General features: G+C 41.9%; 2 protein-coding genes across 2 annotated transcripts; both read left to right on the forward strand.

Moving 5' to 3' along the window:
• Positions 1-842: 842 nt before the first annotated feature.
• LOC307269632 (uncharacterized protein) lies at positions 843-16,083 on the forward strand (the record flags this gene model as incomplete). The annotated part of the gene is made up of 8 exons (XM_080052629.1): positions 843-915; positions 9,208-9,498; positions 10,328-10,407; positions 10,778-10,952; positions 12,640-12,705; positions 12,813-12,893; positions 14,087-14,328; positions 15,436-16,083. 8 exons carry the CDS (start codon positions 843-845, stop codon positions 15,520-15,522), a joined length of 1,095 nt encoding a protein of 364 aa, XP_079908755.1. The 3' UTR covers positions 15,523-16,083.
• A 9,203-nt stretch (positions 16,084-25,286) lies between these two features.
• On the forward strand, positions 25,287-85,326 carry ptgfrnb (prostaglandin F2 receptor inhibitor b). The gene is made up of 15 exons (XM_080053047.1): positions 25,287-25,429; positions 33,562-33,677; positions 35,093-35,351; positions 43,517-43,930; positions 56,725-57,153; positions 61,037-61,183; positions 61,778-61,938; positions 62,843-62,963; positions 64,107-64,326; positions 64,728-64,915; positions 70,069-70,191; positions 80,502-80,688; positions 81,157-81,275; positions 81,992-82,042; positions 83,176-85,326. The coding sequence occupies exons 1-15, from the start codon at positions 25,384-25,386 to the stop codon at positions 83,286-83,288; spliced, it is 2,694 nt and encodes an 897-aa protein (XP_079909173.1). The 5' UTR covers positions 25,287-25,383; the 3' UTR covers positions 83,289-85,326.
• The last annotated feature ends 37,446 nt before the right edge of the window (positions 85,327-122,772 follow it).

Here is a 122,772-nt window from a genome sequence, read left to right on the forward strand (position 1 = left end):
AAATAAATATACATATTTTCATATTTTCGGGGTCCGAGAGCACATTCCAGAGGAGGTAATTTCAAACTCCTGAAAAAGTTGAACATTTAGAAAGTTATTAGAGGAAAAGCATTCTCAAACTCCCTCTCTCTCTCTCTCCCTCCCTCTCTCTCTTTCTCTCTCTCTCTCTCCCTCCCTTTCTCTCTCTCTCTCCCTCCCTCAATCTCTCTCTCCCTCCCTCTCTCTCTCCCTCTCTCTCTCCCTCCGTTTATTTAAATCGTTACCTTGAACTTACCTTGTATATTTATTCTTGATGTTTTCCTCAAACTGTGAAATTGCAAAACCTTTCCTTAAATAAAATATTAAAAATAGTTTAAGCTCATAAACATGAGGGTGTGGTCAGTTAGACCAAACAGATCATATCTCTTTTACATAGGGCCTAGATCAGAAAACAGCACATTTGGTACAGTACAATACATTTGGAATTCAAATTATAACTGTATAAACAAGAATGGAATTGTGGCTGTATTTGTATACCGATATCTAGTGGAAGTAATACATGTAGAAAAAGCACTCTGCTCTAAATGTGAGAACAACTCTGCTTGCTTTGTTCTTTAACCATGAAAGGAGATGTGGGGCCTCTTGGATCGCTTCCTTTAGAAACCATACACACAAACACACACACACACACACACACACACACACACACACACACACACACACACACACACACACACACACACACACACACACAATGTCAAATATACGATGTCACACAGCTCTGACAGGAAATAACCTTGACAATGGAAAAAGACGGCTGCCCTCGTTTTTTTCGGCAGACTAGAATGTGAGTGAAGATGAAGATGTCTGCTGTCTCAAGCATCACCATCACTGGACTTCTCCTCCTCTGCCTCGGCTCCCAAATATCATGCACAGGTAACAGCTTTATTAGGGCCAGCGCTAGGGTTAGGGTTAGGGTTAGGGTTAGGGTTAGGGTTAGGGCAAGGGCTAGGGTTAGGGTTAGGGCTAGGGTTAGGGTTAGGGTTAGGGTTAATAAGGATTTGATATTCAGTTGGTAATCCTTTTGCATTTCATACTTACGTCTCATAATAGGCGGATTTCTTCACATTAACGACAATGTTTCCCATAGTCTCTATTACTGGAAGGCTGCAGGCTAAAAACATCATTTTTAATATCATATCTTTCTTCCATAACATGTCTGCTTTCATGGTAGTATAATTCAAAGGTTGAAACAAGTGTTTAATGGGCTAAACCTTGTCTGCTAGCGTCTGTATATTCCTCCTATAACACCATCTTAAATGGACATTATCTCAACATAAGTTTTTTTTTTCAAATCTACTATCTACCATCTACTAAAGCACTTACATCAACTGAACTATCCATGATTGTCTGATTTGTGAGACATTTTCTTCTCAATTCTCTATTTCCATTTTAACCTGTAATTTTTATTTAATTTAAATGTTCTACTTCTATTCATTCGCTTTTAAATGTTTTATTTCTATTCATTCGCTTTTCTAATGTGTGTTACGTATTTTAATCTTGCCCCTGTAAAGCACTTTGAGTGGCCTTGTGTCTGAATTGTGCTATAGAAATAAACTTGCCTTGCCTTGCCTTTAGCAGAAAATGCATTCTTAAGGCAAAACATGTCATGAAAATGGAATAGATATGTTAACTGGCTTTATCCAACATGCAAATGTACATATAATTAGTTAGGCCAGCTGTATAACTCCCAGTAACGTTCTTCTTATAATCTCCAATACAATAGAATGGGGGTTAACTATTAAATATGAATTAATACAATTATATTAAATTGGTCTGCTGTTTCGTTTAAAAACATTTTTCCGTGCATACTACTTTTTAATATTCACAATTATTTAAGTACAGCACAAAATCAGGTTTGAAGAAGGAAAAAAGCATTCAAAGTGTACATTATAATAAGTATACACTACATCAGCTAAAACATGCAGGACCCATCCCTTTAAATTGAACTATTTTATTAACAAAAATTCTGCTAAACATTATTGGAATAGGTTAAACATGTGTGCTGTTGTCTATATCCGTTAAGTATGGAGTTATGAGAGAAGAAATGTCGGTTTGACTCCGTAGTTTGTGATTGACAGAAACACATCAGTTAGTAAAAGCATAAAGGAATGTTCCGTGCAAACACAAAGGTGCTGCTGAGGTGTTAACTTTGGTCTGAGGTTAAACAGCGGGGCTAACAGGAAGCTAAGCTAAAGGCCTTTCATATAGGTCAAGTACACACAGGCACGGATGAAGCAAATAGTCAACCCATGAGATTTCAACTCAATAGATTTCTGCTGTGCAAACACCAATAAAATCCTAAATGATAGCGTTATTTTCATTTTCTTTGGCAGATTAACAGTGGTTTGATGGTAGGGAGAAAGATGTGTTGTGTATGTAACAGCCTTCACACATTGGCCTGTTGCTTTCTGGGGTTTCACTTGGTCGTAATACTGTAGTACACGCTTTTCTTTAAAGGTGCTCCGAGGAACTTTCCGTTTGTGTTCATTCTTGCACCCCTTTGGACAAAAGCGCTACTGTTTTTTACTACATCAGCTGTTGTTCCTCGGTGAGCGTATACCCACGACAAAGGCATTAAGAAAAACTATATACAAATAACAGTCTTTGCACTAATGGTCTCGTTTGCTGTTAAATGTAATTCATGATCATCAGAAGAAAAATTAGACTGTTTCTGAAATATTTAAAAGTTCCTCGAAACACCTTTAAACTCTCTCAAAATCCATGTTTGTTCTTTTTAGATCCTCATCTGACATATCTGAGTGGCATTGTTGAAATGACCTACTTTATATCCACTGTCTGTCTAGATATTAAAGACCTACTTCACCGGTAGAAATATGAAAATGTATTGAACTCTGAGATCATATGTAGTATAGATGTGCAAAATTTTTGAAATCGGTTCATCCTAGCCTGAGAAAAGGCAGAAAGAGTGTTTTATGGTCTCACTGTCTAACCCTACATTTTCCCGTGTGTGACATCACAAATGTAGGGTTAGGATAAAAAGTACAGCTGGGCCAAGGGAAGACTGAGGGAAGACAGAGGGAAGAAAAACCTCATTCATTATATTATAATAGTGATTTTATAATGATAGAACGTCGGTTCCGTATGGGTGAAGTATTCCTTTAACAATGGCTCCAGGGGCCTAATGTTGAGTAGGGTTTGCCAGACCATGCCTTTACATGTCAGAAAATCCCAGTAGATCAGCAGTTTCTGAAATACTCAGACCAGCCCTTCTGGCACCCTCAACATTGCCATGTTCAAAGTTACTTAAACCCACTTTCTTCCCCATTCTGTTGCTCGGTTTTAACTTCAATTAGTTGTCCCGTCCAGGTCTACATGCCTAAATGCATTGAGTTGTTGACATGTGATTGGCTGATTAGTTATATGTGTTAACAAGAAAATTAACCGCCGTACCTAATAAAGTGGCCGGTGAGTGTATACTATATATAATTATTCAGACGTGTTGTTGTTGCACTGTTTCCACCTTTATTGTTGTATTAGAATAACTGTGGGACCATCAAACTAACAATGATACAAATAGTGATCATCATTATAATTAATAATTGTGAACATAAATCATTTCTCATGTCCCTATGACCCTGCTAGAACAAAATACATTGAAAAAAAATATGTGTTGTGGAGGAAGTGTCATATATGTGGTGTTGCATCAGAAGTCTTGTTGAGGTGGTGAGTGGGCGGTAGGCCTGCCTGCTCCATAGATAACACTGTGGTCTGTGCTAAATGTCGATAAAGTTATGACATTGTTTTCTAACTTCAGTATTAACGGATCTTTATCTTTATATATACCCTATAATTAGGTTGTCTGAGGTTCCTAAGTATAAATAGGATTATCATGTTTAGTTATTGTAGGGCTATAAATGAAATGCATGGACAGAGAATGTATTGAGAGCATGTTGGGACCGTAGATAGTATATAAAATGGATGTAGCATCCGGGCTGACCTCAGTTATTCCTACTGCATCCAATTCTCCTGGCTTATGCGCGTCGCCATCTTGTGAGATTTTTACGTCGGGGAGGGAGATACGCCCATCTAGCTGACGTATACCTCCGAGGCGAAGTGAGGGACAACGGGCGGATAGCTGTCACTCAAGAAATCGCGCCCCTAATTATTCATACATTTTAACCTCCAAAAGAATAAAAACTAGCCTGCTAGAAAAAAATTCACCCCCCCCTCAGTGTTGTCATGGAGATATGACCTAAACATACAGACTAGAATGGTTTTGTGGACCAACCCGTAAATAGGTTTAATACAAGTGAGTCAACGAAAAATTGCTCACTTTTGGTACCACCCCCTAGTGGCCACCAGAGTGTACTGCAACGTTTGTCACTTCCTCATTGGATGCTGGTAGAAATGGCTGTGGTTGGGGCTTGATTAGGACTTGACTCAAATGTGCTGATGGTGACACAGGTAGTTTTAACTACAGCAGGTTAAAGCTGGGGTATATGATTTCTGATTGGTCAAAGTTAACATGAGCTGTACACTTTGACCAATCAGAGCGAGGCTCCGATTCTCTGTTCTTATTGGCTGTTGGGACTGTCCATTCACTTTGGCACGACTTTGTTAGTGTAGAGCGTGTCAGGGAGGGACCATAGGGGAGGGACCAAAGAGAACAAGTGGAGCGGTTGAGGTATTTGGATTCGAATCTCTATCCCAACTGCCATTTTCTCCACAAATCCTCCACCCCAAAAAAAAATGTATTGAAGGTAGAGTCAGTGATTCTGGAGAACGCTTGTTGTCAAAATCACTTAATATCTCCTAGTGATCCGATACCTCTCAGTACTGTGTGTGCCTGGATTCTGTAAACGGGCATGTTGCCAGCTACAGTTTCACAACCTGTTGTTTACAAAGCCTATGCTGTGTATTAACACCAGATTTATTTTTTAAGTGCAATCATGAGGAGATATTCACTGATTTTGACAAAAAGTGATTTTGAGGGCAAGCATTCTGCAGAATCACTGACTCCACCTTATACTTAGTTATACGGTAGCTATCAGCATGAAACGTTGCCAGTTGATCATTTACATTACGCAATGCAACAATAATTGTTTGTATTGCAATTTCTTTCAGAAATGTTTGAACAAATATGCAAATTTGACAATACCTACTAAAAAACTAAAAATCTAGATGTCAAAATCTTTATTTTATTTTTAACACATATAAGTGTCCAAAGTTTTTACAGAAAATATTTTGGATTCAGACATTTTTCCATTTATAAATAGAAAAATACAACGACAGGTCTTGCATTTGTAGAACAACTTATGAACAAAACCTTATGCAATAACCTTCAGAATAGTGCTGAGAAGGATTATGGGAAGTTTAGTTGATGTAAGTGCTTTAGAAGTTGAGATTTTTGGTGTATCGTATTGGAAGAAAAAAGCTAATGTTGAGATATGTATGTACATTTTGGACCTTTGATTTAAACTAGAATTGATGCATGTTCTTCCTCATCTACTCAATGCAACCAGTAACTTCCTGTTAGTTTCCTTTCTCAGAAAAAATGAAACCGAAAATCAGTTCCATTCTGTGATGGTTAACCAAGCTGCACTACTAAACATTTGGAACCACTTAAATACAGGAAATGAAGACTTTTATACATTTATTTTTAATTTAATTTCTTATATATATTATAAAATCATATATACACCATGTTTGAGACATTCTTGGATGTTCACACAGACACAGTGGAGTGGGTTACTCTGTGGTTTTGAGCGTAGACAACAGGATATAAAACACACACAGCTCCCATCTGCAGTCAAATGAAGTGTGTAGCATGGCTGCAAACCATTTAGTTCATAGTTTGACATCTCAAATGAGCGCACAAGTGTGAAAGATGCACACTAGCACAGCAGCAGTGTTCAAAAAGGACCAACCATAAATATACTGTACCACTTTAAAAAAAATCCAAAGAGGCTATCATTGAGTAGACATAGTAGACCGGACTAGAACTTGAGTCAATCTCCATTCGGACTGATTTGGAACGTCAGCGGATTGTCAATGAAACCTATCAAATCAAATCAAATCAGTTTTATTTGTATAGCCCAATATCACAAATAGACATTTGCCTCAGTGGGCTTCACATTCCATACAGTACGACACCCTGCCCTTACACCCTTAGCTCGGCTGAGAAAAAACTCCCAGTAAAAAACCCTCTACCGTGATTACAAAAATAGAGAAATCTCAGGGAGAGTCGACAAAGTAAGGGATCCCTCTCCCAGGACGGACATACTGCAATAGATGTCATAAGTAGAGAAAAATCACGAAGGAGTTTGATCATTGACCAGATGTTTTTTACATGGTAATACTAAAGTAAAGTGTATCTATCACCTATGGCTGGGGTAAACTCAGGAGAATTTGTTTGAATGAAATGAGAAATGAGCTGATGATGTGGATTTACACTATTGTAAAGTGGTTCCCCATGAGTGGTACCAACAGTTCTGCGCTCATGCTCATCAATTTTTTTCCTTGTGCTTGAGAATGTGTGTACACTTAAAAACCATTCCCGGATGTGCATGCACTCAAATCCCTGGTAGCACACTAAAGCCAATATGTTTACAGTGAGTTTTACATACAGTAGAATGAGCCACAGACTTGCTTACAATATGTTACGCTACAGTACGGTACGGTACTGAAATGTATTTTCGCATCTCAGCAGCTTCATTTTCAACATCACAGGAAAGACTAAAGAGACGAGATAAGACAAGCATTAAGGCATAAAGACAGGTACTCCATTTAAAGCTGGGGTATATGATTTCTGATTGGTCAAAGTTAACATGAGCTGTACACTTTGACCAATCAGAGCGAGGCTCCAATTCTCTGTTCTTATTGGCTGTTGGGACTGTCCATTCACTTTGACACGACTTTGTTGGTGTAGAGCGTGTCAGGGAGGGACCATAGGGGAGGGACCAAAGAGAACAAGTGGAGAGGTTTCTCCCCAAATCATCCACCCCAGCTTTAACAGAGCATTACAACAGAAGACAAAATGTAAGGCCCATCATCAGTGTCCATTGGATCTGGGATTATCTGTTGTATTTAGTTTGAGGATTGACTGATAAACTGAAGAGTGCTCCAGTCTAACCTTGTTTAATGTTGGGACCCTATATACCAAATTGTTCTCACTGTTCAGAGCGTGGTTGGGGGTTGAGAGGAAATGTTGTTGGCTATCGTCGGTATGCTTTTATGGTCGGCTGACTCATACAGTTTCTGAAGTGGTTGACCCACAATGTTTGAGCAGATTATTTTTGAAATCGTTGGAGCAGCCTTGATTTTGAAGTCGCAGAAAAGCTCTTGGTACAATACTGCTAACGTTCATTATCACAGCCATAGCCATATATATATATTAAATCAATATTGTTTACTATTCTTCTGATATGATCAGGCATATTGAAACACTGGAGCAACTTAAAGGAGAAGTAAGTAATATGGTCCTTTTTCGCTAACTTCCTATCCCGCGTCCCTACGTCACCACCACATAAACACACAGCCGTCTTCTTCAGATAGTGCCACGATGGAGAGCAGCGAGTCATCGTTCACGGGGGCACAGAGACCCCGCCTCTTTATAGCGCTCTGTCTCCTGATTGGATAAAAACGAAACAGGATACTCAAAATTGTATCTGGCAATTACTGCAAAGCTGACTGACTTGGAGACCCGTGTTATGAACTGCGCATACTGTTTAAGTGATCGCTGTATGAATATAGAGAGATTTTTACATGTTTATTAACAAACAAATATCACTTACTTCTCCTTTTAAAACTAGTGCAAATTTCTTCCCGTAAAATTTGAATAAAGCCGACTTGTACACTGATGGAGAACGTTTGTGTGGTCGCTGTCCTATCAGCTACTTAGATGCTGAGGAACCAACCCTATGGAAGGTACACTCAACACTCCCAGGGGGCCTTTAGAATGATCGTGACACATGCTGGTTCCATGGAAATGATGATGTTTTGTAATGAATCATTGTATGTGTTTGAGGTGCAGAAAGTAGAAGTTTCAGTAGAAGGCCAGGCCGGTACTTGACGTTATGTTGCTTCTGCTGTGGTCTTATGACTCATAACCCACCACTGTGATTTGATCTGAAAATAAGGAGTTTGGATTACTGTAATATTTGTCATTCTCTACAGTCAGACATGTCAACAAGCAGTAATCCAGTCTTGGTTTGGATGCAGATAAAAACCTTCAGTACGTGATATACAGTACAGAACTTTTTAGTATGGATTGATCCAAAATCGAGATGACTGATGTCTTGTATGGGCGTGGCTTCTCCCCTTGTGACATCATATGGGGAAACAATGTGAACAGGGTGTTTTGAACATAAGGTGGAGGTGGAGAAAAAGCGCGAGGGTTGCTTATTCTTATACTTTGGTAGTCTCTAGTCACGTGTTGAAGAAACATGAAAATAATGCATTTTGCCAAATAGGTCAACTTTAATACAAAAACATATTTCCTTTTAATTATTGTTCCACCAGTCATTATCAGTGTTAATAAGTAGGGGCCTAGTGGCCGTTTTTAGGTACTACACGTACCAAATAATTCCCTCATTGTATTGCGTCAGCCATTGAAAAACTGTCTCAAAAGTCAGAGGGATTACCTGATCCTGGATAGCAAAAACCTTTCCAAATCCGGATTAATAATAATATATTCAATTTATATAGCGCTTTTCTCGCACTCAAAGCGCTTTACATAGGAGCACAACAGTAAAGAAACAAAAGTAAAATGTAAAGTTGATGGGGCTTGGGATCCAGGGATCCAGGTGCTGGTAAACTACGGTAGTAGCCACAGCTGCCCTGGGGCAGACTGACGGAAGCGTGGCTGCCATTCAGCGCCTACAGCCCATCCGACCACCACCTCAAACATACACCAGTCATATACATTCACACCAGGCAAGGTGAGTCTAGCCCAGTACAAGGACACACCCCAAGATAGATACACCTTGGTCAAAAGTGGATACCTGTGCATGGAATTATAAAGTTTAAAAAAAAAGTGTAAAAGGGGGTGCCTTATAGGTTAAGGTCTGCCCGCCTATTGTGCACCGCCAGCACACTGCTTTTCTGGATTACTCTTTTGTGGAACAACTGTGCCCAGCAGATGACTGGTTGTAATGGCATAGACAACGTGTAACAATATTCTCTCACCTTTGTTTCTTTCCAAAGATTCCCAGAAAGGCTGCGACTACTACGGCGTAAAAGATGGGAACTTCACCGTGCCTCTGAAGCACAACATGGACGACATAGACGCCCTGAGATGGTACCACAACGGTACAACACTCGTCAATCGGAGAAAAGGCAAATTTATCACGGGGGAGGAGTATGTTTCTAAGAATGGATCGCTGCTGCTGACACATCTGCAGGAAAGCAGCAGCGGGAAGTACACCCCAGAGTTGTTTGATAAAGATGGAAAGAATAAATTAGTGTCGGATCAGAGCATGACTTTATGTGTATTGGGTAGGTAACAACATTGTTAGTACATTTCCTTTCTGTATCTAACTATATATTTTGACACACCATACTATGCAAACCTCTTAAAGCTGGGGTATATGATTCTTCTTCTTCTTATTTTTTTTTTTTAACTTTTATTTTAGTGGTTTTATAGTTTTTTACATATGGACAAAAAAAAACAGAATAAGTAAACACATACAATACATACACAACACCCAATCCCCTCTCCCCCCTCCCCCCTCCCCCCTCCCTCACATAAACAGACAAGGAATACAGAAAAAAAGTGAAATGAATAACTAAGACAAAATTATTAAGAAAATAAGCTATACACAAGTACACAAGAAACAAAACAAAGCTAAAACAAAAACTAAACTGGGGCAAACCTCACACCTTTTGGTTCCCTAAGTGCCGCAGCACTGGGCCTCGGGTTCTGATTGGTTAAAGTTAACATGAGCTGTACACTTTGACCAATCAGAGCGAGGCTCCGATTCTCCGTTCTTATTGGCTGTTTGGACTGTCCATTCATTTTGGCACCGACGTTGTTGGTGTAGAGCGTGTCAGGGAGGGACTATAGGGGAGGGACCAAAGAGAACAAGTGGAGCGGTTGAGGTATTTGGATTCGAATCTCTATCCCAACTGCCATTTTCTCCCCATATCATAAACCCCAGCTTTAACTCTTATTCAGTCTGTGTGTTGAGTACATCTGCTAGCATCAGTTTCATGTAGTCATCAGTTCAGATCAATGATGTTTTTATGTTCTTTTCGGCATGAGATGGTAATAACGGGTGATGATGAGCAATGCTTGAATCTAGTTCTGCTGTTATGCTCTCCTCAGATCGCGTTACGATGCCTACTGTCAAGACTGAATGTTCAGAAGTCAGAAAGACTGTCACGTTTACCTGCAAGGCTGGACAGGTGAGGAAAGCACACATGGCCACGCTGTCAGTGGAGTACAGGTGCAACTTGAACATTTTGAATATCATGCAAAAGTTCATTTATTTCATCTTATCTTTATCTCAAGGCCTTTATTTGTTATCATTTTGATTATTATAGCCAACAGCTTATGCAAATTCAAAATTGCAGAAAATTTGATTATTACATGAAATCAATAAAGAAGGGATTTTAAATACAGAAATGTCAGCCCTCTATAAAGTATAATCATCCATATGCACTTGGTTTGGGCCCCTTTTTGAATGAATTCTTGCCTCAATTCCAATTCATTTTCCATGATATTCTAATAATACGAGTATCACCTGTATATTCTCCATTATATCCTTCGACCCAGCAGGCCAAGGATGTCATCTTTGGATGGCTTCAGAATGACAAGGTGTTGGTGGATAAGAAAGATCAAAGTCTGACAGTCCCCGAAAAGGTGGAAAAGGATGCCTTCCGTTGCAGGGTGTCCAACCAAGTCAGCACTATGACCAGCACACCTGTTAAAGAAACCTGCTTTAAGAGGGGTGAGTATCAACTGCAGACAGTAACTTCTGCCTCACATACGCATAAATATTATTTGATTAAAGGAGAGGTAAGTGAAATGGTCCTTTTAGCTAACTTCCTGTTAGCTTTAGCAGTCCCCTCCCATCGTCCCTACGTCACCACCACATGAACACACAGCCGTCTTCATCAGATAGTGCCGCGATGGAGAGCAGTGAGTCATCGTTCACGGGGCACAGAGATCCCGACTCTTTATAGCGCTCTGTCTCCTGATTGGGTAAAAACGAGCGGGATACTCCAAATTTGATCTGGCAATTACTGCAAAGCTGAATGACTGGGAGACCTGTGTTATGAACTGCGCATCTATCTATCTATCTATCTATCTATTGTAGTGGAAACAATGTGATCATTACCGTGGCCGAGTGGCCCATTGCTCCACGACATTTGATATTACTAGAGAGAAAGGAGACATCTCGACAAGCTTCAAGGTAGACACGGAGAAGTAGGAGATCGGTCTAAAGGGTACTTTATTAAAGGTTGACATCAGGTTTCAGCTCAATAGACAACTTCTATTTTTCCAACACAAATGTACTTATTCCTCACAATAGTTCAGATCTCATATCACCCTATCCTAGTTATCTAGCCTCAACTTTGGGGGTAGGGGAAATCCCAACAGCAGTTTTTCTTCCTCGGGCGTAAAGGCCCCGTTCTAGTGAAAGTCCTTCGGCTTTATACTATCTGTGTGTGTGTGTGTCTGTGTGTGTGTATGTGGGTGTGTGCGTGTGTGTGTGTGTGGGTGTGTGTGTGTGAGTGTGTGGGTGTGTGTGTGTGTGTGAGTGTGTGTGTCTGTGTGTGGCTGGGAGTGTGTGTGTGTGTGTGTGCATGTGTGTCTGCGGGTGACTATGTGTGTGTATGTTTGTGGGTGTGTGTGAGTAAGAGTGTGTCCTTTCTAAATGTCAGATCTGTGGCTATTCGTGGCACGATGTGGCAAGATATGCAATAGTGTTCAGTGTCTGTTTACTGCTCTGTTTGCAACACTTGTTGTCGTGTAGTGGTGGCCTAAGGCAGTCTGACCTGTATGTGTTGTCAACAAGGTTAAACCTAAAGGTTGCCCTGTTTTCTGATCAACTCAAACCTTACTAACTTATTTTAATATAACTTTAATATCTATCTATCTATCTATCTATCTATCTATCTATCTATCTATCTATCTATCTATCTATCTATCTATCTATCTATCTATCTATCTATCTATCTATCTATCTATCTATCTATCTATCTATCTATAAGAAACGTCTGTCTGTCTTCTGTCTGTCTGTCTGTGACTCGCATATCTCGCTCACTGTTAGTCAGATCGGCCTGAGCTTCCAGATATGGCTTGCGCACGGCAGGAAGGTGTGCATCTTCATGATTATGAAGTTTTGGACCAAATATGTAGAAGTTATCATATTCATATCATGCTGGAGGCGAATACATGTGCACACTGAAGGCCACAGTAACAACGGGCATGAAGTAGTCTCCGGCTAAACCCCGCCTCCCTCTGATTTGATTGGCTGCTGCGACCAAAGCTTGAAATGAGTGATGAGCGGGGACACACACAGCAGACCTGCTTCCTACGGGCACTGCACTAGTTTAAATAAAACACAGATATTGAAAGAAGAAAATGAAAGCAAACTGATTCAATGTGTTTCCTCTAATCCCCTTCTCAAGATCCTGGTTTCCCTGAGAATCTGCTAGGAGAATATGGCTGGTTCATTTTGGCCGGCGGTGGTGGGGGTATGTCTGCTTTCTTGTTTTCACTGTATTGGATAAAGCTTGGCAGTATCTGAGTGTAGTAATATGAAGACATCTGTTTCACTTCACATCACTTCTCTTTTTAACAGCTGTTGTTCTGGTGCTGATGATAATCGTCATTGTTTGCTGCGTCCGAACCAGAAGGCGGAAAAAAGTCGTGCAAATCAAGGGTAACTGTTTAATGTTTTTATTTGTTTTCATAATTCATGTAAAAACAAAATGTCCAGTCCAAAGCCACAACTTTAAACTGTAGCTGCTGTCCCTATCGCTTTTAAATTGGGTCAAATAATAACTCAAATGTCCATATTTGGATTTGCAGTTGCAAAATTGTTTGTTGAAGTATTGAGTTGAGTATGAGGGCCTATAGCCTAGCCTGGTCCTACCAGACCATCGTACTTCATTTAATTTGTACAGAAGGTCTGGAACTGCTCAATTGACAAACGTTCACTCACTTGGGTGACGCGGGTGTCTGTTGAGGTTTAAAATGATTGCCAAGTGCCACTCCGGATCTGCCATAACCAATCGCATAGCGTTTGGTTGTGACGTATGTCTTGCGCCGGGACCAGCCGGGAACCAACAAAACTCAGCAAAGCTTGTTCTTGCTCCGGCTTTAAATTATTGATATTCGGCAGCGTTGCCACAACAAACTGAATAGCTTCTCTCGTATCCTTATCCATTGTCTTCCTGTGACTACAACTGAAACTGATTGGACCGGTAAACATCTGTTCGAGCAGGAACCCATGAATACACTGACTACTACTACTACTGCAGCAAAGTAGGTAGGCGGGCGAAGCCAGGCTAGGCCTAGCCAAGGATAAACATCAAATAAAGTAACGAGAAGTTAAGTGGTGCAAGAATATTGTCATTTTGCAAAATGAAACATACTTCAGGAGAACATATTACCAGTAACCCAAGAAGATGAGGGCTAGAGCAGTCTTATCGCAGTTAACCATGATTTTTTCTCAGGTATTGGCCAATGATAAATAGCTGCTAGCTTTCCAGAACTTTAATCATTTCCTTATTTGTGAAAGACGTAGACACAAGATACTCAACGTTCCTCATTTTAATGCAGTTATTAATTTTTCTTTATGAATACCTGTAATGCCTTACCTTTCAATTCAAAGGGTTTCTGAAGGAAAACTTTTGGTAGGTATAGACGCAATGCATTGTGGGTCCGTTGACTAGGAAATATAATCTATCGATCCATACACAAAATCAAAAAAAGTAAGTTATCATCCGGGGCATTTCTCGCCTACACAAACTAACATACGCAACCACCGACATACAATTCAAAATGAGTACGAGTAGGACGTCGGTAGGGCTTTTTCGAAACACGATTCAAACGATTTTTATTTCTCAACAGAAGAGGAGGAGCTTCGTATGATGGTGACCAATCCGAGCCAACATCATCATCATCATCATCATCACAATCACGGTCATCAACATAACCATCCTCCCCACCCACACCCCCACCCCCAGACCCAGCCCCAGCAGCAGCCAGCAGGCCACACCGGACCACGTCAACATCGGTCCAAACAGCAGCGCCCGAAGGCCCCCAACCCACCTAACACCAACCCACAACCCAGCCCTAGGAGACCAACACAGGTAGGACACCACACAGTACACACCAGACCAAGTGTATGAAGGTTGAGTCCAAAATACAGAACTCGACACCATCCCTGCGTTCCAAATCGCACACTCTTTCTTTTTTCTATTCTACATATATAGATAAAAATAATCTAGTTAGGATGCAGTTTGCTACAATTGGGACATACTTTTACTTATTTATTCCATCATAACATCGCGCCTCTTGTTTTTCATATCCGTCGCATCCCCCGTTTGTTTTCATATGGAGGCTCTGTTGATGTGACGTCACTTCAGGTGTGCACTGGATTATGGGTTAGAATCGCCCAAATAGGATGCTGTCTTCAACACTAAAAATCCTGGCCTAAATTTTTTTCCCACCATACTAAATAGTAGATAGAATGGGCATTGGAACGCATGGCATGTTTTAAGGTGCTACGAGGAACTTTGAAATATTTCTAAAATTGGCTAATTTTTCCATCTGATGATCATAAATGACATGGAACAGCAAACGAGACCCATCAGTCCAAAAAAAATGCTATTTATATATAGTTTTTCTTTATCGTGGGTACGCTCACCCAGGAACAACAGCATGGCGTGGTAAAAACACTACCGCTTTTTGTCCAAAGGGGGTGCAAGAGTAAACAGAAAACTGAAAGTTCCTCGGAGCACCTTTTAAACATGCACAAAGTATAACCCCAATGATGTACACAATGAGTTTATTTTTATTTTCATTATTTAGGTCTCAGTGCCTAGCCATGTCTCTTAGTGATAGCTAGTGTATGTGTGAGTGTGTGAGTTTGTGTGTCTGCGTCTGTATGTGTGAGTGTGTGTATGAGAGTGTACTGTATGTATTTGTGTATGTCTCTGTGAATGTCTATGGGGGTGGGAGGGTTGGGTTCTTTTAATGTTCTTTCTCTTGATTTTATTAGCTGTTTTTTTTTTTTTTTTATTATTATTCTTTGTAAGGTACTTTGAGCTACTCTCTAATATGAAAAGCGCGATATATATAAAAATTGATTGATTGATTGATTGATTGATTGATTTTTTTTTTTTTTTGTGATTTTTTGGCTGCTGTGAAATGTTTTGGAGAATTGAAGTAAAACAGTAATGTGTGTGTTTTTTTAGGAGAAGGGCCCCAGAGGTGATGAAGAGCAGGCTCCTCCTCTTCCTCAGCCCAGGAAGAAAGCTCCCAGAACACACAACAGAGTGTGACACGCCATCCTTTTTTTTTTCTTTTTTTCATTTCCTTTTTCCAAATGTATTTTCTCTGTTTCTGTTTATCCAAACTCAAGATTGCCAGATGGAGGACACACTCCACACACGATCCCTTTTACAGCAATATTTAAAAAACAGCTTTTCAGTTTTTTGCGCCGTCGTCATGGAATAACCTGCAGAAGCAGCTTAAGCTTCAGGACCTAGTAACTCTAAACGAATTTAAGGCTGTTGTTAAGAGTTTGAAGTTGGACTCTTATCGGAAATTGTGAATGTTTTTAGTTAAGAATCTTATTTTTATGTTGTACAACTGTACTTAATATCGAAGATGCTATGTGAAGCTAATCTCAAACTATGAATCCTCGAAAGTTTTCAGTTAATCAAACTTGCCTCCTGAATAGTTTTTTAAGGCTATATTTTCTTAGTACAATTTAAGGGCATCATTTTATATTCTGTAACTGTTATTCAAACTCTTAGTTTTGTACTTGTTTTTTTTTTAAGATAATTTTTTGGGCATTTTTGCTTTCTATTAGACATATTGGAGAGAGAGAGAGAGTTGAAATGGGGCAAAGAGGAAAGGACATGCAGGGATAACAACATTCAAACTAGAGCTATCAATATCAAGTATTTGAAATCGAAAAAATAAGTATACAGTGAAGTAGTGTGGTTGTGTTTTTGTATTGCTGCGTTGAACTGTGAAGAATTATGTAAGGAGCCATCAACACCACTGATTAACATTTGTTCAACTGCACAAAATGGGAGAAGATTTTCAATTACAAATGTGTATTGTATTTTTGGTCCATATTACATACAGTACATACTAAGAGAAATCCTAATTCCAGTGTTCAAATTACAGTGGAAAATCTCAAATCTCAAACTGATTGCGACGCATCATGTAAAAAGAATGATATTTTTTGAATGGCAGTCCTGTGCATTACCTACCTAGCATGTCACGTGGCCAATGGTTTACCATTTAAAGCTGGGGTATATGATTTCTGATTGGTCAAAGTTAACATGAGCTGTACACTTTCACCAATCAGTGCGAGGCTCCGATTCTCTGTTCTTATTGGCTGTCGGGACTGTCCATTCACTTTGGCACGACTTTGTTGGTGTAGAGCGTGTCAGGGAGGGACCATAGGGGAGGGACCAAAGAGAACAAGTGGAGCGGTTAAAGTATTTGGATTCGAATCTCTATCCCAACTGCCATTTTCTCCCCAAATCCTCCACCCCAGCTTTAAGTATGGTTAAGTAAGTTAAGTTACTTTATTAGTCAATGGTTACATCGAAATGTGTCTTCACATATCCCCTCTCAAGTTACCACACTCCAGAGGGGGTCAGAGCGCAGGGTCAACCATATAGTACAGCGCCCCTGGAGCAGTTTTGGGGTTAAGTGTCTTGCTCAAGGACACAATGGTAGAGATGGTGGGGGCACCGTTAGACGTTAAAGCATCTTAAAAACTTCATAACACCAGATAGCCACGGCTCTGCAGAGAAGGTGTTGCAATAAGTTTGGTTGATATACTAAATGTGTGTAAGGAATAGAAGAAAGAAAATCATGACAATAATGAGAATAATCATTTTCTTTGTTGTTTATTGGAAACAGGGTTGACCTTACATACAAGCTAGCCCTGTTCATAACTATATTGTGAATAAATGTCATATTCTGTATATGTTTCCATTCACACCGCACATTTCAATTGTCTTTGAAACGGGTGAGGAGTTGAAGATTGAAACTAGCTTATGATGCAACTTTCAGGCTAGATGTGTGTCGGTGTGTCACTCGCTCACGTATCCTGTTCTTTTTGCTGCAAATGTGTTTGTGGTTAAGAATGTGTTAGGTGTTGTATGTATGCTGAGCTCCCGCTGAGTGCAAGATGACTATCCGGTGTGTGTGTGTGTGTGTGTGCGCGTGTGTGTGTATGTGTGTGTGTGTGTGTGTGTGTGTGTGTGTGTGTGTGTGTGTGTGTGTGTGTGTGTGTGTGTGTGTGTGTGTGTGTGTGTGTGCTTTTATAATAAAATAAGGCTGAATAAGGATCCAGGAAATTGCGTTTTGTTTGTTTAATGTTAGGCTGTGTTCGAAAAGGCCTACTAACGTCCTTCCTCCTACATACTCAACATGTACAATCATATGAAAAAGTTTGGGAACCCCTCTCAGCCGGCATTATAATTGACTCTGCTTTCACAAAAAAAAATATAAAAGTGGTATGTCTTTAATTTACCAGGAACAGCTAAGTACTGGGATGTTTTCCAAACAAAGATTTTTTGAAAAGCAGTATTTGGTTGTATGAAATAAAATAAAATGTGAAAAACTGGCTGTGCAAAAATATGGGTACCCTTGTGGTTTTGTTGATTTTAATGCCTGTAACAGCATGTAAAACTGATGAATTTAATCACAAAGTTGGTTGGATTATGTTGTTAAGCCTTGAACCTCATAGAAATGTCTGTTTAATCATGAGAAAATGTATTTTAGGTGCCTAAATGCAAGTTGCACTTCTCTTTGACTCTCTGCTGAAGTGAGACATCATCAAAACTGCTCCCAAAAGATCTTAAAAACAAAGATTATTCATTATCATGGTTTAGGGGAAGGCTACAAGAAGCTTTCCCAAAGGTTTCAATTGTCAATTTCTACTGTAAGGAACGTTGTCAGGGAATGGAAGGACACAGGCACAGTTGCAGTTAAACCCAGGTCTAGCAGACCAAGAAAAGTACAAGAGCGGCATATGCGGCGGATTGTGAGAATGGTTGCACACAACCCAAAGATCACCTCCAAAGACCTGCAAGAACATCTGGCTGCAGATTGTGTATCTGTACATGGTTCAACAAATCAGTGCAATTTGCAACAAAACATCTGTATGGCCAGGTGATGAGAAGGAAGCCCTTTCTGCGCCCACGCCACAGATACAGTTGCATGGAGTATGCAAAAGCTCATTTAGACAAGCCAGCTTCATATTGGAAGAAAATGCTTTGGACTGATGAGACAAAAAATTTGTTATTTGGTCTTTATAAAAAGCAGATGTTTTGGTGCAAATTGCGCTGAATTGTTGAACAATGTACAGATACACAATCTGCAGCCAGATGTTCTTGCAGGTCTTTGGAGGTGATCTGTGGGTTGTGTGCAACCATTCTCACAATCCTCCACCTATGCCGCTCCTGTTTTTTTCTTGGTCTGCCATGCCTGGGTTTAACTGCCACTGTGCCTGTGTCCTTCCATTTCCTGACAACGTTCCCTACAGTCGAAATTGACAATTGAAACCTTTGGGAAAGCTTCTTGTAGCTTTCCCCTAAACCATGACAATGAACAATCTTTGTTTTTCAGATCTTTTGGGAGCTGTTTTGATGATCCCATTCTGTCTCACTTTAGCAGAGAGTCAAAGAGAAGTGCAACTTGCATTTAGGCACCTAAAATACATTTTCTCATGATTAAACAGACATTTCTATGAGGTTAAAGGCTTAACAACATAATCCAACCAACTTTGTGTTTAAATTCATCAGTTTTACATGCTGTTACAGGCATTAAAATCAACAAAACCACAAGGGTACCCATATTTTTGCACAGCCAGTTTTTCACATTTTATTTTATTTCATACAACCAAATACTGTTTTTCAAAAAATCTTTGTTTGGAAAACATCCCAGTACTTAGCTGTTCCTGGTAAATTAAAGACATACCACTTTTATATTTTTTTTGTGAAAGCAGAGTCAATTATAATGCCGGCTGAGAGGGGTTCCCAAACTTTTTCATATGACTGTATATACTATATACTGTCTACTTAACTGTCGATTGTGTATGCGAGGTTTGTCGGACCGTTTACACTGAAGTATACAGAAGCAATAAAGAATTTGTTGAAAAAACTTTGTTTCGCTTGAAAAGACGCAATGCATTGTGGGGCGGTTGAGTAGGAAAAGTAACTTATCGATCCATACGCAAAATCTTCCCGGGAGAAGGTCCTCATCCAGGGCATTTCTCGCCTACACAAACTGGCAGACAGAACCACAACATACTCAAATTGACGTCAGAATTAGTATGAGTAGGACGTTAGTAGGGCTTTTCGAACACAGCCTTAGATATAAATGCTCAGGGCCGTGCACAGACATTTTTTTTTGGGGGAGGCGGGGGTCTCATTACATTGGTCCATTTCATCACTCAATTTGGCCCACCTGATTGTGTTTACCTGCTCAATTTAAGCAATGCAGCTCAGGGTTCACACACTTTTGCACATACAAAAGTTGGTAAATAATTTATTTGATCTGTTTTAACAATCGATTTCCAGAAAAGAAAAAATGTTTAATTGATTAACAAACATCTGTTATTTCATATAAAAAATACTGGTATTGATAAAAATGAATGGTTAAAATAAACAAAATTCCAAAAGGCCCAAGGGGTTCACATACTTTCAAGCAGCACTGTATGTATGGTTTCATATACAGTAAACAGCAACATCTTTATTGATGTGCCCATTCCTCTTTCTGACTGGTATTTTCCACATGTTGTACAAACGGAGAAGTTTCTGTTCCCTGTTTGTTAGTGGAAATGTCTTTATGTATATGTAGAGGAAAAGACAACGTTCAGGTACAGCCAGTGACACAAATAGAATATGCAGTAAGTAACGCATGCTTTCTATGACAAGTCAGGAGAAGTTCATTTTAGAGGGCTATGGGCATGCAGAGTACTTTCTGAAATTGATAAAGCATATTCTTCGTGGATACTAGGTGTCTTTCTTTAGATGTGACGGGAAAAAAAATATATAGACTATTGTTTTATTCATTTAAAAAAAATGTAATGTCTTTATTAAAGGCCTACTTCACTGGTTGGAATATGAAGGTGTATTGAACTCGGAGATCCTATTTAGTATAAATGTGCAAAAAAAAAAATTAAATCGGATCATCCTAGCCTGAGAAAAGGCAGAAAGAGTGTTTTATGGTCTCACTGTCTAACCCTACAGTTTCCTTCTTGTGACATCACAGTAAGGGTTAGGATTAACAGGACAGCTGGGCCAAGGGAAGACTAAGGGAAGACTGAGGGAAGAAAAACCTCATTCATTATATTATAATAGTTATTTTATAATGATAGAACGCTGGTTCCGTATGGGGGAAGTATTCCTTTAAGCGGTAGATGACAAAAATGTGAGAGACATGACAAAAACACCATTGTGTGGGGGACAAGACAACAAAAAATAATGATACTACATTTAAAAATATATATATATGTATGTTGTACATATAGAATAAATACAGAAATAAACTATCAGCTCAAACAATGCCCGCTAACTGGAGCAGTTGGCCTTCAGTACACTTGAATGTGTTTCTTGGTTGCTTTGGCACACTTTTTCATTCACAGTGTATTTGTTTTCTAGTACAACTCAGACAAAGCCCCCTTTACAGGAAACAAAATTACAACGTCAATGTGTACGGTTCAAAATGTAGGTTTGTATAGTTATTTAACTGTGGATAACAACATGTATAATTGAGCTATCTCTGTTCAAAGGCATGCTCAGTCATTGTAATCTAGAACACTTTGTCAAAATGCTTTAATAAAAAGTGCTTTAGAAGTTTGGTTTTTGGTTCAGAGTATTAAAAAGAAAAAAACTGTTAAGTCCGTTAATGTCCGTTAAAAATATTATGTTATAAGAAATATACAGACACAAAACAGACAAGGTTTAGTCAAATAAACACCTAAATGTTCATTTTGGATCTATGATTCATACTAGTATGAAATAACTTATGTTATGGAGGCAAAATAGACAGAGATCTCAGAATTGACCAGTGCTTTAAAACACAATGTTTTAGCCTGTTGTGTCTTGCCTTAGTCATCTAATGACACCTGAAAGTTAGTGTGTGGTAAGATGTAACACCAACATATGAGCAAGGAAAAGCAGCAAAGAGCGTATTCTCTGTTAAAGGTTCAGTACGCGGAATGGTCAGTTTAGCTAACTTCCTGTCAGTGACTGCAGTTAGCAGTCCCCTCGCTCGTCCCTACGTCACCACATTAATGCACTGCGGTCTTCAAGCAGCGAGTTATCTAGCATCATCTCAGATCCATAAGTGTGATAAAACATGATAAAAACCATCAAAACAGACATTGGGAAGGATTTTTACCTGCTCCGCCATTGTAGGCGCATACACATTCACCCATCTGTCGCTCTGCACGTGCACCAGCAGTGAGACGGGTTTGTAGCGTTCTCTCTTCTGATTGGTTATCAGTAGTGGGATCCCCGAAAAGTTTATTTGCCGATTACATGCAGAGCGAGTGACTGAGAGATCGGCTTTATGAAACACACACACTATATAAGTGATCACTGTATGAATAAAGAGCGATTTAACACTTATATTAACATAAATAAATCACTTACTTCACCTTTAATATAGGCCAGAACAATACAGTGTGTGTAGTCTAGTTCTATACATCTGTGTGTTAGCGGTTGTTATATTAGCTTTTGCCCACTGGATTCTATTTATTTCATTCCAGCTCTGTAGCTTTTTGTTGTGCTATACTTCTATACATTGTAAATGGGAATAACCATCCCTGCGTTCCAATCCCCATACTTCCCTACTATTTAGTATGCCAGAAAAATATTTACGATGTCCCAATACATGCACGTCAATTGTAATATGCTGAAAATACATAAATGCCCCCACTAACTCCAATAGCATTTTGGAGTATTCGTCTTTATTCTTGACATTTCTCGACATAATGAAAAAAAAACTTCCTTATCTGATTTTTTTTTCTCTCCTGTGGCCCTAAAACTCTTCTGCACTTTAGTATGTAGTGTAGTAAAAATAAATAGTATGTGATTTGGAAAGCAGGGCATGTGTACTAATTAAGTCTGTATTGAGCCATTCTGTCCACTAGATGGGGCTATAGCTTTATATACACACGCCCCATCAGTCAAAATCAATGTCTGATTTTTCTCATGAGATGTATGGAATATATTAGCTTTGAAGCTATGTGTGATACGGCTAATGGTTGTGTATCTGTCTGTATCAGTTTAACATAGTTTTTATGTCCGTGCTCCATTATGAAATGATCTCACACACATATTTCTAAAAAGTTATTCAAACAAAATATTTAATAAATTCCGACTAATACAACTTCTCCGAGCATTACTGCTGCCTACTTTTTAATTTTTATATTTTTTAAACCGTACAAGATGACCACAAGTAACCCCAATCATAGGAATAAAATAAATTAAAATTATTATTATTATTATTATTATTATTATTATTATTATTATTATTATTATTATTATTATTATTATTATTATTATTATTATTATTATTATGCCTATCTTGTGTGTCTGTCTCACAGACTCTAGGTCAGCCTTGGAGCCTGTTAGGAGACACTTAGGTCAGTTGTATGGATAAAGTCTCATCTCCTTAGACTCCAGAATGTTATGGTTCACTGTGTTCAGCTCTGAACCAAAACATTGGTACGCTTGGTGCCCGAGCCGGGGAGGTGTTAGAGATAGCGCGAGGTTAATACACAGCTCTAAGCATGAGTTTGCGAGAATTGAAGTGCAAGTCACGAGAGTTGCAGTCCGGTTCTCCTTGGCCAAGTCTGTAATAAATATCGCTTCATAATTCATCCAAGTCTCCTGAAATATTCTTCCACCTGAGTTGACCTCCAACCTTAACAGAACTTCCTTCACACTCATGAATTATATGTAACAGCAAACGAGACCATCAGTGCAAAGAATGTTATCTTGGTATAGCGGTTGTTACTGAGCGTACCCATGACAAAGGCATTAAGAAAAAGGATATAAAAATAGGCATTCTTTGCACTGATGGTCTCGTTTGCCGTTACATGTCATTTATGATCATCAGAAGGAAAAATTAGACTGTTTCAGAAGTATTTTAAAGTTCCTCGTAGCACCTTTTATTGCTGCTTTCTAACAATATAGGTCAAGTGGGAGAGTGAATGCATTATATCCATGGGAGCTGTCGGTTTGAAATCAACAGCCGGGTTCATAAAAACTACATCCAGTGCCAAGAGTGCATGAGGTGGTGAATGATTGATAGGAGCGGTTAGATAGGAGATCTGCCACACACACACACACACACACACGCGCGCGCGCGCACACACACACACACACACACACACACACACACACGCACACACACACACGGTTTAAAATAGGAAACTCACATGTAAGCACAGCAAGATGACCCATGATACTTTGAGGTAGAGGAACCCAAACACCCCCCACCCCCTCCCCCCACCCCCCCCTGAAGGAGCTGTGTGTGTGGGGCTGAGCAGTGACCTTTGCCCTGCACACTGGCTCTGTGAAAATACACAGTGTGGGGGGCTTGAGCAGACAGACAGGTGGCATGTGTCTGTCTGCCTATCGGGTGAAGTGGATCTGTCATATACTTCATTTCATTTGAACAGAAAGGCCTGGAATCGCTCAATTGACCAACGTTAACTCACTTGAAGGCAAGACACCCGTCTGTTGAAGTACAGACAATAATATATATTATAATATAGTACAATAATATAATGAATGAGGTTTTCCTTCCCTCAGTCTTCCCTCAGTCTTCCCTTGGCCCTGCTGACCTGTCCTAATAATTATACCACATATCTCTCTCTCTCTCTCTCTCTCTCTCTCTCTCTCTCTCTCTCTCTCTCTCTCTCTCTCTCTCTCTCTCTCTCTCTCTCATTTATATTCAAAAAAGCTTTATTGGCACGACTATGTGGTTGCCATAGCATTACAACATTATTACAAATAGTACGTATAATCACAACAGAACGTCAGAATAATATGTAGGCTACATCTAACAACATATTACAGGATAACATAACATGCAGATGTAGGCCTACATATGGAAATAACAGTACCATTTTGAAAATGTAATTAATGTAAAGAGAAGCTACCTAAAACATTAATTATACTATCTATGCCTAAAACACATTACAGGTTACGAATAACCATTCAAATAAAACTAAATGAAACAGCGAGTCCTAGTGTCTCTCTCTCTTTCCCTGTGTGTGTTCCCAATATTTTTTTAATCTCTCTCTCTCTCTCTCTCTCTCTCTCTCTCTCTCTCTCTCTTTCCCTGTGTGTGTTCCCAATATTTTTTTAACCTCTCTCTCTCTCTCTCTCTCTCTCTCTCTCTCTCTCTCTCTCTCTCTCTCTCTCTCTCTCTCTCTCTTTCCCTGTGTGTGTTCCCAATATTTTTTTAACCTCTCTCTCTCTCTCTCTCTCTCTCTCTCTCTCTTTCCCTGTGTGTGTTCCCAATATTTTTTTAACCTCTCTCTCTCTCTCTCTCTCTCTCTCTCTCTCTCTCTCTCTCTCTCTCTCTCTCTCTCTCTCTCTCTCTCCCCCTCCAAATGAAATGAAACGTATTGCAATAAGAACTAACAAAGACCAATGCATAAAAGGTGGCCTATAAATATAGCCTCGATCCGAAATAAAAATCCCCCTCTCCCTCTCTCTCTCCCTCTCTCCTTCCATCCACTTACCATATCACACACACACACACACACGCACGCACGCACGCACGCACACACACACACACACACACACACACACACACACACACACACACACACACACACACACACACACACACACACACACACACACACACACCAAACCGGTTCAGTGACAGTGAACCATGTGAACACTCCTCCTCCTCGCTCCTGTTACTGGATTAGAATCATTGGAGGTAGGTGTGTGCATCCGTTTTGTTTGGCGGCTCCGCCCGGCCCGGGGTGCGGCGTTTGTGCTCCCTCCACCCAGCCAGGTTTATTGGATTGAGCGGCAGCGGCGGGAGAGGACTAGTGGTATCCCCCCACACACAGGACAAAGAAGACGGGGACATTTAACAGAGAGCAGAAGAGGACCGTACCAAGACGAGAAGTGAAAATGGACAACTGCCTCACCGCTCTTATCTTTTGTGTCTTAATGCTCGGTAAGAGAACCTTTCTTCGCTTGACTGTTCGTAGATAATTAGCTGCGATACATGACTACGTGACGCCTCTTTCCAGTTAAGGAGAGCCCGAATGTTGAACCCCGTTAAGAAATCCGTCAATTTAATGTTTACTTGCTTGGCAGCGAACGTACATGCCATTGTAAAATATAATTGAAAGCTTTTCCCGTATCGCTCGTATCCCCTAGTCAGTTCGGCATATATCCAGTCAATCTCCCAGCACTACATTTGTATAAACGTTAAGCCTTTTTAGCTGAATCACACCGCGAGCTGCTGCCACCCGCTGTGTGTTTCGATGGAGTAATTTGAGCAGGGGCAACAAGCGAACATATTCCAAAAGTAAGAATTTAAGTAGCAAAACAGGTCGTCTGGTTTATTTGACGATGCCGAATTAAAGGGTGGATGTAAGATATTAGGGAGAAAAAATAATAAGCTTTCTTACTCGGAGTCAGAGATGTCTGCATGTAAGGACAAGTAAAAAATGCCAAAAATGCCTTGCCCTAGTCTGCGGGTTCTGATTGGGTTTTCCCCCTACAATGAATTGTCAATGTGTAAGAAGTGTTCTGAAATCATGGGTGACTTATTATTTACCGGACATAAGGAAATAAATAGCCAGCAGGCCTACCAACCTCGAAAATATCTAAATTGGAAAACGGGAGTGTGACAGTTGTTCTGTGGGGAGACGAGAGGTAGCCTAGTGTAAAGTGTGTGTCACTGCCAAACAAGAACTGTATTTCCAAACAGTATTTCCAAGCAACGTGTGTGTGTGTGTGTGTGTGTGTGTGTGTGTGTGTGTGTGTGTGTGTGTGTGTGTGTGTGTGTGTGTGTGTGTGTGTGTGTGTGTGTGTGTGTGTGTGTGTGTGTGTGTGTGTGTGTGTGTGTGTGTGTGTGTGTGTGTGTGTGTGTGTGTGTGTGTGTGTGTGTGTGTGTGTGTGTGTGTGTGTGTGTGTGTGTGTGTGTGTGTGTGTGTGTGTGTGTGTGTGTGTGTGTGTGTGTGTGTGTGTGTTGCAGACGGGGAAGTGGCGGTAGTATGTAAAGCACTTCCCTTATCACAGCCTCGGTGTTCTACCTGTGACGTCATGAAGGTGTTGCCAACCTGCTCTTATAATCCCACAACACAGTCATCCATAATATAAAATGAAAAAGCCTGATAACCATGTTTATCTATATGTTTGACACATCCAGGCATTGGTTGTGTCCGGAAAGCCATACTAACTCATACTCATTTTGATGTCAATTTGAGTATGTTGTGGTTGTGTATGCGAGTTGGTGTAGGTGAGAAATGCCCGGATGAGTACTAACTTCCGGGGAAGATTTTGTGTATGTCTTTTCAAACGACACAGATTTTTTTTTTATATATATATAATTATTTTTTGCTTCGGTATACTTCAGTGTAAAACGGTCCGACGAACCTCGCATACACAATCGATGGTTAATCAGTATGTAGTATACATGTTGAGTATGTAGGAGGGAGGACGTTAGTAGGCCGTTTCGAACACAGCCACTGTGCCCATTCTGAGAGCTTAATTCTTCTGTGCCACCATGAACGCAAACTGATCCTGGACCAGTAAAGAAAGGGCTAACCATAAACTGTGGAGGCTATTGAGCCGTGAGTAAGGTCAACTCCCTAAGACTTAGAACTAATATGAAGTGACCACCGAGATGATTGAATCAGAGCACACACATTCAAAACCAAGGACTCCTCCTTAACACACCATCTTTGAATAAATGCATTCGCTGCCACCTTTTTATATTGGAATTATTCACACGCATTCACTGAGGTTGCGTTCCGAATCGCATACTTTCTACTATATAGTATGTAGAAAAAAGATTTAGGATGTCCCAATTCTTGTGGCCAGATTTAGGATGGTTAGAAGTACCCGGATGTCCTACTTCATGCGGCCAAGATTGTTAGTGTTGAAAAGTGCATCCTATTTGGGCGATTCTGACCCACAATCCAGTGCGCACGTGAAGTGACGTAACATCGACGAAGCCTCCATATGAAAACAAACGGGGATGCAACGGATATAAAAGCAAGAGGCAAGATCAAGGCGCAATGTTATGATGAAATAAGAGAGAAAAGTATGTCCCAATAGTATGCCTACTGCATCCTAACTAGATTCTTTTTATCGTCGGATGTATTATGTAGAATAGAAAAAAGAAAGAGTATGTGATTCGGAACGCAACCTGAGAGTTAGTGTGACCTGCCAATCACATTGACCTGTACCCCAATGAGTTAACAAGTGTTCTCGTTTATGTATCACGCAGGGTCTTACACCCCACATTTTGCCATTTAATGTTTTGAGCAATATTGTATGACCCTTTCATACTAGTTTTGACATCAATTTGAGTATGTTGTGGTTGCGAGTTTGTGTAGACGAGAAATGCCCGGATGAGTACTTACTTCCGGAGAATATTTTGTGTATGGATCGATAGGTTCGTTTTCCTACTACTCAACCGACCCACAATGCATTATGTTTTTTTTTCAAACGACACAGAAGGTCTTTTTTTTTTTATTATTTTAATTTTAAACCACGCCCACATAGGATACTGTCTGCAGTGGAAACACAAGCCAGGTCTGGGTTTACTGTGCAGTGCCAAGCCGGTACTGGCACTGGTAGGAGGTTCAGCCATTTTGTCTGCTTTCCCCAATTCCGGTCTTTTATGCTAAGCTAAGCTAATTGACTCTATCTTGATGTTAAAGGTTCAGTAAGCGGAATGGTCAGTTTAGCTAACTTCCTGTCATTGACTGCAGTTAGCAGTCCCCTCCCTCGTCACCACATTAATGCACTGCAGTCTTCAAGCAGCGAGTTATCTAGCATCATCTCAGATCCACAAGTGTGATAAAACATGATAAAAACAAACTAAACAGACAATGGGAAGGATTTTTACCTGCTCCGCCATTGTAGGCGCATACACATTCACCCACCTGTCGCTCTGCACGTGCACCGGCAGTGAGACGGGTGCCGGTTTGTAGCTTTCTCTCTTCTGATTGGTTATCAGTAGTGGGATCCCCGAAGAGTTTATTCGCCGATTACATGCAGAGCGAGTGACTGAGAGATCGGCTTTATGAAACGCCCACACTATATAAGTGATCACTGTATGAATAAAGAGCGATTAACATAAATACATCGCTTACTTCACCTTTAACCTTGGGGTCTGTTATTTTAGTGCTGAATGGATATGGTGAATATGTGACATAATTTGCAGTAAGCAAGAATATTGAGAGATGGATAGATAGGCGGCTGTGGCGAAGTGGGTAGGCCGGTCGTCCACTGGAGTGCAGGGTCGGTGGTTCGATCCCCCGTCTCCCCGCCCACATTTCAAAGTGTCCCTGGGCAAAGAGACACTGAACCCAAAAGTGTGTGTGTGTGTGTGTGTGTGTGTGTGTGTGTGTGTGTGTGTGTGTGTGTGTGTGTGTGTGTGTGTGTGTGTGTGTGTGTGTGTGTGTGTGTGTGTGTGTGTGTGTGTGTGTGTGTGTGTGTGTAAAACAATGTTAAGCGCTTTGAGTCTGTGAAAAAGTGCTACACTTTGTGGAGTGCATTTACCGATTTTACCATTATTCTTCAGCTGGTCTGGGATCTGCGCTCTTGGAGATTTTTGGAGAGTCATATCAGCTGCCAGGCCATCTCTAGAATGGTGGGGGAATATGTCAGGAATGAATGTGAGAGCTGAATGTTGACGTCGGGTGTATTTGGCTGGCTGAATTCTCAGACACTTTTCACACTGGTTGAATCAACCCTCTTTGTCATTTTAGCTTGAAGTCTGCTGGTAGCATCTGAATTTGGACGTCGTATAACTCACTAGTGTACAATTAAGTTAAGTTAGTTAAGTTACATTATTAGTCAATGGTTACATTGAAATTTGTCTTTCCGCATATCCCCCTCTCAAGTTACCACACTCCAGAGGGGGTCAGAGCGCAGGGTCAGCCGTAGTACAGCGCCCCCTGGAGCAGTTTTGGGGTTAAGTGTGTTGCTCAAGGACACAATGGTAGAGATGGTGGGCACCGTAGATGTAATACCAGCCTCTACTAGATTTACTAACTAACACCCTCCTGTCCGGTGCCGGGGATCGAACCAGCGACCTCATGGTTACTGGTCGGCCACCTTTCCTTTTTAAAATGATTCATTTTCACTCTTCCAGTATTGTTGTGTCTGATATGCACTCTACTGACAGATGGAGCACAGTTAGTAACCAAATAAAATATAAAATATTATAATAAATATTGAGACAAATCTTCATGAATGCTATTCCTATTGAAATACAATATATATAAAATATAAGGTTCTGCTTGATGAATATTAAAGGAATAGTTAAACATTTTTGCCTCACTCTCCAGCTCAAGAAAATGGCGGCAGGAAGCATTCCCACAGGAGCGTTTGGTTTAGTGATGTTGTCAAGTTTATCTTTTGACCTGCTCCCATTGACTACCAGTGTTTGAAGCTAAGCTAACCTGGATGAGCTAAGCTAACCTTTGCCCATTTCCAATAAATGCACGCACAAAAAATGCACGTTACAGGAACGGTTTCTGGTAACCTTTTTCTCGAGCCGAAGGCAAAAAAAGAAACATATTAAACTCATTTTATGAATGCTTAATCAGAGAAAAAGGCAAATTATGGTTTGTTAGTCCATCTGTAAAGTGGGGAAGTTATATAGGCCTACAGTAGGTCATCACACGCACGCGCACAGACAGACAGACAGACACTCACTCTCTTTCTTGAGCTATTGTTTAACATTCTTGTCCCACACAGACACAGCAGCAGGTAGCGTCTCCACTGTAACGCTTTAGCTGGTCTCAGAGCAGTGTGAGGGCAGGAATGTGGAGGAGCACAGCACAGAGCTGCTGACCTGAGCTCAGTCCCACTGGGCTGGAATGTCCCCCGTGACAGTTCAGACAGCTAACAGTCTATGGAGCTTTAAGATCACATATCAGACCAATGTATTGAATTATAATGGAAGTCAATGCTGCACAAGCTGGACACATTCAACTCACTAACGAAACACTCTGAATAGCCTTCAGCCAATATTAATATTAGTTTTGTACTTATTATCTTATTATACATCTCATATTAACATTAAATATTTATTTAAAGCCACTACAAGTAACATTTGAATATCTTTTAAACAGCCTCATGTTTCCTCTGATAATCATAAATGACCTTTAACAGCAAACGAGACCATCAGTGCAAAGAAAGACGTTTTTATATAGTTTTTATTACTGCTTTTGGTCTGGTCGCACACCCAGTCCGATTTTCGGTTCGCTCGTGCATGCTCTGGTCACATATCCGTATTGGTCGCAGATTTCAGTGTGGCGCAGCAACGTGAATTGAGAAGCCTATCGCTCCAGGTGAGGGAAGGGGAGCGGGAGCCTTGTTTGAGACAGTTATTTGTCGTCATAATGACTGATAACGGGGCTGAACCATCAAAGAAAAAAAAGAAAATGCAATGAAGAAAAGCTAAAAGGGAGAGTGATAGACGGGCGGGGGGAGGACGCTGCCAAGCAACGTAAACACAATGGCCCTCATTTATCAATCTTGCGTAGACCAGAAAAATGGGTGTACGTACATTTCCACGCAAATCTCGGCATTTATCAATATGGACGTGAGCGTAAGGTACGCTCAAATCCCACGCCAGCTCTCAGCTCGTGTACGCAAATTTGAAAACAGCTTGGACTCGCAGTGCAGGCTGTGCCGGGTAGCCGATGACTTTGTTGGACAATTATTAGAAGATAATACAAATGCAGTGCAAATAAGACCGAAATAAAGATATTAATCACTTAAAAATTAGCAGCTTATGGTGTGCAACTGAGTAGGAGCTGATTCAATAGTGCGCACACCGGCCACTTAGGAGGGCTCTCCGTCTTGGAGCAGCTGGGGGGACACTGATAGGCCTTTCACACCGCCGCAAAATCGGAGCTAGTTCTGGGCTTGTTCGGAGTTAGAGCCAGTGTTTTGGTTTCACACCGCCAGAGAGCCTGCTCCGGGCCGTAAAAACCGGGGGAACTCATACCCCAGGATTGAGCAGGGTTTGATAAGAACTGCTTGCGCGAACGGTTGGGGGAGGGATTATCCTGACCAACCAGAGCAACTCAAACCTCATGCCCGCCATATTTAAAAACACCGCTACTACGAGACGTAAACATAACATAATTACCGAACGTAGCGATCAAATTGACCGGCGAGAATACGCTGTATGGGTCCTGTTTGCTTAAGAAAGCAAAGCGAGAGCCAACAAGTGTAAAAATAAGACGTATTCGCCGCTGTTGTTGTGCTTAAAGCTAGCGGTAGCTTTAGCGTTAGCCACAAGAGCAGCGGCGTCGGGTGACGTACACACACGTTTACAGTGACGTCATGACGTTGCTCTCTTGCCGGCTCCATGGCTGTCTCCGGTCGATGTGAAACCAACCGGTTCATAACTGGGATAAGGCTGTAACCAGTTTTGAACTGACCCCAACACCAGCCTGGAACTGACTCTTGGTTCATTTTGGTGTGAAAGGCCTATGAGGCACGGGGGCTGCATTCATTCAAAATGTTAGCCTAAGTATTAAATATGTAGTAGGCCTACACTGCTCTTTATGATAAAAAAAATACACGGCACAACATTCAGCTTAAAATTGTATTTATTTGACGCACTTTGTAGATGTTAGTTCCTCTTTTAATGTGTCATTGATGCTAAAGCGAGCGATTTATTTCCACCGTTAACCGGCACGTTGTTCCTATCTGCTGGTGGAGCAGGACGGTGGGCGCTCTCACAGCTGATCGCTGCCGGGTCGGCTTGTGCAGCTGACGGCCGGGCTGACCACTCGTGCCAAGCGCATGCTGTCAGTAGGCCTATAACGCAAAATGTGTTATTTTTAGTTTTTAAAACCCTTTTGAATAGTGCTATCTAAAAGGGCCAATACATTCTAATCATTCAAATCTCTGCAGACGTGTATTTATTTTATGGGGACCATTATCGGACAGTTGGTGCGTCTTTTTCTCCTCCACCACTTATATTATGCCCGCAGCCCCGCACCCCCAGTTGGTTGCATTTCAGAACAGCAACACGCTTTTTTTAGTGGCGATTTTGAGTCAACACCAACGCTGTTGACCGCAGCAGTTATTTCCTTCCTAACTGCTGCCTTCTGTCGTTCTTTGATGCTGCTTGTAGGCTAATGCTCCGAAATGAAACTCTTTTTTTTCTACTTTCGCTGTTATTCTGTCAATTTCTACTTCAGGGAAGTGCCGTATTGCGCATATCCATGTCGTAAAACCTCTGGGCGAGGCCTCTAAACTGAGAAAATATAGGGGCGTGATACGCTCGTTTTCATCCGCCGCATTTATCAATATATGGCCTGGCGTACACTGAGATTGGCGAGATACGCCTGTTTGATAAATCCCACGCGATACCTGGCGTAGGGAGGTATTTGCGCCAGAATCTGCACCAGTTTCCACGCAAAATTGATAAATGAGGGCCAATGTCACGGAAGCGAACTAAACTGCAGTGTTTACTCCTAAATGAATGAGCGGTTGGTACTAACACAAAGTTTGCTTTGCTTCACCATCATCAGATGACCATTATTCATCTGAAATAGTCATTATTTACAACAACATAAACACATTACCTCATCGTGATCCATACTAACTGCCGTCTCTCGTTCATTCGCTTTCTGTGAGGACACGTAATCTGGATTGTGGGTCAGACTCGCCCCAATAGCATGCTGTTTTCAACACTCAAAATCTTGGTTGGGTATTTCTAACCATACTAAATCTGGCCACAAGAATCGGGACATCCTAAGTCTTTTTTTCTTCCATACTAAATAGTATAGTATAGTATGGGTATTGGAACGCAGCCTTCCTTTTAATATACTTGTCTTTGCTTTTGTTAATTATGTGTTGGCTTTATTTCTACACCGGTTTTTAATTTGCTTGTGTTCTCATTTTAGTGTAAAGTGTCTTCGAGTGCCTTGGAAAGCACTATATTAAAAAAATAAATGTATTATATTACTGTTATTTTTATATTGGGTTTTGTATAATGAAGCTCGATACATTTGGTTTCACCTGCTTGTACTGTTGCCTGTATTGGTGCCATGACAGTAAAGTTGGTTTGTTTTGCCTGTCCTCTTGTCCCTGCAGGCGCGGTGGTGGAGGCCCGGGTGGTGACAGTGTCTCGCGGTCCATTGATCCGGGTGGCGGGTCAGCCTGTCTCAGTGCACTGTGAGGTGACAGAGTATGGAGGACCCAGGGAGCAGGTGAGTGGCTGTGCTGTGCTACACCACACTATGACATACACACAGGGGCTGGGCATTCTCACCTTAAAGCAACATCACCATTAAAGCTAGGTTGGGTAACTTTTTCACTGTAATATTTGGCAACAATGTCATATTAGCCATTCAGCTATATCTAGGTGAAGTGGTCTGAGAATATCTACTCATCACTTTGCTCTCCCCTGCCTCTGTGTGCTGCCCCCCAAAAATTGCCACCGCTCATGTACACTTTGACCAATCAGAGCGAGGCTCCGATTCTCCGTTTTTATTGGCTGTTGTCCATTCACTTTGGCACTGACGTTGTTGGTGTAGAGCAGGGGTTTTCAAAGTGTGAGAGAGTGAGCCCCCCCTCAGAGAACACATTTCAGCGGAGCCCCCCCCCCCCAAAAAAAGAAATTCTAAATCCCTGTGTGTTTTGAAATATCTTTTAATTATTTTACAAATTTAAACATATTTTTGAAACATTCTAAACATTTTTGTGCGTTTTTAAACACATTTTTTAATACATTTTAACATCTTAATCCAGTGTTTTAATCCTGCTTCCTTTAAGCATAGTAGTGACTGAGTGTGCGGCAGAGTGAAAAAGATAGGCAGACAGACTTGCCCAAAATATTGACTAGTTAAATGTCATTCACACACCCAGTGTTTTTTCGCTAGTGCCTCCAATGGCCTGCTGGAGGAAAATAGTAGCCAGTTTAGAACCAGACCCTCCTAGGGGGGGTCCGGGGGTATGCCCCCACGGGAGATTTTTTTTCACCTTTTTAAAGTGAAATGCATGAATCTGGTGCACTTTGAGAGGAACATTAAGAGGCTAAATATGAGGAATTTTGTGTGAACAAATAATTTGGAGACACTGGGTCTGATGAATTAGAAGCTATTGAAGAAGGACACATGGACCATAAACATATCAATTTAAAATAAAAAAATGTATGCAGGGTCCTCTGGGTTGGGCTTGGTGCTCTTTTTCTTAAACGAGACCTATTTCTCTGTAATATACATTGCTATATTGTTCCTCTCACTGCATTTAAATGCAGTGAGAGGAACGAAGCAGAAGAACTCTTGTCCAGCTTGTGATCTTAGTATAAAAAACACAAACTCAAAAAAACTCAAACTCATCCGCGCCCCCCCCCTGCCAAAAGACGCAACGCATTATGGGGGCAGTTGAGTAGGCAAAGTAAACCTATCGATCCATACACAAAATTGTTCCCCCGGGGAGTAAGTACTCATCCGGGCATTTTCTCGTCCACACAAACTCGCGTACACAACCACAACAAATTGACGTCAAAATGTAGTATGAGTAGGACGTTACTACACACACACACACACACGTTAGGACGTTAATAGGGCTTTTCCAACACAGCCCACATGTGACATTCTCCTCTCTGTGTGTGCCTCTTAAGGACTTTGAGTGGATGCGGTCTTCGGGGGACAGCGTGGACCGGACCAAGATAATCTCCACCTTCGACCCCAGTTTCTCCCACGCGTCCCTGAGCCCGCGCGTGGCCTCGGGGGATCTGTCTCTCTCCCGGACGTCCGACAACCAGGTGGAGCTCAAGATATCCGAAGTCAGGCTGGAAGACGCCGGCATCTACTGGTGTCAAACCCCGAGCACAGACTCCGTCATCAGCGGCAACTATGAGGCCAAGGTCCAAGTCATAGGTAAGAAAGTGTGTGTGTGTGTGTGTGTGTGTGTGTGTGTGTGTGTGTGTGTGTGTGTGTGTGTGCATGAGCATTGTACAAGCATCGCTGTCCTATCTGTGTTTGCCGACCATAATGGTTCATTTAACAGCTCTCCCCATGACTCACTGATGCTCTACTGACCACGTATATGTACACACACACACACACACACACACAACCTCTCACACACACACACACACACACACACGCAACCTCTCACACTCTCTTGCTTTTTTTTTAAACAATTACTGGCATATAACTTTGCTTTGACACACACACACACCTCTACACTGGCAGATGTAAGGTGGGTGTACTTGGCTGGCGGGTGGAGGAGGATTTGGTTAGACATAAATAGAGATAGCGGCATATGGCATTTAGAGTGAAAGCACCCCACAGGGAGACATGTTGAATAGTGTGTTTAGTATGTTACAGTTTACAGTGAGTGAGCACTGGGGTGGGAGAAGGGCTTCCAAACTGTCTTACTGCTAGGCCTTATGGACACTGCTTGGCTAAGTTCGAAAAGCCCTACTAACGTCCTACTCATACTCATTTTGACGTCAATTTGAGTATTATGTTGTGGTTGTGTATGCGAGTTTGTGTAGATGAGAAATGCCCCGGATGAGTACTTACTTCCGGGAAGATTTGTGTATGGATCGATAGGTTTACTTTTCCTACTCGACCGCCCCACAATGCATTGCGTCTTTTCAAATAACATGGAAGTTTAAAAAAATAAAATCTTTATTGCTTCTCTATACTTCATTGTAAACGGTCCTCGCATACACAATCGATGGTTAAGTAGACGGTATGTAGTATTTACATGTTGAGTATGTAGGAGGGAGGACGTTAGTATAGGCCGTTTACACGGCCCATGTAAACAGGTGTGTACCAGGCAGACCTCCCAGAAGGCATTCTGTTCCTGGACTGACCTAGTTAAGACAGAGTGCGTGTCAGCCAGATGACCAGTCCATTCATAACACTCTTCCTCATCCACTTCACTTCTGCTCCTGGAGTTGTTTTTGATGTCACTTCCTGTCACAGTTTACACTAGACTGTTTGTTTGATTTGATACACCAACTTCCCGACTTCTGTTTTAAACAGCCTTAGCCTCAACTCATTTCCTTTATTATGCCACAGCTAGACCGATAAAGGGATTTGAATAACCATATAACTGCTGGTATTTGACTCATCATTACTGACTGAATGTGCCAGGCCCTAGCTCTGTTAAAGGGCCAGTTCACCAGTATCACAACACACAGACAATGTTGTCAGTCGTTTTGTAAGTAAAGGTTTGACAAACTATGTATATATACAGTATAAATGATACGTACAATTTGTAATAGTGTGAGAGCTAGTTAGCTCCATAATGCACAATCACTGCTCTCAGCTTCTCCCCAGCATGGCTCCCTAGACACCTGGGTAAATTTAGACCTGAATTAACCAGGCTGTGTGTGTGTGTGTGTGTGTGTGTGTGTGTGTGTGTGTGTGTGTGTGTGTGTGTGTGTGTGTGTGTGTGTGTGTGTGTGTGTGTGTGTGTGTGTGTGTGTGTGTGTGTGTGTGTGTGTGTGTGTGTGTGTGTGTGTGTGTGTGTGTGTGTGTGTGTGTGTGGGTGTGGTGTCTGGACGGGTAATGTGTCATTCTTTAACAGAGATGATGAGTTAGATTAGCACACACACACACACTCTCTATCTATCTGCTTAAACTGTTTGGTTATGTAAGTGAAGTACAGGTTGCACGAGGGTTTTTGAAAACCCCTTTCAGGCTCATTTTAATTGATAGAGCAAAAGGCTGATTATGCCTAGTGCCTTGGTCCGCTGCCACAGACACTCACATCACTACAGTACAGTATAGTGCAGGGCTATGTGTCTGTCTTAATGGAGACCAGCTACATTCCCCCATATCCACACACACTTCACATTTGGCTCGAGGCTTCTCCAATGAAAAAGGAACTTTTTAACTGCTTGAGAACAATAGTCACCACTCAGATCTGAAGGCAGACACACGCACAGACAGACAGACAGACACACAGACAGACAGCTAAAGAGACAGACAGACACACACAGACACACACACACATAGCTGAAGCTATTCTGTTCTGGGTCTGGCAATGCTACTCCAGTGTCCATTAATATTTTAATAGGTTATTGATAAGACAACGCAATCTATATTAAATAAAGAGACTGTTATATGAACATTATTACAGACCAAACCCTCTAAAAAGCTTATTTTCAGTTAGCCTTCTACATGAAGACACTCAGTGCGTTTACATGCAGACTCATAATCGGGTAAATAAACAAATAAGACTTCAACAGGACTTGTCAAATGCATGTAAACACCTTTTATCCGATCTACTTCACACACAAATCGGCACATTAACGGACCAGCGAAGTCGGATAAGAACACCTAGATAACTCGTTCATAGTCTGCATTCTACCTGCATGTAAACAGGATTGCATATCTCCATATTGGAGATTGCGTTCTGCGCTTGCTCGAGGATCCCTGTGGAGGATTTCACAAGGAAGTGGAAGGAGACGACGTAATAAATAATAGGGTTGCTGCTGGAAGGGAACCGGGACGTGGCTCTATAACCGCTTGTTGAAAGGGCTACAGCGCCACCTAGCGTAGCGGAGTCAGCCATGCTCCGGCCATTTATCGACTATTTGAAAGGCCATGTATAGTGGAGACCGGGGATAGTAGGCACACTTTTTACTCTAGTGATAATTGCTCATCACCTAAAAATCTTTCAATAGTCATTCCTACATTAAATTGAAGCTTAAGGTGTTGGCTTGAAATGTGTACCCCTCGCTTTTTCTAACTTACTGTAATAAAGAAGACATTAATCATCAAAGACACCCTTACACATTGTGACAACCAACCCCATCAAGGGGTCGGTTGTCACACACTATGGGCTTATTTGTCACAATGTTATCTTAATGGGAATAATCTTAAAAAGAAAGCAAGAAAGCAGAACTAAATTTGAAAGTTTAATTGCATTGTCAAGTTGACAAATAGGCCTACGTAACTTACTGTAGCCTTGGCAGCTGGTCTAGTTTGGGATGCACTGGGTTGTTTTGATTGTGTTGCCCTTTGTTCTTTTGCATGCTAGCTGCCTTTTCCTGCTCTATTCTCTCCTTCTCTGGGGTGTCAGTGAGGATGCAGCTTGACAATTTCTTAAGTTATTGGGTTCCTTTTCTGGCTGCAGCCTTTGGATAACATGTGACAACCAACCCCCCCAAAAAATGTGACGACCAACCCCAACTTGAATTTCTTGCTAGCATCAAGGCCATCAACCATCTTACAACTAATTAGCTTGCTAACCACAATCTAAACACGTTTTTAGTGTTTAGATTGTGTTTTGTTATAAACCCATTGTGTAAAAGCCTAGAAGAAAAATACCGAGGAGCTAAATATTTTCAATTTGACATGAAAAACACAAACGGTCCTCTCACCTCAAATTCAGCAGTCTAACTCCAAGGAAGACTATGTAGTAGGCCTTTCACACCAAAATGAACCAAGAGTCAGTTCCAGGCTGGTGTTGGGGTCAGTTCAAAACTGGTTACAGCCTTATCCCAGTTATGAACCGGTTGGTTTCACATCGACCGGAGACAGCCATGGAGCCGGCAAGAGAGCAACGTCATGACGTCACTGTAAACGTGTGTGTACGTCACCCGACGCCGCTGCTCTTGTGGCTAACGCTAAAGCTACCGCTAGCTTTAAGCACAACAACAGCGGCGAATACGTCTTATTTTTACACTTGTTGGCTCTCGCTTTGCTTTCTTAAGCAAACAGGACCCATACAGCGTATTCTCGCCGGTCAATTTGATCGCTACGTTCGGTAATTATGTTATGTTTACGTCTCGTAGTAGCGGTGTTTTTAAATATGGCGGGCATGAGGTTTGAGTTGCTCTGGTTGGTCAGGATAATCCCTCCCCCAACCGTTCGCGCAAGCAGTTCTTATCAAACCCTGCTCAATCCTGGGGTATGAGTTCCCCCGGTTTTTACGGCCCGGAGCAGGCTCTCTGGCGGTGTGAAACCAAAACACTGGCTCTAACTCCGAACAAGCCCAGAACTAGCTCCGATTTTGCGGCGGTGTGAAAGGCCTATAGGTGACCTCTAATCCCAATTCTGGATATTTACATACCAAAATTTCACAGACGGCGCCTTCTGGTTCCGAGATATAACGATTGTGACAACCAACCCGTGTGACATATAACCCTGTTCTCCCCTACTCAGACAAGTGACGCGGTCCGTTCGAGTGGCAAGTTCGGTATCTAGTTGTCCCATTGAAACGCACTGACTGTAACTCAAAATCAAGCTGAGCTGAATACCCTCCTCCTTCTAAACACTTAAAAAACATTTTGGTTTGTTTTTTGGCACACGGACATGATGTGGCATGAATGTGATTCCCATAATGCACTGCTTCCTACTCCCCATCCCCGGCTGCCTGCCACTCCTTTGATTTATTTGTAACAGCACTAGAATAAGCCTTTCCCAAAAAGGATTAGTCACCGTTTATGCCTGAGCCTTCAAACTACATTGGGTTTATGATCACTTTGGAGGGAGATTATGAATGAAATATCATCCCTGAAGACACTGTAGTATACATTCCCTGCGTTCCGAATCGCATACTTTCAACTATATAGTATGTAGAAAAAAGATTTAGGATGTCCCGATTCTTGTGGCCAGATTTAGGATGGTTAGAAGTACCAGGATGTCCTACTTCATCCCGCCAAGATTGTTAGTGTTGAAAACAGCATCCTATTTGGGGTGATTCTGACCCACAATCCAATGCGCACATGAAGTGACGGCACATCAACGAAGCCTCCATATGAAAACAAGCAGGGATGCGACGGAAAAGTCTTCAGATTTGATTTCAAAGAGCTGGGAGGTGCACGCAGGCCTCAGGTTTTCTGGGAGTTTGTTCCAGATATGTGGTGCATAAAAACTGAAAACATTTGAAAGCAAAGCCCTGCCTCCAATAGGATAAACAGTGCGTTTCCATGGGACAACTAGATTGGATTAAGACATAATACCAAACTTGCCACTCGAACGCACCGCGTCACTTGTGAGTATACACGGCCTTTCAAATATTCGATAAATGGCCGGAGCATAGCTGTCTCTACTATGCTAGGTGGCGTTGTAGCCCTTTCACAAGTGGTTATAGAGCCACATCCCGGTTCCTTTCCGGCAACAACCCTACTATTTATAAGCAGTGTTGGGAATAACGCCGTTCTTTTTTCAGTAACGGGGTAATCTAACTGATTACTTTTTCCGTCATTACAGCGCCGTTATCGTTACTGAACGTTAAATGCGGTGCGTTACTATGAATTGATTGAATAAACTGTGTAATCCGAACGCACCCCTGGCTCCATACTACACAAACTGCTAGTGAGGAGACCGGTGTGTTTTAAGTTGCGTTTTATTCAGTGTGGATGACATTATAACTGTCAGTTAGCGCCGTCACGTCAGTCAGCCGGAGCGCCTGTTTAGTGAAGTTTCTTTTTCTTTCTCTCTCTGTTGTGAGTGTGCACGTTGCTGCAGTAACTGCCTATCAATCCACGGTTGAAACGTGCTTTCCCTGAGTTTGTTTGCATCGCCCTTTTGAGTAAGTGCATGGAGTTTCCCGATCTCTATAAATTATAATTTATGCAAGTTATTAAACGGCCATGATTCGCCGGTTGCAACAGCTGTTTAGCGTGTCATCATGAGCCGAATATTGCTATTGTTATTTTCCTGGGATCTGTATGCTGCTGTGCATGTTAAAGAAGGAAATAAACATAGGATAAATCCTTACTCCTCCTCTCATCGTCTCATGCTTCATAGTCTGACGTTTTTGGCCTTAAGTGGTGTTTTAGCCGACACCCCTGAAGTGAATCCAGTGATATAGTAGATCAGCACGGTACATTCAGCAGTTTCCTCTACTACTTTTGTTGAGAACAAAATACTTGAAGTGCAGGATAAACCTCTTGCTGTCTGTTGATGTGCAATAAATATTGAAGGTTATGTAGCCTACAAGTAGGCCTACCTGTCTGTTCTACTCATTTCAACTGACTTGTGAAAACTGCTCAGAAAAATCCAAATTTTGACATATAGCAACTTTTGTTTTTTTACAGTAGGCCTAACGCAAATAGTTACTTTCCCTGGTAACTAGTTACTTCTATATTATAAAGTCATTCAGTTACTAACTCAGTTACTTTTTGGAACAAGCAGTGAGTAACTATAACTAATTACTTTTTAAAGTAACGTTCCCAACACTGTTTATAACGTCGTCTCCTTCCACTTCCTTGTGAAATCCCCCGACGGGGAACTCTCGAGCAAGCGCAGAACACAAACTCCGATATGCGATCCTGTTTACATGCAGGTAGAATGCTGACTATGAACGAGTTATCTAGGTGTTCTTATCCGTCTTCGCTTGTCCGTTAATGTGCCGATTTGTGTGCGAAAGTAGATCGGATAAAATGAGTCTGCATGTAAACGCATTGAGTGATTTTGAGTGAGTCACCTTGTGTCATATAGTAAGACAGAAAACAAAGGTGTGGCCTGACCTACTGTGTTAAGACTTGCCATGTCACAGGAAGTAAGAGAGTGGAGAGAGCCGAACACACAAACCATTTCACTATTGGAACAAAACAGAGTGAAAGGGAAGGTGTGTTACCTGAGCAGGCAAGGCACTGACCTTTAAGAGCCAACCTCCGGGTGTGACACACACACACACACACACACACACACACACACACACACACACACACACACACACACACACACCTCTCTTTACCTGTTGTCTGGAGTTGCTTGTTGACTTACCTCTCTATGACCTTGATAGTGAGTTGACTTGGGTGAATCCCAGCTTTACTCCTTTACCATTATCTTACTTTAACCTTATCCTAGCTTTAGCTGTGACCGGAATTTCACTTTATTTTCAGCTTTTTTTTTGTACATTTAATTTCTCAGAATCTCCAATGAGTTTAAACTTTAGTTAAAGGGACAATGTGTAATATGACATCATCAAGAAAGTTCTAGAAATGCAATGCTCCCTGGGTAACCCCACCCCTTTTTGAATAATAACAGAAGCTACAGTGGCCTTCAAGAACAATTCCAAATTCTAAACAATGCACCTGATGACATTCCAACCATGACGCTTCCAACATGGATTCCTCCATAAGACCTACCCGCTCAATGTACACAATCTAATATTAATATTTGTAATTCTCCGCTCAGGAGGATCATTCAGATTATTGGCAGAGGGGATTTTACACCAATGAGGACATATTTATGAATGAGGATATTGATTTTAGCTAATACATTACTTAAAATGTTACACAGTGTCCCTTTAAAGCTCAGTTCCATCCAACTAACCTGTCCATGTGCTTACTGTCTATGTGTGTGTGTTGTATACTGCCCCCCCCCGCCCCCCCAGTCCTTAATTGACTCTGGCTCTATAAATACACTGAGCTGTAGTGCATTGGCAGTGGCCCACACCGCCTCCTGTCTATTCAGCAGTGCTCAGGCAAAAAAAAAAAAAAAAACCTTCACTCCTTCACAGAAACACAGTGTTAATGATCTGTGTGGGAGAGGCAGACATCTTGTCTCTGACAGCCACAGAGCTAAGAGCTAAAAGCTAGCCGTGGCTGAATAGTGCTCCTGCATATTGAACATGGGGGAAAAGACTCTACAGCTTTCATTTTAGACTAAGAAAGGATTATCAGTACTGTGTCTATCTGCCATAGTAAAAACATGACTAGCGCACGTGTGTGGATGTGCATGTGTGTGTTTAGTTTTTCATCATTGACATAGATGGGGGCTGTGGCGAAGTGGGTAGGGCGGTCGTCCACTGGGTTACAGGGTCGGTGGTTTGATCCCCCGTCTCCCCGCCACATGTCCAAGTGTCCCTGGGCAAAGAGACACTGATCCCTAAATTGCTCCTGATAGTTAGCTTGCTCCCTGCATGGTAGCTGCTGCTATCGGTGTATGAATGTGTGTGTGTGTGATTTTTGTGGAATGTGTACAAAACAATGTAAATCGCTTTTGGTTCTGTAAAAAAAACAAAAAAACAAAAAACAGGGGAAAAGCGCTATATGTAAGTGGAGTCCATTTACCATTTACCTTGCTACAGTGTTAACTAATGTGTTGTTTCTTTCCCCCATCAGTCATCTCCAACACTCTCAAAGTCTCCCCGGTGGCCCCGCCCCCAGTGGTCCCGGAAGGAAGTGACATCACGCTGTCCTGTAACGTGACGCGGGAGCTGAGCCAGCCCACCTACCTGTCCGTCAACTGGGCCGTGAAGAAGAAGGGAGCCGCGGCCACAGAGGACATCTTGACGTTTGGCCCTCAGGGAGACGCGATAGCCGGGCCCAAGTACACCCAGCGCTATGCCGATGGAGGGCTCAGGCTAGTTCCTGGGAGAAATGGATTGTTTGAGCTGGTGATGAGCAGAGTGACCAATGAGGACCAAGGGATTTATCAATGCACCGGAGCGGAGTGGACGCACGAGAGCGGAGGCACCTGGATGAAAATCATGGAGAGCGTCAAGGAGATGGGAACTGTGGCTGTTACTCCCACAGGTAAGAATTTTCGACACTCTCACTAAGTATTCTAGCACTAACTGTGGATGCTCAGATACCTGCCAAACTAAAACCATAAATGTGTTACACATTACTGAACATAAGCGTGTTCAGATGGTCTGCCAGTTTTAAGTAAAGCGGTAATCTTTAGATTATAATAGACCAACTTCTTTAATCTTTTGTCTGATTGGCCGGAGCTTACAGATATAATTGGCCAAACAAATTCCTCGTTTCCACAGAGTAGGTCGGGTCGGAGTGGTTAATTTGGCTTTCCATTTGCCAAAAAGGCGGAGCTACACACTGCCGTCCATTGATTGGTTGAAAGAATCATTTCCGCCGTGTGTAGTCACCTCGGCAAGAGTGAAGAGAGTCTTGTGTTTTGGCGAAAAATGTGAGAGCAGCACTGTTTATTGTGTTGTGTTTTTCACTGTTTATTGTGTTGTGTCCTGATTTAAAGATTTCGACAGTTATCTGTAGTTCAATTCATTTCCGGTAAAAATTCAAAATATCTCACAACATTTATTATGAATGAAGCATAAACAGTGGCTTCTGAGCTACAAAAATGTCCTCAAGCAGTGACATCTGCTACAGCTTGCCTGTGAGCATTTCATTTATGGTGAAGCCAGTGTTGGTGGGGGGAGGGAGAGCATGCTGCACTCTTGATAGGCAAGTCCCCCATTTTTTTAACCCATCCTGCGTTCCAAATCACATACTCTTTCTTTTTTCTATTTTACATACTACATATGACCATAAAAATTATTTAGTTAGGATGCAGTAGGCATACACTTCCCAAGTCTTGGGACAAACTTTGACTTATTTATTTTATCATGACATGGCGCCTTGATCTTGCCTCTTGCTTCTATATCCGTCGCATTCCCGGTTGTTTTCATACATAGGCTCCGTCGATGTGACTCCACTTCCGGGTGCGCACTGGATTGTGGATCAGAATCGCCCAAATAGCATGCTGTCTCCAACACTAAAAATCTCGTCCGGATATAGTTGACATCCGGGTATTTCTAAGCATACTATCTGGCCACAAGAATCAAGACATCCTAAATCTTTTTTTTCCTACCATACTAAATAGTAGATAGTATAGGGAATGGAATGCAGCCTCAGTGTGCATTCCAATATAAGAGTATAAAAAAGCTTAACGCTGACGTCATCATGCGAAGCTGGTCAATCGCCATAGAAGAGTGTAGTGAATACTAAACTGGGAATGTCCAAAGCAACAAAAAAAACAATGTTTTGGTGCAATATAGGAATACTTATTCACCCATCTGTCGCTCTGCACGTGCACCGTCAGTGAGACGGGTGCCGGTTCGTAGTGTTCTCTCTTCTGATTGGTTATCAGTAGTGGAAAAGTTTATTTGCCGATTTACATGCAGAGCGGGTGACTGAGAGATCGGCTTTATGAAATGCGCACACTATATAAGTGATCACTGTATGAATAAAGAGCGATTTAACACTTATATTAACATAAATAAATCGCTTACTTCACCTTTAAAAGTAGAGCCCGACCGATAGGGTTTTTTTGGGGACGATTATTGGCAAAAAAATAAAAATTATAACCGATTAATTGTCCGATTTTTTTAATTTGATCTTTTTCCCCCCAATAATATATATTGAAACAATTGCTTTTTTTGAACCCTTAAATACACATTATAAACACTTTTTACTGTCAAAAATGTGTGCAGGAACGTTGTCTTTATTGTAATACGCATTGTCTTAAGAAAAAATAATAGTTACAAATATGTCTGAACATGACATGGGAATGCTATTGGTTGCAGGGGGAACTGTCAGTGTAGTGTAAAATGAATCCAATGTATTACAACACACACAATCGTCCATTTTTTTTTCTAGCTCTAGTGCTTTTAAGGGTGCCCTCAACTACTAACCCTGAGTGACCTCGCCAACTCCATGGCAACACTAAACATGTCCGTCCCCCAAAAGCCTTCAAATGATTGGAAAACCCTACCCTGCGTTCCAAATCACATACTCTTTCTTTTTACTACACTACATACTAAAGTACAGAAGCGTTATAGGGCCACCGGAGAGGAAAAAAAAATCAGATAAGGAAGATTTTTCTTTCATTATGTCGACGAATACTCCAAAATGCTATTGGAGTTAGTGGGGGGCATTTATGTATTTTCAGCATACTGCAATTGACGTGCATGTATTTTGTATCCTAAATCTTTTTTTCTTGCATACTAAATAATAGGGAAGTATGTGATTTGGAACGTAGGGCTAGTTTCAAAATGTTTCCAGACTTTAGACAACCCCTGGATCTACATGTATGGGTCACATGTGGTCCTGTGCAACATTAACTTAACATTAAGTGTTCCCCTGCTCATCCGGCAGTAATGACGCCTGAAGTAGTCTTAGCCCCGGAGCATAAACATGATGTCCCTAATGACAGCCATGGGACACACATAGCTAATCCGCTAACATCTGTCTGTCTTCTACTAAAGGCTGCTTCGCCTTCCAGTGGTGAGCTGGCTGTGAAGTAGTACACTAAAGAAAAGAGACCCAGGCCGCATTCCAATACCCATCTACTATTTAGTATGGGAGAAAAAAAAGATTTAGGATGCAACCGATGTTTAAAGCAAGAGGCAAGATCAAAATGTTATGATGAAATAAATGAGTAAAAAGTATGTCCCGATTTTAGCATACTGCATGCTAACTAGATTCTTGTTATGGTCAGTTGCAGAAGAGAAAAAAAGAAAGAGTATGCGATTTGGAACGCAGGGTGAGAAGAGAATAGGAGGAGGGGGGCATGGGAGAGCTGTGACCCTAACTGTCTGTCTGTCTGTCTGTCTGTGTGTCTGTCCCCCTGAGAGGCCCCTACACTCACACTCTCTCATTCACTGTTGTTGCTGTGGTCACCGTATCTTCTATATCGTTCATGGTTACCATATCCTCTTAACACCCAGTGGTTTAAAATGAAACCAGAGCTGAGGCGCACACACACACACACACACACACACACACACACACACACACACACACACACACACACACACACACACACGGTTTAAAACAGTCTGGGTCTCAGCTCCATTGTGTCCCAGTCACTTCATATTGACTCAGTGACTTGAGTAAAGAGGATGAGAAAAAGTCAAACGGAGAGCTTTGTCTCTTTTGTCCTTTCCCAGACACTATACACAGTCTTTTTTTCCCCACACACTGTTGTCCCGGTTTACACTTTTTGTTCCAATCAGCTAATATCTTCTCACTATCTGTCCGTAGTGTGTGTTAGGGGTGGGAATCTCTTGGCACCTCACGATTCGATTCCGAGGTCAACGATTCGATTCTCAATGCATCTCGATGCAATTCTTTTTTTACGTACTACCGATTCAGTTTAATTTTCTTTCTACTCTTGTGAATCATGTTTCTATAGGATTTCTATTCTATTATTTTCTATGTCATTTCAACACATTGTGCAAAAAGTATGGCTTGGAATTCAGCCCTCATACAAAAACGTAAACAGACACATAGCCAGTGCAGGTCATGTGGGTTTGCTGCTCTCTGCCCTTTTGTCGCCACTTTTAACAACTTGCACTTGTGTGGTGTGCATGTGCAGTGGCGCAGGAAATACTAATAATAAATACTAGTGTAATGGGAAAATTAAGCAACAGTGATACGTTAATAGTAGCAATAGGTTTTATTCAATCATACAGCAAGGATCTCCGCGGAGAGGTCACAAATACAGACACAGGTTAGTATGCTTGTAGGAGTGACCACTTCTTCCTTAAAACGCCATGTATTTAAGGAACATTTGCCCCCCAGGGGGGGAGGCGTCTAACAATGGTTCGAAAGGGGAGACAGGTAGAGAGGCAGACAGTTCTAATGTACCTACTTAACCATGGGAGGAGTTTGGGCATAGGACAATAGGAGTAATTGTGAATAAGTTAAACATAGGCGTGGCTGTCCGAGTGGTCGTTGGGCAATCTACATCTCAGTTTCAGTCACAAACAAACATGCAGTATATCCAATTACACTTATAAGTCTATATAAAACAATGGCTAAGTAAGCATTCCAATATCTGAGTCCAGATATATATTATATGCAAAATCTCCCACTACACTCCACTCTTTTTATCATACATGATAACATAAAAGATAGCAAACCACAGTAAGGCAAAATATACACTAGGGGAGAAAACATTTAAACCCCAAAACAGTCAAAAGGTAAGGCAAAAGGAATAACAGGGAATAATAAAAACCTCGTAAGGAAAAAATATAAACCCAGGACACACAAAATGAGAAATTTGATCAATGGGAAAAAACCTCGATAGGCGTTGTTTGAGGAAAACATTAAACCAAATTTCTGTGTAAAAGAAACAAAACAAAAGTTTAAGGCCAAAGATACAAAGAAAGCAGAAACCAAAAGACGATAAGGCAAAATAGTCCTAGAATGCCTGTAAAGTTCAAAAAGCCCCAAGGGTAGCAGAAAAGGCACGGACAAGCAGCAAAAGCCACCACTGGAGGCAAAAATCAAGTTCATCGCCATCCAAATAAGGACAAACCTTCGCTTAAGGTCATCTGCCAGGGTGTAGGGAATAGGGGAGCTGTGGAGGATGTGGGGAGCTGATGGCAAATCCAGTCATCAGGGTGGTGGCTGCGTAGTCGGAGGAGTGGGAGGGGTTGGGGTTGTTGGTAGGGAGGGGGGGGGGGGGGTTTGTGGAGCGGGGAGGGGGGGGGGGGGGCAGACATTTCCATCAGGTCTGAAAGCATGGAGGGCGCACACTAGTGTGAGTGAATCCGGGGAGGGGGGCATCCGTGGTGCAGGTTAGGCAGCCATTGCTGGGGGAGGTGGGGGTCGTCTGGCTCTCCTTGCGTCATCTTCCTCGTCGCTGCTGGTGCTGGTCCAGCTGATGTCATCTGGTCCATGCTGGTGGGCTGTAGTCCTGTAGGTGCCTCTCGTTCCGTTCGCTGTGACTGGCATGGATCCAGGTGGTCCGTTTCTGCAACCTTCACGGCCGTCATGGAGGAGAGGAGGAGTTGAAAGGGTCCCGTCCATCGCTTGCTTAGTCAGATCACAAAACCGATCCTCGGGTGGTGGCTGGTCGTGGTAGTGCATCTTTCACCAGTCTGTGGAGAGCAGAAAGAGAGGACAGGGGAGTGACCGTGACAGTGACAGTTGACAGCAGGAAATAGCATCAAAAGGGTTGTCACTAATGTGTGTGTTGGATGCAGAAATCACCGTGTAGCCAACTTGGCCTTGCTCTGAGGCCGGGTGCCGTGAAGCAGAGTCAACCACCAAAGCTCCAGGTCTGGATGGGACAGTGGAGGCTTTTCCAGACAGGACAGGACAGGGGGAAACACTGCTGCTTTCACTGTGACGCATCTTGCAGAGGAGAGAAGGATATTGTTCAAATATAATCAAAGAGACAGCGACATGAGGTATCAACATTGCAAATTGAGAATTAAAAAGACCCACTAAATTAGTTTAAAAAGGAAGGAAGATAACACTTATAGCAGAAAGTCAAAACCATAAAGAACAACAATGTTGACTTGTCAAATAAACAAAGTGATCTTACCTTTTGGATGCAGTCATCAAGCAAAACGTAACCATACTAAACTTACCGATTGGACCTGCAAGGCCAACAATGTAAACTGTGGTGAAACATCAACAAGTTTGCAGCAACATGTTGATAATGTGCAGCAAATAAAACAAAACAAATTACAAAGTTAGTTGTGTTAAAATGAGTTGTGTTAGGATTTAGGAAAACCACAGAATGTGAGAAACAGTAAAAAGAAACATAAAAGAAAACAGGTATAGCAATAGAATGAGATAAGCATATTTCCAGGGAAATAATCAGCACCTACAAGAGTCGGGAAGCAAAGATGAAGTTAGTAGCAAAACAAGAAACAAGTTTAAGCAAAGCTTAAACGATCGCTGCGCGCAACAGGAAAACTGAAATACACACCCAAGTGTACAGAGTTAATCCAAACAACAACAAAAACACAAACATACAAAAATCAAGCATTCAAAAATGCCGGCAGCAAGGTGACCAATTTGTCTAATGGTCAGGCAGACGCCAGAGTTGTCACACACAACACCGAGAGAGAAAAGGAAAGAAAAACAAGCCAACCGACTGATTTTTGGCAAAACCAGAGATCAGAACTCTGCAGTTCTGAACAACCAATATTAACAACCACAACAACAGGAAACACTAAATCCCTCTTTCTCTCTCCCCCTCTCTGGGACAGACCATAGAGAACTATACAAAACATTTCTTGCTCGGTGCAAAACACCAAACATCCCACTGTCAACAAAACAACCAAACAAGAGGGCCAACCCTGCCCAAATGCAATTTCCACAAGAAAGGGAAAGTTTCAAAGGAGTTAAAACCTGCTGGAGAAAAAGGACATTAGTATCATATAAAAAAACAGATTTCCTTGAACGGGGCAAGGCAGCAATGCAAATGAAAGCGTTGTAGTAAAAGGCATAGAGGGTGTCTATACCGTAAGGGCAATCAGTGGCAAGGGCAGCTAATTGTGTGGTGTGCAAAAGGTGTCGATGCATCTGTGTTACAAAGCTAAAGAGATGCTAAAGCTAAAGAGACGCATGGGGGGGGGGGGGGGGGGGGGGGGGGGCATTAACATTCGACTGTGGCTGAAATGGTCAGTAGGCTAAGCAATCAAGAAGACTAATCAGCTACTCTAAAGGTGGCTGCGCATTTTTATCTGTGGTTTAAAGAGATGTAATTGAGGGAGTTTAGCTTGAACCAGGAAAAGTAGTTTTTAAAGCAGAAGAACTAGTCCCCTTTCTAAAAGGAGGCTAGATGTAACCAAAATTAATGCTAGAAACGTGGCAAAAGTGACACATGCATGTATACAGGCTAGGCCAGCTAAGACAGCAAAAATGTGAGTAGCCTTCTTGCTACAGAGGATCCATGTATACACAGGAGGTGTAATCAAGGCATTTGTTAACAGAGTCATCTTAGGTGGCAGTATCCCTGTCTTGTTGAAGGGAGACAACTGGAAAAGTGTTTGACGCTGCTCCTCTGCTGGAGAGAGCAGCGGAAATGAACATGACGCCATATGAGCCCACAGTAAAATCATCTGAAAGAAAAACACAAAACTAGCAAAAACAAGTGAAAACACGTCAACCAGCCTCGAAGGCCGGCTCCGTTTGCGTGTGGCTAGTCCAGCCACAGAAAAAGACTTGTGTTTCCAACAACAGGACAATTCCAAACTCAAAAGGAATTAAAAGACAGATAGGCTGCTAGCTTTAGACAAAGAAATGGCAAGGCCATCTGAACTGGGAACAAGTGAAAGCATGTTTAACCAGCGTGTGGCTGCATAACCTTAATTAACAAAACAAAGGTGGCCTTTACTCTTTTTAAGATGTAAAATGGCAAGGCACTCTGGTCCTAGAAGATGTGAAGCTAAAAGCAAAGGAGCAAACAAAGATAACTAATCAGCCTCTCTAAGGGTGACTGCGCATGTTAATCTGTGGTAACAAGAGCAGCAAATGAGTGAGTCCGACTTGAACCAGGAGATGTAGTGGTCTAAAACAAATTAATGAGTCCCTTTATCCAAAAAGGTGGCTGTTGAAAATAAGATTTATGTTAGAGTCAAGGCATAAAAAGATGTACCCATTCTAAAAGGACAACTCTGGAATATGGGTCAAAGCAGGTTCACAGGCTAGTCCCTCTAAGACTGCAAAAGTTTGAGTAGCCATTTGCAATTGAGGTTCCTTGTTTGCACAGGAAGTGTGATCAAAGGAATTGGTTACCAGAGTCAGCTTAGGCAGAAGGAAGACTGAAAAACAAGTAAAAACAAAATTATTTAAGATTGGGACAAAAACAAAAGCATTAAATCAGGCAAGTTCAGCAAAAGTTTCACAAATTCCCAAGTTGTCCTCTGCAGGACAACTCCAAACTTAAAAAGGAAAGGTAAAAAAAGAGAATGGAAAAGAGCAAAGCAAAGCTGGCACAGAAAATAGGTAAAGGAGGAAACATGATCAGGCCTTTTGCCTTGTAAATCTGGTTGACTTGTAGCCTATATAGTAAATGAGGCATAGCAAATAGCAATAATGGGTGTGTGCCGTGACCAACCAATATGCAAGTGGGCACGACTACTCCAAACTCAAAAGGAATTAAAGACAGACAGGCTGCTGAATCTAGACAAGGGGATAGCAAAGCCATCTGAACTGGGAATTAAATGGTAGCTAAAAGACAGACGAGGCCTTAACCTCCAAGGTTGAAGCCAGCATGCAAAAGCAAAAGTGTATTGGCTGCAGAATGCGATGAGTTTAGAGCACTGAAAAACAGAAATGCTCTGGGGTGACAGGAACCGTTTGGCACTGGAGCTCTGGAGGGAAAGTAGCTGAAACACTAGCCCAGTCATTACCCAATATAGCGAACAAAATGAGTCGTAACTCAGCGGTAGTTGGTCTGAACTCGGCACAGAAAACCAGTAACGCTTCCAAAAAACGTGTCTCTCCAACATCTTTAAGTGCTGGGAGATAACACATAGCGGCTAAAAGCACATAAGTATCCCAAGGCCGCTGAACAAAAGCGGGTTCGGCCGGCCTGGCCACTTCCATCAAGGGAAGTGCGTCCTCAGACATTCTGTGAAGTAATGGTGCAATACTCACCGGGTCCAGTAGCTTGGAGGGCAGAACTGGAACGGGAACAGAGGTAGACGCCACCTTGTTTAACGCAACCACACTGAGGTGTCTCAGGTCTGGGTATAATGGGACGTAGGGCGGAGGCCCGCATGTGGTTTGTGCCGTGGGCATGCCGGCTGCGGCAGCGTGTGTTGTCTCCGGAGCACGTTGTTGTCTGGGGCTCCGGGCGACCTGTAAGCATAAGCCCTGAGACACAAATGGAGTTACTTTGTCCCCCGCTGGCTGGCACCAATTGCTCCGTCTTGTCGCTTCGTCAAACCATTGGTAAAATGCCCGCCAGTCGGCGCTAAAACAATTTTTACTTTTCATGTGCGCCGTACGGGTTTCCTCTGCCTGCAATTGTGTTCTAAGGTTGATTAGCTGAGTGACGCTGAAGCTACCGCCGACAGGGAAACCGAAACGAACCCATACATGTATTTGAGTCACAGCTGAAAGCCCATAGTGTGCTTTCATATGCAAAATAATTGGCGTATCTGGGATGGGAATATTCTCCCTCGCTTTTTTGCTAGAAGCCTTTCCCATGTTAAAGAAAACCAAAGAAAAGCACACACAAAACTACCAACTTACCTTTCCACCCGGGTCGGCACGTTTTTGTCTAGTTAACACAAAGCACAACAGAATGGAAGGAAAAAAGAAACAGTTGCAACCAAACAATACAATAAAACAAAGACAAAACAATTAAAAGACAAGACAAATAAACACTTATGAGATCTCAAAGTCCTTGCCTTATGATTAAAATGAAAAAACCCCGCTAAAATCAACAGTATCTTGGTCTGTCAAAGATAAACAATTCCGAAGGTCCTCCCACGGCGATATCTATATAACTGAAAGCCCCCTCTGGCCGAATTCTTGTCCCAAAATCCGTCGATTTAGACCCTTACAAGAAACATTATACGACAGCCTACCTTACCGATGGGCTCTGTTTGTCCGTCAAACTTTAAGACTGCTTCGTCAAAACAGTCGCGTGCCACTTAACAATCGAAAGGAATCTCAAATGTGTTAAACCCGTCCCCCACACAACATACAGAATCAAAACAAACTAGTCAATGTTAACTCTGGAAAAAACACAACGGAGTGCTTCACCCTGGCATGCTGTATGTGACTTTTCCCACAGAGAAAACTTCAGAATTCAAATCTTTTAACCCAATCGTTTTTGCTTTTTAAATAAAATCAAACCCTTACTTACTGGTTCTTTTCAGGAGGAGACGGCAGAGTGTTCACGGGACGAGCAACAGAATTCCTCTCTCTCCCGAGTTTTAAAAGGGAAGTTTTGTGCGAGATGAGTTCAAAGAATCAGGTGATCAACCAAGAAAACTGTTGTCGGCCCCGTGTTGCTCCGGTCGTCTCTCCGTCCAACTAGCTCGCCAACTGTAATGGGAAAATTAAGCAACAGTGATACGTTAATAGTAGCAATAGGTTTTATTCAATCATACAGCAAGGATCTCCGCGGAGAGGTCACAAATACAGACACAGGTTAGTATGCTTGTAGGAGTGACCACTTCTTCCTTAAAACGCCATGTATTTAAGGAACATTTGCCCCCCAGGGGGGGAGGCGTCTAACAATGGTTCGAAAGGGGAGACAGGTAGAGAGGCAGACAGTTCTAATGTACCTACTTAACCATGGGAGGAGTTTGGGCATAGGACAATAGGAGTAATTGTGAATAAGTTAAACATAGGCGTGGCTGTCCGAGTGGTCGTTGGGCAATCTACATCTCAGTTTCAGTCACAAACAAACATGCAGTATATCCAATTACACTTATAAGTCTATATAAAACAATGGCTAAGTAAGCATTCCAATATCTGAGTCCAGATATATATTATATGCAAAATCTCCCACTACACTAGTTAAAAAAATATTAAAATAAAATAATAAATCGATTATTAACTTTTATGAATCGATTCGGAATCGTTCGAGAGATAATCGCGATTAATCGGAAAATCGATTATTTTGTGTGCACGCTGGAAAAAAAAGTTGGGTGTTTAATAGGGCTGTGCTAAAAATATCGATACGGCAATGTATCGCGATATTTATTTCCGTCATGTACAGTATCTCACAAAAGTGAGTACACCCCTCACATTTCTTCAATTATTTCATTATATCTTTCCATGGGACAACACTGAATAAATGACACTTTGATACAATGTAAAGTAGTCAGTGTACAGCTTGTATAACAGTGTAAATGTACTGTCCCCTCAAAATAACTCCACTCACAGCCATTAATGTCTAAACTGCTGAGTACACCCCTAAGTGAAAATGTCCAAATTGGGCCCAAAGTGTCAATATTTTGTGTGGACACCATTATTTTCCAGCACTGCCTTAACCCTCTTGGGCATGGAGTTCACCAGAGCTTCACAGGTTGCCACTGGAACCCTCTTCCACTCATTCATGACAGCATCACGGAGCTGGTGGATATTAGAGACCTTGCGCTCCTCCACCTTCCGTTTGAGGATGCCCCAAAAATGATATTTTGATCAAAATGTTTTTCAAGTTTTAATGGGTTGTAGCTACAACCTGCGCTCCTTTTTTTAATTGAATTTTTTTAATTCAATTGTTTTGTCTCGATTTGTCCACTGATTTGCCCCTGTAATACGTTTATGTATGACGTAATGTTTTTATGTATGAAGACAGCCCAGAAGTCATTGCCAATACACCAGACCCATAGTGTTTAAACACAGCCCTGGCTCTGTAAACAGCAATCTAAAACGCATTGGCTGGCCACACACAGTACGTTGTGTGTGTTTCCAGACCATACTACGCCAGCTGTTGTTCCTGGGTGAGCGTACCCATGACAAAGGCATTAAGAAAAATGACATAAAAATAGCATTCTTTGCACTGATGGTCTTGTTTGCTGTTACATATTAGACTAGGGAATATTAGACTGTTTCAGAATTATTAAAAAGTTCCTCGTAGCGCCTTTTTAAAGAAGACTAGGCCATATTCTGACACTCAAACTAGTGATTTTTAACATGACAAAACCTCTGGTAGTCATAATGGGATGTGTTCCAACTGCCTATTTAGTCTAAAAACAGATTTTTAAGAAGCTGGAACCAACATATGACAATATTTCTTTTAGTTATTGATAAAAGTATAATAATGGTTATTATTATTATAACGATGGAGGTTTGTAATATTACATTGTAATTAGTATTCGGGGGGAAAAAAACTAAGATAATTCAGTAAAATAATATAACTGTTCAAATATAACTAGGGCTAAAATTACGTCTTTATTTTTCATTATATTACCACTTCTTTTCTTGTAAAAACATGTTTTATTCTCGTAATTTGTTTATTTAAAAAAAAATCCTCTATGTGGCCCTAGTACTCGTAATAATGGTACTTTATCAATATACGTTAGCTATGTGTGGGGAAACACAGCAGAAGCTTTTCTGGAGGAATAGGACAGTCGGTGCGTTTACATGCAGACTCATAATCGGGTAAATAAACGAATAAGACCTCAACAGGACTTGTAAAATGCATGTAAACACCTTTATCCAATCTACTTCTCACACAAATCGGCACAATAACAGACAAGTCGAATAAGAACACGTAGATAACTCGTTCATAGTCGGCATTCTCTCTGCATGTATACAGGGATCGGATATCGCATATCGGAGTTCTCGTTCTGCGCTTGCTCCAGAATCCCTGCGGAGGATTTCACAAGGAAGTGGAAGGAGACGACGTAAAAAAATTGTAGGGTCGTTGCCGGAAGGGAACCGGACGTGGCTCTATAACCGCTTGTTGAAAGGGCTACAGCGCCACCTAGCATAATGGAGACAGCCATGCATCGGACATTTATCGAATATTTGAAAGGCCATGTATACTCAGACAAGTGACGCGGTCCGTTCTAGTGGCAAGTTCGGTATATGTGATAATCCAATCCAGCTGTCCCATGGAAACACACTGACTGAGAACAGCATTGTATCAGACCAATTTGTCTGTGCTTTTGTCTGCGTTCAAACGCTTATGTCCACCAACCTGTTATGGCCACATTTCCATGTTGACCTCTGGTGCTGCATGTTTTATTAATGTGCGCTTGTCCCTTCTGAAATAAAGAAAAACAATCTGCTAATAACAGCCACACATTGACTTGATGTATAGTATTGTTCAGTTTTAGTATGACTGACTGTGTGTGTGTGTGTGTCCATCTCTCCAGGTCAGTCCCTCAGTGTGTCTGCGTCCTCCCCCTCCTCCCCCCTGCTCTCCCCGGGTAACACCCTGACTCTTCTCTGCTCCGTGGCCGCCGACAACCTGCCGTCCCTGGCCGTGGAGGTGGGCTGGCTGGCCGACGGACGTGACCTGCTCACCATGGACCGCAGCGGGGTGGTGGTGCTCTCCAACGTATCATCCACCTCTGGAGCTACCGGGGCCCAGGGCGGGAGAGGTGAAGCCAGCCTAGAGCGCACAGCGGCGGGGGACTACAGGCTGAGAGTGAGGGGTGTCAGCCTGGAGGATGGAGGGCTCTACACCTGCAGGGTCCGCGCCTTCATCCAGAGGGAAGGGCGCCGGGCGGGGGGAGGAGAGAGGTGGCACATGGCCACCGAGAAGACCTCCAGCCCTGTGACCGTCAAGGTGGCAGAGATCAGTGAGTCAAACAACTATGATTTCTCTCTTTTTTTCACATAGCACACACACACACACACACACACACACACACACACACACACACACACACACACACACACACAGCGGAACAGTTTTTTCTCTTTTCACATGCCACATGACTGGGTTTGCAAAGGGGTGCAAAGTTTCTGGGAACTTTCCATGGAAATTTAATTTCAGGAATTTTTTGGGAATATTCAAAATTGGGAATTATAGTAATTGACCAAATGGTTAATAAATATCATAAAAACAGCTTTTGTAAAAAAGAGAACTCATTAAAATACATTCACTATCGATAAAACACGTGAGATTAAAAGGGTTTCCAAAAATTCTCTGAAGTAAGTGTGTGTGTGTGTGTGTGTGTGTGTGTGTGTGTGTGTGTGTGTGTGTGTGTGTGTGTGTGTGTGTGTGTGTGTGTGTGTGTGTGTGTGTGTGTGTGTGTGTGTGTGTGTGTGTGTGTGTGTGTGTGTGTGTGTGTGTGTGTGTGTGTGTGTGTGTGTGTGTCAGTGCTGCAGTGCCACAGAGGAATCTGAAGCTCTTTCAATCCTTTAGTTAACATGTTGTGTCCTGCTGATTGATTAGTCATGCCTGTCTCCTGCACTCTGCTAGCTGTGTGTGTGTGTGTGAGAGAGACACCCATTATATGCACGGAACACAGGAGTCATACTGGACACCAAATAAGGACAAGCTACTAGCTAAACTGTGCTAGCATGCTAACAATGCTATCTACACCCAGTATGGTGCCAATGCTCAGACGAATACTAGCTATGAGATGATATGAAGTCAGATTTGTTATGCAACAGAAATGTAGCACACGGGAACTGTTAACGCAGTGCTCTGTTGATTTGATTTTATGTTTAGGGTCTGGTATAATATTTTTATTTATATTTTTCTATGTGGAAATGCATTGAATTCAGGTTAATAATGAGTACAAAAAGATGTGTACATTAGCGGGAATATTGCACAGTCGAAGTCACGTGGATATGAAAGTAGTGTTATGTGTCCGTGACAGTCCACTTAAAAAAGAAATTGTCACTAAAATCAATGAATAATTGTGGTAAACAATTATTTTAAGTCTTTGGGTGTTCTTTTGTTAGCATGCAGACACTGTGGCATACACAGGAGACTCATGGGAAATGGAGTTCTCCTTAACTGATGTACTTGTGGTGCATCTACATCCGTAAGAAATACAGAAAAGACAGCATCCATCAATTGGCCTGTTTTTTAAAAGAACATTCCTTCAGGATCCCTCTTACATTTAGAAAGATCTATACACACACACACACACACACACACACACACACACACACTCTGACACTGTTTGGAGCATGTGTGTGTGTGTGTAGCAACTAGTCTCTGGAGAAAGCTTTCAATAAACCTAGTTCCACTCTCAAACACGTGCTCGAAACACACACAAGTATGCAGATAACATGCACACTTCTACCCTTGTAAATACATCGACACATAAACAACACAGCAGATGTTGACAAAATATTCCCATTACTTCAGCTGTGTGTGTGTGTGTGTGTGCGTGTGTGTGTGTCCCACATACTGAGGGTATGAGGCTCTTCTCACTAGTGAAACTCCTACATTTTGGCCTGGGGGTATACATTCCTTCATACTGCGTCTGCACACACACACACACACACACACACACACCATGAGAGCAACATTTTTAATTGACTAGCTCTCATTTTCCTCCTCATTCCTCTTGAGTGTGAGCTTCCACTCTTTGTGTGTGTGTGTGTGTGTGTGTGTGTGTGTGTGTGTATTGTCTGCCAGTCAGCTCCTATTCTATTGCTGTGCGGCCTTCAGGTCAGCCCACTTCCCATGATGCATTGCTACATGGGCAGTCCACCAGGAAGAACAAAAGACAAGGAGGACCTGCAATAGCTGACTATGTTCAAAAAGCCATAATAACGTCCTACTCATACTCATTTTGACTTCAATTTGAGTATGTGACGGTTGGGTATGCGAGTTTGGGTATGCAAGAAATTCCCGGATGAGTACTAACTTCTGGGAAGATTTTCTGTATGGATCGATAGGTTACTTTTCCTACTCAACCGCCCCACAATGCATTGCGTCTTTCCAAACAACATGGACGTTTTTTATTTTAATTCGTTATTGCTTCTGTGTACTTCAGTGTAAACGGTCCGACGAACCTCGCATACACAATCGATGGTTAAGTAGACAGTATGTAGTATATACATGTTGAGTATGTAGGAGGGAGGACGTTAGTATGGCTTTTCGAACACAGCCGTTGTGAATTTTAATCAAATATGTTATTGTTAATTATGTTATCCTACAAAGTGGTGAATTTCTATGGAATTTTGACATCAAAATATGGGTAATTTGCTGATAACACAATCTATACACATGTAGGTATTATAATATCCAGTATACTGCTTTACTGTAGTGGTTGGTGCTCTATTAGATATAAGGCAACATTTCAGTGACAGAAGAAGCATGCACATCGGTGTGTGTGTGTGTGTGTGTGTGTGTGTGTGTGTGTGTGTGTGTGTGTGTGTGTGTGTGTGTGTGTGTGTGTGTGTGTGTGTGTGTGTGTGTGTGTGTGTGTGTGTGTGTGTGTGTGTGTGTGTGTGTGTGTGTGTGTGTGTGTGTGTGTGTGTGTGTGTGTGTGTGTGTGTGTGTGTGTGTGTCTCACAACAGATGGTGACAGTGCATGAGTCAGTGTGTGTGTGTGACGTCCAAATGACATCATGCAAAAAACCCTCGTTTGCCAAACGCACTCAGGCACAGTCCTACGTCTGTGCTCGTATTTATAGAGTGTGTGTGTGTGTGGTAGGCCAACATGCACTGTTTTGTGTCAGTGACTATTTGTATATACAGTGTGTGTGTGTGTGTGTTTCTCCCGTTCAGTGACACGTAGTGTTGCAATCTGGAAACCTGCCTCACCACCTTCACACACACACACACACACACACACACACACACACACACACACACACACACACACACACACACACACACACACACACACACACACACACACAGACACACAGACACACAGACACACACACACACACACACACACACACACACACACACACCAAACCTGGCAATGATTTAAATGATGTCTTGCTGGGTACAGTAAGTCAATGGATAGTATTATTACTAGGTTTGAGTTATTCAGTCATCAGGGTTTCTGATTCTTCATACTTTAAAGTAGTATTCCATTCATTACGGTATCACTACATACATACTATACTGTATGTAAAGGTGGCCCAAATCCACTGTTATCATTGTGTTCAAAAAGCCCTACAAACGACCTACTCGTACTCATTTTGACGCCAATTTAAGTATGCTGCGGTTGTGTATGCAAGTTTGTGAGAGCGCCTTGCATGGCAGCTACTGCCATCGGTGTATGAGTGTGTGTATGAATGGGTGAATGTGGTAAGATATGTAAAGCGCTTTGGGGCTGAGAAAATCGGCTAGAAGGCGCTATATAAGTCAAGTCCATTTACCATTTGTGTAGGCGAGAAATGCCCGGATGAGTACTTACTTCCGGGGAAGATTTTGTGCTATGGATCGATAGGTAACTTTTTTTTTTCTTATTCAACCGCCCCCCACAATGCATTGCGTCGTTTCAAACGACTCGGAAGATGTCACACATGGGAATATGTAGGGTTAGACGGTGAGACCATGAAACGCTCTTTCTGCCCCTTTCTCAGGCTAGGATGAACCCTAAAAATGTTTGCACATTCATACTACACACGATCTCAGAGTTGAATACACCTTCACATTTCCAACCGGTGAAGTTGGTCTTCAATACTCTAAAGATCCTAAATGTTTAAAGTAAATCAACTCATTGAATTGCGTTAATGCTTATTTCTTTCTCTCCGTAGAACCGAGCTTGAGTGTGGCGCTGGAGAGCCTGCAGCAGCCCCATATGATGTCACAGCCCACAGAGCTGGCCTGTCACGTGACCAACATCACCCACTTACCTGTAGGGGGTCGACTGGGTGTCACATGGGAGCACACCACACTGCCTGGTAACTGTCACCTCAGCTTTCAACACAATCTCTAATGTGTTAACCCACGTATTTATTTAAAGTTCCTGGCAAGGGGGGCGCCCTTAGCTCAGTTTGTAGGGCGTCCCCCCCCTCTCTGCCCCATTTCAACTCTGTCTCTACATTATCAATAAAGCATAAAAATGCCAAAAGAATATCTTAAAAAAAATAAGTTCCTGGCAAAATTTATGGGAACTAACGGGAATTTATTACAAGCTGGGGTATATGATTTGTGGAGAAAATAGCAGTTGGGATAGAGATTCGAATCCAAATACCTCAACCGCTCCACTTTTTCTCTTTGGTCCCTCCCCTATGGTCCCTCCCTGACACGCTCTACACCAACAACGTCAGTGCCAAAGTGAATGGACAGTCCCAACAGCCAATAAGAACAGAGAATCGGAGCCTCGCTCTGATTGGTCAAAGTGTACAGCTCATGTTAACTTTGACCAATCAGAAATCATATACCCCAGCTTTAACTTCCCACGGAAAGTTTCCAGAAAACTTTCCCGGAAATTTACCGGAAACTTTCCAACCCCTTTTGCAAATAATGAATTGTTCTTTTTTCAATCTGTCCAGCTGTAGGGGACGACCCTCAGAGCTCTCATCCCATTGGCTCTCTAGACGCCCATGGTAACCTGTTGCCGGGCGACATGTATTCGGACCGACTGAAGAGCGGCCTAATGTCTCTGAGCAGGGTTGAGCCCAACACGTTCAAACTGCATTTCCTCCGCACAAAGGTAGTCAATAATAATAATGCTAATGGATTGGATTTATATAGAGCTTTTCAAGGCACTCAAAGCGCTTTACAGGGCTCCAGGTTCCATTCATTCACACACAGTCATACCGGTGGTGGTAAACTACGCTACTGACGGAAGCGTGGCTGCCATTCAGCGCCTATGGCCCCTCAGACCACCACCTCAAACATACAGCAGTCATACACATTCACACCAGGCAAGGTGGGTGAAGTGTCTTTGCCCAAGGACACAACAACCATGACACAGGTGGCAGAGCGGGGATCGAACCGCCAACCCTTGGATCATTGGCCGACCCGCTCTACCACCTGAGCCACGGTCGCCAAAATTTCATTAAAATGTAATTAAAGCAGGCGAAAGTCAACAAAGTTATGTCTGTATCACTCACTAGGTGGTAGAGCGGGTCGGCCAATGATCAAAGGGTTGGAGGTTCGATCCCCGCCCTGCCACTGACTTGTATCATAGTTGTTGTGTCCTTGGGCAAGACACTTCACCCACCTTGTCTCGTGTGAATGTCGATAGTTAGCCTGCTATCGGTGTATGAATGTGTGTGTGAATGGTAACGTGGGAATGGGAACATGGATTAACCTGTATAAATAAAGGTTAAAAAAAAAGCATTTGTCTATGTGAAATGAGCAGTCGTGGCAGTTAAGCTTTCTTCAAACCCACATAACTGTGTGTGTGTGTGTGTGTGTGTGTGTGTGTGTGTGTGTGTGTGTGTGTGTGTGTGTGTGTGTGTGTGTGTGTGTGTGTGTGTGTGTGTGTGTGTGTGTGTGTGTGTGTGTGTGTGTGTGTGTGTGTGTGTGTGTGTGTGTGTGTGTGTGTGTGTGTGTGTGTGTGTGTGTGTGTGTGTGTGTGTGTGTGTGTTCGTTCCCCTGTGTGTGTGTAGGACATTGACATGGGGCAGTACGTGTGCACTGTGTCTGCCTGGACTGTGAACAGCCAGGGAGTCATGCTGAAGGCTGCAGAGTACAAGAGCACACCGCAGACCGTACGATGGGCCACCAAACGTAAGACACTCCCACTTCCTTCCCACTTTATAGCCCAGGGCCTATTCTACTTACTAGAGGAAAGGGGTGTGACCAGTAACCATGAGGTCGCTGGTTCGATCCCCGGCACTAAATCTAGTAGAGGCTGGTATTACATCTAGGGTGCACCACCATCTCTACCAGTGTGTCCTCGAGCAAGACACTTAACCCCAAAACTGCTCCAGGGGCGCTGTACTACGGCTGACCCTGCGCTCTGACCCCCTCTGGAGTGTGGGAACTTGAGGAGGATACGTGAACAGACACATTTCATTGTGCCCAGTGTACAGTTGACTAAAACTGAATGAACTTAACTTTAATGACAGAAACATTAACTCCCATTTGTGATTTAAGAAAAGCATAAAAAAGAGTTGGCTGTCACCCAGTCATATCAACCCTGCTGTAGAGTCTGATGAATGCACTGTAATGTCTACACATATGCTTTCATCCATCAATATAACAACAGAGCTCTTGTCTCAGCTCCTATTCAGCACACATAGAAGTCTTCTCTGCCTCAGTCCCATACATTGCGGATGGTGACCCTCCAATTAAGCTAATTTAAAAAATGAAGTAAGCACATAGCTGAGCTTCAAGTCACAATGTCTTCATGGTGTAAACTGTGCTGACTTCCATGTTGTGAACTGGGGGAGGGGGTGGGGGGTTCCCCCTATTTGGGCACTGTGTCTGCATTCCAACCCCCATACTTTCTGCTATTCAGTATGGTAGATAAAAGATTTAGGATGTCCTGATTCTTGTGGTCGGATTTAGTATGCTCAAAAATATCCGGATGTCTACTAGATCCGACCGAGATTTTTAGTGTTGAAAACAGCATGCTATTTTGGCGATTCTGACCCACAATCCAGTGCGCACCCGGATGTGACGTCACATCGACTGAGCCTTAGTATGAAAACACTTGGGGATGTGACGGATATAAAAGCGAGAGGCAAGATCAAGGCGCCATGTTATGATGAAATAAATAAGTCAAACTATATCCCAAGTGTATGCCTACCACATCCTAACTAGACTCTTTTTATGGTCAGATGTAGTATGTAGAATAGAAAAAATAAAGAGTATGCGATTTGGAACGCAAACTCAATGAATGATGGATAGTTTTGGTTTGATTGACAGTTCCGTCTCTCAGCGTGGTGGCTAAGCCCCTGCGTGAGGCCTCGGTGGGTGGGGCTACCTTTGAGATGAGCTGCTCATTGGCTCTGGAGAACCTGGGGGAGGCGGGCTTCTCCGTGCTGGTCCAATCACAGGAGAGCGAGGAGAGCAGCGTGAGGACCATCATGAGCCTGAGCCCAGACAACGTGCTGCAGCATGGAGGAGCCACGGACCCCAACAGGAGGTAATACACACACTCACTCACTCACTCACTCACTCACTCACTCACTCACTCACTCACTCACTCACTCACTCACTCACTCACTCACTCACTCACTCACTCACTCACTCACTCACTCACTCACTCACTCACTCACTCACACTCTCTCTCTCTCTCACACACACACACACACACACTCTCCCTTCCCTCCCTCTCCCTCTCTCTCAAATTCAAAAAGCTTAATTGGCATGACTAACAAATAACAAATCTCTTCCCCCCCTTCTCTCTCTCTCTCTCTCTCTCTCTCTCTCTCTCTCTCTCTCTCTCTCTCTCTCTCTCTCTCTCTCTCTCTCTCTCTCTCTCTCTCTCTCTCTCTCTCTCTCTCTCTCTCTCTCTCTCTCCTCTCCCTCCCTCCCCCCACTCAGAGACAGCCTCGTTCTATCAAAGTCGGGCCCCTCGGAGTTCTTGTTCCGGCTGGCGGGCGTGCAGCTGTCGGACCGGGGCTTCTACTGGTGTGACATCACAGCGTGGACCAAACAGCAAGCGGGACAGACCTGGACCAAGGCCACCAGCGCTGAGTCCAACAAGGTCAAGATCCACTTCACAGAGAACGGTGGGTCCAAGATCATGTGGTTCATAGTCCCTGTGTTCCAATCCCCCATACTATCTACTATTTAGTATGGTGCGAAAAAAGATTTAGGTTGTTAAGATTGTGGGGGGCCAGTTTAGGATGGTTAGAAAGACCCGTATGTCCTGCTACATCAGTCCGAGATTTTTTTTTAAGTGTTGAAAACAGCATCCTATTTGGCCCGATTCTGACCCGTAATCCAGTGCGCACCTGAAGTGACTTCACATCGACGAAGCCTCCATATGAAAACAAACAGGGGATGTGACGGATATAAAAGCAAGAGGCAAGATCAAGGCGCAATGCTATGATGAAATAAATAAGTAAAAGTATGTCCCAATAGTGTGCCTACTGCATCCTAACTAGATTCTTTTTATCGTCTGATGTAGTATGTAGAATGGAACAAAGAAAGACTGTTTCAGAAATATTTCAAAAGTTCCTCGTAGCACCCCTTTTAAATATATATTTTTAATTTCTAGATTTGTAGAACCAAGACGAAGAAGTAAAAAGCACATGTAGGATAGGTATGCAACAACAAAGAAACGCATCCCTTATTAAACTAATGCAGGAAGCCCTCAGAAGCACTTGAGCAGTGTTCTGTAGGAAAAGGTTAACCGGGTTAAATGCATTCCCCCTCTCATTGTCTGACTACTTCCTGTGTCTAAGTGTGTCTCCTGCGTGTGCTTCCTAAAGCAGTCTTCTCTTTTCTAATGAAAGTATATGTGCCACTAGTTTCTACACATGCCCTGCGTTCCAAATCGCATACTCTTTTCTTTTTACTACACTACATACTAAAGTACAGAAGAGTTTAAGGGCCACAGGAGAGGGAAAAAAATCAGACGAGGAAGATTTATTTTTTCATTATGTTGAGAAATGTCAAGAATAAAATACGAATACTCCAAAATGCTATTGGAGTTAGTGGGGCATTTATGTATTTTCAGCATACTGCAATTGACGTGCATGTATTGGGACATCCTAAATCTTTTTTTGGCATACTAAATAGTAGGGAAGTATGGGAATTGGAACACAGGGTTAGTAAGATTAATCATGATTTTTATTTATTTTTTTTTTTTTAAACCTTTATTTATACAGGTAAATCCCATTGAGACCGAAACCTCTTTTTCAAGGGAGACCTGTTCCCATTCCCACGTTACCATTCTCACACACTCATTCATATAGGGAGCAATTCAGGGTTCAGTGTCTCTTTGCTCAGGGACACTTCGACATGTGGCGGGGAGACGGGGGATCGAACCACCAACCCTGTAGTTGAGTGGTCGACCGCCCTACACATTTAAAGCCATTCAATCTGAACACATGCTACACAATGTATCCATGTTGTTATCCTGGAAAGACTGAGGCAATGCTCTAATAATAGTAATGCAGTTTGTATCTCTGCATTTCTACATGTGTTATATTCAGTGGTAATGATGAGCAGAATGAATTCACTAATAGTGTGCACAAACAAAGAAACACACTCACACACACCAGCCACTGGCCTACATAACTTTCTTTGATCTGGAAGAGGAGTGGGAGACAAAGAGAGGGATGTGGCGGAGGAGTGGACTGGAGGAAAGGTAGGAGAGAAAAGGGAGGATGAGGAGGAGGGATAGATGGAAGAATGGAGGAAGGTCAGTATAATGAGGAGGAAGGGTGGAAGGGGTTACATTGACAGAAGAATTGGCTTCACTTTAGACTTAAAGCTGGGGTATATGATTTCTGATTGGTCAAAGTTAACATGAGCTGTACACTTGGACCAATCAGAGCGAGGCTCCGATTATCCGTTCTTATTGGCTGTTGGGACTGTCCATTCACTTTGGCACGACGTTGTTGGTGTAGAGCGTGTCAGGGAGGGACCATAGGGGAGGGACCAAAGAGAACAAGTGGAGCGGTTGAGGTATTTGGATTCTTATCTCTTTCCCAACTGCCATTTTCTCGCCAAATCCTCCACCCCAGCTTTAAGCATAAGATATTAAGCTGGATAGCAACACCAAAACAACATCAATTGTCTCCATATTAAAGGTGTAGTGAGCGATTCTGGAGAACACAAATCAACTGCTGTAAACTGGTATGTTCACAAAGGGGCCACTGTCGCTCGTGGCATGCCCGTTTACAGAGCCTAGGCTGTGTATTAGATGGTCTCCTAAAGCTTCATGTTGACAACGCTTAAAAGCATCACACAATGTCAATGATTTCTCACAACTTCTGAAGGGTATTTGCATCTACTATGTCTGTATAGGTGTGTGTGTGTGTGTGTGTGTGTGTGTGTGTGTGTGTGTGTGTGTGTGTGTGTGTGTGTGTGTGTGTGTGTGTGTGTGTGTGTGTGTGTGTGTGTGTGTGTGTGTGTGTGTGTGTGTGTGTGTGTGTGTGTGTGTGTGTGTGTGTGTGTGTGGGAGGCACAGAGAGAGAGAGAGAAAGACTGAAGATGATCTGCTATCTTCCTCCACAGCCCCCTGAGCATCACTACTTCTTCTCTCTCTCTATCACTTGCCGTTTTTACTCCCCCGTTCTCTCCACTATCTTTTCACTGTGTCTCTTTCTCTCTCTCTCTTTCTCTCTTTACGCCCTCTCCCAGGGACATCTTCAAAGCACAGCCCTATGGCCAATCAGCCAGCTTTTCCCTTTCTCTGTGTGTGTGTGTTGTGTATCCAAGTCGAACATTTTGAGTTGACCCCCCCCCCCCCCCACACACACACACACACACACACACTGACAGCATTCAAGCTGAGCCCTTTTCAAGAACCCCTTATACTTGCCTTAGGGGACGGAAGTTTTTAACACTCAACCGCGCGCGCGCGCGTGTGTGTGTGTGTGTGTGTGTGTGTGTGTGTGTGTTATGAGCAACACAACCCCAAACTGGCAAGTCTCCCAAGGTTTCCATCTGTATGTTTCAGATGTGTTGCTCTTTCATGACCACGTATATGGAGATGCAAAAATCTCACCCCGCCATTTTTTTAAATAATTCAGTGTCTGAGGGATTTTAGCGTAGACGGCTGGTGGTAACATAAATATGTAGTGGCGTTCACACATTTCAGATCGTCCCATGTTCCATAAGGAGATAACACGTTGAAGTCGTGTGCACAATCCCAAGCATTTGACAAGAAATATAGAATATAAAAGAATGTCATACTTAAAAAATGACGTCGCCATACCTCTGACCATTTTAACATGCAGAGCAATTCCCCAATATTAAAGGTATAGTACGTCGTTCTGGGGAATGTTTGTTGACTAATCACTTTTGGGTCAAAATCAGTGAATGTAACAAAGCGCAAGAGATCAGATTTTTTTCAGCATGCCCTGCTTTACTGCTGTTAGACTACAGTGTGTTAACCAACGATGATGACATAAAGAGTTAATTTCACCTGGGACGGGATGGGATTAATTGCTGGAAAAGAATGTGCTGACATCTGACGCCATGGCGCTTCTGCCACTCCTAATGTACATTGCTTCTTTATTCAGAATATGCAGATTGACATGTTAACAGGAACAACCCAGTAGCTGCTGCTAATTGAAAGACCTTATTTGGATCACTGTCTTAACATGAATTAGCCTGGCTCCGCCCGCCTACCTACTTCCGCTCAAATTTCATTTTCCCTTCAGTAGTCAGTCTGGGGCTGCGGTGTATTCATGTATTCGAGCTCAGGAAAATTTCTGCTCGTCCAATCAGCGAACAGAGCGAGTGGCTGAGAACGATGACGTCGAAGTCGCGCGCCAGTTTCAGTTGAATGCTGCGTTCCTTTATTACTCGGAACTCGAACAATTTTTGCTGTCTGTAATCCATTTCCATGGCATTATCCAAGTTGTCTATGTACATTAAAGCAGTTAATACCTTCAAACTAGAGGGCAGTTTGTGAAAGTCCTCCGTCTTAAAGGAGAAGTGAGTGATATTTTTTGTTAATGTATATGTTAAATCTCTCTATATTCATAAAGCAATCACTTAAACAGTAAACAGTACATCATAGACAGTATGCACAGTTCATATCACAGGTCTCCCGGTCATTCAGCTTAGCGATAATTGCCAGATAGAATGTTGAGTATCCCGCTCGTTTTTACCCAATCAGGAGACAGAGCGCTATAAAGAGGCGGGGTCTCTGTGCCCCGTGAACGATGACTCGCTGCTCTCCATCGCGGCACTATCTGATGAAGACGGCTGTGTGTTCATGTGGTGGTGACGTAGGGACGAGGGAGGGGACTGCTAACTGCTAGTCACTGACTGGATGATAGCTAAAAAAGGACCATATCACTTACTGAACCTTTAAATAATAGAATGAGGATCTCCATAGACACCATAGAAAATTGGTTATGTGCAAGCAATAGCTGTACCCCTAAAATACACACCTGTTTTATAGTACCCGGCTGTACTATACAGGTGTGTATTTGATTTGATTTCCATATCTGTGCATTGAAATCGATAGCTATTATCTCTGTCTGGAGTCCAGTAATTTAAAATAATAATAATAATAATAATAATAATAATAATAATAATAATAATAATAATAATAATAATAATAATAATAATAATAATAATAATAATAATAATAATAATAATAATGCATACGTATGTTAATATCCTATCATCTATTCCCTATCAAGTCAAATACTAATTCAGAAAAGTCGGTTGTTACATATTGCGGCCCCGTCTATTTAACTCCAACCGTTGATTGACGGTTCACTTTGCAACACTTTCCACGAGGAAATATTAGAATATATAAAAGAAATAACCTTTCTGAACGTGTCACATAACCAAAATAGAACCTGACGTGAGGAAAAACAACTAAAAAGTCCTGAACCCCACCCCGACACACTTCTGTTATCAGCGCCCAAATTCACTATTTTCTATCCAACTTTAGCTTTTAAGAGTGAGTTATTCTTAATCTATTTCTGTTGACACCAGAGCTGTTTCCTCCACTTTGATTTCACAGACTTTAAAGCAGCGTTTGCCATCTAAAAGCTCAACACTGTTTTTCTTCCCTTCTGATCTTCCATCGACTGTCACTTACAATTATAGCACATGAATATCTAAAAGAACTGTCAGTGTTTTTAAATGAGTCCTTTTACATCTCATTGGGTGTGTGTTGGATGTTTTTCTTTTTGCATGAAGCTGATTGGTTGTTGATGATGTGTTGTTGTTGTTGTTGTTTCAGGCCCCTCCTTCTCACTGGCCATCCAATCGGACGCCAGCAGTGTGTATCCGTGGGAAACGGCCAAGATGGAGTGTTCGCTGAGCGTGTCCGGCACCGCCCCGAGAAGTGGGACAACGCAATCAGGTAGGACACACGCGCACACACACACACACACACACACACACACACACCCCTACCGATGTAAATGCAACATTGTTTATAACAAATAAATTTTTACGTTTGGTCTACATTCTAAATGTTAAGACTTCCAGAAGAATGTTAAAGCTGGGGTATATTTTGAAAAGACGCACTGCATTGTGGGGCCGGTTGAGTATTGGAGTTGTAACCTATCGATCCATAACACACAATCTTCCCCGGAAAGTAAGTTCTCATCCGGGCATTTTTCTCGCCTACGCGAACTCGCAACCACAACATACTCAAATTGACGTCAAAATTAGTATGACTAGGAAGTTAAGAGGGCTTTTCCATACAATCATACATCAATACTTCATGACAGGGATCTGCTTTCTGTCTCCTAACATCTATCCATCTTCTGTTTCTCATCACTTTATATTCTTTAACTTTATCACATGACGCCATGCATCACTCGACAGCTCTCCGTGTCCATCTGTCAGCATCTCTCTCCCCCCTCTCTCTCTGCCTCTCTCCCCCCTCTCTCTCTTCATATCTCTGCCTCTCTCCCCCCCTCTCTCTCTCTTTGCCTCTCTCTCTTCCCCTCTCTCTCTCTGCCTCTCTCCCTCCCCCTCTCTCTCTGCCTCTCTCCCCCCTCTCTCTCTTCCTATCTCTGCCTCTCTCCCCCTCTCTCTCTCCTTCTCTATCCCTCCCTCTCTCTCTCTCCCTCTCCGTGCATCCTATGTGTCAGCCATGTCTTTTCTATATCAATATTCCTAAGTGAGCATTTAAAGCAAAATCCAGACTCAACACTCATGCATGTATGTTCGGAAACTATCACACAAAAACGCCGTTTGGACATGTGAGCACATGTGTTTGCACCTGTGGCCTAGTGTGTGTGTGTTGTGTGTGTGTGTGTGTGTGTGTGTGTGTGTGTGTGTGTGTGTGTGTGTGTGTGTGTGTGTGTGTGTGTGTGTGTGGTCATACATGATTCATACATGGGTTGGTGGTTGTGGAGCACGCTCACACAGACAGCTGCACCATGGGATGAAATACAGCCACATATTAGCAAACCGCTAGCAAATGACATGTATCGACAGGTGTGCTGCTTCTGTCGTGCGAACACACACACACACACACACACATACACACACATTTTTTGTTGGGTGTGACGGCACCTTTTTTCTTGCATGTACCTGCATGTCAATACAGCTATTCCAGCTAAGTTATATTAGCTGTGTCATATACACTGTTCAAACAGTGTGTGTGTGTGTGTGTGTGTGTGTGTGTCATTTATATGCATACAAATGATTGCTTGATTAGTTCCCTCACCTTTGTATCACATTGCTGTGACTCAATATGATAAGAATGGAACTTCAGGAAGTTGTTGATAAGGGTTTGTGTGTGTGTGTGTGTGTGTGTGTGTGTGTGTGTGTGTGTGTGTGTGTGTGTGTGTGTGTGTGTGTGTGTGTGTGTGTGTGTGTGTGTGTGTGTGTGTGTGTGTGTGTGTGTGTGTGTGTGTGTGTGTGTGTGTGTGTGTGTGTGTGTGTGTGTGTGTGTGTGTGTGTGTGTGTGTGTGTGTGTGTGTGTGTGTGTGACACATTCCTTCGGGTTGGTTGAAAACAGCCTACCTGTTGGAGCATGTGTTTATCTGACATGCATGGTGAAACCAAACATATGCCTCATTCCTGCTCTCAGTTAGTCAGTGATCATATGATGTGTGTGTGTGTGTGTGTCTCGGCCGGATCTAGTAGACATCCGGGTTTTTTTCTTAAAGCATACTAAATCGACCACAAGAATTTGGACATCCTAAATCTTTTTTCTACCGTATTAAATAGTAGATAGTACGGGGATTGGAACGATTTCAAAAGCTTCCATGAGAACAACTAAGAGACTTTAGGTCGTACGAAAGCTCTGTGGATCCAGTATGGGATTGTTATCGCTCAAAAAAAATATATTAATAAGGTTTGGAATAAGGAGATCGCCCCCTGCTTTGATATGTGGCTCATGGAGTTCTCTAGTACTCTATATACAGACGAAAATCTGTTATGAGTAGTAGTAGTAGAACAATTTAAACAGTATGGCAGCCTTTCCTCAACCGTATAGCAGCGCTGAAGTGACCTTCATGACACCAGTTGTGTTTGTGTTTTTTTAAAGAAAAATTCAAAAAGAAAGTACTTAAAAAGAAAAGGTGCACCCTTAAATATTGTTATTAGCACACGGCTAGAGACTAGCTGTCACAGTGTAGCATGTAGCAGCTAACGCTAAAACGCATATGTTTGGGTGAGTGGGTGGGCTGCAGGTGTCTGGTTAGGAAGCACCGTTCCCTTTGTAAGGTAGTAATGTGTCAATCAAGACCAGCTTGTTTTGCTCCCCACACTCAAGTGAACCAATTAAAATGATTAAAGTATGAATGCAGATTTAAACAACTGAACGTGATTGGCTTGAAACCAACGATAAAAAGCTGTCTGCTGACATTTTTACATGGGCCTTGTTCAGTTTTGCATTCGTCAACAAATACCCTTCCTGCCTTCGAACCAAAAGGCTGCGCTCCAATCCTCATACTATCTACTATTGAGCATGGTAGAAAAAATTTAGGATGTCCCAATTCTTGTGACCGGATTTAGTAGCGTTTGAAATACTCAGATGTCTACTGCATTCGGTGGAGATTTTCTTTACTGTTGAAAACGGTATGCTAATCGGGCCATTCTGACCCACAGTCACAGTTCCGAAACCTTTCTCTATCCCTTGATGCCATACTGATGACATAATTAGCAGGAACTATTCTGTGTGACGGCGGTAGTCAGGGTTACCGGGATGGTATGGTGGAGATGCCTGAATAAAGCCATTGAACTTAGTCTTTGGTTTTGATGATTAAATGTGTGTCTTATATCCAATCAGTGTCGAACATTTTCCATGAAGTAACATTAGTTTTACAGAGGCAAACCTTTGGCATACTGGTTTTATTGTTTAGCCTGGTGTGGTTAGTTGAGAGGAAGTAAGTTTAGTCTACTTCCCCAAGTGTCCTACAGTTCCTTTACCAAAGCCACAGAGTAAGCGTTCCAATCCCCGTACTATCTACTATTTAAAATGGTAAAAAAACAGATTTAGGATGTCCCAATTCTTGTGGTTGGTTTAGTATGGTTAGAAATACCCCGGATGTCTACCACATTCGGCAGAGATTTTTACTGTTGAAATCAGCATGCTGTTCGGCCCATTCTGGCCCACAATCCAGTGCGCCCCGGAAGTGACGTCACATCGACGGAGCCTCCATATGAAAACAAACAGGGATGCGACGGATATAAAAGCAAGAGGCGAGATCAAGGCGCAATGTTATGATGAAATAAATAAGTAAAAGTATGTCCCAAGTGTATGGCCTACTGCATCTAGATTATTTTTATGATCAGATGTAGTTTGTAGAATAGGAAAAAAAGAAAGAGTATGCGATTTGGAACGCAGGGTTAGTATTGTCATTTAGTAATGGCTGCCATGGACATTGAAGCCGATAAGATGGCTACGTTTTTAATGAGGAGTAAAACAGTGAATCCTTCCTTTTTAGAATAAGTGTGTGTGTGGGATAAATGGAACGCTACATACATCCCTCTCTCTCCTCTACTCCGCACTTACCGTCACTTTCCGCTCCCTCCCTTCCTCTCCCACTCTTCACCAAATTACCCAGCTGTCTTTGCAGCGCCCGACAGTACAGCCCGCTAATTAGCCAATCTCACGCTCCGTTAGCCAGAGCACAGGGAAGAATAGAGGGGGAGAGATGGTGGGTGGGAGGGGATGGGGGTAAGAGTTGGAGGCAGCCAAAGACATTGTTAAGAGGGAGAGAAAAGTGAAAGGAAGAGGGTGAATAGTAGACGGAGGACAAGAGACGGGAGAGGGACAGAGGGAGAGAGGGAGAGGGAGGGAGGGAGGGAGGGAGAGAGAGAGAGAGGTCACAATATGAAGTGGTGAGGTGATGAGAATCATTCTCTCTCACATTCACAAACAACAGCTGCAGTGTCATAGTGTGTTGCTTTTTATAGTGTCTTTCTCTGTCGCTTATATCCTGATGATGAATTTTTTCCTCTGATGATCATAAATGACATGTAACAGCAAACCAGACCATCAGTGTAAAAGAATGCTATTTTTATATAGTTTTTCTTAATGCCTTTGTCATGGGTATACGCTCACCCAGGAACAACAGCTGGCGTGGTTAAAAAACACTACCGCTTTTGTCCAAAGGGGGCGCTAGAATGAACACAAACTGAAATGTCCTCGTAGCACCTTTTTTAAGTCGCAGATGATCAAAACCTACCAGCCATATTCCCATGAAGTGCAGTGAGATTGATTATTATTATCTATCCCTTTTGAACATGAATTATATTATTTTGAGTTATGTATTTCTTTGATTTTAATGTATATCTTTCCTTTTTTTACTGCTCATTCGTTTTATTTTGTTTGTATTATCTTTATCAATAAAGACTTAAAAAAAGATTTTAAAAAAAAACGGACAAAGATGCAAGATGCTGAAAGAGGAGAGAGAATGAACAGATAGACAGTAAAACCCAAATTGAAAATCTGCTAAAGAGCAGAGCAGGGGCCATTAGTTCATCCCCATTGGGTTTTGTGTTTTAAAAGGGATGGGGGGAGAGAGAGACGGAGCCCCCTACAATGAGCCTGCTGCTTCCCTTCAACATGACAAACACCATACAGTTTAGCTAACTTCCTGTCAGTGACTGCAGTTAGCAGTCCCCTCCCTCGTCCCTACGTCACCACATTAATGCACTGCGGTCTTCAAGATAGCAAGTTATCTAGCATCATCTCAGATCCATAAGTGTGATAAAACATGATAAAAACCATCAAAACTGACATTGGGAAAAGATTTTTACCTGCTCCGCCATTGTAGGCGCATACACATTCACCCATCTGTCGCTCTGCACGTGCACCGTCAGTGAGACGGGTGCCGGTTTGTAGCGTTCTCTCTTCTGATTGGATACCACTTTCGGGATCCCCGAAAAATTAAATTTGCTGATTACATGCAGAGCGGGTGACTGAGAGATCGGCTTTATGAAACATGCACACTATATAAGTGATCACTGTATGAATAAAGAGCGATTTAACACTTATATTAACATAAATATATCGCTTACTTCACCGTAAAGGGACTAAACTGTACTTCTATTCATATCAATAGTCTTATCCTCCATTGAAAGCTACTGGGAGTTTCAGCACAATAAAAGCAAGACAATAGCGAAACAAAGGCTAATGATGAGGTAATGTGGACCAACAATCCCAAAGCATCAACATGTGTGCATTGTGCTGCTACAATACTAATGCGCAAGCAAATAGAATGATACATATAGTATGAATATCACTCAGTGCGTTTCCATGTGACAACTAGATTTGATTAAGACATAATACCGAACTTGCAACTCGAACGGACCGCGTCACTTGTCTGAGTATACATGGCCTTTCAAATATTCGATAAATGTCCGATGCATGGCTGTCTCCACTATGCTAGGTGGCGCTGTAGCCCTTTCAACAAGTGGTTATAGAGCCACGTCCGGTTCCCTTCCGTCAACAACCCTACTTTTTTTAAATAAAGGCGTTAACATGCATTTTACAAGTCCTGTTGAAGTCTTAATCGTTTATTTACCTGATTATGAGTCTGCATGTAAACGCACTGAGTGTAACTCCAGAAGGAATCTGTACCAAAACATTCCAAATATCCAGATGAACCTACATTTTACTGCCAGTATCTTGGGGGAGTTTTATCTCTGTGTTTTATAGTGTTACACATCCTCCTGCTTTATGGAGCACAGAACACACAGTTTCATTAGTAACACGGACGGTAATTGTCATTTGTGTGTGTGTGTGTGTGTGTTTGTGTGTGTGTGTGTGTGTGTGTGTGTGTGTGTGTGTGTGTGTGTGTGTGTGTGTGTGTGTGTGTGTGTGTGTGTGTGTGTGTGTGTGTGTGTGTGTGTGTGTGTGTGTGTGTGTGTGTGTGTGTGTGTGTGTGTGTGTGTTCCTTCACGCCTTGGACTCTCTCCTCGAGGGATACATAGAGAGAAATCCAATCAGTCTTAATTTCCACAGACAGCCATATTGGTTTGAGCAGCTCAGACAGAAGGCAGATATATCTCTATTCTGTTAGAGAATCACTGTAGTCCAGCCCACCTCCACCTGCTAACTGAAGCCACTTCTCAAGCTAACACAATCCCTGCGTTCCGAATCGCATACTTTCTACTATATAGTATGTAGAAAAAAGATTTAGGATGTCTCGATTCTTGTGGCCAGATTTAGGATGGTTAGACGTACCCGGATATCCTACTTCATCCGGCCAAGATTGTTAGTGTTGAAAACAGCATCCTATTTGGGCGATTCTGAACCATAATCCGGTGCGCACGTGAAGCGACGTCACATCGACGAAGCCTCCGTATGAAAACAAACGGGGATGAGACGGATATAAAAGCAAGAGGCAAGATCAAGGCGCAATGTTATGATGAAATAAAAAAGTAAAAGTATGTCCCAATAGTATGCCTACTGCATCCTAACTAGATTAGTTTTATCGTTGGATGCAGTATGTAGAATAGAAAAAAGAAAGTATGGTAAAATGACCATGGTGAAGCAAAGTAAACTTAAAGTTGGGGTGGAGGATTTGGGGAGAAAATGGCAGTTGGGATAGAGATTTGAATCCAAATACCTCAACCGCTCCACTTGTTCTCTTTGGTCCCTCCCCTATGGTCCCTCCCTGACACGCTCTACACCAACAAAGTCGTGCCAAAGTGAATGGACAGTCCCAACAGCCAATAAGATCAGAGAATCGGAGCCTCGCTCTGATTGGTCAAAGTGTAGCTCATGTTAACTTTGACCAATCAGAAATCATATACCCCAGTTAATAATAACTATATAAAATTAGCATTGTTTACACTGATGGTCTGGTTTTGCTGTTACAGGTCATTCATGATCATCAGAGGAAAAATTAGACCGTTTCAGAAATATTTAAAAAGTTCCTCAGAGGAGGTTGAACAAAAGCTTCAGTGACAAACCAGGATTCTTCATATCAGACCGTGTGTGTGTGTGTGTGTGTGTGTGTGTGTGTGTGTGTGTGTGTGTGTGTGTGTGTGTGTGTGTGTGTGTGTGTGTGTGTGTGTGTGTGTGTGTGTGTGTGTGTGTGTGTGTGTGTGTGTGTGTGTGTGTGTGTGTGTGTGTGTATCAGTCGAGTGTTATGGCCTGATTATTGGATACACTGTGTAGAGTAAACACAAGGCTGCTGGTCCATGAGTTAATGTTGGGGGGGGGGAGGGTGTTGACACTTGACAGGCCCCTTATGGAGCAAATGGACAGCTGTGTGTAAGCATCAGGCCTCCTATAGAAGGGGGCGGTCCCTCTATAACACACAGGCTGTGTTGGAAACGGCCTACTAACGCCCTCCCCCTCCGACGTACATGTATATACTACATGCTGTCTACTTAACCATCACCATCGATCGTGTATGCGAGGTTCGTCGCACCGTTTACACTGAAGAGTACAGACGCAATAAAAAAAAAAACTTCTGTGTCGTTTGAAAAGACGCAATGCATTGTGGGGGGCGGTTGAGTGTGGAAAAGTAAACCTATCGATCCATACACAAAATCTTACCCCCGGAAGTGAGTACTCATCCGGGTATTTTCTCGCCTACACCAACTCGCATACTCAACCACTACATACTCAAAATTGACGTCAGAATGAGTACGAGTGAGGACGTTAGTAGGGCTTTTTGGAACCCAGCCCCGGCCTGAGATATGCGTGCACATTGCTGTTGCTTTCTAGCTTATGTTTCTTGAAAAGATTATTCTCCTCAGTCATTTAAGTATTTTCGAATCTCCTTCCCTCCCTCTCCTCCTCCTCCTCCTGCCGTCACCAACAAAGGCAGTAAACGATTGTGTGTGTGTGTGTGTGTGTGTGTGTGTGTGTGTGTGTGTGTGTGTGTGTGTGTGTGTGTGTGTGTGTGTGTGTGTGTGTGTGTGTGTGTGTGTGTGTGTGTGTGTGTGTGTGTGTGTGTGTGTGTGTGTGTGTGTGTGTGTGTGTGTGTGTGTGTGTGTGTGTGTGTGTGTGTGTGTGTGTGTGTGTGTGTGTGTGTGTGTGTGTGTGGCACAGCTTTCTAATTATAGCTCCGTTCCCTTTTTCTAATATCAAACAAGCAACCACAGTTCATCCGTCAATCTCGGAGAATTATTCAAAATGTGTGTCTTTGATCATTTCCGAGCTAAACCCCCGCGCCGCTGTCATCTGACTGTCAGCCAGGCTCTGTTTAAATGACGAGGGCTGACATAAGAATGTAGGCAATGCTGGATGTGTTCATAACAGTGCCAGTCAGCACACACACACATGGGAGTCGGTGTGTTACAGAGAGTTGCTGCTATGACAATATTATGATAATATAATAGATATACACCACTTCCCCAATCCCGACCAATCAAATCAGCTGTCTGTCATCTCAGTAGGTCCTTTATATTTGTGCATATTTGTGTACTATTCATATACTACACATATCAATATTACATATCAATTACTGTTGTGTATAATGTATCACTGAAATATTGGAAATATACAAGGAGCCAGTAAAGCTCTGACCTACTGCCCAAATGTGTGTGTGTGTGTGTGTGTGTGTGTGTGTGTGTGTGTGTGTGTGTGTGTGTGTGTGTGTGTGTGTGTGTGTGTGTGTGTGTGTGTGTGTGTGTGTGTGTGTGTGTGTGTGTGTGTGTGTGTGTGTGTGTGTGTGTGTGTGTGTGTGTGTGTGTGTGTGTGTGTGTGTGTGTGTGTGTGTGTGTGACGTAAAACCAAATCATTTGACACAATTTCTCACATCCTCTACAACTGAAAGAGGTCCCATTTAAAGCCATACTAGGCGCCATTTTGTTTCCCGCCTGCACCCAGCCAACTCTCTCAGGCTACATCAGTGTCTTCACCACTAATTGAGAAGCAGTGGAGTTGACTGGTGTGTCTCCACTGCTTCACTAACAACACGTAATGGCTTCAATGTAAAAAGGGTCTTCTGACTGGATGGAGGGCCCTGGCTATTTACTGGAATATCAACAGTATTTCTGTTGTATATGTAATGTGTGCATTTAGATCACACATACTTTTAATGTTGCTTGGAGTCTTATTTAAGCTCGATGGTGTGTTGTCCCCCCTCCCCCAATGGAGCCTTCAAGGCAGCACTACCTGGCAGGCCCTAACCCCTAACCTTAACCCTAACCTTAAAGGTTCATTAAGCGGAATGGTCAGTTTAGCTAACTTCCTGTCAGTGACTGTAGTTAGCAGTCCCCTCCCTCATCACCACATTAATGCACTGCGGTCTTCAAGCAGCGAGTTATCTAGCATCATCTCAGATCCATAAGTGTGATAAAACATGATAAAAACCATCAAAAACAGACATTGGGAAGGATTTTTACCTGCTCCGCCATTGTAGGCGCATACACATTCACCCATCTGTCGCTCTGCGTGTGCACCGGCAGTGAGACGGGTGCCGGTTTGTAGCGTTCTCTCTTCTGATTGGTTATCAGTAGTGGGATCCCTGAAAAGATCTTCCTGCAGCACGGAACAGGCAAACTTGCCTATTGTGAGTGCGCCCTTAGCTACTGTTAGTGCTCTGATGCTAATGTTGATGCTAGCTCTATGACTGATTTGAATGATGTAGTAGCGCTGGAATGTTAAAGCCATTGGGACAGAGAGGGAGATGTACGATGAGACGTACAGTCATTACCGTGCTCTGGGTGGCTTCACTCCTCTCTCTCACTCTAGTTATTCTCTTCTTTCTTCTTTCTCATTTCTTTTTCTCGCCTATTTCTTTATCATAATTGTTTTTCATCATCATTGTAGCATGACATTATTGCCTTTTCCAAATAAAAAAATCACCATTTTACACCAGTCCTGTGTACCTTACATTGTGTATATGGTTAACCGTTTGTGGGAACAGAAAGGTGAAAAAGAATGGTCTCTTAAAGTGTGTGTGTGTGTGTGTGTGTGTGTGTGTGTGTGTGTGTGTGTGTGTGTGTGTGTGTGTGTGTGTGTGTGTGTGTGTGTGTGTGTGTGTGTGTGTGTGTGTGTGTGTGTGTGTGTGTGTGTGTGTGTGTGTGTGTGTGTGTGTGTGTGTGTGTGTGTGTGTGTGTGTGTTTAATGCGGCCAATCCCTTTCTCTCTCTCTCTGTAACGCACAGGGAGAGAGAATGTGTATCATGTTATATTATTGCATATTTGTGTATCAACATTACATATCGATTATTGTTTTATATATATATTATGTATCACTTTAATATTGTGTGTGTGTGTGTGTGTGTGTGTGTGTTGCAGACGAGCTGGCGTACGAGGTGCGTTGGTTTTTCACACGGCTGCGTGGCGGAGAGAGCACGTCCCAGGTGGCGAGCGTGGACCGATTCGGCGTGGTACGCAAAGACGCCCGCAACTCCTCCAGTGACCTGTCCATAGAGCGCCAAGACACACACACCTACACGCTCAGCATACACGGCACTCAGGACAGGTATGTAGTGTACACACAGGGCCTAACAGTGCTCTAAGACCCAGGCTGCATTCCAATCCCTACACACTATCTACTATTTAGTATGGTAGAAAAAAAGATTTAGGACGTCCCATTTCTTGTGGCCAGATTTGGTAAGGTTAGAAATACCCCGGATGTCCTACTACATCCGGCCGAGATTTTTAGTGTTAAAACCACTATTATGGGGATTCGTATGAAAACAAACGGGGATGAGACGGATATAGAAGCAAGAGGCAAGATCAGGGTGCAATCTTATGATGAAATAAAAAATGATGTCCCAATTGTAGCATACTGCATCTTAACTAGATTATATGGTCAGATGTAGTATGCAGAATAGAAAAAAGAAAGAGTATGCCATTTGGAACGCTAGCACTTCATCGCAGTTGGCCCCCTTGTTCTAACCGTGTGTGTGCGTGTGTGTGTGTGTGTGTGTGTGTGTGGGTATTCCAGTGACGGTGGCGAGTACTACTGTATAGCCACCCCCTGGTACCTGTCGTCATCAACAGGAGCGTGGACTCAGGCAGGAGAGCTGATGTCATCCAGAGTCTTCCTGACCATCCGATTCGCCGGTGAGGAACACATGACCATCTACTGGGGCCGTGATTGGATACATACAAAGATTATTATTATTATTGTTTTTTTAAGTATTTTATTTAAGTAACAAATAACCAGAACAGATTTGAACACCAAGAACAATATACGCTAAATTAATCATTTTAATTAATAATAATTTCCATGGGACAACTAGATTGGATTATCACATATACCGAATTTGCCACTGGAACGGACCGCGTCACTTGTCTGAGTATACATGGCCTTTCAAATATTCGATAAATGTCCGATGTATGGCTGTCTCCACTATGCTAGGTGGCGCTGTAGCCCTTTCAACAAGTGGTTATAGAGCCACGTCCGGTTCCTTTCCGGCAACAACACTACTATTTATTACGTCGTCTCTGTCCACTTCCTTGTGAAATCCCCGACAGGGATTCTCGAGCAAGCGCAGAACGAGAATTCCGATATCCGATCCCCTGTATACATGAAGGTAGAATGCCGACTATGAACGAGTTATCTAGGTGTTCTTATCCAACTTCTCTTGTCCGTTAATGTGCCGATTTGTGTGCGAAGTAGATCGGATAAAGGTGTTTACATGCAGTTTAAAAGTCCTGTTGAAGTCCTATTTACCCGATTATGAGTCTGCATGTAAACGCACTGAGTGATGTACTCTAACACTTAACTCTCTCTCTCTCTCTCTCTCTCTCTCTGTCTCTCTGTCTCTCTCTCTCAGTGTGGGGCTCCCTCAGGTTACCACTCTTATACGGTGTGGCAGCATCAATAGGTAATGGAACCCTTCTATCTATACTCTCTAGTGTGTCTGTAATGCCTGTTTAATAATCACTAGTTCATTTAGTTAATACTGTTTGTGAATCCAAAAAAAACCTGTATTAATGTAACCCTGTAAACCATCATTAAAGGTGCAGTCAGTGATTCTGGAGAACCACTGTTGTCAAAATCACTTTTTGTCAAAATCTCCTCACTATCCGCTAACCTGTGTGTGTGTGTGTGTGTGTGTGTGTGTGTGTGTGTGTGTGTGTGTGTGTGTGTGTGTGTGTGTGTGCTTGAAAAAAAAGATCCAGTGTTAATACACGGCCTAGGCTCTGTGAACGGGCATGTTGCTAACTACCTTTGTTTACATACCAGTTTGCAGAGCCCTGGTTGTGTATTATTTATTTTTAAGCGCACAGACAAGTAGTGGATTGTGAGGAGATTTTCGTGTGTGTGTGTGTGTGTGTGTGTGTGTGTGTGTGTGTGTGTGTGTGTGTGTGTGTGTGTGTGTGTGTGTGTGTGTGTGTGTGTGTGTGTGTGTGTGTGTGTGTGTGTGTGTGTGTGTGTGTGTGTGTGTGTGTGTGTGTGTGTGTGTGTGTGTGTGTGTGTGTGTGTGTGTGTGTGTGTGTGTGTGTGTGTGTGTGTGTGTGTGTGTGTGTGTGTGTTATATATCGAAGAACAAATTCACGATCAAAAGGTCAACAGTATTGTCCCTGGTCAGGCAACACTGTGGCTGTGTTGGAAAATCCCCACTAACGTCCGCCCTCCTACATACTCAGCATGTATACACTACATACTATCTACTTAACCATCGATTGTGTATGCGAGGTTCGTCGGACCGTTTCCACTGAAGTATACAGAAGCAATAAATCTCTGTCGTTTGAAAAGACGCAATGCATTGTGGGGGCGGTTGACTAGGAAAAGTAAACCTATCGATCCATACACAAAATCTTCCCTGGAAGTTAAGTACTCATCCGGGAGGGATTTCTCGCAAACTCGCATACACAAACCACAACATACTCAGATTGATGTCAAAATGAGTATGAGTAGGACGTTAGTATGGCTTTCCCAACACAGCCCATGTAGACAATATGAACTAAAATGGCCATTTGAATCCTTTTTTCTCTCTGTGTGTGTGTGCTATAGGTGTGGGCATCTTCTCCCTGGTGCTGGGTCTGGTGTGTGCCCAGTGCTGCTGCCGGAACCCCACACACACCCCCCGCTCGCGCAACAAACTCATGGACCTGGAGATGGACTGACACACACTCCCCCCCGCCGCCACCACACACACGCAACACCGCGGCGGGCAGACGCACACACTCCGCAGACACACTTCAGAGGACTTCTGGGAGGACACACAGCTGTTTCCGAGACGTGGAAGTGGCTGGGATTGAAGTGTGTGTGTCTTTTGGAATACACACTGATCATTTTTTGCAGTGGGGACCCTTGAGTGTGTGAGGTGCAGGGGGGACAACCTCTCTTAAGACTCTCTCTAATGGAGTTCCATTGGAAAATCTATGGAGCTTCCAGTGATTTTTTTTGACCTGTTAATAACCCCTGTAGCACTACAGACACTGGTGACGTGAACAAGGTGTGCTTTAGGACCCAGGGGGGAGGAACACACACACACACACACACACAGCGCTCCGATTTGAACATTGGTATCCTCTGCCAACCAATCGGATGCTCCCTTTTGTTTAAAAGTCATTTTTGTATTTAGACCTGAGCCTTATTTCTTCTCCATGGAGCGAACTCATGTGCTTTCCCACACACACACCCAGAGACATTGCACTAAAAAAAATCTTACCAGAGTATTCCTAACCCCCACCACGGACAATATTAACTTTTATTCTCTATACTCTAGTTTTATTAAAGCAAAAGAGAGATTTTTAAATGCATTTTTAAGCTATACGAAAAAGATATGCAGTTAGGTGTGTTGTTGATGTCGTGCGTGTGATATACTAGTGTACATGGTGCCAATATTGGAACTAACAGAGTGAGTGCGCTGCTCGGTTCAACTCCTCCAGGACCAACACTTGAAACAGCCAACTCAAAAAGTGGTGACACACAAGCCACTCTTCTTCTTTTTTTCTAGGTATTTCCAAATGTATTTTTAGCCTGAGTCTGGTGTGTGTGTGTGTGTGTGTGTGTGTGTGTGTGTGTGTGTGTGTGTACTGTGTGAGTGCTGTGACACTTGAGAGTTGCATGAAGTGTTTAATGGTGACACGCTGATGTCACATCATATAAGCCTTATTCAGGGTTCGACTTTTTGATCCATCAGAAAGTTAAAGGAGAAGTAAGTGATATGGTCCTTTTAGCTAACTTCCTATCAGTGACTAGCAGTTAGCAGTCCCATCCCCTCGTCCCTACGTCACCACCACATGAACACACAGCCGTCTTCATCAGATAGTGCCGCGATGGAGAGCAGTGAGTCATCGTTCACGGGGCACAGAGACCCCGCCTCTTTATAGCGCTCTGTCTCCTGATTGGATAAAAACGAGTGGGATATTCGAAATTTAACTGGCAATAACTGCAAAGCTGAATGACTGGGAGACCTGTGTTATGAACTGTGCATACTGTTTAAGTCATCGCTGTATGAATATAGAGAGATTTAACACGTAAAAGAATATCACTTACTTCCCCTTTAAACTAATCCGTGACACCGTTGAAGAGTTGGTTAGCAGTTCTGACAGGAAACCCCCCGCATGTGTCTCTGCTTCACTTTTGCTTTCTAACGCGCTAGTTTGACAAATGTGTTTATCGACGATCAACGAGTACGCAGCACAAGTCACGTGGATGTGATTAGCCTAGCTTAGCGTAGCGTAAACACTGGAAGTAGGGCAGCACTGTTGGCCTCAATTTTTTTTTTAGATGGGACTAAATGCAGTCTGAAAATGAAATGATATAAAGTTGACTAGCCAGTCTGAAGCTATAGGCTAAACACATCCTACAGGCCTCGCTAACTAGCTAGCAAAAGCAACTGGTAAACTTTCACTTACAGGTGCTATGAGGAACTTTGAAATATTTCTGAAACGGTCTCATTTTTCCTCTGATGATCTTAAATGGCATGTAACGGCAAACGAGACCATCAGTGCAAATAATGCTATTCTCATATATAGTTTTTTCTTAATGCCCTTTGTCATGGGTATACGCTCACCCAGGAACAACAGGTGGCATAGTAAAAACACTACTGCTTTTGTCCAAAGGGGGGGGGGGGCAAGAATTTAAACAAACTGAAAGTTCCTCGTGCACCTTCAAAATTGGTTCAGTCCCTTTTCCAAATGAATTTTGATGTTACATATCAACTCTTATCAGACAAACCATGAAGCAAACTGCTAATGCTAATTAAGAACGTCAATGGATTTTTGTATTGTGACTGTTATATCACGTTGTGTTTGTTGAACGCATTACAACGTCTGTGTCCAAAGCCAGCCGGGGTCCAAACCGACCTGTTTGTGTTTGTTCCCTCTCAAGCTGGCCTGGGATCAGACTATGTTCTGTGTTTGAATGGTTTTTAAACGATTTTTAACTGTCACAACTTTATAAGCAATATAGACTGTTCCCAGATCAGAGCTTAAACACTCAAAAAGTTCATTTCTTATTGGTTTTTTAATTTGGATGTTAAACTATGCAGCCTCCATACACTCCTCCTGACCAGGCACCCAGTATGGATCTATCATCCAATCAGAGCACAGTGTTCCATAAATATCTCTGACTGATGGAGCTGTCAAATCTGACTCCAGATCTGTGCTGCTCCTCACTTAGGGATTCATCTTAGAATCCACGCTCAGACATGTTGAAATATAATGATTGATGGTGACATTTACTTCATAAACTTCCAATACGTGTGTGTGTGTGTGCATGTGTGTGTGTGTGTGTGTGTGTGTGTGTGTGTGTGTGTGTGTGTGTGTGTGAGAGAGAGAATTGAGTGATAAAATGGGTTTGAACACTATCAGTAATACACATATTCACAGTACCTTGGCATACAGATTTTATTATTTTTGAATTAACGACACACACACACACACGTAGCATTGATACACACGACCCACCATTTTGTTTGACTGCTTCCCCCATTTTGTTTTATTTTGTTTTTCTTGCGATGAGCCTGATCAATCATGACATTTTTAAATAAACAGATTTTTAAGATATATTGCCTTTTTTAAATGAATCTATACTTTTCACACTTCTGCTTGGTTTGGAAATGCTGAATACACACATACACACATACACACGCTAGGAAAAGTAAAAATAGAATATATATATTATTATCCTTTTCTCTCAGAGAGAAAATAAGTTCCAAAAATGTTGCAATGAAAATGTATTTCTCTAACTTTTTTTTTTTTAAAGCTGGGATGGAGGATTTGGGGAGAAAATGGCAGTTGGGATAAAGATTCAAATCCAAATACCTCAACCGCTCCACTTTTTCTCTTTGGTCCCTCCCCTATGGTCCCTCCCTGACATGCTCTTCACCAACAAAGTTGTGCCAAAGTGAATGGACAGTCCCAACAGCCAATAAGAACAGAGAATCGGAGCCTCGCTCTGATTGGTCAAAGTGTACAGCTTATGTTAACTTTGACCAATCAGAAATCACATACCCCAGCTTTAAATCTGCCTATCAGCAGATAGCAGTGTAGGCTACATTAAACATTTGGGGGAAATGCTGTTTCATTGACATTGCGCTTGGAAAATGAAAGCTAGTAAGCTAAGCTAGCTGGCTAATGTTAGCACAGAGTCCCATTAGATGCTACTTGTTCATGTGTTTTTTCCCAACAGCTGAGTCATCGGCTGCTCCTGCTGCTCACCAATCTGTTGATGTGTTTGTCACTGATGATATGATTATAATAACTACACACGCCTCCATACATCCTAGCACCTGCTGTGTATAGTGTATAGCAGCTAACACTGGGCTGGGTGTAATGCACACTGCAGCCTGCTTCACTCCAGGCCCGCTAGCAACACTAATGTGTTTCTTGTGGTAAAGTGGGTTTAGAATGTGAATCTAGCCCTGCGTTCCAAATCGCCTACTTTTTCCTATTCTACATACTACATCTGACCATGAAAATAATCTAGTTGGCATGCAGTATGCTACAATTGGGATATTCTTTTACTTCTTTATCTCATCAAAACATTGCACCTTGATCTTGCCTCTTGCTTTTATATCCGTCGCATCCCCGGTTTGTTTTTCATACGGAGGCTCTGTCGATGTGTCACGTCATTACCGGTGCGCACTGGATTGTGGGTCAGAATCGGCCCAAATAGCGTGCTGTTTTAACAATAAAAATCTCGCCAGATGTAGTAAACATCCGGGTATTTCTAACCATACAAAATCTGGCAACAAGAATCGGGACATCCTAAATCTTTTTTTCTACCATACTAAATAGTAGATAGTATGGGGGATTGGAACGCAGCCTAGTTCTTTTATTGGTGGAGGTAGGGGGCCTTCTCTCTGGCTGCTGAATGTTTCCAGTCTAACTCTGTCTCCTCTCCTCTTCTGGGATCTTTGGTGTGTTTTTTTCTCTCTCTCACTCTCTCTCTCTCTCTCTGTCATTCTCATCCCCCCATCACACCCATCTCTCTGTCACCAGCGTTCTGTATTAGACATGCAAATGAGCTAAAACCTTTCTCTCTCTCTCTCTCTCTCTCTCTCTCTCTTGAGTTCTTATTTTTACCCCTTTTAAACAAAAGTCTCTATCCAACTCTTTCTCTCTCTCAGTCTACCTCTCTCTCTCTCTCTCTCTCTCTCTCTCTCTCTCTCTCTCTCTCTCTCTCTCTCTCTCTCTCTCTCAGCCTACATCTCATCTCCATGTCCCGTGGAAATGAGTGGAGATCCAGTGTGTTGATTGGCTCGCTGTGGTCTTTTTAACTCGTTCTCCTCTCTCAGGGTCCTTTTGACCCAGTTTCCCCATCTCCCTGTGTGTGTGTGTGTGTGTGTGTGTGTGTGTGTGTGTGTGTGTGTGTGTGTGTGTGTGTGTGTGTGTGTGTGTGTGTGTGTGTGTGTGTGTGTGTGTGTGTGTGTGTGTGTGTGTGTGTGTGTGTGTGTGTGTGTGTGTGTGTGTGTGTGTGTGTGTGTGTGTGTGTGTGTGTGTGTGTGTGTGTGTGTGTGTGTGTGTGAGAGAGAGTGAGAGTGAGAGTGTATGTGCCTCTCATCATTAATAATGTGGTCTTCTCACAACTTAAAAAATATTTTCTGTCTTAATTGACTCTGTGTATGGTGTGTGTGTGTGTGTGTGTGTGTGTGTGGGCGAGTTGCATCTGCTTCTCCTTCTCACTCCTATAGTGTGTGTTGATGGCCATGTGTTGGTGTGTGAGCCCCGGCTGTGAGCGTGAACATGACAGAGCTTGAGGCTTGCTCCACACTAGAACGTTTGCAGACAGAAACTTTCTCAGTGCATGGAGAGAAGTCTGATCACATGACCAAATCAAATCAGTTTTATTTGTATAGCCCAAAATCACAAATACATTTGTCTCAGTGGGCTTTACATTTCATACAATATGATACAATATGACACCCTGCCCTTACACCCTTAGTTCGGCTGAGAAAAAACTCCCAGTAAAAAACCCTTTACCGGGATTAAAAAATTTGAAGAAATCTCAGGGAGAGTTGACAAAGTAAGGGATCCCTCTCCCAGGACGGACATACTGCAATAGATGTCATAAGTAGAGAAAATCACAAAGGAATTTGATCATTGACCAGGTGTTTACATGGTGACCAGAGGGAGACATGTGATCTCATGGTCATATTAATCAACACTATATGGTTTACAGCCTCCACGCCGCTGTCTGTTTAAAGGTTCAGTAAGCGGAATGGTTCTTTTAGCTAACTTCCTGTCAGTGACTGCAGTTAGCAGTCCCCTCCCTCGTCCCTACGTCACCACATTAATGCACTGCGGTCTTCAAGCAGCGAGTTATCTAGCATCATCTCAGATCCATATGATAAAACATGATAAAAACCATCAAAACAGACATTGGGAAGGATTTTCACCTGCTCCGCCATTGTAGACGCATACACATTCACCCATCTGTCGCTCTGCACGTGCACCGGCAGTGAGACGGGTGCCGGTTTGTAGCGTTCTCTCTTCTGATTGGTTATCAGTAGTGGGATCCTCGAAAAGTTGAATTGCCGATTACATGCAGAGCGAGTGACTGAGAGATCGGCTTTATGAAACGCACACACTATAAGTGATCACTGTATGAATAAAGAGCGATTTAACACTTATATTAACATGAATAAATCTCTTACTTCACCTTTAACAGTAGTTTGGTGAATAGTCTGTCTTTTACTGAGTCAGACCCAGTGAGACTAAACTAGGCTGGTAGGTTTGAGGTGAACCCGCCTCTGAGTTTTTATCATTTCCTGATGATTCTCAGTTTGATCTTTTATCTGATCAGTATGCTCAGGCCTCGTGTCCTTCATTCAGGCGGCCACTAAATTCAGATTCAGAATTATTTGTGTTGCACTTCATTCTTTTCTTATTAATGGGAGATTTCCAAGTAGTGTGACACTGAGTAGATTATGTATACTCAGACCAGCCCTCCTGGCACCCTCAACATTGCCACGTTCAAAGTCACTTAAACCCCCTTTCTCCCCCATTCTGTCGCTCAGTGTGAATTTCAACAAGTTGTCCCGTCCAGTTCTACATGCCGAAATGCATTGAGTTGCTGAAATGTGATTGGCTGATAAAGTTATATGTGTTAAGAAAAAAATGTAACCGGTGTACAGATAAACTGTTAATTTAACAGATGAAGTGATAAGTTATTTTACCAATTCAGAATAATTAGACAAACTTCAGAAGCAGCAGTATTTAAAGCAATCATTGTAATCCAATAATATAACGTACATTATTCAGTAATAAGGCAATCTGAATTGTGACTGCTTTTACTTTTGCTACCTTTTTATATATTTGACAGCACACAACCTGAACGTGTGACTTTGGCTGTATGCTGTATCCCAACATCCTACTCCTATAGAAAATGAAAGCATGTTGCTCCCCCTATCCGACACTATTGAATTATGGGATGTAATATACACATTAGGTCATTCATCAATCATATATACTTTTTTTTTTTAGACTTTCTGTCTGTGTTCAACTTTGGATATGTTGCTCATAGACTTTAAATAAGGGGGAGACTGAAAGCCATAGGCACACACACACACTGAGTAAATGTGTGTATGTGTGTGTGTGTGTGTGTGTGTGTGTGTGTGTGTGTGTGTGTGTGTGTGTGTGTGTGTGTGTGTGTGTGTGTGTGTGTGTGTGTGTGTGTGTGTGTGTGTGTGTGTGTGTGTGCGCGGTCGGTCCCCGGAATGCAGCGATGACTCTTCAACACCTCTCCTCACCATGGAAACTATGTCAACACATGAGTGGGGGATGGGCGTCAGAGGAGGAGGGTATATTAGATGGTGGGGGGTGACAGCGTGTGATTTATTATTAGGTATTACAGACACACACACACACACACACACAGACCTGCACCTCGGAGTTGAGATGGACTGGGGCTAAGCCTTTCCAACTAGTGCGGTGCTTGGGGTGTGTGTGCATACTAATCCCTGTTCTTCTGCCCCTTACTTCATATACTTATACCAATTTGGTATGACTGCGAACATTGAATTTATTTTTTAAATGCAATTTTTTTTAATAGTAGGTAATTAAGGCAATTTTCCTGAAAAAAATAATGGAAATTTACAAGCTCTCAACCTATAGCACTCGTTCTCAATTGCTACTTTACTTTTTAACAGTTTTATATATTAGTTTTATTATGTCATTTATGCCTACATGACAAACTCATATTTCCTCAAACATTGTTGTCATACCATGTTATGAATTGTGTTGTCTATAAGACGTTTGGGATATTTCCAACATATATAGCTCTGTTAAGCTACACTAATGAGCTAGCTTTGCATACGGTTAGCTTAGCAACTTTACATGGTGAGAATGTCAGAATGCAGCATCATGCATTGTATCATCGTACATCAAAACTAAATTATTTTGAGGACCCTGGAACCAAACATGAAGCTAGTATATGTTTGTAAAAAAAAATTAAAAAATAAGAAACTGTGGGCCCTGCTGTTGTAAACAACAACAAAAGTGAAACAGTAACTTTTCAGGGGCCTGTTTCAGGTAGCTGGTTTTGAGGCAACCCAGAGTTTGTTCGCTCTGAGTTGGTGGAAACTCTGGGTTTTCCGTTTCAGGTAGCAGGTTCAGCGCAACCGAGAGTCAGTTACTGCGGCAACATACGCCGTGGGTCTAACCTGCTCGGTAGGTGGTTAGACCTACCCGAGTTTGTTTTCACTTTACGCTGCAGCTCCGACTGAAGAAAGAGTGTCACTGTCACACGCGTCCCTGTACAGTTTGAAGCAAAATCACTCAATAGAAATCTCCATCGGGATGTTTTTATAATTTCCTGATGATTTTACGTTTGACCGATCATTTATCTGATCAGTAGCCTTGTTCTCAGCCCTCGGTCCGTTCATATAGGCGGCCACCTTACACATCGTGACATGCTCTACATTCAGATTAATAAACCTATTTGTAGCCTATTGTATGTTTTTTAACGTCTGTGCCACTGAACAGATTTATGTCAGGTGGATTCATGTAACGCTGCGGCTGCACGCGATCGTTGTAGTTCACTTGTGCGATCCTAAAGTCACAGACGAGCCTCGTTAAATAGCCTAATATGAATATAAAACATTATATAATAATTTAAACTGTGATCACTTGAGGAAAATGGATCTGGTAATAAATCAATCAGGCTCTTCAATGGAAACTGTCACCTAATGTGTCTTGACGTTAATGTATTTCACTCCCCATTTAAAAGAAGCGACAGTCTGTTCTGTTTACTGCCGCGCCAGCTTTATTACTTTACAGCTGATATGCGTAACTTTTTAAAATAGACTATGGCTTCTCATACGGAAGCGAAATGATTATCTTGACAAAAAATGTTTGCTCTGTTTTTTTTCTGAATTGCCGAGGAGATTAGATCAGAGTTATGAGACAATATCCCGTTAATTCTTCTCCATAGGCTACCATAAACTCATTCTTTAATATTTGTAACTCTAGTGGGAGGAGCGGAGATTTCTTTTTTTCTTTTTTGAGAAGTGGAGAAGTGGGAGGATCAATCATTTGTTTCTTCTGTTTCCATGGTGAATCATGTTATCAGCGATCCATTGACGATGGCTTTTATGCACACGCTCCACCCAGAGTGAACACGCTCAGAGTTGATAAACCCAACGCTGATCCACTGTTCTGAAACCGAAAACCCAGAGTTGCTTATCAACCCTGCGCTCTGAGTTGACCAACTCAGAGCGCAGGGTTAAACCCAGAGTATGTAAAACCAGCTACCTGAAACAGGCCCCAGGTAACTTTCTAACTTCAAACAGTGTTCCAGGGATCACATTTTCCTGTGAGGAAAGTTGGTTTATTCAGTTGTGAGAATATACCTTGGAAAATGTTCACTTCTCTGACACACCCAAAGTTACTCACTGCACCTTTAAATCCCGGGAGCCTTATTCTGACGATGAGTGGTTAGCTGGCTGAAGTGATGGATGTGATGCATTTATTAAAATAATATAATAATAATATTATATACACACACACACATATATATATATATATATATATATATATATATATATATATATATACACATACACAGAAATCTCTCAACCATTTCTGCTTTAATGAAAAACTTTCAGATTCTGATGCACAAGGAGAAACCTCTTTTATTCATATCTATCTATCTATCTATCTATCTATCTATCTATCTATGGCAAATTAATTAATTAATCATTCACCACATTAATGCACTGCGGTCTTCAAACAGCGAGTTATCTAGCATCATCTCAGATCCATAAGTGTGATAAAACATGATAAAAACCATCAAAACAGACATTGGGAAGGATTTTTACCTGCTCCGCCATTGTAGGCGCATAAACATTCACCCATCTGTTGCTTTGCACGTGCACCGGCAGTGAGACGGGTGCCGGTTTGTAGCGTTCTCTCTTCTGATTGGATATCAGGTGGTACGATTTAACACTTATATTAACATAAATAAATCGCTCACTTCACCTTTAATTGAGACAAACCTTTAGCATAGACGCGACACATCAGGAAAACCATATGAAAAAGTTCCAAAAGACAAGAACAGTGGATCATAAAAAGCTCATGTGGGTGACTTTGGAAGGAAGTAAGTTTAGTGTGTACTTCCCCAAGTGCCCTACAGTTCCTTTACTAAAACCACCGAATTAAGTTCACCTTGGTCAACCTATCACAGAGCTGTACAGTACACAGAGTGGGCCCACAGTGGTGCCAGCTTGCAGACAGCATGACATGCCCTTATTTGGAGCTGTGTCTTGAAGCATGGCACCGCTCCAAGCTCATCCACATGATACATCCCAGAATACACTAAGAAGCAGACCTCTAGGTATGAGTCCACATTGTCTCTCTCTCTCTCTCTGTCTGTCTGTCTGTCTGTCTGTCTGTCTGTCTGTCTGTCTGTCTGTCTGTCTGTCTGTCTGTGGGTCATGATGCCACCTAATATCTCTGTGAAAGACAGGGCTGGAGCAACTGCTGTGTGATGCTGCGGATAGCGCTACATACAGTATCTCACAAAAGTGAGTACACCCCTCACATTTCTTCACATTTTTCTTTATATCTTTCCATGGGACAACACTGAATAAATGACACTTTGATACAATGTAAAGTAGTCAGTGTACAGCTTGTATAACAGTGTAAATTTACTGTCCCCTCAAAATAACTCGACACACAGCCATTAATGTCTAAACTGTTGGCAACAAAAGTGAGTACACCCCTTAGAAAATTTTTACAAATTGGGCCCAAAGTGTAAATATTTTGTGTGGCCACCATTATTTTCCAACACTGCCTTAACCCTCTTGGGCATGTAGTTCACTAGAGCTTCACAGGTTGCAACTGGAACCCTCTTCCACCCATTTATGACAGCATCACAGAGCTGGTGGATATTAAAGACCTTGCGCTCCTCCACCTTCCGTTTGAGGATGCCCCAAAGATGCTCAATAGGGTTTAGGTCTGGAGACATGCTTGGCCAGGCCATAACCTTTACCCTCAGCTTTTTTAGCAAGCCACTGGTCGTCTTGGAGGTGTGTTTGGGGTCGTTATCATGTTGCAATACCACCCTGCGGCCCAGTTTACGAAGGTTGAGTGCACATGGTCAGCGTCGTACACAGAGGTTGGCTTTGGAAAATAGACGTATGAGTGCTGCCAGCATTGCTGAAGGGCTTGAAGGGGTGGGGGGTCAACCTGTCAGTGCTCAGACCATACGCCGCACTCTGCATCATACTGGTCTGCATGGCTGTCATCCCAGAAGGAAGCCTATTCTAAAGCTGATGCACAAGAAACCCCACAAAAAGTTTGCTGAAGACAAACAGACTACGGACATGGATTACTGCAACCATGTCCTGTGGTCTGATGAGACCAAAATACATTTATTTGGTTCAGATGGTGTTAAGAGTGTGGAGCGGCAACCAGGTGAGGAGTGCAAAGACAAGTGTGTCTTGCCTAGAGTCAAGCATGGTGGTTGGAGTGTCATGGTCTGGGGCTGCATGAGTGCTGCCAGCACTGGGGATCTACAGTTCATTGAATTCTAACATGTACTGTGTACTGATACTGAAGCAGAGCATGATCCCCTCCCTTCATAAACTGGGCTGCAGGGCAGTACTGCAACATGATAACAACCCCAAACACCCCTCCGAACGACCACTGGCTTGCTAAAGAAGCTGAGGGTAAAGGTTATGGACTGGCCAAGCATGTCTCCAGTCTTAAACCCTATTGAGCATCTTTGGGGCATCCTAAAACGGGAGATGGAGGAGCGCAAGGACTCTAATATCCACCAGCTCCTTGATGTCGTCATGAATGGGTAGAAGAGGGTTCCAGTTGCAACCTGTGAAGCTCTAGTGAACTACATGCCCAAGAGGGTTAAGGCAGTGCTAGAAAATAATGATGGCAAAACAAAATATTGACACTTTGGGCCCAATTTGGACATTTTTTCTTAGGTGTGTACTCACTTTTGTTGCCAGCAGTTTAGACATTAATGGCTGTGTGTCGAGTTATTTTGAGGGGACAGTAAATTTACACTGTTATACAAGCTGTACACTGACTACTTGACATTGTATCAAAGTGTCATTTATTCAGTGTTGTCGCATGGAAAGATATAATGAAATATTTGAAGAAATGTTAGGGGTGTACTCACTTTTGTGAGATACTGTAGATGGACAGGGACACAGGCTTTACCAAACAGGGAACGCTATAGGGAAAGGGTTAGACAGTTGTTTTTAGCTTATTACAACCTGCCGGGAGAATGCAGATGACATTTACATATTAAATAAACTAGTGCAGTGCCCGTAGGAAGCAGGTCTGCTGTGTGTGTCCCGCTCGTCACTCATTTCAAGCTTTGGTCGCAGCAGCCAATCAAATCAGAGGGAGGCGGGGTTTAGCCGGAGACTACTTCATGCCTGTCGTTACTGTGGCCTTCAGTGTGCGCATGTATTCGCCTCCAGCATGATATAAATATGATAACTTCTACATATTTGGTCATAACTTCATAATCAATCAAGAATGCACACCTTCGTGCCGTGTGCAAGCCATATCCGGAAGCTCAGGCCGATCTGACTAGCTGTCAGAGAGATATGCGAGTCACAGACAGACAGACAGACAGACGTTTCTTGCTTTATAGATAGATAGATGGATGGATAGATAGATAGATAGATAGATAGATAGATAGATAGATAGATAGATAGATAGATAGATAGATAGATAGATAGATAGATAGATAGATAGATGTATGTGCATGCATGGTCCCTGATATATGCATTAGGTCTGATTGGTAGGCTAACACACTACAGGCCCAGGTTTGCCTCATTGGCCTCCGGAAAACACCAAGTCTGCCCTTGGAGAATAGGTTTATGATCACAGCTTAAAATATGACACACACACATACATACACTAATCCCTAAGGGAAATCAGAATTAGGGTTGGGCCGTATACATTATTAGCTCTGTGGAGGATAGATAGATAGATAGATAGATAGATAGATAGATAGATAGATAGATAGATAGATAGATAGATAGATAGATAGATAGATAGATACTTTATTGATCCCTTGGAAAGGTTCCTTCAAGGAAATTCAAATTCCAGAAGCAGTAAGCACAAATATACAAAAACACAAGCTGCCAGCAATAGACATGTTTTTTAAAAGAAAAGTATATACAGATTTCTCTTTAAAAATGGTGGGTAAGGTAGCCTGGAAATCCAGACCCTGATATCTTGAACGATAGAGGGTCTGGCCACGATCAATAGTAATTCTCAACTCAAGGGGAGGCTCCTACTCGTGCATTTCAAATGCCATTGCACGCAGTTGGATAGCACTACAACCAATTAGAGCGATGCACAAGGTGACGTAAGCCCTGTTCGTTTAGCGAACAGCGGGATTAACTGTTAAATTAAACTTTTGCCTTGGTCGGTCGGCAAAATAGAACATTCCATTTACTTACTAATGAAATTTTGTAATAATGAAAATTTGAGTGCCGTGGGGGCGCCCTTAGCTCAGTTGGTAGGGCGTCCCCCCCATGGGCCTCGGCCAGCAGCGGACCTGGGTTCGATTCCAGCCCGCGGTCGTTCTCTGCATGTCACTCCCCTCTCTGCCCCATTTCAACTCTGTCTCTACACTATCAATAAAGCATTAAAAAAAAAATAAAAAAAAATAAAAGAGATTTGAGTGCCGTCTTCCAAATCGTAAAGGGTCGAGGCCAAAGCCGTCTCAAACTCAAACAACATATCCGCAGCCATCTTTGATGTTTACTATCACGGCTTCGACGGCGCATGCACGCCACTGTCGTCATCCGGTTACGTCCGCCCCAGAGCACCATACAAAGGGCTCTGTCCCGCCCATATCAGAAAGAACCAATTGAAACGTAGCTCAGGATCTCTTGACATATTTAATGAGCATCAATGGAGAGTGTCCAGACCAACAGGCGCAGCAACATTAATTTGCCAGCGCCTAGTGGCAGGTCTGGGAATGCCAGGCTATAAGGTGTTATCCACACAGAAGATGATATGCTGTTCCAGTCAGTCATGCAGTTGATGTCTCCTCTCCCAGAATTCACTCCTGCGGCCTCTCAACAGCCCTGAAGTGCTTCCTGTCTTTCCTGTCACCACTTCCTCCCAGTCTTTGTGCTCACCGGTTGCGTGTAAACAGCGGGCAGTGGAGGGGTGAGAAATACAAGATTGGGATCTGATCTTCAAAGAACAAGGGAAGCCGTAGAGCTGTCTTCACCCCTTTACATGTGTATATAGTAAGAGCAGCCTTCAGCTATTATTAACATTTCCCATGACAATCGAGGGGAGAAAAACAGTTTACATTTCCTCTGTCCTTTCTCTCTGCTCGGCACGGGATCTGCGTCCACCAAACCATCACTTCAGCTCGGTGGGGTTTTGCGGTTGTTTAGGTTGGGATCACCTATTCTGATGAGTTTAATTGGACTTTTATTGTGTAAAGCGAGCCATTATTTTGAAAGTTGGACCCTCTCCCCAATCACTCCCTTTGACTTGTGAAGGCCCCTAAACCAGCAGCTTCGACACAAGGCCTGTGTTCGTAAAGCCATACTAACGTCCTGCTCATACTAATTTTGACGTCAATTTGAGTATGTGACGGTTGTGTATGCAAGAAATGCCCCGGATGAGTACTAACTTCCGGTAAGATTATGTGTATGGATCGATAGGATACTTTTCCTACTCAACCGCCCCCACAATGCATTGCGTCTTTTCAAACGACACAGATTTTTTTTTTTATTCTTTATTGTTTCTGTATACTTCAGTGTAAACGGTCCGACGAACCTCGCATACACAAACGATCGTTAAGTAGACAGTATGTAGTGTATACATGTTGAGAATGTAGGAGGGAGGACGTTAGTAGGGTCTGTTCTCTTGCAGATTTATTGTGGAAAGCACAGTATGCAAAAACAGAGAATGATATTTTAGTTGAGATTGTTATGTTGTTGAAATTGGATGACGGCCCCACTGTTTTAATAAACAGATTTCAAAAAAACAAAATGTCGCTTTGATTTTTCTACCTTCTTGTGATTGTGGAAGAGTGAACTGCATGCCGAGCTGTTCCTTGAGTTGATCAGAGTTGGGCTCTGTCAAGTTACCTTTTTTTTAAAAATGTTATTCAACCTTTATTTAACCAGGAAAGTCCCATTAAGATTAAAAAGCTATTTTTCAAGGGAGTCCTGGCCAAAAGGCAGCAACAAGTTACATGCATACACTCACAACAGAGAAAGTATAAAAAAATATTAAAGTAATAAAAAAAACAGCTATAAGTAAATTAAAATTTTGAAAAAAAAACATCTGCAAGTAAAGGAGGTGGTCTCAAGTGCTTGGATTTAAAAGCGTTCAAAGAAATCAATTCAGTTATTTTATTGTCTTTTTGCAGCATGCTCCATGTAGAGCTCTGTGCGGGCAAATGGAACAGAACACAAACACATGCTCCTCCATTTTAATATCCCATATTATTTTTCTTTATGACAACCTCATTAAAATCTTCTGATGATAATAAAAGTAGTTTTACCCAATTATAAAGGTGTCTCCCGCCATACTTACATGACAAACAGTAGTGTCATGTTCAGTCTTTTTTTTTCACCAATATAATTTAGAACTCCCCAGAGTTGCACAATATACAGTATGTTTTTTTGTAAATACATGCTTTGTTACAACACACAATGAAAATGGTACTCAAGCCATCCATATAAGGATGTTTTAATTATGCACACGGTAATAATATCACACACAAAAAAATAGGCCTTTAATGCTGTGAGGATAACAACGCTTAAACCTATAGAAACACTCTTTAAGAAAAGCCATAAAACAATGTGTAAGAAAATATAAAACCTATAAATTCATCATTGTAACATTGAGCTATGGCAATTTTAGAAATAAAAAAATAAATGTGCTTGTTTTATGTATGTATAAAGCTATACATGGACGTGCCCTACCTCCTTTAAACGATTAGATCGAACAGGATTTCCAGTAGCATTATTTGTGTCACTCTTTCCCTATCAAATAAACAAATAAATATATATTTTTTAAAACAACAGCTTTAACCTTTAAGTTGCAGCCTGCCCTCAGTCCAATAAAGGGAAAGAAAATATTTAATTTATATTTTCTTTTAAATACATTTTCTATTTCCTGCAAAGACACGATCCGATTAAAACGATGATACTCTTCACTGAATGTTGAATTGTGTGTGTGTGTGTGTGTGTGTGTGTGTGCGTGTGTGCGTGTGTGTGTGTGTGTGTGTGTGTGTGTGTGTGTGTGTGTGTGTGTGTATTAGCAGTGTCAGATCCCATCGCGATCACGCTGACCCTTCATTATCATGTGTGTTATGGAACACTGTGGTTGCTCAGTCATTTCCAGCCTGGGGGCCGGTTCACATTAACCTGTTTTCCACTGGGAGCTGGACCCAGGCTTTCTTTGCTTTACATAATGAAGACAGCCGAGGCACTCTAACCACTCCACCACCAGCGCCCCTATAGATAGTCTGTGGAACACCCTGCCAGGGCCGCAGAGAGGGTTGATACTTTTAAGGGCAAACTCCAAACCTACCTTTTTAGTCAGGCTTTTTAACCACAGAACTTATTTGTTTTATCTTTTAGTTTAAACAACCTAGTGTTTTTATCTTTTATAGCCTATTTTATTTATATATGTTTGCTTTTATTTTCTATGTATTTTTTTATTAATCATATGAAGAGCTTTTATTTATTTCATCCATTTATTTTAAATGTTTTAGTTTATAGTGTAGTGTTCTCTCACTGTTGATGGCATTTCCTCTCCCTGTTTTTAATTACATGTATCACAATGATATGCTTTGGGTTTGGCTGGGTGTGAGGGGGATTGTTTTTGCGTGTATGAATATATCGGGGTGTGTCGTGGGAGGGGGGAGGGGGTTGTTTTAAGCACTTTGTCTTTGTGTTACATTTACTTGTATGAAAAGTGCTCTATAAATACAGTTTGATTGATTGATTGATTGAGATAGGGTTTGAAATAAAATGGCCGACATTAAAGTTATTGTCACGACTGGGACTGGGATACAATATATGACTTGACACCTTAGGACAGAAGTGCCTGAAAAAAGCATGAAGCTTAAAGTCTGTCACTCACTGTGATTAATGCATGCCACAGTATTCTTGGCCCTCACACGTCCAGCTGATTCATCATGGAAGCAGTCTCTACTTTCCAATGACATCAGTGTTTGCAGGTAGTTAACACTGGAATCCTTCCACCTCTTTCCATCCATCCCAGAAGATATGAAGACCCTGTGTTCTGAATCGCATACTTTCTACTATTTAGTATGGAAGAAAAAAAGATTTAGGATGTCCCGATTCTTGTGGCCAGATTTAGTATGGTTAGAAAGACCCGGATGTCTACTACACCCGGTCGAGATTGTTAGTGTTGAAAACATCATCCTATTTTGGCGATTCTGACCCATAATCCAGTGCGAACCTGAAGTGACGTCGCATCGACGGAGCCTCCGACTGAAAACAAACAGGGATGCGACGGATATAAAAGCAAGAGGCAAGATCAAGGCGCCATGTTAGGATGAAATAAGAGAGTAAAGTATGTCCCAATAGTATGCCTACTGCATCCTAACTAGATTATTTTTATCGTCGGATGTAGTATGTAGAATAGAAAAAAGAAAGAGTAGGCACATGGGTTTCATCGACTGTGTGTCAAAACTGACTAATGTCCTCCCTCCTGTATACTCAACATGTTTACACTACATACTGTCTACTTAGCGATCGATTGTGTACGCGGTGTTCGTTGGACCGTTTACACTGAAGTATACAGAAGCAATAACGAATTTAAATAAAAAATGGTCTACCACCTGGCAAATACTTAACTGTAAGTCACTTCAATGTTAAGTCCCACTGCACTCTGTTGTATTTACTAACCTAACTGAGTCAAGCACCAAGACATTTTGCCATCGCCCCTTGGTTCGATGTGTGGCTTATGGAGTTCTCTAGTACTCTTCTTTATATGGAGTAACCATATATGGCAGCCTCTCCTCGACCTTTTAATTTAAACAATGTTCTTAGAAATCTCTCAAAGGAGCAGTAAATGTACTTTTAGCTAACTTCCAGTCAGTGACTTCAGTTAGCACTAGCAGTCCCCTCCCCTCGTCCCTACGTCACCACCACATGAACACACAGCCGTCTTCATCAGATAGTGCCGCGATGGAGAGCAGCGAGTCATCGTTCACGGGGCACAGAGATCCCGCCTCTTTATAGCGCTCTGTCTCCTGATTGGATAAAAACGAGCGGGATACTCGAAATTTTAACTGCCAATTACTGCAAAGCTGAATGACTGGGAGACCTGTGTTATGAACTGTGCATACTGTCTATGTACTGTTTACTGTTTATGTGAATGATGTGTGAATATAGAGTGATTTAACACATATATTAACAAAAAATATCACTTACTTTCCCTTTAAGTAGAGGACGCCATTTTAGCTTTTTATTTTATATTTTTCTCTTGTTTGTGTGTTCACTTTTTTCAGTTGTGTGATTGTATTCTTTTATTTTTTTTAAATTTTAAATAAAGTATTTATAAAAAAAAAAATTGCGATCACTTTTCTGGTGTCATGACCATGTTTGTGCTTGCTGTGACAGGCTGCTGCAGCATCACTCTATTATCTCAGTAATGACACCTTCTGATTACTGACAGCGGGACACATTCCTCTGTGGCCCATCTTCTCAGTAAAGTCAACACCATGTTCCCTACAGACTAAGGGGCAAAGCAAACCATTTCTTGATGCTTTCTGTGGCTCTAAAGACCAACCACAGTTCATGTACAATGGCTGCGTTCCAATCCCCATACTATCTGCTATTTAGTATGGTAGAAAAAAAAAAGATTTAGGATGTCCCGATTCTTGTGGAAAGATTTAGTACGGTTAGAAATACTCCCGGATGTCCTACTACATCCGGCCGAGATTTTTAGTGTTGAACACGGCATCCTATTTGGGCGATTCTGACCCACAATCCAGTGCGCACCAGAAGTGACGTCACATCGACGGAGCCTCCGTATGAAAACAAACGGGGGACGTGACGGATTTAAAAGCTCGAGGCAAGATCAAGGCGCAATGTTATGATGAAATAAATAAGTAAAATTAGTCCCAATAGTATGCCTACTGCATCCTAACTATATCTCTTTTATGGTCAGATGTAGTATGTAGAATAGAAAAAAGAAAGAGTATGCGTAGAGAATAGGTAGGTTATATGGAGCCACTTCTTCCTACACTTCTTATTTAAGCAGCTATTCCCAGTAACAGCCCTCTGTAGGCCATAGCTGTAGGAGCCAGGATAACCACCAGCCTAAGATTGTTGGCACACAGCTTAAAGGTTTATTACGATCATGTTCTCTACATAAATGCCACTTGAACGATGCTTTGAATGAGACCTTAGGGTTAGGGTTATTAATACATGCCCTGTGTTCCAAATCTCATACTCTTTCTTGTTTCTATTCTACATACTACATCTGACCATGAAAATAATCTAGTTAGGATGCAGTAGGCATACACTCGGGACATACTTTTACAAATGTATTTCATCATAACATTGCGCCTTGATCTTGCCTCTTGCTTTTATATCCGTCTCATCCCCGTTTGTTTTCATATGGAGTCTCCGTCGATGTGATGTTACATCCGGTGCGCACTGGATTGTGGGTCACAATAGCCCGAATAGGATGCAGTTTTCAACACTTCACGCGTTCCGAATCGCATACTTTCTACTATACAGTATGTAGAAAGAAGATTTAGGATGTCCCGATTCTTGTGGCCAGATTTAGGATGGTTAGAAGTACCCGGATGTCCTACTTCATCCGGACAAGATTGATAGTGTTGAAAACTGCATCCTATTTGGGACGATTCTGACCCACAATCCGGTGTGCACCTGAAGTGACGTCACATCGACGAAGCCTCCATATGAAAACAAACGGGGATGCAACGGATATAAAAGCAAGAGGCAAGATCAAGGCGCAATGTTATGATGAAATAAAAGAGTAAAAGTATGTCCCAATAGTATGCCTACTGCATCCTAACTAGATTCTTTTTATCGTCGGATGTAGTATGTAGAATAGAAAAAAGAAAGAGTATGCGATTTCGGCCCTAAACCAAAAGTCTGTCAGAGGTTGTTAAGCTTTCGATCATTACTCAAAGTTGTAGGCTGTATCCATCTATGTCCTGTGTGTCTGATATTGATGGATGATGTATAGCTGTATACACGAGGCCCTTTCTGTTTTTAGTGTGGTCAATAGGTCTATTACAGAGATGAATTTGACTCTGTGTGTTAAAGCTGTGGGACATTTTATTCTGTCCATTAATAAGTTCATAATGCTCATTGCCCTTTACATTTAAAACTGTGTCCTAGAGGTTATTTAAATCCACACACACACACACACACACACACACACACACACACACACACACACACACAATGACTGAAGGCGACTCTCTGTCTTCATCACTCAAATGGTGGAGATGACTGTCTGAAACCAGGATTAACTGGATTAACATTACACAAACACACACACACACACACACACACACACACACACACACACACACACACAGGTTTGTACAGCTATACTTGTGAGGACATCCATTGACATAATGAATTCCGTAGACCCTAACCATCAAAACTAAATGCCTTACCCCCTTACACTAACCCTAACATAAACCTAATGTATATACCTTAACCTTATAAACCTAGTGTTAACCCTCAAACAGCCCTTTAAAGGCCTGTCCCAAAGTGACAACCGGACAAAATGTCCTCCTCACTCTTGAGGTCTAAAACTGAACTTGGTTCTCACAACTATAGTTGTAGTACACACACACACACACACACACACACACACACACACACAATATACTGTATATACATATACAGCTTCGGAAAAAATTAAGAGACCGCTCAAAATGTTCAGTGTCTCTCATTTTACTTTTTATAGGCATAATGTTTGAGTAGAATGAACATTTTGGTTTTATAATATAAACTACTGACAACAATTCTACCAAATTCACAATGAAAATATTGCCATTTAGAGCATTTTCAATAAGTAATGTAGAGATGAAGATTTAAGAAAAATCCAGACTGGTCTCTTTATTTTTTCCGGGGCTGTATATACTGTATATAATGATATGTTTCAATGTCATCTTTTCAATTTGTACTTCTATTCAGTTCCCATTGTTTCATAGGAATGTGTGATTTTCATATTAATGAAGTCATTTTCTGACTTCTTCTCAGTATCCATGGTAGAAGAATCAAATCTGATACATCAACTATTTATTGTTATGTTCCATCATCTCTATTCATTTCCCTTAATGGTGGAATGATATCTGAGCTACTGGCCCATTAACCAAACCTCCGACTGCTAACGCAATTAGCCTCCTGTGGTGGCACACATCAGCCCTGCAGTGTTGAGACTTTATTCATTTACAATAGGAATACGCTTTCTTTTTTCTTAAGTGTTCATTTAAAAGTTGAGTTATCTTTATTAGTCAATTTACACGAGACACATTGAAATATGTCTTTCTGTATATCCCCCTCTCAAGTTACCACACTCCAGAGGGGGTCAGAGCGCAGGGTCAGCCGTAGTACAGCGCCCCATGGAGCAGTTTGGGGTTAAGTGTCTTGCTCAAGGACACACTGGTAGAGATGGTGGTGCAAGGTACACGTAATACCAGCCACTACTAGTTTTACTACTAACACCCTCCTGTCCGGTGCCGGGGATCGAACCAGCGACCTTGTGGTTACAGGTCAACTCACTTTCCTCTAGGCCATCCTACCACTAATTATTGCCACTTATGTTCAGGTCGTTTTTCTAACTTCAAACAGTGTTCCAGGGATCCAATTTGCCTGTGTTGAAAGTATTTTTTATTCCGTCATGAGAATTCAACTAAGAAAATGTTCACACACACACACACACACACACACACACACACACACACACACACACACACACACAGTTACTTAGTTCACGATATTGTCTTTTCTTTTTGCCTACACTGCTTTCTGCGGCCCATGCTACGTAACATTTGACATTTCCAGCTGATAATTGATGTGAGTGTGAAGTGTTTCTATTCTTTTAAAAAGGGGTTTGTGTTTCTTTAAATCCACCGGCTCTTTTCTCATGCTGTCAGCGGTGTGTTTGCTGAGGTCACAGAGTCATGTGTGTTTCTCAGCCGCCTCTCTTGGCTCACACACACACACACACACAAACACACACACACACACACACACACACACACACACACACACACACACACACACACACACATACACACACATATCACCACAGCAACAGCCTAGTGAATGTATATGTATTATATACTATGGTGACATCAGACTGTACATATAGTGCATTCAAATTTCAGGGGGTTCAGTTTCAAGAGTAGCTTTAATGGCGACTTAATGCTGACTGATGCTTACGTCAATGATTCCATTCCCAACTATAGCTCCCAGTATATGGAGCACCTTTCTTCTAGTCATTAGCCTAACAAAGTATTAAGATTGTAATTCTTTTAGCAAAGTGTGTCCTACTCATACTAATTTTGACTTCAATTTGAGTATGTCGTGGCTGTGTATGCGAGTTTGTTTAGGTGAGAAATGCCTTTTTTTCTTTTGGCATTTTTATGCTTTATTGATAGTGTAGAGACAGAGTTGAAATGGGGCAGAGAGGGGAGTGACATGCAGAGAACGACCGCGGGCTGGAATTGAACCCTGGTCCGCTGCTGGCCGAGGCCCATGGGGGGGGGACGCCCTACCAACTGAGCTAAGGGCGCCCCCTGGTGAGAAATGCCTTTTGTGTAGATTTTGTGTATGGATCGATAGGTTACCTGTCCCCATAGGTTACGCCCCACAATGCATTGCGTCTTTTCAAATGACACAGAAGTTTTTTTTTTTTATTCTTTATTGCTTCTGTATTCTTGTAGTGTAAACGTTCCGACGAACCAGGGCCGCCCATAAGGGATAGAAAGTGGGAAAGCTTTCTAGGGCCCAGCCACCAGGGGGGCTAATTTTTGCAGATTACCTAATTTAGCCAACCTTTATTATGAACGCTATATTCGCAAGAGAACTTTCTATAAAAGAAAACATTTTATTCATTGTTACTTGGGTAAAATATATCACATTTTATATTGAAAAACTAAAAGTATCATGGGTCGTTTTTTCCCCCTCAAAACCGTTGCATGCATTGATGATGAGCAAGCTAACCTAGCAGGCTCAGTGATGCCAGGACCTGGACATAAATCAGGGTACCAGAAAAGAAAGGAAAAAAAGGGAACTTTCAAGGGCTTTAGACCCCTGGAAAATTCCTTAACATCAGTATTTCTGCTAGCAGAAGTGTAAATAAATTCAGAGATACTGTGTACACATTCACACCTTGCCTGGTGTGAATGTGTATGACTGCGATACTGTGATATTTCATCAAGTTTTGAGGTGTCTTTGAAATTATTCTGCATACTTTATCCATTATTTTCTAAGAAAATTAGAAAATTACATATTTAGCCTTTAAATGAAGGTGTCAGATGGTTGTTATACTGATGAGGAAAGCTTCTGGTAGCAGTGCTATCATGGTAAACCCCCCTACAGCATTGGTGTGTCTAAAAGCTTACATTACAGGAAATGTTACAGTAAATGTGCCAAAAAGCAGGTGCAGAGATCTTGCAAGAGCAGAAAATGTTGCGCCCTCGCATCGTCGGTATCTCTGCCCACTATTATTTCCAGTAGCCCACCTTCATCTAACTGGCTAGAACCGGCCCTGTGTACAGGTATGTGTTTATGTAGGAATAAGCGCTTCATGCACATTGATACAAGTTCAGTATGAGTAAAGGGGGCCCAATGACTGGACCTTTTCAGGGGCCCAGTCATTTGTCTGGGCAGGCCTGCGACGAACCTCGCATAAACAATCGATCGTGAAGTAGACAGTATGTAGTATATACATGTTGAGTATGTAGGAGGGGGTGCCATGATGACACTTAAGTTGTGCCACAAAATATTTTGATAGGATTTGTATACTCTTAAACCCTGCTTATTCAAATGGCATGCTATTGCAGACAACACATCCTTTTTTGTTTGTTTTTGCAATAAGTAGGGCTAGTACCCACCATTTTGATGGTGATCTCATTTTCACCCTTTCCTGTTTATTTTTCTGTCACTCATATTGCTTATTGATATTTACAATTGATGGCCAAGGGCACAATACGTTTAAAATACTCATTCCCATTGTAAAAAATGTAGGCTAGGTTTTTATTATTTGAAAGTGTTTTTCAGATTACAATGCTATTTCCCATTAACCCTGGGGGAATCAGAGCACTCTAATACACACACACACACACACACACACACACACACACACACACACACACACACACACACACACACACACACACACTGTACACACGTCTTGACAATGATAAACAAGTTGGAAGTCTTTTTTCCATCTGCCTTTCATTCCCTCCACCATCTGCCATTGCCAGCAACTGTAAAGCTCTGTTAGTGTGAGGGGGACAGAGCTCTCCTCTTGATGACACATCTATGCTTCTATACTGCAGGCTCACAACAAAACATTTAAGAAAGGGAGAAGAAAGAGAAACAGTCATTTTGGGGAAATACACATACTTGCTAATTTGAGCTGCTGTTTTGATACTTTAGGACGGAGCCAGATAGCTGTTTCCTGTGTCCAGACTTTAAGCTAAGCTAAGCTAAGCTAACCAGCGGCTAGCTACATATTAAGTGTAGAACAATTATCCACCTTTGTGTTAACTTTTTTTTAAAGGTCTTATTGTTGGAAAATCATGCTAAATGTTGAATATGAGCAAACTACTTTTCAAATCAACTAAATGGTCTCAATTGCTACCAAAACTGAACCCTAGGGCCTTAGGGAGGAACCAGAAAAGTTAGGTCACCTTTTACATGAATACCTATAAAATGAAATTGAAACAACTTATAATTGAAACAAAAATGTACGTCAATGTGTGGCTACTGTGAAAGAAAAAAACAGAGGCAGGTAGATGGGGCGTATTGATACATTCTAGTAGCATCCCATAGCTAACGCTAACACAGTGACTTGGTTGGAAACAGCCTGCAGCTGACTTTGTCACGTTTCCGGATGACTCATTTTTAGCAGGACGACCCTGTAAACGGTCTAATGATGGCTATATACTGTACATTATGTCCTGCTGAAAATATGTCTCCAGTCACAAGGTACAGTAAGCTCTGATAGTACATTATCATAAATTGGAATGGAGATAAAATGTTAATTGCTGATGATCATAAACCATTGTTGGATGTTTGCTAAGCTATTGAAAGGCTACGGGAGCTAATCTCCCAATGTTGAACACAAAAACAATTATTATAAAATAAAAAATGAGCCGGACCATTTTTTTCCACATAGTCCTCAATTTAAAGGCCTACTTCACCGGTTTGAATATGAAGGTGTATTGAATTCTGAGATCCTATGTAGTATAAATGTGCGAAAAAAATTGAAATCGGTTCATCCTAGCCTGAGAAAAGGCAGAAAGAGTGTTTTTTTTAACCCTATATTTCTCTTTCTCGTGACATCACAGAAAGAGAAATATAGGGTTAAAAAAAAACGTACTTTGTAAATATTACTGTGATGTCTTTTACTGTGACATCACAGTAATATTTACAAAGTACGTTTTTTTTTAACCCTATATTCTCTTTCTGTGATGTCACGAGAAAGAGAAATATAGGGTTAAAAAACACTCTTTCTGCCTTTTCTCAGGCTAGGATGAACCGATTTTAATTTTTTTTGCACATTTATACTACATAGGATCTCAGAATTCAATACACCTTCATATTCAAACCGGTGAAGTAGGCCTTTAAGCGATTAATTTTTTTTTTAACTACACTAACTATACTATGAAAACGGTCTCTAGTAGAAACCCAAATTACAAATTTGGAAACTGAAAATGAGCATCCAGGTTTGGGTGGCGCAGAACAGGCCTTTAAATAGGTATACATGAATATTTAGTTATTCCAGGGGCGCTGTACTATGGCTGACCCTGCACTCTGACCCCCTACGAAGAGGAACACTTGAGAGGGAATATGCAAAAAGTGCCTTGTGTACAATTGACTAAAATTGACTTACTTAATTACTTACTTTATTTTTGTATGTGTGTGAGCATTTGATTTCTGGTACGGTCTGCAACATAAACTCTGCTGTCTCAAAATACTGTTTAAAAGTCAAAGTATCCAAACTGTCCCATATTTAGAAAACATATGTAATACAGTGAATACAGGTGAATGGTAGGAATTAACTTAAAGGTGCAGTGTGTAATATGACATCATCAAGGGCGACCGTGGCTCAGGTGGTAGAGCGGGTTGACCAACGATCCAAGTGTTGGCGGTTCGATCCCCACTCTGCCACCTGTGTCATGGTTGTTGTATCCTTGGGCAAGACACTTCACCCACCTTGCCTCGTGTGAGTGTGTATGACTGCTGTATGTTTGAGTTGGTGGTCGGAGGGGCCGTAGGCGCTGAATGGCAGCCACGCTTCCGTCAGTCTGCCCCAGGGCAGCTGTGGCTACTATGGTAGTTTACCACCACCGGGATGACTGTGTGTGAACGAATGGAACCTGGAACCCTGTAAAGTGCCTTGAAAAGTGCTATATAAATCCAATCCATTATTATTCATTATAAAATGGCGGCGCCCATGCCTTGGTCCATGGTACGGGGAAATATGGAGATATAAGAGACCTAAGGGAAAAAATTTAAATTATATTATAAATTATATAAAATTCAGCTATTATGCACTAAATTAAACGTACTTGTGGATATTTTAAATATTTTCTACCAATTCTGCCATGAAAAAATCCCCAAATTCTACACACTGCAGGTTTAAGAGATAAATCAATCAGGAGCATTCAGAGCAGAGGGAGTGAAACAGTGGCGCCATCTACAGTCTAAGACAATGAACAGCACACATTGTCCCACACTGTATTACTGTGCTGTCTGAGGGTGATGTCATACACTGAGACTGCTTGTGTTGTCTGGATGGAGAGCTTCCCATCTGCACATAGTTGAGTAGCTGCTAGTAGCTAGTAGTTAGTATCTACAAGTGAGATCAAAAAGCATTCCCTATGCCCTTGTGTGGTGCTGTCTAACACCTGGCTCACTGTAGTATGTTGTAGTTCATTGCATGGCCCTTCTTATTGGGGAAAGGTTGGTTAGAACTACTTTGTAATGGGTTACATGCAAAAGGTCTTTACAGGTTAATAATTTGGCAGCCAGTCTGTATAGGAAAAACAGTGAATGGACTTCACTTATATAGAAAGCGCTTTTCCCTGGTTTTTCACAGACCCAAAGCAAATTTACATTGTTTTTTACACATTCCCCCAATCGCACACACATTCATACACCGATAGCAGCAGCTACCACGCAGGGTGCAAGCTGACTATCAATTCAGGGTTCAGTGTCTTGCCCAGGGACACTTGGACATGTGGCGGGGAGACGGGGGATCGAACCACCGACCCTGCAACCCAGTGGACGACCGCCCTACCTGCTTCGCCACAGCTGCCCAAGCATCATTGGCATATACAGTAAGAACTGTATATACAAGCACACATTTGTATTATTGGGATTTCACATATTATGACATGTTAAATGTAGTTTAGGACATTGACCACCACAACCTCATGATGAAAATGGAGCCATATGGTATAATCAGGGGTGGACTGGCCATCTGGCATACCGGGCATCGTCCCGGTGGGCCGGCAGGCATTTTGGGCCGGGCCGGGTCCATTTATAAAAAAAAAAAAAAAAAAATTAAAATCTTTTTTTTTTTTTTTTTTTTTTTATGGACCCTCGGCTGTGTGACTCGGCCCGGCCCGGCCAAGTCACACAGCCGAGGGCCAAGGTACCTTCCCTCTCGGGAGTGCCATGGACATATAATTGTGCGTGCAGGCTGTCAACTTCACCTGAAAGTTAAATAAAACTTTGTCCCAGGCCATTACTCATTATGAGTGGTTCTAGGCTGGGCCTGGCCCAAACACACACACAGCAGAGGGCCGCCCATTCAGAGGCTGCATTAAATTGTATTATCATGCATTCAACTTCTACTCCGTAATTATGAGCATCTGACGATGGTCAGTTACGTTCAGGGCCGTCGGACTGCGGACAGGCTTGGGGGGCCCAAGGCAGAGGGGGGCTGCACCCAAAAAAATATATATATTTTTTTTTACTGGCTCAATATAGGCCCCTGATCTTTGAAGGCCCAGAAAAACGTTATTTAGGGAAAAAAAAGATTTCATGGGCCTTTCATTCGTCAGTACATTTATGTTATTTTTTAAATAACATTGTTTGGGGCTACGAAGATCAGGGGCCTATATTGGGCCATTAAAAAATACAAACAAAGGAAAAAAAATCCGAAGCTGACTGGATTTTTTAAACATGTACATTTCTTCTTTTAGTCCATGAGCCAGGGGGGTTGATCGGTATCATTTTGGGGACAATTGCTATCATGGTTTTTTGACAAGGTATAAACCCCTAGTACTAGAAAAATCACGATAGCAGTGACGGGTTGGTAGCGAAATCACTTTTTTCAGCTCATGAAGTTACTAACCCCCTAAGATAAATTGCGTTTTTTGGATCCGGTGTATATCTGGTTTAGGCTCATGGTAGGGATATTGTACATATTCTGTAATATGATGCTTGGTATCACTGGAAAGGGGACCTTTGAGGCTTTCATTTAAGCCCAATACTGAATCTGTCTGACAAACACAGAGGTCACAAGACCTCTTTAAACCAGAAATATAACACATTTTCTCACAAGTTCTGCCGAAACAGTATGCTTTCTTTCATTCCTGTTGAATGAAAGAACACCAGGGACACAAAACTCAACAACTTCAGTACTCAAGGCACTCTGATGATTCAGAAAATGTATAATGTACCCATACTATTTATTTGTGAGAGGTGATTATGAGCCTTAAATTAGACTTGTGCAACCAGTACAAGTCTTCAAAATAGAATGGAGTGGATAGAATGGACAAATAGGGAGCCCTATTAGTCCAGCAGATATCTGAATGCATTTAGCTTTTTTTGATACAAACATGAGCTCTGGCACACTGTTAGAGCATGCCCTAAGGAAGATTTTTGGCTATAGGGCCATCGCCAATTTATCCTATGGTTGCTATGGCAATTATTTTAAAAAATGGCCGCCATTTGCTGTTACAGTATCAGTAGCTTGGGTTGTAGAGCACCTAGGATCTTGATTATGGTGTCTAATCCTACATTTTCAAGGATGAAAAAGGCAGTGGTGCTATTTCAAACATGCTAGAAAGTGCCCAACTTCATATATCTGGTATTCAGGGAACAAAATTATGGTAAAACCTTCAAATAGTAGCGGAGTTATGCGTATTTTCATGAAATACAGAATCAGTTCATGAGTTGTGTTCCTTACAGCTCTGGAAAAAATTGAGAGACCACTCCAAAAGTTCAGTGTCTCTTGTTTTACTCTTTAAAGGCATATGTTTGAGTAAAGTGAACATTTTGATTTTATAATATAAACTACCAGCACTGACAACATTTCTACCAAATTCAAAATAAAAATATTGTCATTTAGAGCATTTACAATGAGTGAAAAATCCAGACTGGTCTCTTAATTTTTTCCACGACTGTATATACTTACAAGTAAATATATATTTCAAAGCCTGACCAATACATCGGTTTAGCCTGTTTGAGAGGTGTAATTGCTATTTTATCCATGTAACCTACTCTGAGTAATTCAACATTGCTCTAGGTTCCGAAGGAGAAAAAAATTAATTAATTAATAAAAAATTACCACAATGAAAGTACCAGGCAAGGTAAGTTGCAAGCAGTAACTTTTACTCATAAAGTTGTAGGTAACACCCAAAACACATATGCATATTCATCATTTGAACATACAAAATTGGCCTAATTCTACTTGTACAAGAATGAGGAATGCTAAACTACATACAAACATATCTGGCATTCAGGGAATTAAATCACAATAAAACCATCATCACATTTATAATTGTTTCTGAAAACACAGTCCACCAGAGTGGCAAAGGGAACAATACTGAAGTGCTGCCTTGACACATTAGCAATGTCCACTGCACCACTTTTTACATCCACAGCAGAGGAGTTCGCGACAGGCCTGGGTCCCTTCTGGAAGTGTTGTCCAACCATCATCTGTCCCTAACAGTGACAAGCTTGATAGGCAGCTGTCTTGTGTACTGAATCAGTGCTGCTAGTGTTGGGGGGAGTCCCTCAATTGATGTTCCTTTCTGGGTGAAGAGCTGCTTCGTGCCTGATTGACAGATCCCTGGCTGCTGCTGCGGTCATATAGCAATACAACAAATCGCTCCAGAGGCTCCATCCAGTTGTCTATGGAGTCAGGTGTGGCAGCAAAGGCACAGAAAGTTATAGTGACATCTTCAAAGCTCCTCCATGTATATGCAGTTTTCTTACCCCTGCCACCAAAAGATGACTCTGTGTCACATCCAGTAAAGGCATGGAACCCCGGCAAGGCGATACATCGTTCTGGACCTAGTGCCCTTGCCATCTTGTGAGCTGCGAAATGCCGAAACTCTTTCCAGCTCCAAAGGCAACCCACAGCTCATTGATGTTGAGAGAGTGGGCTGCAGTTCCTGCCAGCACTAACACATCTTTGTCAACTGTGCGTATTGATATACTGTTATACCCTTCCTTCACAGCATCTCCAAGGTGCAGTAGTATGCGGGTATCAGCCTTCTCATGTGTGAATGGTGCAAGACCTTCTTCATCTCGAGGCTGAGTGCAGAGGACTTCAGCATGATGGGTGCTAATCACTTTTTTTTCAGTGTTGAGGGATTTCAGGGTAGCAAGGAAGGAGAACAGTTCAGCCTTGTTGTCATCAATGCGAAAAAACTCTGGCCAGTTTCCAGGAATGGCACTCGACGGCTCAACTCTTCTACAAACTCCCCTTCCTCTCTTGCTGCGTGTTTTAGGCCTGTAGACTGTCAGGGAACTATTGATCCCACACAACATCCACTCTGTTGACATGCTCCAGCTTAGACAGGATGTATGGTGAGAACACCTTCTGTGCATATTCAGAAAAGGTCTCAGCAGCACCAGGTCGTAGCATGTTCACGAGAGCAGCCCCATCAAGTATGTTGACCTGTACTATGGAGTTGGATTTGTTCTGTTGTGATGGAATCAGGTTCTCCAAACAGCCCACCAAGTCTTGGTTCCAGTTCTTAGCTTGCCCATTTGTTACGATGCCGGCGGACACGCCTGGTTTTCTTGCAAAACAAACTCAACCAGACTTCCATCACACATCTGGGATACAATATAAAGCCTAGAGAACAGGGAGCAGTCACTCTTCAGGGATGAGAGCTGTTGGGACCTGGACTTCTCTCGGACTGGAGGCCGGCTGAATAAAGGGAGGCTGTACCTTTTGATGGGATCTTTGACTGCTAAAGTAAATAACCAAGGCACGATCTTGGTCAGGGCATCTATATAGAGCTGGAAGTTGGCCTCTCTTATTGATCAAACATATATATCATTAACTCTATTTCCAGCTGCAGGACAATGGACCAGAAGTGGAATGGGGGACATGACAAAGCTCTTTCACTGCACCAATCTTCCAAGGACATAGGATTATTTCCCTCCTCCTGGTCATTTATGTAATCAGTGCAAGCCCTCTGCAGGAGAAGATATAGGCTGCTGGCTGTGACCTGATGAGCAAGGCGGGTGGGTGTCACGTGACAGGCTTTCAGAAAGGAATCGGCTGTCCCTTTTGTAGCAACTCCAGCTTGCAGAAGTGCTCTTGTCCACCCGCTACCCTCCAAGATGTGTCATCTTTATGTGGAACCCACCAAACATGAGAATAAAGTTATCTTCACCATGAGTTGCTGGTCAAGTCCACTGGATTTGTTTTGCCACTGCGTACAGAGGTTGATCCAGAGTGTTGATTGTTACCTGACCAGGACTAAGAATCTCCACTTTCTTCTTCACCACATTCAAAAATGGCGAATCATGGCGACAAGATTTGGCTTGGTCATAGAAAAGGGGAAGTAGAGAAGTGAATGTGACACTGCTCTTTGGTATTGCATTTGGTAGTTGAAGGCATGCGTGGTATGCAGCCCATGAGATGGGTTCATCCCCTTGGAGGGTGTCAGTGGCCAGCACAGTTTTCATCTGCTCGAGCCACTTGTGAAATAAACAAGTGCAGTGGGTGATGCTGTATTTATTCATTAGGGCTGAAGTAGTTTCATTAGTGTGATAGTAGTCCTTGTGTTTAACGGGCACAAGCATACTAGTAAAATGTAACATACCTGTATTCTTTCTGCATGGCTTGAGGCATCAGCTGACAGTCTACTTTGTTGGGACCCTCAACCTTTGGTATAGGTATCCATTTGACTACTTCACACATCCTTTCCAATAACTGTCACAGGACCAGTTACAGACATTTTAACGGAGAACCACTGACAGTGGATTGATTAACCGGAAGTGATCACAAAACAGACCGACTAAAAGGACTATTGACAACACTCATTTATTTTGAATTGCCCATATTTTTATGTTCAAATGATGAATATATGTGTTTTGGGTGTTACCTACAACTTTACGAGTAAAAGTTGCTGCTTGCAACTTACCTTTGCCTGGTACTTTCATTGTGGTAATTGTTTATATCACTTAGCTCCTTCGGAACCTAGAGTAATGTTGACTTACTCAGAGTGGGTTACACGGATAAAATAGCAATTACACCTATCAAACAGGCTAAACCAATGTATTGGTCAGGCTTTGAAATAGATATTTACTTGTAAGCATATAAGGTCAGCACACAACTCATGAACTGATTCTGTATTTCATGAAAATATGCATAACTCCGCTACTATTTGAAGGTTTTACCATAATTTTGTTCCCTGAATGCCAGATATATGAAGTTGGGCACTTTCTAGCATGTTTGAAATAGCACCACTGCCTTTTTCATCCTTGAAAATGTAGGATTAGACACCATAATCAAGATCCTAGGTGCTCTACAACCCAAGCTACAAGATACTATAACAGCAAATGGCGGCCATTTTTTAAAATGATTGCCATAGCAACCATGGGATAAATTGGCGATGGCCCTATAGCCAAAAATCTCCCTTAGGGCATGCTCTAACAGTGTGCCAGAGCTCATGTTTGTATCAAAAAAAGCTAAATGCATTCAGATATCTGCTGGACTAATAGGGCTCCCTATTTGTCCATTCTATCCACTCCATTCTATTTTGAAGACTTGTGCTGGTTGCACAAGTCTAATTTAAGGCTCATAATCACCTCTCACAAATAAATAGTATGGGTACATTATACATTTTCTGAATCATCAGAGTGCCTTGAGTACTGAAGTTGTTGAGTTTTGTGTCCCTGGTGTTGTTTCATGCCACAGGAATAAAAGAAGGCATACAGTTTAGGCGGAACTTGTGAAAAAACGTGTTATATTTCTGGTTTAAAGAAGTCATGTGACCACTGTGTTTGTCAGACAGACCCAGTACTGGGCTTAAATGAAAGCCTTAAAGGTCCCCTTTCCAGTGATACCAAGCATCATATTATGAAATATCAACAATATCCCTACCATGAGACTAAACCAGATATACACTGGATTCCAAAAACGCAATTTATCTTAGGGGGTTAGTAACTTCATACGCTGAAAAAAGTGATTTTGCTACCAACCCGTCACTGCTATCGTGATTTTTCTAGTACTAGGGGTTTATACCTTGACAAAAATCAGTATGAGCCTTTGTCCCCAAAATGATACCGATGGCCCAAATTTGGGGCCCTGGCTCATGGACTATTTCTGCTTTTTGGTCATCTGTGTCTATACATTATTCCAGCAAATAATAGCCTACTAAATAGCTTACATAGGAAACAGTTGATTTATCCTTAGTTTTCTCTTCAAAGTGCACCAGATTGATGAATTTTACTTTAACATTTGAAAAAAAATCTTCTGGGGGAGCATTCCCCCGGACCCCTCTAGAACAGTGGTTCTCAACCGGTGGGGCGCGCCCCCCCCCCCCCCCCCCCCACTCTACCGGGGGGGCGCGAGGGGGATGAAAAAAAATAAATAAAAAAATCTTAATCTTAATCTTAATTTTTTTTTTTTTTTTTTTGTAATTTAAATTTTATTCCTGATATGTAGCCTAGTTCAGAGATGATGTGTATTTTTTTTCTTTCTTAACTTTTTTTGATAGGTAGTTGCCAAATTCATCACACAAACACTCCAATCCACTGATATGAGATCAGTTTGCAATTTTCAAGTACTGAATTAATGGTAGGACTGTGGCCACTAGAACTGGTCTCTGGTCAGCAAAGGTCTTGAAAACAGCACAAGTGTGCTTGTGACATGCGTGCCACATGCATGTGTATAGGCACGTGTCCCAGCAGATTTTTGAAATCTGAATAAAAAAATTTAAGTTTGTAGTTAGCAAGTGTAACATGTTCTTAGGGCAGAATTTCATAAATAAAGGTTTATTTTTTTAGCAAGATATTTGGTCAAAATCTAGTTGTCATCCGTCCCTCTGTCCAGCTGTTAGGCATCTGGCTGCTAGCAAGTTATGTTGTCTTGCTAATTTTACTATTCATCTGAACTGAAATGAATATTGACTTTTTCCTTTATTATCTTCGCCAGAACGCACCAGAATGCTTAGATTACATGTTAAAAACACAAAAAAATATTCTGGGGGGGATGCCCCCAGACCCCCCTTCAGGGGTTTAGTTTTCTGACAAACATTACAATGGATACTAACATGATTTGGGCATTTGGGATTATAAATCATCTTTGAATTGGTTGTACAGCATATCACATGCTATTCATTCAGGGGTGTGATGGCCACCCCACTCTAGCTCTGTGGCCCACCTTGGCCACCCCCAGTCAAAATTTCATGGAATCGCCACTGAGACACACACAACTCCGCATTCAGGCTGCACAGCACATTAATCGCAGGTAGCATTTTGAGCTAAATCTGGCCACTTTCCAAATCCAAGACTCAATAGTTGAAACATTCTCTGAACTGGGTTGTCAGACAGCAGTGTTTCCCATTGATCATAGACTTTGTTTTGTGAAGCTTTTTCATTACAGGTATACCTATTGTAGAATTTATTCTGTGTATGTTCTATTTAGGCTACTATTTTCTTCTCTTCTAAGGAGATTTAAAAAAAAAAACATTTCTTCAGTGTCACATAAAAGTGCACCAGAATTTAACGTTAAATTATAAGAAATTTCCGGACCCCAACCCTAAACCCAATGTTCAACTCAAAGGTGCGCCACTGGCCTAGCCCTTGTGATAATAACAATAATAGAGTATCTATCTATCTATCTATCTATCTATCTATCTATCTATCTATCTATCTATCTATCTATCTATCTATCTATCTATCTATCTATCTATCTATCTATCTATCTATCTATCTATCTGTGTAGGGTGGTGTGTGTGTGTGTGGGGGGGGGGGTGTCAGGGTCGGTGGGGGGGCCCAGCTTGCAGAAGGTTGAGAACCCCTGCTCTAGAAGGTCCAGGGTCCACGACACAGTCTCCCAAATTCCTATGAGAAACACTGTGTGTGTGCATGGTCATTAGACCAGGGGTTGTGTTCAAGTACGCGTAATGATTTGGTCATTCATCAATAGAAACATTGTGTTGTTATCTGGCTCAGAGAGTGACCAGTCACTCATACGTTTTGGACTATAGACAAACATAGCTTTTACATGTTTGTATTGTAAGACTGCCTCTCAGAGGGCCCATCAGGACTTCCTGTATAGGGGCCCAGAATTTGGAGCAACGCCCCTGCCTCCACATATCGTATAAATAATCATGGTGGGCTGCCATGGCCAAAAATGCCAGGGCTGAATTTTTGTCCCAGTCCACCCCTGGGTATAATAATTATGTATCGACTATTATTGAATGAGGCCTAAATTGAAACGTACAGTAATATTGCCATTTGGGTTTACAATAAGACCTTGAGTCTTTTTATTTGGTTGAAGCAGCTCATTAAGTCCTCATCTTGTGCACTGTAAAATCAGAGGAAACAAAGAGAGCTTGGTTTGTGTATTGATGGATGGAATACACAGCTAACACACAGTAGCCTTGATATGTAGTACACACTCTAATCTAGCAGGTTGCATATGGATTGACTGTACAGATGGGTAAGAATGAGAGCATTTATCCATTTTTATATTCTGCATCTAGCTGAGATTTCTCTGTGTGTCAGTCAAATGACTTCCGGTCTTATATTTGCATGTGTATCAACTTGCACCATCGGGAGCGTGAAGCACTCTGATTGGTCAAAGTATCAGCTCATGTTAACTTTGACCAATCAGAAATCATATACCCCGGCTTTAATGTCTTGTGTTTATTTGTAGATTCGATAAACTGGTGTGTTAGTAAATGAAGCCATAATATATCCATACTAAGTGGAGTTTATAAATATGACCAGCAGATGGCAGCATTGCACAAAGCTTTAGCATCTACAGAGTGATGCAATGAAGTCTGAATGAAGACCAAGAACATCTCCCCATAAGTTAAAAGTCAAGTAAGCGATTTATTAATGTTAATATAAGTGTTAAATCGCTCTTTATTCGTATATGCATGTTTCATAAAGCCGATCTCTCAGTCACCCGCTCTGCATGTAATCGGCAAATAAACTTTTCGGGGATCCCAAAACTGATATCAAATCAGAAGAGAGAACGCTACAAACCGGCACCCGTCTCTGCCGGTGCACACGCAGAGCGACAATTGGGTGAATGTTTATGCGCCTACAATGGCGGAGCAGGTAAAAATCCTTCCCAATGTCTGTTTTGATGGTTTTTATCATGTTTTATCACACTTATGGATCTGAGATGATGCTAGATAACTCTCTGCTTGAAGACCGCAGTGCATTAATGTGGTGACATAGGGACGAGGGAGGGGAATGCTAACTGCAGTCACTGACAGGAAGTTAGCTAAACTGACCATTCTGCTTACTTCATCTTTAACCTTTAAAAGCCATGTGAAAAAGCTGTCTAACACTGTAAAATTGTATTGCTAAACTGACCATTCCACTTACTGAACCGTTAAAGCTGGGGTGGAGAATTTGGGAGAAAATAGCAGTTGGGATAGAGATTTGAAACCAAATACCTCAACCGCTCTACTTGTTCTCTATGGTCCCTCCCTGACACCCTCTACTACACCAACAACGTCGGTGCCAAAGTGAATGGACAGCCCCAACAGCCAATAAGAACAGAGAATCGGATTATTTTTTTTTTAATCGGAGCCTCGCTCTGATTGGTCAAAGTGTACTGCTCGTGTTAATTTTGACCAATCAGAAATCACATACCCCAGCTTTAACAGACATACTTCATATATTACAGCGTGCTTCTTTGTTAGCATCTGGCTAACACATGTCCACGCTTGTCTGCGTCCTAAAAGAGACCACGGAATGCTATGCTATCAAAAGCCATTAGTTTGAAATAATGATAATAATAATGGATTGGATATTATATAGCGCTTTTCAAGGCACTCAAAGACACTTTACAGGGTTCCAGGTTCCATTCGTTCACACACAGTCATACTGGTGGTGGTAAACTACGATAGTAGCCACAGCTGCCCTGGGGCAGACTGACGGAAGCGTGGCTGCCATTCAGCGCCTACGGCCCCTCCGACCACCACCTCAAACATACAGCAGTCATACACATTCACACGAGGCAAGGTGGGTGAAGTGTCTTGCCCAAGGACACAACACAGGTGGCAGAGCGGGGATCGAACCGCCAACCCTTGGATCATTGGCCAACCCGCTCTACCAACTGAGCCACGGTCGAAATAATAATTTGGTTCATATATTTAACACTAATTCTCTGCTTGTTAAATCTAAATCCATAGTAGCCTAATCCCTACACTTTGATTGTTCTGCATTGTGTTATGTATTGATACATGTCTTTGTGTGTGTGTGTGTGTGTGTGTGTGTGTGTGTGTGTGTGTGTGTGTGTGTGTGTGTGACTGTACAGGTTTCTACATCAGATCAAAACATTACACTATAACCGCATAAGCACAATACCACTTTCACACACAAAAATAAAATTGGCTAATCTCAGTTAAAACGATATCTTCTTATATAGGTTACTTCTAAAACGTAGGCCTATGCAAACAGCATTGGTCAAACATCATTTCAGGACAGCAATGCCTTGAGATTTAATACAAAAATAACATATTATAAATAATAATGAGATAAAAATGATAACAATATGAGCCTATATTAGCCTTTAATTATAAAAACATTGTGCTTAAATAAAATGGAAGGCTTCGTTGTTGTCACAAAAGGCCACCACAACACTACCTCGAATATGAATCCATGTACAGACAACGGGCGATTTTAACGTTTAGTGTTCATATTTTTAAATGAAGACTTTAGACCCACCTTTTTAGCTTGGCTTTTAACTAAATCTCATTGACTGGTTTTAATTATATTGCCTTTTACTTGTTTTACAATCTCACTATACCTACGAACATTTTCATTTTATTTTATTTATTTATATGTAGGGTGAATACAGGCATCTTGGGACACTTTCCGAAAATATATGTCTTGTGGAAGTTTTAAGTATGATTCAAAGGTCTTTTCCAATCACATGATACCATTCTAAACAGCTTGAGATCTCTACTATACAACAGAGAAGAAAAAATAAGTCAAAATTAAACACAGGATGAATGACTCTTCAGCAAACACACATTGACCCAAAAAAACATTTTTCAAGGCATTACTGTCATCTTGGGACACCTGTTATTGGCATCTTGGGACACTTAAAACACATCAAATTGAAGTAATAAAACAGTAGCAATTCAAATAAAAAGCACTTTAATCTCAAAGGAAGGGTGCAACAGATTATCTTAATCATTGTTGAGCTATAATGCCTAGGAAAATCAAAAAAAATTAACTCAACAAATATTCACTAAAACTACCATTGAGCTAGCTGGCAGTGCTAATGATAAATGTGATGCTATTGCTTGCTAGCTAATATAAACCGATTTTTTTTAAATAAAAGCTATTTGGAATAATCGATTTGCAAATTTTACCATCTAAATGTATGAGGACAAAATTCCCCATTAAAATGACTTGAATCACTGTGTCCCATGATGCCAGTAAAATCACATTTTTAACAGAAAATAAGATTGATCTGAACATTATTTTTTTAAATTCTGATTGACCACTCTATTACCTAACATAATATATACACATTACAAACATCCATACATGTGTTAGATTTTTATGATCTTAACATCATTTACAAGAAAACGTAATTTGACTTTTCATCTAAATTCACTGCAATGCTGTTGAATATGGCTAGACCATGCCACCAAAAGTGATGTCATGACCACATAACCAATATGTTTTCATTCCAAACTTTCTCATGATTGGCTCAGTGTAGAATTTTAGAAATAAAATATTATTCATTAAAAGAAAAACAAGATTAAGCTTAACTGTCCCAAGATGCATTGTCCCAAGATGCCAGTATTCACCCTATATATAGCCCAAGTATGTATTTATAGTATTATAATTGTCTATCATTAATTAATTTTGACTTACATGTTATAATTAAATTTCATTCATTTTTCTAGTCTCTTTTATTTTTTGATTGATTTATCTGTTTTATTCTTCTTATAATAGGATACATTTATTTTAATCACTTC

The sequence above is a fragment of the Ammodytes marinus genome (genome assembly GCF_949987685.1).
Source record: "Ammodytes marinus genome assembly, chromosome: 24".
NCBI lineage: Eukaryota > Metazoa > Chordata > Actinopteri > Uranoscopiformes > Ammodytidae > Ammodytes > Ammodytes marinus.

Bases quoted from the DNA above. Each gene is read 5' to 3' on its own strand.
- ptgfrnb (XM_080053047.1), top strand. From the start codon at position 25,384: ATGGACAACTGCCTCACCGCTCTTATCTTTTGTGTCTTAATGCTCG. The intron at 33,678-35,092 runs GTGAGTGGCTGT...GTGCCTCTTAAG, and splicing joins ATGGAGGACCCAGGGAGCAG to GACTTTGAGTGGATGCGGTC. The intron at 57,154-61,036 runs GTGAGTCAAACA...TTCTCTCCGTAG, and splicing joins CGTCAAGGTGGCAGAGATCA to AACCGAGCTTGAGTGTGGCG.